This window comes from Conger conger, chromosome 11 (assembly GCF_963514075.1).
Source record: "Conger conger chromosome 11, fConCon1.1, whole genome shotgun sequence".
Classification (NCBI taxonomy): Eukaryota; Metazoa; Chordata; class Actinopteri; order Anguilliformes; family Congridae; genus Conger; species Conger conger.
The window spans coordinates 44,411,194-44,538,261 of NC_083770.1; the positions used below are offsets into that span (position 1 = coordinate 44,411,194).

At 42.1% G+C, this 127,068-nt stretch overlaps 6 protein-coding genes across 12 annotated transcripts; 3 read left to right on the plus strand and 3 right to left on the minus strand.

Annotated features, from left to right (window-relative positions):
* Positions 1–22,304: 22,304 nt before the first annotated feature.
* On the plus strand, positions 22,305–27,525 carry LOC133141028 (uncharacterized). 2 transcript variants are annotated; one of them, XM_061261387.1, is made up of 7 exons: positions 22,305–22,527; positions 23,004–23,097; positions 23,270–23,357; positions 24,179–24,461; positions 24,918–25,011; positions 25,365–25,452; positions 26,799–27,525. In XM_061261387.1, exons 1-7 carry the CDS (start codon positions 22,479–22,481, stop codon positions 27,396–27,398), a joined length of 1,296 nt encoding a protein of 431 aa, XP_061117371.1. In that variant the 5' UTR covers positions 22,305–22,478; the 3' UTR covers positions 27,399–27,525. The 2 variants fall into 2 exon arrangements, with proteins under 2 accessions (XP_061117371.1, XP_061117372.1); XM_061261388.1 differs by having other exon boundaries at positions 24,179–24,443.
* A 3,881-nt stretch (positions 27,526–31,406) lies between these two features.
* LOC133141200 (golgin subfamily A member 7) lies at positions 31,407–43,730 on the plus strand. Of its 3 annotated transcripts, none has more exons than XR_009710059.1 (6): positions 31,407–31,539; positions 33,862–33,987; positions 36,714–36,866; positions 38,483–38,573; positions 39,905–39,964; positions 42,638–43,730. XR_009710059.1 is itself a non-coding variant. In XM_061261647.1 (6 exons), exons 1-5 carry the CDS (start codon positions 31,531–31,533, stop codon positions 39,950–39,952), a joined length of 438 nt encoding a protein of 145 aa, XP_061117631.1. In that variant the 5' UTR covers positions 31,407–31,530; the 3' UTR covers positions 39,953–39,964; positions 42,638–43,730. The 3 variants fall into 3 exon arrangements, 2 of the variants coding, with proteins under 2 accessions (XP_061117631.1, XP_061117632.1); XM_061261647.1 differs by having other exon boundaries at positions 38,483–38,584; XM_061261648.1 differs by lacking the exons at positions 39,905–39,964; positions 42,638–43,730 and adding an exon at positions 39,197–39,896.
* A 3,574-nt stretch (positions 43,731–47,304) lies between these two features.
* LOC133140899 (uncharacterized) lies at positions 47,305–54,461 on the plus strand. Of its 2 annotated transcripts, none has more exons than XM_061261187.1 (9): positions 47,305–47,444; positions 47,784–47,909; positions 48,187–48,356; positions 49,011–49,500; positions 49,644–49,816; positions 49,923–49,993; positions 50,262–50,357; positions 50,933–51,014; positions 53,478–54,461. In XM_061261187.1, the coding sequence occupies exons 4-8, from the start codon at positions 49,012–49,014 to the stop codon at positions 51,001–51,003; spliced, it is 900 nt and encodes a 299-aa protein (XP_061117171.1). In that variant the 5' UTR covers positions 47,305–47,444; positions 47,784–47,909; positions 48,187–48,356; position 49,011; the 3' UTR covers positions 51,004–51,014; positions 53,478–54,461. The 2 variants fall into 2 exon arrangements, with proteins under 2 accessions (XP_061117171.1, XP_061117170.1); XM_061261186.1 differs by having other exon boundaries at positions 48,219–48,356.
* On the minus strand, positions 51,185–93,261 carry loxl2b (lysyl oxidase-like 2b). Its single transcript, XM_061261185.1, has 14 exons — positions 93,124–93,261; positions 88,609–88,967; positions 86,101–86,276; positions 75,472–75,683; positions 72,721–72,937; positions 69,497–69,680; positions 66,315–66,466; positions 63,687–63,854; positions 60,487–60,652; positions 59,796–60,036; positions 58,033–58,148; positions 55,443–55,579; positions 54,681–54,792; positions 51,185–53,277 (listed from the first exon to the last, which is right to left on the minus strand). Exons 2-14 carry the CDS (start codon positions 88,955–88,957, stop codon positions 53,207–53,209), a joined length of 2,301 nt encoding a protein of 766 aa, XP_061117169.1. The 5' UTR covers positions 88,958–88,967; positions 93,124–93,261; the 3' UTR covers positions 51,185–53,206.
* Positions 93,262–117,056: 23,795 nt separating this feature from the next.
* LOC133140594 (histone H2B 1/2) lies at positions 117,057–117,577 on the minus strand. The gene has a single exon (XM_061260628.1). It carries the CDS (start codon positions 117,517–117,519, stop codon positions 117,145–117,147), a length of 375 nt encoding a protein of 124 aa, XP_061116612.1. The 5' UTR covers positions 117,520–117,577; the 3' UTR covers positions 117,057–117,144.
* A 465-nt stretch (positions 117,578–118,042) lies between these two features.
* Positions 118,043–124,877, minus strand: LOC133140593 (lysosomal membrane ascorbate-dependent ferrireductase CYB561A3). Of its 3 annotated transcripts, XM_061260625.1 has the most exons (8): positions 124,752–124,846; positions 124,445–124,499; positions 123,571–123,665; positions 122,165–122,362; positions 120,500–120,708; positions 119,794–119,948; positions 118,672–118,837; positions 118,043–118,295 (listed from the first exon to the last, which is right to left on the minus strand). In XM_061260625.1, exons 4-8 carry the CDS (start codon positions 122,349–122,351, stop codon positions 118,272–118,274), a joined length of 741 nt encoding a protein of 246 aa, XP_061116609.1. In that variant the 5' UTR covers positions 122,352–122,362; positions 123,571–123,665; positions 124,445–124,499; positions 124,752–124,846; the 3' UTR covers positions 118,043–118,271. The 3 variants fall into 3 exon arrangements, with proteins under 3 accessions (XP_061116609.1, XP_061116610.1, XP_061116611.1); XM_061260626.1 differs by lacking the exon at positions 124,445–124,499 and having other exon boundaries at positions 124,752–124,877; XM_061260627.1 differs by lacking the exons at positions 124,445–124,499; positions 124,752–124,846 and adding an exon at positions 123,927–123,969.
* Positions 124,878–127,068: the final 2,191 nt, after the last annotated feature.

Below are 127,068 nucleotides of genomic sequence, written 5' to 3' on the forward strand. Positions count from 1 at the left end.
TCTTGTTTCCAACTTTTTATGTTGCAAAATTATGCAACCTAACTTGAGATACAAAATTATGTCTATTCTAAAATTGCTTGAAAATTATTATTGAATTATTAGCAGTGGTGGAACCAGCTCTATGAGTTCTACACTTCCTATGAGGAGGACTGTTACACTTCCTACACATATAAGATTTAGTTTTAATGACCATACTATGACTGTGTGCACTCATATCACTGCTGGGTTGTAATAATGGCAAGTTCCATAATTTCTATATTAGTACCACATTATTGTATTACTACCGGCAAAGTTGTACTTTTACTGATACATTCCACAAAGTCAACTATTCCACAAAGCACACCTCAAAATGTCATCAAAATCGGATCACTCCACCTTTGAGATGACTGAGATTCCCAGACCACCTTCAACATCTCCAATGCACGGGGAGTGTGAGAGGGATCCAGGGCCCTAGTTCCTCCTGAAAAACAGGTCACTGAGAATGGAACAGGCGAAAGGGGCCAAGGAGAGATCTCTATCGTTCAGTGTCAGGACATTTCTGGGTCTCTAATCAGTCTCTGAAATATAACCTCAGCGGTTCATATTTTTTGGCTCATTGGCCCATTTGACAGCTAAACACTTCTTTCAACAGTACAATATCAGGTCTCCCTGGGCAGCGTGAGGCAAAATGGGGTTCTTTTACCCAGGCACATTCTAGGCCAGACCTATAACCAGACAATAGGCTATCTGTTTAGGAAAGGCTGTGTGAGATCTGGATTCCGAAGCTTTGCTGCGGATGCTTTACTTGTGAGCTGTATGGCAGTGTCCAGCAGAACCTCTGCCATTCTCAGGGTTTAGTCGACTCTTTTAGAGAACTTTCCCAATAAACCTGTTATGGCTTATAACTAATCCAAAGAATCCAAATCCCTTCATCCTTGTCAGAGTTGGGCAGGATTGGAGAGCACCTGTGGATTAAATTCTCCCCAGCCAATGGCGTATCTCAGGTAGCACACCACCCTCTCTGTCAACATGCACTACTCAAAACTCATTATCGGGAAAACCTCTGGAATGTCTTGATTATCCAAAGATTGTCCAGATAGCTTATCTTGTTTGTGCTGTAAACCGCCATATTTTCAGGATAGGGTATTGCAAATCATTGGTAGACCACCTGTATTTAGTGCAGCCTCTGTTCAGATGTTGAAGGCCCTCTATGTAGGCCCTCAATGAACTTAGTGCAGAAATAGTCCAAATATTATTCTGATGACAAGCTTCATGGTGGTTTAATAGTTCCTGCTGATATACAATCCTGAGTTCCAAAGTTCCAATGTTTAAGTGGTAAAGGAGTATTTGTGGCATGGCATAGCTGAAACTGGCTGAAGTGAGACAGAGCCAGGTCCCGGATGGCTCCAGTGCACTGTGGTGCATTGATGTGGCTCACGGCCTTAGATTGAATCCGGATCGAGTGCCGACACCGGCCTGTAGCTCCACAGGGTAGCTCGGTTGACACCTGCGTTGCCCCTGGTGTGGGTTGGTTCGGTCGGATAGGGATCCTTTCTTCTTAAGAAAGAATTAGGGCTGCACACCTCTTTATACCCTCAGTCACCACTTTATTAGGTCCACCAGCTTGTTAGTGCGAATAATTTATCAGCCAATCATGTGGCCACATCTAAATATATAAAAGCATGCATACATGGTCAAGTGGTTCAGCTGTTGTTAGGACCAAATGTCAGAATGGGGAATAAATATGAGTTTCTTTGTGTCTTTGTTAGTGTCTTTGACCATGGAATGATTTTTGGTGCCAGACTGGGTGGTTTGAATATCTCCGAAACGGCTGTTCTCCTTGGATTTTCACACACATCAGTCAGAGTTTACCGAGAATGATGTGAAAAACAAAAAACATCCATTGAGCAGCAGTTCTGTGACCAAAAACACATTGTTAACAAGAGAGGTCAGAGGAGAAGGGCCAGACTGGTCAAAGCTGACAGGAAGGTGACAGTAAAGCAAATAACCACACATTACAACAGTGGTATGCAGAAGAGCATCTCTGAATACACAATGCATCAAACCTCTAAGTGGATAGACCACAGCAGCAGAAAACCAATAAGTAATAAATACCTAATAAAGTGTTCACTAAATGTATATACACACTGCCAGGAGTATGTAATAGTTTCCTGACAAGGGTTCCGATTGTATCTGTATGGTCACACTAGGACTCGGAACCTTACTGTCCTCTCAGGTCCTCTTCACACTTGTACTTGTGTTTGATCTCCACTTCGTTGTACGTCGCTCTGGATAAGAGCATCTGCTAAATGCCATTAATGTAATGTAATGTAACGATAGTAAATCCACAATTCAGCAAAGGGCATAGGAGTGGTATTGTCCACTGCTGTGATTTAAATATTCTTATCACACCATCCAAAAGTGCTATGCAATGTGATTAATTAAGTAGCCTGATAGGATTGGCTTTGTTGAATAAACAAGGGGTGTTATTATTAAATGTTGGAAGTTAAAGACTGCTTAATGTTTGGCAGCAGTTTAAAACAGGTGCTGAACAAATCCATTTCATATGTGGATAATCATTTCTTAATGTGGATGTGTTAAAATCAATGCCTCTGGGGTAAAATGGTATACTTGGCAAACTTGGGTTTGTTTGTTTGTAAATATTTGTTATTATTTGTTTGAAATGCATATTAAATAGTTAACTGTGGAATATACTGTAGGTCTTAGTTTAATTTTGTAGTGAGACATATCTCATGTTCAGAAATGGGTCTTTTTACATTTTCTGCAAACACAGCAATGTACGGATTGTCACTTGGATTACCATAGCCCTCAGTGTCTCAGATAATTAGGCCATTGCGACCCACAGGTCAATCAGGAAAGAAAAAAAAAAAACGGTTGCTGTTGGACCGTAATATGTGCAGAGCTTCAAATTCCTTCGCTTTGACGTCTTACATGGCAAGTGGAAAGTTAAGGTTAGATGTTGGATTTTTAAGATGCCAGCATTGTTGTGGAACACATTGTGCACACATCAGTACAGCAGCCTGTATATACCTCTCAGCTGCAGTACTGCCCACCGATCACTCGAGCCGTTGGAGGTGTTGTAGAAGTTGCAGCGGCGGCCAAGGTGAGACGTATTGAAAAAAGCACGAACGTCGGATAGGTTTCTTTTCCGCAGTATGTCTGAGAAGGTTTCCCACACCATTTGCTGTCAGCTCCTTGCTCAGATTTGGGCCCCTGATTTGTCTGCGGATTGCAGCCCATCACAACATGAGCTCGTCCATGGAAAATTTCTCTTCCGTGGAAAGGTCTTGGTTTGATCCCAACATTGAACTTGCAGATTCCATCAAAAAGCAGGAAAGGTAATCGCAATATATATATATATATATATATATATATATATATATATATAAATTCCATAGTTGTGTCGTCAAGGTGGATTCACTACTCATAATAACAAGCTACAGTATACACTCACTGAGCACTTTATTAGGTAGACCTATGCACCATCTTTTTAATGCAAACATTTAATCAACCAGTAAAGTGGCAACAACTAAACGGATAAAAGCATGCAGACATGGTCAAGAGGTTCAGCTGTTTTTCAGACCAAATCAGAATGGGGAAGTGACCGTGGAATGATTGTTGGTGCCAGACTGGGTGGTTTCATTATGTCAGAAACTGCTGGTCTGGGATTTTCACACAGAAGTCTCTTAGAATTGGCAGACAATGTTGCAAAAAAACAAAAAAACATCCAGTGAGCAGCAGATACCTTGTTAATGAGATAGCTCAGTGGAGAAGGGGCAGACTAGTCAAAGCTGACAGGAAGGTATCTGTAACGCACATAACAACACATTACAACAGTGGTATGCAGAAGAGCATCTCTGAACACACAACGCATCATAATGCTAAGTGGATAGGCTATAGCAGCAGAAGACTAAAAAAGTGCTCAGTGAGAGTAGCTGTAATCAATCCTTCTTCATCTCTACTCACAAGCATTGTTCTTGTCAAATTATTTCCTATGGTTGTTCAATGCTTTTCATTTTACCTTCAAAATATGATACAAAAGACTTGAGCCTTCCAAATACAAAACAGGCAGTGACAAAAAAGCTACTCTCCTGCTCCATGCAGCATCTACTACCGGTAGCATATCACTGATACTGTTTATCAGTAATATTCAGTTTGGGAATCTTTAGAAGGTATGCTCCCTGATGGCTTGGGATAAATGTCATTTTCCTGTAGCATAAACAGATGTAAACATTAGAAACTTTTCACATGGGCAAGGTCTAAGGTTAAGTCTTCTCAATGTTAGGTTGATAAACTATGAGCACCATATATACACAGCTGCAACGAGACATACATACACCTTGGTGTTGACTGATGTCTCCTCACTAAGCATGGCCAGGGGTTGGTATGAATGAAGCATTAACTTCAAGGTCAAGGTTTGACCCACTCACCAGCTATAAATGATAAGCTTACAATAGATGGTGGCCTCAGAAGACACACATTCACACACACAAACACACGCATACACACTCAACTCTAGTCAATTGTATTATGCTGAAGGTTTATGACTTGGGTGTGAATCATGCCTTCCAAAATAACACCCCTGGTAGGCATTATCTTCAGTCAGGTTTCTACATTAAAGTCTTATCTGTGTGACTCTGGCTGAGAGGTGGCCGCCATAACTCTAATGATGTGGAAGACCTTGACATAAACACCACTGCTTGCTCTTGACGGTTGAGGGGACATGAAGTTAAGTTAATATTGTTGCTGAGGGAGCCACCAACAGCAGACTCTAAATGCACAATGACACCATAGGGCCTCTCACATAGCAGCATACGGTGTACTGTATGTACCGTATACTCAGGGCTGGGTCTAAATCATCTTCGCTTTTTGTGGAGTCACCTGCTGAGTTGAGCTGCTGTCAGTTTATATTTGTTCATCTATAACGCATGCAGTGTGTGGGACTACTGCTCAGAGGAATCCTGGATGAGCATATAGAGGTGAATCAGAGTGAGAACGTTTACAGAAAAGAGGCCTAGAAGCTCTGCTGTGTTGTTTCAGCCCTTCTCTCCATAGTTAAGTGTTTACTGCATCATTGGACATGATCCTGAATTCACTGTTTTAGACCAACATTTGTTTTTTTCTTCGGCATTCCAGTGTTTTCACCATGATGAAATCCAGACCCCAATAAAACCATTTATCTGCAATTTGGATTTTTCAGAAATTCCTCACAAATAACATTTAATTTTTTACATGCCAACAAAAACACACTATAGCTGTATAGTTATTCTTCCTCTTTTTACAAAGAATTGAAATTCTATGAAAACAGAACAACAGTTCATATTTGTTTTTTAGTGTCAGGACATATAACCAAGGTTGCGACCTTGAAAAACAGCGTCCTCAAAACAGTGCTGAAGCTCAATATAGATTTTCTGAAAATAATCTCTTGTACAGCCATGATCAGGCATACAGTCCTATTGCCCCGTAAAACAAGCTGGTGATCTGGCACATCCTTAACAGCGAAAGGGAAAACAGGCTCGCTGTGTGTGCACAGAGAATCTGAGGTAAGCACATAACAGAAAATATCTGTTTCTCATCCCACACCATGTACAGGGAGTTCAAATATTCTGAGAATACGAGCCTCTGATCTGAGCTGAAGCAATGCAGCTCACCAAAGATTACTCACTCAATATCTATTTTTTCCCCTTCTTCCCCTTACACTTCCATGACAAAACCTCAGCCAGCTCACACATGGAAGGCCAGCCAGGCCAAAGTTATTACTTTTCTGTAAACTTTATAGCACATCTCATGAACAGGCCTAGCCCATGCATAGCTTTGCTAAAGGACCATCCCACATGGCTTTGTCCCAGGATAATAACCTTGTTGCATACATTTTTCTTTAATCAATATGACCCATTTCATACATTTTGTCGCCATCAATTAATGAGTATAACCTGCAGACAAAGTTCTAAAGCATTCAGACACAGAGTAACAATTGGATTTTAAGAAGGCAGAATTGCACCATGTTGCTTGCTAGCTTTACAACCCATTAACTTGGCTACCCAGTAGACCTGCTCTTAGGAGCAGCCTGTCAGAAATCTGATGGTGCACAGTGAGTCACCAGGTATGCCACAGGGCTGGACTGCTGATAGGCTGAGGTGCTGAGGACAATGTGTCTGCTTCTGCTATTTGCAGGAAGAAAATGGCACCTTTCCAGTAACAGTTTTTTTTTCTTTAAGCAAATCCATCCCAATGTGGTTTCGTCAGGAACTCATTGCAGTTAATGAGAAAGGCATGTTCCTCGCATTTAGTCATCCTAACCGCTGAATATTTTGACCCTCACCCCCTTCTCTATTTTAACTGTCTCTCCCCTTGTTTGAAGACAACATCTCACAGCACTGAAGAACACATGTCACAGTACTGGAGAACACATCTCACAGTACTGATGAAAACATCTCACTGTACGGAAGAAAACACCTCACATACTGAAGAAAACATCTCACAGTACTGGAGAACACATCTCACAGTACTGGTGAAAACATCTCACATTACGCAAGAAACACCTCACATACTGAAGAAAACATCTCACAGTACTGGAGAACACATCTCACAGTACTGGTGAAAACATCTCACAGTACTGGTGAAAACATCTCACATTACGGAAGAAAACATCTCACAGTACTGAAGGCAGTCGTTGCACAGGACTTGATCTGCTCTCATTGAGATGAAGCTGTACTGGCCTGGTGATTAAACTTGCCTTTGCTGTGGAGGAACAGAAGACAACTGTTTTTTTAATATGTTATCCCCTTCAGAGTTTTCTCTTTCAGTGTGCCAATATAAATGTCTAAATCCTTCAATATTGCATCCCAGTGAACACAACAATGTTCTCACACAATGGTACTGGAATGTTTTGTCAATGCTATAACCTTGCCACATGGCAGCATCATTGTGAGAATGTTTTGTGTTAGCTGGGTTGCAACCACTGTATTCCTAAACATAGAGATCATTCAAATCTCAAAATCAAATCTCATAAAATGGATTTTATAAAGATACATTTCAGTAATATGAGGGAAGTTAAAGACAAAAAAATTGGTATAACAAATATGTAAAATCACTTGGGAAAATAAAATAATCAACGCCCGACCTGACCGTAAAATTCAGTTGCTATTAACATTTATGGCTATATTATCTAATACAAAACATATGCATGATTGTATTTTGAATAAAGAGTTATATAGGCCCAGTTGACAAGTTTATGAGGGTGTTCATGAATTTATTGTTTTGCTTTTTACAGATTTTATGCATCTGAATACGGTGGAGGTTTCTAAGTGAGATTGAATGAAAAGTACATAAAAAAAAATAAAAAAAAACATTTATTTTAAGCCCTGAATTGTATCACCATCCATTTTATCTGTGATGACTAATGTATTTTACACACCTTTGCATTTTCTTCCCCAAGTGCCATGAAATGTAATGTTCAATTAAGTTAAAAATCAAACCACATATATACGATTTTGAGCAGACTTTACAATTTCCTTCACAAAAAAAAACTGGTTAAACAATTACGGTAATTACCATTTTCATTCTGGCGTTGGAGAGGGAACTGGCAGACTGAACAAAAGACGTGCTCTCACCCCCCCTCTGGCCCTGGCCCTGTGCCTCAGTGTCTCAGTGTGGTGGTCCTCCAGAGTTCTCACCCCTGAATCTGAATGAGGCAGAATGCAGATGGCGAGCTGACTATTATTCACCGTGGTTTCTACAGCACCTTCATGCCTGGATCAACCTCCACAAACACATTTCACAGAGCAAGGGGGAGACTGAGGCACCCCACCCCACAGGCATCATGGGAAAACCCGCCGCACAGCGAACATGGAGCATGTCAGTTCTGTCTCTTCATCCGACGGCCAAAAATAACATCATCGCGCCCGTGGGTCCCGAGCATTGTCTCCGTGACCCAATTGCTGCAAGTCACATCACCGCAGGCTGGAGAGGCAATTAAATCAAACACGGGTGAGTGGCTGACGGACAAACGCCTCGTCAGCATTTCTCGGCAGAAGGCAGAGAAAGGCCAGTGTGTTTTCTCAAGAAGGGCCAGAGAAAGCAGCAGGAGGGAGAAAGAGAAACCTTAAACAAAAAAGTGGGGCATTCCGCGTCACCAGGCTACCGGCATTAGCGATAGACACGGGGTCAGCGAGGAACTTGGGCCTGGACCAATTCAGGATTCCCTTTTTTCTCAGGGTTGCCCGAAACCTCGGGTCAGACACACTGTCTGACCTCTGGTCCTTTAGTTCACGTCTTTTCGTAATTACCTCTGTGCGGCAACCCCCCTGCCACCCCCGGTCAAAGACAATGCAACAATTTGTCTTTTCAATTGTCTGTCAGTCACTCACTGCCGGTGCCTTTCAGTGGGCGTGCACGGGTTCACTTTCCATTTATATTTATTTATTTATCTTGCTCGCAAAGTGGGGGCTGTCTGGTCACGTTAGACCCCCAGGAAAAAGGCTGTCTTTGTTAGGCCCGGTTTTCACACGAAAGTCAGCGGCCCCCCTCCCCTTACCCCCTTGCCTCACTCCATCTCTCAATGTTCCGGCTTATTCTCCCGATGGATTCATTGGACTCCTGGAACGGCCTGGTCTTAGGGTCACTGTGAATTAGCCTTCCGTGGCCAAACAAATTAATTTAGCTTTCCTATTTATTTGCCCCCCAAACTAGCATGGCAAAATTCTGAAGGCTCATTTATAAGCCATGTTCAGGGCCTGTAAACGCATTTGTGATCAGGACAGTGTTCTAAGGCTGTCCTCTTATTTTCTATTGACTTGCTGTCAGAAATGTTTAATAGGGAAGTACCAACACTAAAGACATTGTAGTGAAGCATGGAAAAGATTAAATAGGATATTAAAACGGGGAATATTTAATCACCTACAAGAAAACAGAATATTATGCCTTTAGTGATACCTGATCATATTTTGATAATGGGGGAAATGACTCCATGTTACCACAATTTGAAACATTTCTCATGTATTACTAACTTCTGTAATGCCAAGTGACCAGAAGTTCTCATCTGAACTTAAAAACAGCAATGGAGCATGGGAAAAGGAGTTTTTAATTCGGACACAATTCACATGTGATTTTTGTCATCCCGTGTGGTTGCAGCAAACATAACTGATGGTTATTTTGGCAACTGTTTCAACAACAGAACCATGAATGGGTTTTACATGAGCCAGCCAAATCAGGAAAACATTCACAGAGCATTAACATGACATCTAATGTAAGACAAAGGAATTGGCGGGAGAACAAAGTGGGTTGGTCTTTACTGGGTGATGAATCTTAAACTTCAGATACAGGTAATGTGCCCAGACTGGAAATAGCCGTCATTGATGCTGGGGAAAGGTGAAGCAGGCCAAAATCAAAGCCACAGTGCTGTCTTGTGTTCTTTCTTTTCTCTTTACATTTTTTTCATGCCCCCTTCCTATCTTGGAAATGGAAAAAAGACAAAAAAAATCCAAGAAGGATGACTTCAGACTTGACTTCAGTTTTTAGCAATATGTGACTGATGGATTTATGGTTCTCTTTCATTTCTCTAAGGACCGAGTACTTCAGTGGGCCTTCAGAAATAGTCAAACTCAAATGAAGCATTGGTGCATAGATCATAAAATATCAATGATGGACAAAATTACAATACAATATCTTCTTTATTAATGCCATATGTAAAGCTATTGCTTATGGTTCTATTGTTGACATATATATTGGTGTGTATACCGGGTGGAATTCTGCATTTCTTTGTGTTTTATGCAAATGTGGCAGGAAATAAATGCATAAAAACATTCAGACATGGTCAAGAGGTTTAGCCTGTTTTTCATTGGAATGATTGTTGGTGCCAGACAGGGTGGTTTGAGTATCTCAGAAACTGCTGACCTCCAGGTATTTTCATGCGCAACAGTCTCTAGAGGCTGAGAACGGTGTGGGGAAAAAAGCATCCAGTGAGCAGCGGTTCTGTGGGCCAAACTGTGGCGTTAATGGGAGAGGTCAGTGGAGACGGGCCGGACTGGTCGAAGCCGACAGGTAATGCAAATAACCACACATTACAACAGTAGCATGCAGAAGAGCATCTCTGAACACGCAACACGTCAAACCTCTAAGTCGATAGGCTACAGCAGCAGAAGACCAATAAGTCCAATAAATATCTAATAAAGTGCTCACTGAGTGTCTGTGCCATAATGGGCTACATGATCAAAGTGGAGCCTACTTCTTCACACACTCTGAAAAGGTATCGTTTGCCTTCATTAACAGGCCTCCTGCCCCCTTGACACGTTACAGACATGTACATCTGTGTCTTTGTTTGCCCCGGGCCTGCGAGATTGACACACGACTGAGTGACTTTACAAAGCAGGAGGAGGTAATCTCCCTGTCTCGCTGACAAAGATACGGCACAGTAGTGTCTGGCCACGCTCACAATGTGACAGCGCATTCATTCGCTTCGTATCGGGATGACTTTGAAAACTGTCGGCCTTGTAAATTGAACCTGCGCGTGAAGAGAAACGTATAGCTTTTAACCTTGGGCGCTGACACGATACAAAAGAATAAAAAATGGGACTTTTTCATACCCGAGCAGCCTTTGTCAGAGTGCTTTTTTCCGCGATCTTTGTGCCTCCACTCCGGGTGCTCTTTCATCCAGACACCTGGGGTTAGGGTTTCATCACTTAACACTTAGGGTTTCATTCCTGAGCCACAAACCACTTTCCCAGCTAATTTCTCATTTCAAATTGTGCTACCAGCGATCTGGCTGCTGCCAGGAGGGCCAGTGAGCTGCAGAGTTCGCTGCATGTTCGCCCTGACCCCCCTCCCCACCCACCCCACTCCCCGTCACCACTAAACTAAAAAAGTGAAAGTAAATGGTTAACAAGTATATAGCGCCTTTATCCAAAATGATGTTCAACTGATGCCTCTCATTCACCCAGTCATGCACACACCAACAGCAACCAGCTCGTCGGGAGCATTTAGACGTTAGGTGCCTTCTCAGGGACACTTTGACACACCCCAGCAACCCTCCGACTGCCAGACAACTGCTCTTACTGCCAGAGGCAATGTTGCCCCGTGCTCACCATGCCTGAACATGACTTACATGGACATCGATAACTCTGTAAGAACACGGAATAAGGTTAATATCTGAAGACAAATAAGAATGTCTTACTCAACAGCTCCAGTGTCCTGCAGGAGCAGGCCTGAGGGATGAGTCCGTTCCCCCAGGGGGAGCTTCCTGAACACAGACACAATCACTCGCAGGACGGAGGTCAATAATGAATTGTGCATGGGATTAGAAAGAATCCTGTATTTACTCGCAAACAGCCTTAAAATAGCACCATCTCCATGCATTCCCCTAATGAAAGCCAGAAGACGGAAAAGATGTTTCCGATTTGAAGCGTTTCATTTTAGGTGGTTAAGGGGAATAAGCATAATCATTATTCCACTCCATTTGGTTTGTGTGAGCCATTCATTTTCACCATCCATTCTTGTGTTTCTGAAACATTATGATAATGTGAAGAAGGAGATGCGTGTAATTGCGTGCATTTGGTTTTTATCAAAACCCTTTTGGACAGAGGGACAGTTGATTGGACTCGCAACGAGCAATGCAGCCCATCCTTTAACAAGTCTGTTGGACTAGGCCCAATCACAGAACACAGACAGAAGCAAAATGACCTGCCCTCATACATCACTGATGCTGCTGCAAGGAAATCACCCAAGATACTCTAAACACATTTAAACACAGCTTCATCACAGTTTCCCCGCAATAATTATTCATGAATATATCTACTGCAGAGGCTAGGAGTCTGGCTGTTTATCCCTTACCACCTTCTCCTCCACATATCGAAGCCAGTTTCTCTTGACTATTTCCATGACTACTATCTCACTCAAAACGTTTTACAATGACTCTATTTCCTTTATACCGCTTTGGTTTCAATGACTTCTCAGCTTGACAGGACATTCATGCTTAATGGTGTTGTTACTTCCATGGCAGGGAGCTGGATCTCAGTGCCAAACCTCACATGAAATCACTTTCAGCTCCATCCCAGACTCACTTTTACTCACTGTTCTCTTTTGAGAACATGACTCACTGTTACCTTAGGAGAGATGCAACTGAACAGGAAGTCAGTTAAATCAGAAGTCACAGTATCACTGTTAGGTTTGGGGCAGAACTTGAACAAAGCACTGGAACACAAGTCACCATTAAGTTTAAAGACTTTCACTCCAGTCTCAGTGCATCGATAGTACTTCCCCCAGCAACACTTGCCTTCCAGTCCAACACTGAGATCAGCGCCCTCCCTCCTCTGACCATGCGGTCATAAAACTTTACAAGGGGCCAGAAACCTCCAAAGTTTGATATTTGAGTAAATAACCCTTTTGTGCACTGTGGAGTTCTGTGGTTCAGAAAACTCACAATGCTCCTTGCTTCATTGAGCCATAAAACTGTCTCCATTTCTTTGGGAGATTTATCACCACCCTCCTCAGCTCAGACTGTTAGAAGAATGTCTGAGGTCGTCTGGTCCCTCAAAGTCGGAAATACATGATTCTTCTCCACACGAGGGGAAACTGCAATACCAGCACCTCTGGAAAATGTTTTTCCAAATGGTCATACTTTAAAACAACATCCATTATTTCCAGTTGTGAATATGTGCAGCCCACATGCAGTTTTTAAGCACTCTCTGTCCAACCATTTCTCAAAATCAAACACACACATACACACACATACACACACACACACACACACACACACACACGCACACACACGCACACACACACAAACGTATACACATATAAATGGAAAACATAAAAATATAAACATTTCGGTTAGGCTAGATTTAGATTCCAAATGCAAGACACTAAGACAAATAACGATTTCGAAACATTTACAAACGCTGTCGGGACATTATGTTGTAAAACAAGGGCAGACGTTTGAACTCAAGGGGGTCACCTCAATTTTGGTACTAAAAATAATTTACGATTCAGGCTTTGCAAGGTTTCAAAGTCCCGGGCTCACTGCTAAATATAGTGCATTATGAAGTGGTGCTCTCGCTCTTCGCTCGACCCCGCTGTGACACACAGGGGTTCGTGCTCACCCGCCGCCCAAGCCCCGCGCTTCCCCTCCCTCTGAGTCAGTGCGTCCTCATCGCCTCGGGCAGACCGTGACACTAAACACAACACCACACGGCACTGTCAGGCTGAGAATAAACAAACGCCGCGCACGTCTGCGACCAGAGGGAGGCTTTCCCCAGCTCGAATCTCTGCTGTGACGACCAGACCAGACCAAAAAACGTCTTGCGTCACATTTTTTGAAAAGCTGCTAAACCCCCCCCCCCCCCCGCATCATATGACTTCATCTTAAAATACAAATCAGAGATTTCCAGTAAAGCCTGTTTTCCTGGCCAAAAGATGAAAGTGGATGTTCATAAAATGGAGGGGGGGGGGGGGGGGGGGGACCTGGATAGCTCACAGCAACTTTTCTTGTAAACTGAGCTGAAGTCTTTGTTTTCAGTCCAGTATATAGGCTATAGTGGTTATACCTCTTTAGTTCAACAAACCATAGCATTACAACTGCCAGTACTTTAGTTCTTACACCATGTTCTCAATTTCAGTGTAGCACATTTCGGCTGCATTTGAGCCTGGTAAATTCTTCAGTGATACTGTTTGTAAGACATGGCTGTTTTATTTAACAGTTTACTGAACATATTACACTTTATGTAGGCAAGATTATGAAGAAAGTAATCACTATAATTGGAGGTCATTACTTGTTATTTGCTGTAAAAATCACAACGTGAATAGATAATTATGTCACCATTTGGTTGTTTGAGAGAGATAATGGCTACCAATGGATGAAGTTTGAAACTGAGGAAGTTTTTAAAATATTTTTTAATGAACCAATAGCAGTTTTGAAACATTCTGTCCACACAGAAACATGATGCTGTGCTTAGGGTAATTACATCGAAGCCATCTTTGTGAATGATTGGAGAGGTGGGCACAGGGAAGAAGGACTGTGATTGGTTGTCATGACAAATATCTCAAGCAATTGCAAAATAGCTGATTAAAGGCACTTGAAACAGGATATTAAACAGCAAATAAACATTTAGTGGAATATAATCTAACTCTTCAAATGTTAAATGTAACCAGACTAGAGGAAATTAATGGAGTCTTTAAAGGGTGTTGTAGAAAAGCTCTTTACACCATATATACTATGCAGTAATTCACAACTAGGTGTTTTTGTTTTTTGTTAATGAGCAGTTTCATTTGGGATAACAGGTTATACAGTACGCGCATAGCCGCAAGCTCATTAACCTGTCATCATCTGTGACCAGTAGTGTTTGCTTAAATAAATAAAAAACCCACATAATTAAAAATATAAAGTGTGTTGTCACATGGGGTACAGACCATAGGGTGGCTGTGTCTGAAGCCTGGTGTTCGGTCACCTCCTGGTTCTGCCTGTTTCCCTCTGCTTTCTCCCAGTCTGAATGGAGCAGAGCATACAAAGGGAGAGTGGGCATACATATATCAACAGTATACACGCAGTGAGAAATGTATTCGGTAGACCTGTACACCCGCTTGTTATGCAAATATTTAATCAGCCAATCATGTGGCAGCAACTAAATGCATGAAAGCATGTAGACGTGGTCAAGTGGTTCAGCTGTTGTTCGGACCAAATGTCAGAATGGGAAGGAAATGTGATCTAAGTGACTTTGGCCGTGGAATGACTGTTGGTGCCAGACAGGGTGCTTTGAGTATCTCAGAAACTGTCTCTAGAGTTCGCAGAAAATGGTGTGAAAAACAAAAAACATTCAGTGAGCAGCAGTTCTGCGGGAAAAAATGTGTTGTTAATGAGAGAGGTCAGAAGAGAAAGGCTAGACTGGTCGAAGCTAACAGGAAGGTGACAGTAACACAAATAAGCATGCATTACAACAGTGGTATGCAGAGGAGCATCTCTGAACACACAAAGCAAACCTCTACGTGGATAGGCTACAGCACCAGAAGAACAATAATAATACAAAAAATAAGTCTAATAAATACCTAATAATCTGCTAACTGATTGTATATTCAATTCTCTTTAATTAATTTGGTGCCCAACGTGGGGCTGTGTATATCCAATTCCCACCCATAATTTGGAATGTCCAATACCCAACTTATCACCTCAGTACAAACCAAAGGGTTTTTTGAGAAACATGTGGCTCAGCCACCTGTTTCTCCCTCCGCACCATTGCCAAACTTGCACAGAGTGGACTTGAAGGAAGACCACTCGCACAGCTGTAAGCTGACAACTTGATAACAAAGGAAACTGGTTTATATTACATGATAGGCTATACCAATATGAGGTGGTTGTCCACACACAAACCAGCCAAGAAATGAATTGTTGGAAGCATCAGACAAATCAGCATTGGTGCTCCGATGACCTGAAGATTAGTAAAATAATCCTGGTCAACAATGGGGCGTCTGGCAGTCGGAGGGTTGCCGTTTTGATCCCGCCCTGGGTGAGTCGAAGTGTCCCTGAGCAAGACACCTAACCCCCAAATGCTCCTGATGAGCTGGTTGGTGCCTTGCATGGCAGCCAATTGTCGTTGGTGTGAATGGGTGAATGAGAAGCATCAATTGTAGAGCGCTTTGGATAAAGGCACTATATAAATGCAGACAATTTACCATCTACCATTTGAAAAATGAAAGAGAATGACTGCGCCTTTAATTGGAAAGAACAGCATATCCAGTAAACTGAAGAATCCCTAGAGCACTGTCAGTCCACTGGCTCCAGGTTTGTTCCTGTGATCACACTGAAATTGATTGAGTACAGTCATTAATTATCCACATGGAAGGCATTTAGTACCATGTTATCATGTTTGCATATTAATCATTCATCATTTACATTTAACATAATCAGGCCCTGCCTTTTCTTTGTTCACCCAAACTCCTTCCAGTTCTGACCCCCAGTGCCCTGAATAAGTAGAATCAAATAGGTACATTGACCTTGCAGTAAAGTGCAGCCAGATTGGGAAAACAATACCGTAGTCTAATAATGGGGAATGTGAATGGTTTAATAGCAAGATATTGGGACGAGAAGGGCAGTTGACTCTCGTTTTAAGTGTCTGCCTTTCTACATGGTCATCCAAGGTTCACATTCCTTGGTGTCTGCACGTGTCATTGGCCTCTCCGCCCTCCTGTGGCTTCTCAATGGCCTGATCTTTACCTCACTCTGACCAGGGCCTTTGCCAGTCCGGTTTTGATGTGGTCATTTAACAGAGAAAAGGAGAATTTTACTGGTTAGTCACTTGTTCATTGGTTAGGACACACCATTCCCAACAATAACATGAAGAATTTGCGGGGGGAAAACCAAGTGCACAGCAGAGTATACATCCATATGTTACACCCATATCTCTCTTAATGTCCAAAGGGCTATTTGACATTGTTATTGTTGTGTCATTTAATGACTACAAGGAGAAACGAGAGGAATAGTGCTAGAAGCCTTTTACAGCCTCCAGTGTGCCATTTATGTTATTAGGCAATATAGCTGCATAAGATAATTACTGGCATTGCTGGCAATTTGATATGTGACATGCTTAACCAAGCTAACTATATCACAGCATCTAACATATGTGACTAAAAATACAATAATTTGAACTGTCTGTACATTTAAAAGCTAAAGTTCAGGACTCCATTTAACCCTATATTACCTGTACTTGTGTCAGTAATCTGAAGTACTAAAGTATGCACAGGGTAGTATGCACAGGGAACATGCAATATGCTATGCAGTCAGGGCAACACTGCACAAGGGAAGTGTTCTTGAACATTGTCAGCAGAGAAGGGGACGTTCTGAGATATCTAGAATCTTTGGAAACAGTTGTGGATTTGCACTTGGATCAATGGAAATAGTATACTCCAATTGTTTGTTTGGGAAAGTTAGTCTTAAAAAATGGAATTGAATTTTTGCACTGTAATATGTTTAACTGCAGATGTATTTTCCTGCAATTAAGCATGCAATAATTCATATTTACAGAATTGTAGAGTTCATATATTCTCCTCAAACTAATATAATACAATAATTCACGAAACAATTCATGTCTCCATGAAGTCATGTCTCCAACTCCATGTCATGGCAGTTGTACATGGTACAACTTGTAGATCTGTACAAGTGAAGTTAAATGAAAAGCTTCTCCAATTCAACTCCGACATTGTCGAGTAAGAATTGAGTGAGAGATGTCTGAGTAAGCAGTCAGGAGGAGGTAATGTTGTACAAGAGCCAATCTCCTTGTTGTGTGCAGTGATTTCGGCTTTCTTACCAATATCACACTCCGGTCCTGGAGCTGAGCCAGGGCAGCATGGGAGGGGGCCCAAACTCTCGCTTTTCAGATGCTCACTGAGCTGAGGGCACATCTGTTCCCCATTGTTTCCCCTCCGTGCCCACCAGTAACCCTTTGTTATACATTGCTAAACAAAGCAAAGGCCTCTTTCTGCTAAATCCCGAGAAGACAAGGGCTTGAGATTCAGACTTCAGGGTTTGACTGCTCATCAACGTTTAACTGCACTATGTACTTAAAGCGCTATATGCTACATTGCCCTCTCTGCAGCCAGTGCATGCCGCATTATTTCCTTTCATTGAGTCTTTTAATAACGCTCAGTTGAAAAGAGTTTGATTGCATGTCCAGTATACAATTATTTCCCACTGCAAATCATCGCAAGTTAATATTCCTAAGCGCCACTGGGTCATTATTAAAGATGAAAGAGAAATCACCACATTATTTTATTATCATATAATTTATACTGAGTTCACAGGACAAGTTAATCATAGTTGCTATGCAAGCTATGCAATTTCATTGCTTTTCTGTTGCACTTCAATCGTTTTTGCCAGTGCTTGATTAACAGTGATATATTTATATGGCAGCTACTGCCACCCGTGGTAATTTTAAGGAACAGCACCTTGAAAGTTAGAGGTAATCATGTTTCCCACGAGCAGGTCTATATCCAGTAAAATCTCTGGTAGGTTTTATATAATAGGTCATGATAAGGATTTGTCAGCTTGTCCAGTAACAGATTTGGGCCTGTCCAAATATTGCATTGACACACCTGCTAAAACAATATACGTGTGGTACTTGTCTTGAATAGTTAATTTCATACTTGTGACTGCTTAATCCCCTATTGGCCAGTACATGTAAGATTTTATCCAAGCAAAGGAATGAAACCTGCTTTCCACAGCAAAAACTAAGAAATAATTGTCATCATCATGTCATATTTTCTGATACATCACTGCATTACTTGGATATCGTTTAATACAAATGTAATTTCAACAGTTGGATAGCCTAGTTTCCCCATTAGAATGATTTTAACACTCGTTTTACTAGCCGACATGTGACCTTATAGCATTACAGTGTTTGAACTATTGTATGGACATTAATGCAGATGACATGAGATGAATAGAGATGCAATGCTGTTCTATTCCACGTTCATTCCATAAGAATGATTCTCTGGAATTTCAAAGAATCACATATTTGGAATACAGAACAGTGGAGTTTTTAATGCTGGAGTGATCAGAGGTATGAGAGATTAGCCCGCTCCAGTCCAATAAGCTAGCTCCGCAGTAGGCTGTGCCTAATATCTCATCGCATATGTGCCCCAGACCATCACTACATTCATCATAACTCAACAGACACCAGCCTCCTAGAGACTATTCTCAAGGGCACACCGAGAACCCAGCAGACCACACTTTTCGATCTCTACCCTCAGGCAAATTTGACACTTATTTAATTTGCTCAGATGCTGCAGTCGGTGGTATTTTGGCCTTCCCAGTTACTAATGCACAGCACTTAAAGCAGATGACCAGCATTATTTTTAATGCACACTTTTCTCAGGGAAATGCTCTCAAAGTGTAAACATGTATACAAATGTCTTTGTCTCATACAGGACTGTATTGTCTTAATCTTTTCTATGACAGACACTTTTACGATGAGCAGGAAATACCTCCTCTGTGTTATCCATTGGTATGTCAGCAAGCTTCAAATGAGAAGATGAAAACACTGTGATTTTCTTTTCCATCCATTTGTTGTAATTTAGAGTAAAAGCCGCTAGGATCATATCCACTCCCACTGAAAAGAGTCCTTGATCAAAGACGTGATCTAATTTCAGGTTCTGACAAAGTATACAGCATCTTACGCTGCCAGCACTTCCTGCAGTCCTGTCTGTGCTTAGCCAGACAGTGACAATGAAACACATTTATGAAGGAGGCTTGTACAAGTCTTTCATATTGCCTAATGAATGAATAACCCTTATTTAGTATAATTTCAGAAGATCCGTATTGCACTTTTAACTCTTTTAACTCTTTCATCACAATATAGGGATTGTAGTATAAACCCTGACCAATTGTAAGCTGGGTCATAATATTACAATAGCAGCTGTTTTGTATTATGTAGAATAAGTGCAATTTTGACTAGATTCTGGAAAGTCTAAGCCCTAATTCTGAAATGATTCTGTTTTCATTCCCTGCAACAGAAAATTGAAGCAGTTAACTGATTAGTGTGTTTTGATGTACCTCTCAGTTTGTGGGAGAGTAGCACCCTTCAGGGAATGCCTTTTCATTGGCTGGATGTGATTGTATCAGGAGGCAAGGGAAATGAAGTAATCTAAACGCACCACCTGAAGCCATTCAGACTTTTAGGAGGATGTGGTTTCAGACGTGTTTTGTTTTTTAAAAAAGCCTTTACTCTATGACATACGCACTTGCGGCTGGTTGGTGCTTTGCATGGCACCCAATCGCTGTTGGTGTGTGAGTGTGTGTATGAATGGGTGAATGAGAGGCATCAATTGTACAGCGCTATATAAATGCCAACCATTTACCATAAAACATCTTCTCATGCAAAACCTCCTCCTTGGCTTCCAAAGTGAGAAAAATAAATTTAGAAAAAAAAAAATGTATAAATCACTTGCAGGATGACCTCCTGCGTGTCTCCTCTCAGTGGGAATAGAAGGCCAAAACCAGCCAAGCAGACTGGCCCAGGGCAGGCTTCTCGCACTTCATCCTGTGCGTGGATCCACTCGTGTGCTGAACCACACTTGCGCACGGTCAGGGCTGGACCGTGTCTTTGGAGTTAATTAGCAGGGATTCATGTGGCTGTAGAAATTCCTCTGTCATTCCTTCAAGGGGGGCTGCCGTCTCTGCACCCAACCCACCCCCCCCTCCGGTGACCGGAGCTTAAGCAACTGCTAATGAGCACCATTTGGGCCCCTCATTACGAACACATGCTGGTTAATGACTCAAGACCTGGGTTTTTACTGCAGTCCACTAGCCGAATACAACAGGGAGAGGTTCCTAATGAAGACAGTATACATCTTCACAGGTTGTCCTGCGCGGGGCTGATTTACAGCTTGCTGGCTATGGCTGTCGTGCACAGAAAAGCTCTCTGTCAGGGGCTCATCCTTCAGGATATGGCCTGTTTGTTCCTTGCTGAGACAGACAAAGACTGCCGAGGTGGTTAAAAAGACAATCAGACACTTATTGTCCTATAAGGGGGTCAAGAGTACAGAAACATGCGCCAGACGGTAGAAATCATGAAATTAACATGAAGGTGGTCCATGACATTTTCACACTGCTGTTCATATCGACACACATGACACAACTGTAAAGGCCAACATTAGTTTTGTATAATAGTGGTGCAGCGAACATTTCTAAGGCCCTTCCCACTACCAAACACAGAAATAAACCGTCAATACAGCCAGTAAAGTAAATCATTCATCAGGCAGTTGTCGACTGACAATGTTAGAATATCAAGTCTTGCATTGTCCATCATAGCATTGTTTTGCATTGTTACATAAGTAATAAGTAACATATCCACAAGTTGTAAACAGAGCTCTTTCAGAAATACATTAACGTGGTGTCATTTTATCAGATAGTTATCAGAAGAGAGTATATCAGATAATGGTGCACTGCTACAAACAGCCTGCATTAGAGCTGCATCCAAGAGCCAGGTCATGTAGCCTTGAGAAACAACTGCAACCAATTTGATCTGTGTCTTAGAAACTTATCGTCTGATTATCTCCAGTTGCTGCATTGTCATGCCTCAACCAAGTGTTCAAAATAGCTCTGAAATCAACTAAATAGAGAAAACAAAATAACAGGCTACTGGTAATGGTGCACATCGTGGGAGAGTTGCAAGAAAACTAACTTCCATGTGGGAATGAAACTGATCCTCCACAGCCTGTGCACTGGCATACGAACACTAAGTGCTAAATGCTGATAGCCAGAGCTGGAAAACACACGATGCAAACAAAGGCAAAAAAGACTTCTACAAAAAGAGAGAATGAAACGTTTAATTTCTGTGTTGCAGAAAAACAAAACAAAACAACATCATCTTGAGAAATGCATACAGTTCAAAAGCAACTGCAAACCCAAATTGAAAAAAAGAAAAACTATAAACTGAAAAATAAAAGTTGAGTTGCACATCTGATATGTGATTTCTGTGGGATATTAAATGAAGTTCTTTTGACTTTTGACAAGCTTCTGTAGTGTAGTACCCTCATTAAATAGCCATGGAATGTCCATACTTCTTAACAACCAATCATGAGAAACTAGTTACTCTGGGTCGAAAATATTTGCAACGCCTAAAACTTTCTGCATCAAACCTTTGGTCTTGGTAAGAAAATGCCACAGGGAACTGATGAACACACATTAACCTTCTACCACAGTACAAATCGCATTTGTTTTTTAACAGAATTTACAGATACAACTACAATTCAGATGCAGTGGCAGGACCTGAAATGAGCATTTCATGCTCAAAACCCAACACATTTGTCCGAATTAAAACAGTTGGCTGAAATTCCTCCACAGCAATGTGAATCTGGTATCAAACTATAGCACTATTATTATTATTATTATTATTATTATTATTATTATTATTATTATTATTATTATTATTTTACCATAACTGTGAATTCTAAAAAGGCGGTGTGCAAATTGAAATACAAAGAACAATTTTTAATGGCTACAGATAAAACCAGACATCGTTTCAGAAATCATCACGACGTTCCCAATACCAAAATGACGCACAGTGTCTAGGCGATTACCGGTATTACAGAAAGCACAGCTGGTGTCGTCAAAAATAATTACAAGAAACATTTAGCTAACGGGGCAACATGTACGAATTGTATTATAAGACACCAGTGAAGAAATTTGCACAACAGAGGCTTAAGAAACTGCAATATCTCCGGTAACCACTGGAGTTTGCGGGTTTCTGGCGCCCCCCAGGCACCAAAACGCGCTCTATGGTTTCCTAAGTACGTTCATACGCTCTATGGTACACTACGCGGAACTAAGTATTTCATCCGGGTATTTTTTAAGTACACTCGATTTTCAGAAATTTCACCGACGTAATCGCTTTTTATGAAAGTATACTAAACTAAAACACTCGATAGTAGTTTAGTGCGCTGATTCGGACGGCTTCGCCCACGTTTTCCGACAACGATATAAACAACTGCACGTGCGCATGGCCGCAACAGATTACAAAGCCATCTCAGCCGGATATGCGTTTAAATGTAGCTATGTGGTTTGTTTACTTTTTATGTTCTATTGTTTAAAATGCCTTCGCACTGTTTACAGAACAGCCTTGTTGAGGGCTGATGCTATGTATTTAATAGTTTATTGGGTAGCTCCACTTGCATGCAACATTATGTTCTTCTTAACTTAATAGCAGTCTAACGTTAGTAGCGCAATGTTCTTACGTTCGCTACTAACATCGGCTTGCCACAGGTTTCAGTAGGATTTGATTTGGTGTAACTTTACAGAAGCCCTTCGTAACAGGTGTATTTTCCTTTAACGTTTGGAAGCTATATAGCCAGGATAAAATACAGGAATGTGTAACTTTATCTTGCCAGTCTCAGCTTGCATTGACATGACAATGTCATTGGTGTGTTACAGTATTACCATAATAGTCTGTTTTGACATCACACGTTGAGTTACTGAGTAACCGTTCCTCGATAGCTTTGTAACTTACTTACTGTTGCTGCTGCAGGGACACACGAATTAACTCAGCAGCTGATCTTGTGGAGAGGCGCTAACAAGAGCCGCTTCACGGGAAAGCGAAATGCTGCACTTAAGGGATTTGAGTAAGTTTATACTTTGTCCAGTGCAACCACCATCTGTACCACTGAAAGTGATAAGCTAGTCTGGACACTGTATTTACAGAAAATCCAACAGTGCATTTAATTGGCTCAAGTAGTTCACATCATCTTCAGTGTTTGTTTTCTGGGATTGTTGCCAATCTGAATGTCGTCGCAGGGTGTTTATCAGAGAGATGGGACTGGAGGGGAAGACGACGGTGGCATTTGTAAAGAAAAAATGGGAGAACCTTAAACAGAAATACAAGGTAGGTGCCTGTATTATGTCTGTCTGTACCTGCCTGTTAGTCTGGGCTGCCATAGAGGTATCAGTCAATGTTGTCATGGCAATGTATAATGTAAGTAATGTCAAATAGCGTATTACCCATGTAAACAAAAGTTTGGCATTTATATAGCGCCTTTATCCAAAGCACTTACAATTGATGCTTCTCATTCACCCATTCACACCCACTCACACTGATACACCAATGCCAATTGGCTACCATGCAAGGCACCAACCAGCTCGTCAGGAGCAATTGGGGGTTAGGTGTCTTGCTCAGGGACACTTCAATACACCCGGGGCAGGATCGAACTGGCAATCCTCCGACTGCCAGACAACTGCTCTTACCTCCTGAGCCAATGTCACCCCTTATGTGTTTTGTTTACTCCTGTTCCCTTTAAATGGTTGGCATTTATATAGCGCCTTTATCCAAAGCGCTGTACAATTGATGCTTCTCATTCACCCATTCATACACACACTCACACACCAGCGGTGATTGGCTGCCATGCAAGGCGCCGACCAGCTCGTCAGGAGCAATTGGGGGTTAGGCGTCTTGCTCAGGGACACTTCGACACAGCCCGGGCGGGGGATCGAACCGGCAACCCTCCGACTGCCAGACGACTGCCCTTACTGCCTGAGCCATGTCGCCCTACATCTACGCCCTTTATCTAATATTATGTTGTTGTAGTATTATGTTATTATATTTTGTCTAAAGTTCTGAAATCAGTCAGTGTGACGCACTAAATCAGAAATATTTATTTGTGACACAGTGCGCGTAGCACACCGACGGTAGACTTGTTGCATTTTCAGGAGCTAAAGAACGCTCCTGCGGGTGCGGAGGGAGAGATGAGCGCAGCTAACTGGCAGTGGTATAAGATGATGGGGATGGTAGTGGAGTCCGGCCCCAGCAGCCCCCCTCTGCCCCTCTCCTCCTCGCCCACCCCGGGCGAGGTGATCTTCACCGTGCCCTCTGAGGAGGATGCCGCCGTCTCCAACGCCACCGCCCTCGTCTTCCTCCAGGAATACAAACACGTACACCTGCCCATGGCCGCGCAAGACTTCAAAGATCCCGCAGGCGGGTTTGTGCTTAAATGTATGCGGCTTTTCATGTTCCGGTGTTAAGAAATGCTCTCTTGTGGTTTACAGAATAGCTTTGTTTAGTGCCTATTCCAATATATTCAGTGGTTTATAGGGTAGCTCAACTTAACTGTAACATTATGTTTTAGGTAACTTAATAGGAGCCCAACATTAGTAGTACAATCTGTTTATTTTTGCTACCAACACCGGCTAGTCTAGCCACAGGTTTCAGGAGTATTTTATTTGATGTAACTTTACAGAAGCCCTTTGTAACATGTGTATTTTCCTTTAACTTGGCAAGATAAAATACAGGAATGTGTAACTTTATTTTGGCTGCGTAACTTAATCAGCTTGCATTGACCGTGTCAGTGGTGTGGTACAGCACAGCCAGGATATTGTGTTGCTTTGATTAGACATGCTGGGTTACTAGCTTTGTAACTTGTTATTATTGTTGTTACTGTTGCTGCTGCAGGGACAGATGAATTAACAGAGCAGCTGATTTTGTGGAGAAGCGCTAACAAGAGCCTCTTCACTGGCAGGCGAAACGCTGCAGTGAATGGGTTTGAGTAAGTTAATGCTTCATCCAGTGCAACCACCCTTTTTACCACTAACAGTGATAAGCTTGTCTCCCTGCTGAAAAAACAGCTCAAGCTAGGTTTTGAAACAGCCGGTAGCTGGTTCACCAGTTAGACCAGCTCTATACTCAACATGGTTTGACCAGTTCAAGCCATGTTTTGAAACAGCTGGTAGCTGGTATTTCAAGCTAGTCATAGCTGGATTTTGCACCAAGGGTGCTCACTACATCTGCAGTACATCCACATCTACAATGCACTTCATTTGTTCTAGTAGTTCAGAGCGTCTTCACTGGTTAGCGGTGTTTCCTGGGATTGTGGTTACTCAGTTGTGTATGTGTTCACAGGGTGTTTATCAGAGAGATGGGGCTGGAGGGTAAGGTGACGGTGGCCTGTGTGAAGAAGAAGTGGGAGAACCTAAAACAGAAATTCAAGGTGTATTTTCTCTATCTATTAGTCTGGGTTGCCATATACAGTCAGGTTCATAAATATTGGGACATCGACACAATTATCATCCTTTTTGGCTCTATACACCACCACAATGGATTTGAAATGAAACAAACAAGATGTGCTTTAACTGCAGACTTTCAGCTTTAAGGGACCAAAAGTAATGGGACAAACTAACAATCATAAATCAAACTTTCACTTTTTAATACTTGGTTGCAAATCCTTTGCAGTCAATTACAGCCTGAAGTCTGGAACGCATAGACATCACCAGATGCTGGGTTTCATCCCTGGTGATGCACTGCCAGGCCTCTACTGCAACTGTCTTCAGTTCCTGCTTGTTCTTGGGCCATTTTCCCTTCAGTTTTGTCTTCAGCAAGTGAAATGCATGTTCATTCGGATTCAGGTCAATCGGATGACTTGGCCATTGCATAACATTCCACTTCTTTGCCTTAAAAAACTCTTTGGTTGCTTTCGCAGTATGCTTCGGGTCATTGTCCATCTGCACTGTGAAGCGCCGTCCAATGAGTTCTGAAGCATTTGGCTGAATATGAGCAGATAATATTGCCCGAAACACTTCAGAATTCATCCTGCTGCTTTTGTCAGCAGTCAGCAGTTTCTTCACCAGGGAAAGAATTCTTCTGTCATCCACCACAGTTGTTTTCCGTGGTCTCCCGGGTCTTTTGGTGTTGCTGAGCTCACCGGTGCGTTCTTTCTTTTTAAGAATGTTCCAAACAGTTGATTTGGCCACACCTAATGTTTTTGCTATCTCTCTGATGGGTTTGTTTAGATTTTTCAGCCTAATGATGGCTTGCAAATAGCACACTTGAAATGAACTCTAGACCTTTTATCTGCTCCTTGTAAATTAGATAATGAGGGAATAACACACACCTGGCCATGGAACAGCTGAGCAGCCAATTGTCCCATTACTTTTGGTCCCTTAAAAAGTGGGAGGCACATATAGAAACTGTTGTAATTCCTACACCGTTCTCCTGATTTGGATGTAAATACCCTCAAATTAAAGCTGAAAGTCTGCAGTTAAAGCATATCTTGTTCGTTTCATTTCAAATCCATTGTGGTGGTGTATAGGGCCAAAAAGTGTCGATTGTGTCGATGTCCCAATATTTATGGACCTGACTGTAGGTGTCAGTCAATGTTGTTATCCCAATGGTTTGAGAAAGGCGCTATATGAATAGAAATGTATTATTTTATTATTGTCCTGTACACATGCAGCAGTAGGAGTCAGCAACCCAACAGGCACATCCGAAAACACATTGGCGACTCTACATCTATTACTATGTACAGCACACTAACGGTTGCCTTCTTTTTATTTTCAGCTGTTAAATAACCCACCGGCTGGGAGGAGCGCAGAGGGAGAGCTGACTGCCGCCAACTGGAAGTGGTATAAGCTCATGGGCGAGGCAGTGGGGTCCCTCGACCACACCATCTCCCTGGCTGTGGGCTCCTCGTCCTCCCCAGCCGACCTGGACTTCTCCTTCCCCTCGGACGAGGGAGCCGCTGCCTCCTGCTCCACCTCCTCCTTCACCTCCACCTGCACACCCACCCCCGCCACCAGCTCCACCGCCCCCGAGCCCCCGCCCACCAGCCCCGCCCCCAAGAGGGCCAAGAAGGAGCCGGAGTGGCTCCTGGCCATCAAGGAGCTGGAGAGGAGGGAGGAGGCCCGGGACGCCCGGCAGGCCGAGTGGGAGCGGGCCATGATGGAGAGGGAGAAGAGGAGGGACCAGGAGATGATGGAGAGGGAGGAGAGGAGAGACCAGGAGATGAGGGAGAGGGAGGAGAGGAGGGACCGCGAGATGAGGGAGAGAGAGGAGCGCCTCATCGCGGAAAACAGGGAGCGCGAAGACAAGCAGGCGAGGGAGGCCGCAGGGAGGGAGGAGCGATTTCTGGCTCTGATGGATTTTTTAGTTAAGAAGTGATTTTTTTTTAGTTTGTGAAACGTTTGTCCGGTCCCTTCAGTCCATTTTGTTCAGTCTATATGTACATAATTTCACACATTTTGTATTTGTATTCTTTTCATTTTAATAAATCACTTCTTAACGCAAAGTTACAATGTCATATGTTTCTTTTTGAATTGGTGCCTGTTATTTATCTAAACTCTTGCTCACAAAAATAGTACAATACAATACAAACTGGAGACCGCATATCAGCTATGGTGAATTTCTTATTGTTTGAAATTACTGCCTATCAAAATAATCACAGGAGCATAATATCATTGCAAACTGTTACACATAGTGTGAATACAAACAGCTTATGACTTTATCCATGAAATACACATGAAGGAAAAGTTAATAAGAGACAGGGGTCTCCAATCTTTATTCTGAAATGAATGTGGCTGAGAGCTAATTTCCATATTTATTTACATAATGAGCAATAGGTATAGCATTTATTTAGTACCCCTTTTGGTGAGTTGCTGGTACCTCGCAAGCTACTGATTGGAGACTGCTGATTTAGAGTGTACCATTTCAGTATTGATCTCACTCAAATGGTGCTGTATTCACAATTTGGATTGAATAAAGCAAGCCAACAAGAACAAAGTCAATTACAAAAATGTATCAGTGATTCTACTTTTGAAAGGTAGTATATAATCAAGGATTTCAAGTAAACTTGAAGCTGTCATTGGCCATCATGCGCAGCCCTGCAGTCTACTGGTGGCTTTGTCGCCATTGCTGCTAGAATCCATAGCCTTTGTGCACTTACCATTTATATTTGACTTCTCATCACATTATTACACAGTAATGTCTCACTCATATACTTGTGTCTTTAGATTTAAAATACCTGTCCTGGCTGTTCTTTCCAAACTAAACAATGCCTGATTTATTGCCAATCTGCAGAAGTGATCATGTGCTTGTGAGCATTTTTTCCTGCTCCAAATGTAAATTAGTTTTAGGTTAGGCTATTACAACGTCAGCTGGGTTCTCTATTAAAGTACTTCATATATCTCATATATTTAAATTTAAGCTATCTTTGCCAAGCTTATACTACAACCGTGCATACATAAGCAAATACTATTTCTTCCCATGAAGTAAAATGAAGATATCCAGTGTTTAGTTAATTTATCCACCCAACTCATAACATAGCTTAATATACATTTGATTTCAGGCCACATTTCTTTTTCTTTTTCCAGGTAGCCATTTATTTTCAGCTGGTCACCAGCAATGGTAGGTTTGAGGCTCTACCAGAAAATAATGTACCCAAATACTGCATCCTTTTATAATTCTGTCAGTATGATGTGCAAAGAAGATAAGTTTTATAGAGATTTAGCACATATGTTGAGCAAAGTGGGATTTATGGAGCTCTGGATCTCCCTTTGGAACAGCTTGGGGTGTGTATACATGAACTGATATACAGGAGGGTCACAGATGTACAGGATCAGCACGCTGGGACAAGAGAATCAGCTGAATGTTTAAAGTATGGTGTTGGGTGACAGAAATGCTTAAATACAGTTAAAGGGAGAACAGTACAGACAAATGACACATGAGAATAGACTTTGTAAGCTAAAATAAAAGTTAAATGCTGTCAATTAAATTGAGGCTTGGATTTGCCATGGCTTGGCTATCTATCAGGGATGAGACAAACACAACAATGTGATATAAAGGGGTAAAAGGAGGACTGAAGAAGAGTGATAGCACTCGACAGAGAAGAGTGGTTAAGCATGCAGGATATTTAAGGAAAATAAATAAATGGGAAAAACAATACATTACTTCCAATTGGAACTACACTGGTATCTTGTCTCCTTTCCATGTTTCTCGTTGCTCAGAGTCTTTCCATTGTACCAAAAGCAAAAAAAGAAAAACGCTTTTTCATACTTAATCAAGCATGTAGAATCAGTTCCGATGCAATAAGCTACTTGCTTTTGTTCTTGCATTCCTATGTTCGTACATCACATGTAGACTGCAGGTCATAAGTCATAAAATCTTAAGAGCAAAAGCTTTCATGCATAACTTAAATAATGAACAGATTCACCCTTTATATCTCCAGAGTCAAATACATTGGCCATATGCTTCAGCTTCTCTGCTCTGGCAGGACATCTTTCCATCAGGGATACTGTTACGACTGTCAGTAAATCGTAACTAAGAGGAAGACAACACAGCAAGGTACGTTTAACAAACCAGCAGTTTATTAGACATAAAGCAACAGTGGAGTGTAATGTATTTTTAAGTAATATGAGTGAATGCGTGAAAAGTGGGGTATGAATGGTCAGCGCAAACTGGCAAAAAGGTGAACAAAGGTGCATAAGGAGAAAAAAAATAAAGGGTTTTCCCTTCACATGTGGTATTTTAGTAAACTATTAAGTATCCCTTAAACCAACAACACATAAATCATGGCTTATGGTACTTTGATAATTCACATTTCTGGTATTTGAAGGATCACTTCTTCAAAATGTTCACTTATGTGAACAAATGATAATCTCACAGGTGCTTTCAAAACATTTACTCCACTAGGAGGTTTTGAGTGAGCAAAACAGATTCACATGCTCACATACTCAAGGAAGCCCACACATGCCTGACATAGAGACCGACATAGATTAAAATATCCAGTTCTTAAAAACATGATTTTCAAAAAATTGACACCGCATTACTGCCATTTGGCAGATGCTTAATCCAGATTGAATTACACAAATGCTTTGATCAGGTGGGTTCAAGAGGACACTGATACAAACATCTTAACATGAACGTGACTTGACAAGCATCAGCATTGCTTTAAATACTTGCAATCAGATAAATTACATGCAACGGAATATCATTATGTAAGCTTTTGTTTTCAAGGTTTTTGGAGGGTTTGTTTTTGCTTGTTTTACTGTTCCTCACATTACATTTTCAAACTAGCAATCACCACAAATCTCTACGGCAGTATAATTTGATTAACCAGAAGGAAATATACATTTTAAACTATGGATATTGTCCCATGCAATGTCCATAGTAACTGTGATAGCTAGCAGACCAAGTTTTCATTCTTTGAAATTGCCTAGCTATTTAAAAATACACAGCCATTACAGCTAATGGAAATAGAAACACTTTAAAGTGCAATATATAAATTCATCCCAGTTACTGCACAGTTACTCAAGTTAATATAATTATTATCTTGTGAAGTCAAACAGTTTACATGAATCTGAGCACAAGTACAGATAAATGGGCTGAGATTCAAAATAAGTAAGTCCACGATTTATACACATACTGAAGAGAGTGATTCCAATCGCCAGAAATGTCTTCACGTTTAAGGCACCCAAAGAGGCTGAGTGCACAGCAGCTTATGATGCAATGCAACCATTGTTATCACTGTCAGACAAGGCAAATGGGGACATCTCAATAAAAATACAGAGTAGACCGTAGACGGCTCCACAGTATCCCATACGAACAACGCAGAAACCTTAGCAATACATCTTGCAGGGATAATACTGAGTTGCAATAATCAGTAGTGACTCGCTGCTTTCATATGTATTTGTTTGTACCGGAATCACTTATATGCATGAGCACTGTAAGAACAGTCATCTTCAGGTGCCGCAGAGGGATGCGATTATGCTTATGTTTAACTGCTTTTTAAAGTTTTTAAAGCTGTGAAAAGGTCACATTTGTGTAGACTTTCATATGACCAATGTCCAAATCACATTGATGATTATAGTACCACAAACATTATCTGGTAAGCAGAAAGAAAAATAAGACAAATTGAGAACGATTCATAGCATTTGGCCCTACTGTATTTGTTTAGGCCACTGTTGCTGTTTTGTATTAACTATCATCTGTATTCTATTATTTTAGTAATACACGTGTGTACATAACTGGATGGAAGTTGGATGGAAGCACCTTCGGACTTGAGGTTACCGGTGCGCGTTTACAACTGAAGCGCCAATTAGTTTAGATTAGATCAATTCAGTCAACAGCCGCTGCGCATATCCACTACTTTGTACTGTAAAAGGATCGACTAATGTCATAACATGCGGAAACTGGTGGCCCATCCCAACAATGTAAAGATCGCTGATCTAGGCTGACGCTTTGCTGGAATCCTGCTCGTGAATAAGAGGATAGCAAGCTGCTAGCCACTGTTTTCAACATGGCGGAGGTAAGGGGAAATCACACCTCAATGTCCAATATCTTGCTCAGTACATAATGTTTAGTTACAAAACAGGCACTGGCACAGGTAGCCAGTTGGAACACTTGATGTTGGTGATGTTTAGCGAGCTATAACGTTAGACTATATATTCCAAATATACTATATACTTATAGGTAACGTTAAACAAACTAGACTGCTGCTTAGGGCTAGCTAAGATTGATCAATTAGCCATTTGGAACCGAGTTGTTTAGCGGTATTCATATAGCTAGCAAGCTAATGAGCTAAACTGCAGTGCTAGCTCGCTAGGCTATAACAAAATCAAAATACAATGGCCAAAGCAATTCTTTACGAGGCTAGCTAACAGTTACTACAACGACTTATTTATTCCCTATAGCTAACGTTAAACACGCAAGACGGTTAGCTAGCTAGTTAATAGATTCAGCGTTGTGACTGTTCTGATTGTCTAGCTATGTTTTAGAATTGTTATTGTTTACAATAACGTTTTGGGTACCCAGTTGTCAAACAAATCAAATAACGCTAGCTAAGTGTGTAAATATAAACGGTCTATTCTTACTTAGCCTCGTAGCTAGCGAGGAAACATGTGCCATAACGTTACCTCATAATTTCATTTATTCATTTTATTTCATTCATTTATTTATTTAGTACTCGGGGACACATTGAGTGTCAGAGCCCTCTTTATTTCCAAGTTTACAAAACACGATAAGAATATTTCCAGAACATGAATTTAAAACAACCAATAATTAAGACATTAGTGAAAAGATAAAAATGCTATTGCAGCATTAATTGTAAATGTAATCAGATTTTTTAAATTTTTTATATCATATTCCTAAAATAACCAGTAGGCACGAAAGTATTGATCTTGAAGGACTGCTGCATTTGATTCCAGGTGTATGGAGCACAGTATCTAAAGGTAGTTTTCCCTAATTCAGTATGAACTGCCGGCACTTGAAGCAACAACAAGTCCTGTGAACAAGTTTGATAAAGCTCAACTCCCCAATTAATAAGGCTGTGATGGTATGATTTGAGTCTGTGGCAAATGGCCTTGTAGATGAACATGAGCCAGTGCTGCTCTCTCCTCATTAAGAGAAGGCCACCCCATTTTTTCATATACAATGCAGTGAGGGATTCTACATAAATCACCTGTTATAAATGTCAGTGCCGAATGATAGCCAGCATCTAGCCGACTTAAAGTAGACAAAGATGCATGTTTATAGATGATGTCTATGTAATCCAATACAGAAAGAAAGGTTGCCTCTATAACTCTCTGCCTACATGTCTTGGAGAAAAGGGTTTATTTCTATAAAATAAGCTTAACTTTATTCTCATCTTTTTGACTAAGTGCCTCATTATGAGCCATGAAAGTGAATTTGTCATCAATCCAAATTCCAGGATATTTGTATTTATGGGGCGTTGTGGAGACTGGCAGACGAAGCAGACCTGGTGTTGATCAGGCCTGGCAGAGGCACTGCTTCACAAATGACTGATTACTGCGGAGCAAGTGCTTGTTTGACAATAACACGGCTGACTGTAAATGTTTATAAGACTACTTCACCAGTGAGCACACTTCCAGGGTTATTTGAATGCTTGTTTTGTCCCCCCCCCCCATATTCTGTCTGTCCTGCTCTTGTAAAGCCAGCACAGTCAGGAGACGGTATGTAATGCTTGTCTGGTGAAATCTGTCAAGGGTCTTTCGCTCTTTTTCTTCCCAAAGGCTGCATTGTTCTTGTTTTTCTGCCACATAGAAATAATCAACAACAGTTTTTGTCAACCTGCTTGGCTGAGGGACTGTGAATTGTATTGTTTAATCTTGATTGACCACTTCAACATCATTTTTATTCAACAAGAGTATTTATTTATGTATTTAAAAGGGACAAGTATAGATTATGTTGACATTTGCGATAATATTGCCTTATTTCTGACACAAGTTCATAGCCATAGCCAAAGCTAATGTCTAACATTCCCAACATGTTGCAATGATGGAATCTCAAGGGTTTCTTGACTTTGTTTATTTATAGTGTGATGCTAATTGTCTTACGGTGGTCTTTACAGAAAGTGGATCATGTTGACTACAGTCCTGAGCTTTTACATATGTTGTTCATGTGAGATAGTTGGCAGATTCTTCCTTCAGTTTTTTTCTTCTGCAGCATAATCCACAGCTGAGAAACAGATGTGATTTGTCCTAATCAAAGTAGAAAATCCTGGCAATGGAAAACGTGTTCTGGGGCTTGGGCGAAAGCTGTAGCTTTCCTTGGGCTGACAAACCCTTGGCTCCTGCGTTCACACGCTAATACCGTGTTCTCCACCTTCCAGACGCACAGCTTGCAGGACATCAGACAGCAAGCGGCCGTCGCTGCCAAGGTGTTCATCCAGAGAGACTACACCAATGGAACTGTGTGCCAATTCCAAACCAAGTTCCCCTCCGAACTGGAGAGCAGGGTAGGTAAAACACCTGAGAGTACAGTTGCCTCATTCCAGAAAGAGAAACCCATCTAAAAGGGCAACGGATCTCATATTGGCCATTATTTCTCAATGTGCTGGAACACATTGATATTACCCAGTGCTACAGATTAGGTTGCCATGGTAATCTTTCATGTTAGTGAAAAGCTCTAAAAGCATTAGAAAGGATGGAAAGTATGATTGATGCAGGGTTGTGTGTCTGGCAGACATTGATATTCAGCGATATGATAAATTTCGCTCGATGTCAAAACCCGTCTCTGATATATAAGGGTAAGTGTTTCAAAATCTTTATTACTTTTGGTTGAGCAACCCTTTATGTGTGAAAGTCTATTTTTATTTGCTTTTTGAATCATGCCATGTCTTTGAAGGACCATGAACATATCACCATTGTACCCTGCAGGCTTGTACTCCTTCTACTGATGGGGTCTTTGTCCCAGATTGAACACTCATGTGTTTGGGAATGCAATAATTTCTTTCTTTCTTTCTTCTCAATACAACAATTTTCCAGAGACTGAAGCCAGGCTAGTCTGCGGCCTGATGCCACACGAGAGAACGAGCCTGTCGATCCAGAATTCCCTGGACAGAACTCGGTCCTCCCTGTGTTTTCTGAGAGCCACAGAACACTTTACAGCAGCACAGGACTGTGGTGGAAGACTCTGCCCACCTGACTTGAGTAGACCTTCAGAGGCAGGTCATTCTTTAGAGAATTCATACTGAGAACCTGTGCTGTGGGTCAGACTGGGTCTGCTCTCTGCTAATAGGAATGCTATGCAGGACACAAAGTTGTAAATCTGAACACAGTTAAACCCGTTGGTATTATGCTCCTTCCTCACAGCGCTGTTCTGTCGAAGCTCACTTGAGGTCATTATATGATTTCATGTTATGCGTGCATTATGCACCCCATGGCTTGGGAAGGGCCTCATTTTTCATTCTCAGACATATTTATCTAACTTAGGCGTGATTCCTACATCCCAGGAGTGACATACTTCATCATTATTTTAACGGATTAGCCTTTCTCTTTTATATACTGTGAGGAGCAATTTACCTTTGGCACGTCTGCCGTGTGTGCGGCCTTGGAATGGCCCAGTTGGAACGGGTTCCAGGCTAGTGGAGCCAGCAGGTTCATGGAGTAAGAACAGGAGTATCTATTGTTTCAGATTTTTTTTTTTTTTTTTTTTTGGTGTCCATCTTTAATATCCTTTTCTCATTTGATCTATCTGCGCTGGATGTTGCTCAGGATCTGACGATGAATGCTTGAATTGAAAGCATATGGATGGGCCCCTGCCAAGGCGCTTGGGAAATGGGATTGTGAATGAGCTGCCATTGGTTGACCTTTATGTCTTGTGCTGTATGCATGCTCGTCACAGATTGCCCCTGCCCAGAGTCGTTTGTATGAGAAATAAAATATGACATTATGGTTGCCTTCATACACAACTGAGTAACAGTGATCAGAATTCCACCTCATTTAGGCAGATGTTCATGAGGCAAAAGTGAACTTTAGTTGCCAGCAGTTTAGGATGGGTCTTGTTTGTTTTGGAATTTATTTACCGTTATATGGCTGAATTTGTGCTCATTAGTACAAACATTTTATTGCGATCGCACAAAGCAGACCCTGTAAAACACGTAGCAGGGAGAGAGTCCAAACTCCTCGGCCAGTTAAATACTCATCTGGAGTCGACGTAATGGAAAGATGCAAATAACAGAACTCCCGACGGCAGATTAGGGGAGAACAAACCCTTCTCACGACGGGCACGGAGCGTGTGTAAGACCACTGATCTGCTGGAACTTGTTTTGACATTCCTGGGGCACAGAGAAGCGTAGCTTGGATGACTTTCACAGGCTGGGCTGGCTCGCCTGTCTGGTCCACAGGTTCCCGGTCCACCCTTTCATATCTCTGCGGAGAAAGCCGGTTCAGAACGAGAACAAAGACTTTGGTCCACGCTCGGTCACAAAACGCGCCCGCGGTTCTTCTGCCCACCCGCCAGCCTCCCTGCCACGGAGCTGGCCTGACCTGAAGTGCATTGGCTGGTTTTCATTAACTGGCCCTCTTGGTTTCCCTTGTGTGGATGGGACTGCATCAATTCTGCTATTCCTCTCAAATCAATTTGACTCAGCTAGTCAACCTGGCTGATGATGACCCTAGGAAACGGTCTCGCCCTTTGCCAGAACGCTGACACTGGGATGAAATTCTCTCCCCCCTCCTCTGGCTTTGGCAAATGCAGTGTATAAAGGGAGTGCGGTGGCCAGAGTGCAAAGGCATCCTGATTATTTGTGGAATATTTTCCATGTTGTTGAGGAGGAGACACAGAGGTCTTTTCTATTCTGAATTGTTTGGAAACACTTTTGTGCCAAGTGTTGAAGGGTTGAAGGTTTGAAGGCTGCTATTCGAGCCAATTGTACAGTTTTTCTTCGTTCCTGTGACACACCAATTCTGTCTGAATATTTTCAGCCTCACTCTTTCAATTCTTTCCCAAGGACTTAATATTCTTTGCCCACAATGTACTCCTAATACCAAGGGACATTGTAATTGCATCCTACAGACTGCAGTTTTTAGTCTGTGCCCTTGCAGGATTCTAAAAAATATTTTTTATAAAAGCCACGAGAAGAAATAGTAGGAGATTTTGACTTTACTGGAGTACAGTTGTGCTGTCTGTTATTTGGCTTGCCCAGTATTCATAGTTCATAGAGGTTTTTGTCTTTTGCAGATTGACAAGCAGCAGTTTGAAGAGACGGTGCGTACCCTGAATAACCTGTATGCTGAGGCGGAGAAGCTGGGCGGGCAGTCCTATCTGGAGGGCTGCATGGCTTGCCTTACGGCCTACACAATCTTCCTCTGCATGGAGACGCACTACGAGAAGGTTTGGGCGCCCCACTGCCAACGTGTACACTGAAGGGTCCTCACACATCACTGTTCATGTATCAGAACACCCAAATATATTATTTAAGGTCTTTGCCAACCATGAATGCGTAACTTTATACAAATTAAAATGCTACTGAATTAAATTAACAAAGTTTCATCCATAGCCCTGTAGAATTTAGTTGCATGTCCTCCTTCCTCTATTGTAGACACAGTGGTATGGTAGTTGTCTTTGCCCAGGTTAGAGGTTAAATAGGCGGCTGTACACAGAGGTGGGAAACGGTTGCTGGGCTCCGTACTGTTGTAGAAAAGTGAGGTCGTTCCATGAGTAGATAAATCGATTGCGATTCGGCACCCGACAGAGGCCGGCAGCCAATCGCATTGCCAGTGAGCACTGTAGTGCCACATCGCTTTCAGGGATTAGCCCCTTTATGTAATTCACAGCATTCCGATGAAGAGATAACCTGTGCTGTTGCAGAACGGGTCCCGAATGTTGCTCTTGTGTCGAGACTGCATTGTATGAGGAAGCCACATTCACAGCTGGAGAGAGACTTGACTGTGGGGCCAGGAGTTACCATGGGTGTCAGTACTTAACGAAGCCTTGTGCACAAAAGCTGCCACCAAGATGCATCAATTTTGTTGTCCCAAGTGACCAAGAAAAATAGATTTTGTTGCATGCAAGCTAAGGGCATCACATGCATGTCTGACTCCAAGGCAAAATGGAGGGTCCATATACTCTCTGAGCACTTTATTAGGTATTTATTAGACTTATTTTTTTAGACTACTGCTGCTGTAGCCTATCCACTTAAAGGTTTGACGTGTTGTGTGTTCAGAGATGCTCTTCAGCATACCACTGTTCTAATGCGTGGTTATTTACTGTCACCTTCCTGTCAACTTCGACCAGTCTGGCCCTTCAAAAGATTGGCTGGTTAAATATTTGTATTAACAAGCTGGTGTACAGGTCTACCTAATAAAGTGAGTCTTTGTGGGGCCTGTCTAGTTCACAAAAACAGTGACACCATTTAAAAGACAAAATATGCATGGAGATGGAATCCAGTGTCACATGATGGATGCTAATCTAATTTAAGATGTCAAATCTTTTGATGTAATGGTTGAATAGCTTCAAACCTTATAAATAGAAGGGTGCTGAATTTTGTAATTGGACTCGGTCTAATTGGTAAACAGTGGTTTAATAAGTAGTAATTGTATTGTAACATGCATTTAAATCGAGTAGCACAAATCTGATACATTTCCTACAACCCTCACAGTTGAATCATTGCTGATCCACTCAAATCATGTTTTTTGTTAACTTGAAACGCAGATTTTTAAAGTAAAATGATTAATATGAAATGAAATTGCGATGAAATGGAGAAAATGGTGAAACTCGTGTCCTTTGAGACCCGCTTAAGTGGTGAGTTGAAAAGCTCTTGGCAAGCAGTTAATGACATGGGTTGAGTAATCATTTTCTTCTGCAGCATGGAGTTTAAATAAACCAAATGGTTAGGGAAAATGCTCCCAAAGTAGACCTCCCACATCTGTTTCGATGGAACATACTGGAAAGTGTTTTTCCAACCAAAATCCTTGTCCTCCTCCTCCTCCTCCTCCCAACACTGTCAGGTCCTGAAGAAGATCAGCAAGTACGTCCAAGAGCAGAACGATAAGATCTACGCACCGCGAGGACTACTGCTCACGGATCCGATCGAGAGAGGTCTGAGAGTCGTATCCTTTCCCACCAGAACAGGGCCCTGTGTGTCAATCCCCAGCGTGAGGCCTTCACTAACATCAGCAGATGAAGGGAGTCGGACTTCATTGTTAAATTCCTCAGTTGATGATTTACCCGGGAGGCTTTCCAAATGGGTCACCTTTGACCACCATTTTCCTCATTCATCTCTAAAAGTCATTTTAATGGTTTCTCACATGACTAAGTATTTTGTTGAAATTGAAAGGGATGAGGTCAGTTGTACATTAACTACTTGACTTGCATGTAATCACGATGCATGCAAAAGCCATCTGTTGTAAGTTTATTATATTACACAGCTGTGCAACTATTTCAACACTCCCTGATATATTTAGAAAACAATATCGAGATACGGGGGAGATGAGCTGTCATCATTCTCAGTGATTTGCTTGAGTCATCAGCTCACCAATAAACCCCAAAACCCACAGTTACTTTGCTGATGTTAGTGAGTGCACATTCTAATAAACATCAAAAATACAAAACCCACTTTTGAAACGGTCAATTAAGTTTTGCCAGTGTACTTGCACCCCTGGTCTCCAACCCTGGTCCTGGAGAGCGACAGGGTCTGATGGTTTTTGTTTTCACCTAATCAGAACCCAGTTGAGACCCAAGTAACCAGGTGAGGTGAGTCAACTGCTCGAACCAGCAGACCCTGTTGCTCTCCAGGACCAGGGTTGAAGTCCACTGACTTACACTACCTTAGCAGGAGCACAGCGCCCGTAAGAGCAGAGGCATGTGGGATCTCTCCCCTCCCCACGAGCATGCAGGACCCAGCAGGCTGAGCTGTAGGAGCAGCTTGGTGCGTGACAGGACTGTACTGCTCTGGTATGGGGTCGCAGAGAGCTGGGGTCACCCTGGACACGCTGATAGAAGGAAACCAGTTATCAATTCGCCTAATCTGCATAAAATGTGAGAGGGCTCTTCAGCTAATTGGGTTCTCCCAAGTGTGTGGCAGGCCTGATATCCAAAAGCATCTCAGCGAAGGCCTCGGCCACAAAGCGTTCGAGAAATCGCTTGCAGCTGCTACTACCTCCCTGACTGACTGTGTGGTGAGCTGGGTCATTTCTCCACCATGTCTCTGGTCAGCTGGGTCATTTCTCCACCGTGTCTCTGGTGAGCTGGGTCATTTCTCCACCGTGTCTCTGGTGAGCTGCAGATCTTGGCCTGGGCGCAGGCTGGAGAGGACGCGCCACCTGGTTTATGTTCCCCCAGAGTCACACGTGCCGTCCACGGAGGTTCCGCGTCTTAATCTTTCCAACTTGCATGAAGACAGATTTGCCTTAATTATACTCCCCCCCCAGGTTGAAGTCATCATATTTGAAGACAGAAGCACAGGATCTGGAAGATAAAACGCACTGAAGGTGAGCATTGTTATCCAGACACTGAAGCACCTGTAGACTTCTGCTTTCAGAATGGCTCCACTTCCGTCATGATTCCTCTTTCTTCTGTTCCTGGTCCCTTCCCTGTACAGTTTTATCTGCTGCTAAAAATGGCCTAAAGGCAGCTCTCCTACACTTAAAACATGAGTTTAAGCGAAGATGCCATTCTATTCTTTGGATTGTATCAGACATTCTGCCTAGAGAGGGATAATGGAGTAAGATAAATTCAGTTATTATGAGGAAATGTTGCACAAGGATCTTAACAAAATCAGTTTATTACAAGATTGGATTTCTTCACAAAATCTAATATTAACTTGAGTAGAAAGGATATATTTGTTCTGATAAGATCCTTGCAATGGGGCCGTCTCAGCATGCAGTCAGTCCTCCGGCTCTTGCCCGTGTCTCTTGAGTAAAAGTACATTTTTAACTCTCCTTCTTTCTGTGAGTCTTCTGAATGTGGGTTGAAACCGGATCCGTCTGTACAATGTTGTAAACGCTCCTTTTGGATCACAAACATCTCCCAATGCATTGTTCTGGCAAACAGCAAGGAATGCAATTTTGACATTAAATATTGTTTCAGGACATGTTTTGTAAGGGTGAAACAATGCCATTTTCATTTTAAATCTCTCCATACTAGTCAATCACGTCTTCCTCTATGGATTTAATATTTGTGCTGTAAAGAAACATAATTTTCCAATTGGGTCTCAAATACATTGCCTCCAAATCTAAACATTTTCTCTAGTGGTTCAAGTGTCATGCAGAGGTGGTGAAGAATGTTACCAATGCAGAACCTCCTCCAAATTTTTCAAAAGACATGGAGAAACTGACATTCACAATAAATCTTGTGGAGAACGTTCTCCTTCTTTGTCAGGTTATTGGCCGTATTCATACAGGTTCAAGGAATAACTTTGTGTGGAATGTAAAGCGTTTGCTGAAAGTGTATGCAGACTTGATTGGCGAGTTGGACCTTTGGCATATGCGAACAGCAGGGGACATTTCTCAGTGCTAGTGAGGGTACGCCCAGAGAGCTCTGGTCCTGTGCCCCAGGAGAAGGGAGGCCTGCTCAGCACACATCAGAGACTTCAGCCTGTGTCATTACAGACTGAGGGACGGCCATTCTAAACCACTTTTAATACCATCATGCCAAGAAGGGCATGGAGTTTCTCCCAGCCGTTCGCTCCTGCACTTGTGCATTCCCTCGTTCAGTGCAGACCGGGTCTACTGGTGACCGTTTGGAGTCAAACCCTCAGAGCCGTTTGCTGATGTGGCCTGGAGCTGTATGCAGTTGGCCATAGCAGAGATAGAGGGGTCCAGTCACAAGAGATGTACTCTCTCCCAGCAACCCAAATTATTTATTTTGCATGGAATAATCCAGTTTTACATTTTTAAATCGCTTGCTTATTAATGGTTATTCCATTTAAAAAAAACAGACAACCCAGACTTGTGTGTTTTCTGGACCAATTGATGACATGAAGCTAATTCACCTACAATTTGCGACGTGTAATGACCCAGCTGTGCTTTCATAAAATCTTCAGCCTAATATTCACTGTCCTTATGAGCATAGGAGAAGCACAAAATGTCCCATAAAACAAATTGTTCCAGGTTTTAATGTTGCCTTGTTCCAACGGCGCTCTGTAGCGCGAATATTGGGGCCAGCTTGTTCCTCGAGCGATTCCACCTAAAGCGGAGGATAGAAATGTCAGCGGTTTGGCAGCGATCCCGTGTAATGTGCTAAGTGCTCTGAACACTTCTCTGCGCTCTCCGTCCTCCTCACGCTCTCCCTCAGACGGCTGGGCGTCTGGCCTCGCGGGCTGCACGCCGGGTCAGGGACTTCACCGCGTGTGACGGACGGATCTGGCTCTGGTGTAATCGCCCCAGACCTGAGAGTCCGTTTACAGAAACGGCTGGGCAGTCAGGCTCTGGCCCCAGACCTGAGAGTCCGTTTACCGAAACGGCTGGGCTGTCAGGCTCTGGCCCCAGACCTGAGAGTCCGTTTACCGAAACGGCTGGGCACTGAGCTGTGACCAGGCAGCCGGTGCCGGGTCTGTCCAGCTGCAGTCTGTCCACAGTGCCCCTCTTTAAGAGCGGAGTCCATCAGCCCCCACTGTACGGGCGCCCTCCCCGAACACCCGCATACGTGTTCTCCCATGAAAACCGCTCCATCCATCCATCCAATATCTGAATCCACTTATCCTGATCAGGGTCGCAGGGGGGCTGGAGCCTATCCCAGCATACATTGGGCGAAAGGCAGGAATACACCCTGGACAGGTCGCCAGTCCATCGCAGGGCACACACACCATTCACTCACACACTCATACCTACGGGCCATTTTAGACTCTCCAATCAGCCTAACCTGCATGTCTTTGGACTGTGGGAGGAAACCGGAGTACCCGGAGGAAACCCACGCAGACACGGGGAGAACATGCAAACTCCACACGGAGAGGCCCCGGCCGAAAACCGCTCGTCAACCCTAATTCATCTGCGAGCATTCCTTCAGCAAGGTTTAGCTTGGGGAGGCCTGCTTTGTAGATTATGGCTTGGGAAGTTAGAGATTTGAGGCTGGATGTATAATGTGGTTTAAATGACTGGGCCGGGCGGGTTGTGTTCCAGAGCGCAGTCCAGGAGAATAACGTGCCGTTTAATGTCCCCTGGCAGCTCCCTCTGAGAGACAGCGGCAGCCGTTAGACTCTACATCTTCTGTTTCGAGAAATGGACCCTCCCGCCAAACTGGTGCCTGAGTCCTGAGCCAGTGTGCCCAGTGCATCTCAGGCCTGCCCTGCTAAACCCAACCCACTGCGTCTCTACAATCACCTCTGCCCTCCTGGTTACTGTATGAAGATAATGCACAATCTCCTCCCGCATTTTATTCACCCCCTTTCTTATTTCACTATATTCTTCTGCACTAGGAGGTAAGAATACTACGTGTTGTATTTTCTTTTTCTTTTTATTAATCTCGATTCACATAATTACACGTACATTGAGTATTCACTGTCAAACCTTAATCATCAGTATGTACATTTGAACCGTGCCATGTTTTGGTGATGTTTATCGTTAGCATTGTTGTGCTTTCTCTCTGTGTATATCTGTGTTTGGAACTGCAAGATGAGGCTAAGGTGCGCTGGTTTATGTGCACTTTGGCTTATGGTGAGGCCAGTTGTGGGGTTAGTGTGTCCTGTATGATGGTGCTGTGCAGAGCCCCTGGGTTCAGTGACAGTGTTAAAATAATGTCATTCCCGTAGCCTGTACTGCTGTACTCGTGATTCCTCTTATATTACTAATAGCAACAGGGTATTATCAGGCAGTCATCCTGCTGTGCATACATTTGTTTTCAAATGTCCTGTGTATCATTATATTATTGACATAGATGTTTAAAATTTACATCTTGGATTGAACAGTTAATGACTGACTGAATATTCCCTAATACAACTAATCTTTTAAAATGGATATTATATTGCAGATAATATTGCTCCAAGTTAGACAAGCTGGCTATTGCAGCTGTACAGTAAGTTAACTAAATTAAGTTATTATTTATTCCATAGGCAACTCGGCAAAGCTAAAAGTGGTCATTCTGTGAATAAAAATGACTAATTCCTAACCATAACTACCGCAGAAACCTTAAAAGCTGTTTGGCAGTACTGGAAGTGTCTCAAATCTCTTCTTACTCCAAGAAGCAAAGCCTGTTTTTTAAGCTTTCAAATGTAAATTGTTTTCTTATTGTAGCATAATAAAGTGAATGTCTTTTCTTTAATTCTTTGGCCCTGTGCATTTACTGATATATCTCAATATTTCATTGATGTCCCAGCCAGGAGCACACTGTTTATGGTCTTTCTTTAATGCAGCCTTGATGTGATTCACTCCAAGAGACTAATGGGTAAAAGGGACGATTCTGAATTAAATGTAATGGTTCAGACACGTACAAGGATCCAGCTCACAAAACGGTAATTACAAGAATGGAAGAGACATCTGTTTGGAATATACAGAATAAGAACATTAAAGAATAATATTGTGATGAAAGTATGCAGTGTTTTGATTCCAATTTTGTACAATGTTACTAAATGAACCAGGCGTCATAAGCATTAAAATGAATGGGTGAATGACTTTATAAAGTCACTTTTTTGTTGTAACCGTATGTTTGAAATGCATATTAAGGCAAATGGCACTGTTTGCAATTTTCGCAAAACTTAACCTTGGTTGGATTACAAAATATGTTCAAGGCTGCTAGACCAGAGTAGCTGTTTTAAATTGAATTTGTTACACTAAAAACATGTGTACTGTAAATGCAAACACATTCAATTTCAATTGGAAACAAATAGCTAAAAAAACTGGCATTGAATTGTGGATGTGATGTTTTGCAAATGGACTCTTGCATTCAATTTCCTCATTCAGATGCTACTGCTAAATAATTTCCAGGGACAGCATCAGTCCCTGGTGGTATTCTCTACTACACTGTAAGTCCAGAGAACTTCCATTGAAAATTGTAGACATTGTGCAGGTGGGTAAGTCCAATAGATTTGAACCTGTTGGCCAATGCTTTACAGTTTAATTTACAGTTGATTGAATTTCCCTGACTGAAATGAAGTCAAACTAAAGTTGAAAGGTCATTTTAGAAGTGCACCATACCAGGATGTGAATCACTTGGAACTGAACCTGTTGCAAAACTGACAAAAACTGTTCCAGCTGGAGCTTTCATCAGTTTATGAAATCAGAAATTGCATGAAAGTGTATTGGCAGTTGCATGTGAACCGTAGATATTTTTCTCATGGTTTTTCACAGGTAGCATATCATGAAGTCACTTTTTCTGCTGTCATTGAGAACCGGTGTCCAAGTAAACGGTTTGGAAAGCACAGTCTGCACATGATTTAGAGGAGCAAAGGAACTGAAGAGCCCTGGAAAAGCCATTACGCCGCGTCTCCCCTGGGCGGGGGAATATATCTGGATAAGTAGATGATCTATCAGGAGGAGACTGGGGGACTGATTCAGAGCTTGGCTGAAAAGCAGTCCGCCATCTCACATTGTTGTGTTCACAGCTGCATTTCAGCTCCGTGAGCAACGCGTTTATGAACACACACACATTCTGAGCACTTGATCTAGTCCAGTGACATGTTGTAATGGTGACGATACTGCATAACTCAAATGATTCAAGTATATGGCTTGTATAGATCTCAGTGTAATGTTGCCCTGGAGGGTCTTGTGTGTCCCCAAATACATTCATATTGCACAAAAATCTCTTTAGATTCACTGTATAAGAGATAAATAGTTTACCCAAGCTGCATTGGTGGTTTTGTGCGAATGACACTCCCTGCTCTGTGGCACTGTCCTGAGCCAGACCTGCATGCTGCTGCAATGTAGGGGGCCAACCGGACACCTGTGCATCTTTCGTTTCATCAGACAATTAAGCCCGTAATGTCAGAGATATCAGATAGGTGGGAGGAATACAAGACCTTTTGTTTACTCTAGACTGCTCTACAATGTAAGTGTGGAGGACTTGCCCAAAGTTTTATCTTTCTTTGTAGATCAGTCACGTCCAAATGGTATTTAATTAGCCGTAGATATTGCAGACAATAAAAACTGGCACAGATCCCACCTAAAAAATACTACTCATTTTTAACGAAAAATTTGATGCATAAATTAACACTGAAAACATACGGGCCAGGGCTTGAGCATTGCCTAATGCATCATTTTCTAATCACACCAGTCAGTGAGAATTATATATTCTCTTTGAACACTGCTGAGAGCCCCAGCAATGATGATCTCAACTGCTGTGACTTAGAGAACATATGGTAAGATATGGAAATTAAACAAAATTATTTTCCATAATCCATCCATTATCTTTACCCGCTTATCCTGAACAGGGTCGCAGGGGGGCTGGAGCCTATCCCAGCATACATTGGGCGAAAGGCAGGAATACACCCTGGACAGGTCGCCAGTCCATCACAGGGCACACACACCATTCACTCACACACTCATACCTATGGGCAATTTAGACTCTCCAATCAGCCTAACCTGCATATCTTCGGACTGTGGGAGGACCCGGAGGAAACCCACGCGAACACGGGGAGAACATGCAAACTCCGCACAGAGAGGCCCCGGCCGACGGGGATTCGAACCCAGAACCCAGGACCCAGGACCTCCTTGCTGTGAGGTGGCAGTGCTACCCACTGCACCATCTGTGTCGCCCATTTTCCATATATATTTGGGGCAGTATAGTGCAATCCTGTGATGATAACAAATACAAATTAAGCTTAAATTGAATGCATGCATGCATAAAAGAAAATGCTCTAAGAGCCCTCAGTTCTAGAGAATATTGTGTCCTGTACTGTTTTGCCATATGTTTTTATTCAATTCCTTATTCAAGATATTAACCTTTACTCTTTGTACATTGCAAATATATTATGTCACCATTACATTGTTTTTGTGTAGGGTCTGTGTTCTTTAATACATCTATAATGATTATATTCTGATGTTAAGCATATACACTCAGTGAGCACTTTATTAGGTATTTATTAGACTTGTTTTTTTAGACTTCTACTGCTGTAGCCTATCCACTTTAAGTTATTATGTGTTGAGTGTTCAAATAGGCTCTTCTACATACCACTTTTGTAATGTGTGGTCATTTGCGTTACTGTCACCTTCCTGTCAGCTTTGACCAGTCTGGCCCTTCTCCTCTGACGTCTCTCATTAACATGGCGTTTCTTTCTGCAGAACTGCTGCTCACTGGATTTTTTTGTTTTTGTTTTTTTGCACCATTCTTTGCAAACTCTAGAAATTAGTGTGTGAAAATCCCGGGAGATCAGCAGTTCCTGAGATATTCAAACCACCAACAATCATTCCACAGTTAAAGTCACTTAGATCACATTTTTCCCCATTCTGATGGTTGATGTGAACATTACCTGAAGCTCCTGACCCGTATCTACATGATCATAGCATTGCACTGCATGCAATCACATGAATAAGTAGGTGTAATAAAGTACTATAATCCTAATAAAGTGCTTGGTGAGTTTATATCAACATTATACTAAAAACCATGTAATGAAATCATACATTTGTCTTTGGGAATTATATTTACTAGGTTAACTGATTTTCCTTTTTTGGATGAAAATCTGCCAAATCTGTATAGTTTAGTATCATATCACGTCCTGCCTTTGAGCACATATGTTTCCAACATGTACGACACATGGCAATTATAAAACCTACTAACTATCTTGCCTCTGTTAAAATAATTCTTATTGACCAATAATATTTTTTTCCACATCTTCATCGCAGGATCTTAAAACACTACAGACCGGAACTTCTTAGTTGGGTCCCCTATAAAGCTGTCTCTATGAAACAGTGCGCCTTTTGCCCGTCCGACTTGACAAGTCTCACTATGGCAACATTAGCTAGTTAGTTGACATTTAAGCTAGCTGTTAGCTAATTGTATATCTAAATGTTAAAATAATATAACGTTACAGCAAAGCGTGAGGTGAGACAAAACAAGCTTCACAGCTATTCTACCTGAGAGTTTGGTTGCACTTGTTTGGCTAACTTGGAGTTACACTAGTCTAGTCGGTTAGGACTGTGGATGTTAAGTGGATGTTAAGTGACATTTTACGTTTTAGTAGTACATAAGGTTTTCAGAGACCAAACGTCTCTGCTTGCTAGTAAGCAAGCGCAGCGAGTTATCAATTTACTAGCTAATGTTAGCTGTTAATGTTAATGTTAGAAGGTGTTCTATACATAAAGTTTAATTGCCGCTAGCTATATTGTGGGACTTGTAGGATTGTTTCTATCAACTGTTTCCCCCCTTCCTTTGTGCAAACAGTGAATTTTCAACTGTAACCCTGGCGTTTACTTCTGACGTGTGCTACCTCCCGAAACATGAAAATGAGTTCATTCACAAAATCTTTGAGGACTTGGAAATACTTTTACAAGGAAACGGACATAATAGGTACGCTCACGATTGCAGGCGTGCCTGAATATCTAGGGGTGATAAGGGTTTTAACTCGTAAACGTTAACAAATTATTTCGTTTAGCTTTTTTACATTTTATTTGAATGATTATAACGTTACTCAATAACAATTACTATGCACATGTAATCACGCGTCTACATATTTCATACATGGTTTAAACTTTAAAGGAATGCTTCAGTTTAACCTGTCAGAATGAAATGAATCTGTAGTAGGTTCACATTGTGTCACTGTTTAAATTTGTGCCAAAAAATGCAGGACTGCAGTGTCCAAGATCTTTGTTCTTCCAGCGTGCTGATATTTCCTCCTTTACCGAGCCGACTTTGTGACCTGATTCAAAAAACAATCGAAAACTACCCATCCCTGTGCGCCTTTTCTGCGGGTGAAGGACGGAGCCGCAGAACGGTAGTTTGCCACTCTCACCTAAGGTACAGTCAGTGCCACAGCATCAATCAGCATGGCTAAGATACCGTTTATTATGAATTCATAACCCCCACTGACGCTTTTTGGCCACCGGGGGGCGCCAAACACCACAAAATCACAGTGCACTTTGAGTTTTAAAGGATTCAATACAATGACAAAAAAATATTTTAGTAACTTAAAACGGTGCTGTCATTTCTAAACGGTTTCTAGGTGTTTGGATTAAAATGCCCTCAATTTAAAGCTGACTGTCAGCTATCTCATTGTACTCTGAATGAACAACAAACAGCAACAAAATAACAAAAAAAAATCTGTCTCTGCTGTCATTTCTAAACGGTTCATCCGATACGGATTAAAATGCCCTCAATTTAAAGCTGACTGTCAGCAATCTCATTGTACTCTGAATGAACAACAAACGGCAACAAAATAACCCAAAAAAATGTGTCTCTGTCCTATGAGTTATGGTGCTCATTGTATATGCCGTGGATATAATCATGAAATGAATCATTACACCGGTGTAATCCATACTGCAAAACGATGAATTTACATCAAACTAAATGCAGCTATTTATTTTGACAGGTGTGGATGTTGTTTCGCAGAAAGAGCCTGTTTTGGTCCGGTGCAGTTATAGCTGTTGAAATGGAATTTTGTTTCCGTTCCAGAATGTCGTCCGATGATGACGCTGACAGAGGTCGAACACACGAGCAGCCCCCAGGGCTGGAAACAGGGACGCAGTGTTGGAGGGGCAAACGCAACCCCACACCCAGAACTAAACAGATGAACGGGAGAGACGACGGAGAACCGGACACGGCCCTCTTCCTCCCTCGGGCCGTGCGGGAGAGGGGCGGTGCCACACGTGCCGCAAGCAGCCGGAGTTTCTCGGAGGAGTCCCGCTCCGATAACACAGGGGAGACCCTTACAGCCAATCGGGATGAGCTGTCTGACAGCTCGGATCACGTGACCCGCGGGGACGACGCGTTCGTGAAGGCCAGCCACTCTGGTCCTGGTCCTGGGCCTTGTCCTCCGTCTTGGGACCTGCCTGTTTCTTACTTCAGAGCAATGTCCTGGGATTGTGGCCCGCCTGGAGATGCCTGGAGCAAGACACACCTGCCTGCCTTAGAACCACGAATAAATGGAGATTATATCAGTGAGGTGCAGTACCGGGTGGAAGGAGAAGAGTAGAGGGGGGGTGAAGGCTATGGGTGGAATTCAGTGCTCATCTTAGGTGCACAATTTGAAACTGTTACTTTTGATTTGTCGTGTTTGATTGTTTGATGTGTTTTCCTGCCTGTCAGATTGCCACAAATCTTAAAGAGCAGGATGTTGTGATTTTGAGCGCTCAAAATGACTACTCCTGCTACGAGAACGCGTGGGTTGACGCCGACGCCTTCGGCCACGTTCTGGAGATATACAACATCTCTCCCACGTTTAAAACCCAGGATCTGATGGACGCCCTCGCTGAATTCAGGTGACGTTCTGACCACAGCTGTCTGGATCTTACCTGCACTTGGGAATGGTTTTGCGATTTGAGCACGATTGTTCTGGAGTTAAGCGCATTTCTGTTGCTCTGATAGTGCGGGAGGGCTGAAGATCCACCGGGTGGACCACGCTCACGCCCTGGCGGTGTTCCCCTGCACGTCAGCAGGTATGCCTCTGTGTGACGTGTGCGTATTTAATCTGGAGCTGTCAAAGGCTCACAGTAGGGTCTGACATTTCTCGTACTCACTGAAACTAGTGTCTTGATAATGTTGTGCACATTGGGGGGGGGGGGGGGGGGGGGACAGAAATGCAAGGTTTCATTCATAGTTTCTGCTCATTTATGTCAGCGCGATGTTGGTTCAGGTGCTAAGAGCACTCGTCCGGCGGTCAGTGGGTTGCCGGTTCAATCCCACCATGGGTGTGTCCTCTTGTAGCACTCCGTGCCCTTTCCTTAACGCACCCGTCGATCAGAGTACGGAATCTGTCCAGAGGATCGAGGAAATCCAGGGCGAAAGCTCTGAGACTTGCAGGTAGGAAGTTGCCTTTAATCGATGTATAAATTCACATGTCGAGTTGAATGTCTGACCGATGGTATTTCATCCTCAAGCGGGCTGCCCAGTTGCACTAAACTTAACCGTTTTTCACTGCAGACTGTTAATACAATGCTCACTGGAGAAGCAAGGCTAGTTTAACAACTAAAGTTTCACAAAAAATATCAGAACAGTAGAACAGTAATGAAATATAGTATAACATCAGTTACTGTATATAGCATTCTTCGCCAGAGGTGGGATTGTTAATATGGCAATGGTTCATACAGAATTCAGGCATCTGTGTAGAGCTTGATATCTGTTGTCATATCCAGTCATGAAACACATTTTGGAGGGCTCCATTTGGTTGTGAGAAGATTTCTGCAAATGGCCTGTCGCAGTTTTTGTGCTCCTGCTACTGCTACTGCTAATGATGAGAATTGTGTCCTGGTTATGCCAAGTCATTGAGGTCCCGGAGAGTTTGGAGGTTTGGAGTGTCTGAGGACATGTTGGTGGGCCAGGCTGGACACCAGACACAGAGCTGACTGACTGACGCTGTTCTCCTGCTGCTCTCCCAGAGCTCCTCAGACCCCTGACAGAGGAGACGCACACCGGTCCCAGTCTGCCCAGCGCTGAACAGAGCTGCTGATCTTCACACAGGTGTGTGTTTACTCAGGGGTCAGACCCACGTTTAAGTCTTACCCACGAAAATCTTCCACCAGTGTAATGGTTTGTATGTCGTTTGTACTTTGATTCAACATGTTATTTTTCTTGATTGAAAAGCAGATGTAATTTGCAAGGTAATAATAGTACTGACCAGTCAACGGTACTTCACTCGGTAATTCATCCTTTTATTATGGCAGACAACAAGCACAATATGTATTTTTATTTTCCATTCAAGTATACATAACCATTTAGCTGGAAGTGTGTACCCTCATAAAACAGAGGATCACAGTTTGGTAGCACCATTAAAAATGGAAAAAGAAAATAATAAAGAAGAGACATTCTCACTCAAGCTGAGACTGGTTATTCTAAACAAACTGAAAATAACTCACTCCCATTGAAATCCCTGACATTTGCCACAATAATTTACTTAAAAGCTTGCTGGAAAAAAATGACATGAAGGTTCATCAAAACAATAGGAAACAAACACAATGATGCAAGCAAAACCAAAATTGCACATTTGGATTTAAAGACAAGATCTGTAATTTCTCTGTAATGCACAGGATTTCAATTATGTTGAAGCCTTTTTTATTTTTATTTTTTAATATAAATGTCTAGTGTTTTTCCTCTGCTTTGTGGCTGTGCTCACATACTGACGTGATTTGTATACTGTGGCTGGTTCATAACACTGTATTCTCGTTGTTCAGCCCTTTATAGAAATGGTATTATCTATATCCACAATTAATCATCAGCTTCACATGCCCAAGTGATTACCAAAAATAAACACCTGAATGTTCTGAGCCAGGTTTCTCCTTGGTGAAGTGGTACACATGTACAAATGCTGTTGATGAGTTAATGTTGTCCGTACAGTACTGCTGATTGTGGAATGGACTCTGGTCTTATACCCCATGTAAACTACAAATCCAGCTATCCAGAACACATCCGAGACACGCATCCCACACGTCCTTCAGTCCTGAAAGATGTTTTAATATGGCTTTAAATCTGAGGAAATGTTTTTATTAGCACTAATGTAGGCTCTTTGGAATGGAGCACGTATCGCTTCACTTCTACAATAGGTGCTTGAAGTGTGATGTAGGCTTATCCATCTCGCAAAGGCAGTAACAATGTGCTACCCCACATCTTACTCATTTCTGCTCTTCACGGATGAGTGGGAATGCGTGTTCCAGTTCTTCACTGACAGCCACTGAAGCTAATCCTGGCTCACAACAAAATAACTGCTGCCAATACGGCCTTTAAAAACATAACTTCTCTGAATGTATAACTTACCTTGAATATTTATGAATATATTATCTACATAGCTGTGGTATTTGAAATTAATAAACACAAGGAGATTTCACTTATTTAGCTAGCCATGTAGCAGTGACACTGGCACATGCCATACTGGATGCTAGCAATTTAGCCGTCTACAAACATCTTTCTACAAACCTGTCTACACCTTTCCAAATATTTCAGACCACTTCAGAGCCTTGGGGGAATATCATATCCAACTACTTCCCCTCAAATTCCCATGATTGCATTTGACTTCAAAAACTCCTAACCTTGTTGATGCTGCCTGTATGGCACAAAGCTTTGGCAGAAGTACCTCTATGTAACATATGAGCCAGCTTAAATAAGGATCTGTACATCTAATACAAATTAACTTGGTTTCTGTACATATCCTACATAAGAGTGTTTCCCCTGGTCACAGAAATCAGCTTGTTGATTGTGTGTACCATAAGCTCAAAGTGCATTAGAATTCCTTTTAACATGTAAAGTGGGATAACTTCAGAGAAGGTCCATGCTAAGATCTTGAATGTTAAACAGAAAGATTTGCTCCGCTAATTTACACAAGGTTTCAACCTCAAGGGCGAAAGGACCCACCAGACTCTCCTTGTGAAAGGCCGTCTCTGTCTGAATTTCTGATTGGGATTTGAATCCTACATAGAGAGAGCTTGCTTCTGATGTTCGTTCCGAAATGGCGTGATGAAGGGGTTTGACTGGCTTCAGATGCTCACAGAATGAGCACCGTGGACTTGATCATGAGAAAATCATTCACCCAGCACAGGAACAGAGAGGTTTAGTGGTTGGGGCTTGGATAGGGGGTGTGGGGGTTCTGGCAGTCTTGTTGGATGTTGGCTGAGATGTAAGTCAAGTTCCTGTCCTCTCTCCCGCTCTGTGACTTTGTCCTTTTACCTGTGTGTCACCTGGTTGTTCAGGAGCCCAGGGAACGTTTCCTCCGTCTCAGCACTGATTGAGCCACCTTAAAAAGCACAAATGAACATTCAGCTGGAGGGTTTGGAAAGAGAAATTCCAGGCCTATCATTCAACATTAAGTCTTATCCAGCCAATCCGCAACTGTATCTTTATAGATTAATTTCCTGTTCCATATATGAAACATTAACCAGGGTTAATGTCCCTTGTCATTAACCATTAACCCTGTATTTCTTATCATTTTCACAGAAACATCTGAACAACACAAGGACAGACTGATGCGCTCTGATCGAAATGATGATTCACATGCATTTCCTACCATTTGCCACCAGGGGGCAGTGAGCAGCTACTGCTATTAATGGAAACTTGTGGAACGCTTTTATTTTTCAGTTCCAGTTGTATTTTGTAACATGGAAGTGTTATACAAATGCAAGTTTGACATATTAAGATTAAGATTAGATGGCGTAGTGCATGTTTGTGCACTAGGATAGTTGTTCTGGGGCATATTACCAGTTCCACTGAAAACCTTGTTTAGCAAGGTGCAATACTACAAAAGCATTTAAAAGCAAGTCAATTAAGATTATTCTTTGAGGGTACCACCACATTTTTAAAGCCCAAATAATTTCAGTGTAGGCTGAAGTAAATGTTCAATTATTACCGTGTGGTGAAACTACTTTTTTAATGGTCACTATCTAACTGCAAGGTAGCTTTGCACGAGTGGCATAACATCACATGACAGAATGTACCATGCATTGTAACATGCTAGTTTGGTACATGCCATTATTAAAGATGTCGCTATTAAACAGTGGGCCATATGAATTGGGTTGTGATTACAGTATATAAGACCAATATGTAGCTAAATTATTGCACTAGAGTTCAATTGTATTTTGGAGAATTTTTGTCATTGTATATGCTTCACGTACATTTACTTTTGAAAGGCTTGTGCGGATGTTTTCTTAGAGATGTTTAGTTTATGGATGTATATTAAGTTAAAAACCTTTGTCTAGCATTCAGATTTCCCTTCTACGAAGGTTAAAAAAAGGTATGAGTAAGCGTGGTTTCGTTTTTATTTCAACAGCGGTTTCATTCCTCAAATGTAGCAAAAATGTATGCAATTCTCTTCAGCCATTTAAACTGAAAAAAGTTTATTTTATTTCCACCTATACCTGTACCTGACATAAATAACATGGTTGTGATTTGCTTAGCTATTGCAATAAACATTTTTGAACAATACATGTCGTCAAGGTGAAATTGTAGTTGTTGTATACCAAATAACAATTTATTTAATAAACTGAAATGAAATGGATTCAACTTTTCAGGTCAGCAAAGTTAGTGATTACTTTCCAATCATTCATAAAACATGAGTTCATTAAATAGTGCCTTCTCCCAGCATCTGAAACCATCTGTTGTGTCCTGTTGGGACACTAGCCATTAGCAGTGTCAGAGCCTCACCTATATGGCAGTTGTACATCCACACTCTGTGACCATCGTATCGACACCTGCACTTCACAACGTTGTTGGTGAAATCCGTCTCCGCCACTTCGTAATTTGGGTTAATTATGATCTGTGTGCGATGAGGTAGATTCAGATCCCAGGTTAGCGTTCATAAAATATGGACACAACCTTTAGTAGGGTAGCAATATGCATGCATGTCAAACAGTCACTACTTAATGTATGTCATTAAACTTTGCTTCTTTCTGCCTCCCTCTATCTCCACACACACAAACAGTTGCCCTTTGGCTTCAGAGTGTGACACTGAGCCCCATCATTGATGGGTTGTTCTGGAAAACCTGTGTCTGTGCCTTGTTTTTCCGTCAGCTAAGTGTGAGTTGATGGACTTCCTGTGGAAAAGGGGAGTTTTATTCCTCCTGCAGAAGTCCAGATGCTGGTGGACTGTGGAGAGTGCCTACAGGCCTAATGGACTATCAAGTGACTGCACTGCTGTTTCCATTTCCATAGTCCTTTAGTATGAACGTGACCCATTAATCATTCAGTAAAAACATTGTTCTGAGTGGAGTTACCTGGCTAGCAATCAACATGGATAACAACATGAGAGTATTATTTCCTTAATCCCGGCCTTCCCCCAGAAAAGGCAGAATAAAATAAAACCACAAATAACTAATCTTACAAAAGATTATGTGCTCTTGATTTCCTGTTTAATATGGATCCAAAACCAACTATAAAGAACAGCTGAGCAAACCGAGAGATAATCACCTGGAAGATGTAGTCCCCAGGCTTGACTTCTGAGATGTCCACCCACTGGCAGTCGATGTCATGGCGGTACGTATCCCAGCAGCCCAAGGTGATTCCCTGCTCGCCAAAGTTGGCACACTCGTATTTCTTCTCAATGCCTGGAACGTTCCCAGCAGAGAAAAAGACTGGTGTGAGCATTGTGACACTTTCGCTTGAGTGACACTGAAAGCCTTTCGCTGTGAAAACGAGGCACCCGTTTATTTAAATGCTGTGTGTTGATTTATATTATTTTGTGATTGCCTGGTGAAGCAAGGTATACATTTTGAGCAATTGTGGTTGTGCCAATAACTACAGCAGGCTTTAAAAAACTGTGAACGATCACTACAGATGCTCACCCTTGACGAAGATGGACTGGTACCAAAATATTCATACCGTGCAATAAAAGGAAAACAGAGACTGATTGCATGGTCTCAAAGTGAGCCCAAAGGCCGCCGTAAATTCAGCCTTTAATTTTTCCATCACAGCGTGTCCTATCTGCATGCATATTTAGACAAAAGCTGACAGAAAGCAGCATGTTCACTCCCTGCACGATCAGCAGGGGGGGAAACCCTGGGGGGCAATGTTCTTAAAAAGATCACAGTGCTCTGCAGGCTGTTCTGTGCGTGCCGTCTCTGGAGTACCACTGCATGTGTGGGGTGCGTGTGTGGGGGTCTGTGTGTGTTAGTGTGGGTATGTGTGTGTGTGGAGTTCTGTGGGTGTGGGGGTCAGTGTGTGTGTGTGTGGGTATGTGTGTGTGGGGCTTTGCGTGTGTGAGGGGGTCAGTGTGTGTGTGTGTGGGTATGTGTGTGTGTGGGGCTTTGCGTGTGTGAGGGAGTCAGTGTGTGTGGGTGGGGGTATGTGTGTGTGTGGAGTTCTGTGGGTGTGGGGGTCAGTGTGTGTGGGTGTGGGGGTTTGCGTGTGTGAGGGGGTCAGTGTGTGTGGGTGTAGGGGTTTGTGGGTGTGTGGGGTCAGTGTGTGTGGGTGTGGGGGTTTGCGTGTGTGAGGGGGTCAGTGTGTGTGGGTGTGGGGGTTTGCGTGTGTGAGGGGGTCAGTGTGTGTGGGTGTAGGGGTTTGTGGGTGTGTGGGGTCAGTGTGTGTGGGGGTTTGCGTGTGTGAGGGGGTCAGTGTGTGTGGGTGTGGGGGTTTGTGGGTGAGGGGGTCAGTGTGTGTGGGTGTAGGGGTTTGTGTGTGTGAGGGGGTCAGTGTGTGTGGGTATGTGGGGTTCTGCGTGTGTGAGGGGGTCAGTGTGTGTGGGTGTGGGGGTTTGCGTGTGTGAGGGGGTCAGTGTGTGTGGGTGTGGGGGTTTGCGTGTGTGAGGGGGTCAGTGTGTGTGGGTGTGGGGGTTTGTGTGTGTGAGGGGGTCAGTGTGTGTGGGTGTGGGGGTTTGTGGGTGAGGGGGTCAGTGTGTGTGGGTGTGGGGGTTTGTGTGTGTGAGGGGGTCAGTGTGTGTGGGTGTGGGGGTTTGTGGGTGAGGGGGTCAGTGTGTGTGGGTGTGGGGGTTTGCGTGTGTGAGGGGGTCAGTGTGTGTGGGTGTAGGGGTTTGTGGGTGTGTGGGGTCAGTGTGTGTGGGTGTGGGGGTTTGCGTGTGTGAGGGGGTCAGTGTGTGTGGGTGTGGGGGTTTGCGTGTGTGAGGGGGTCAGTGTGTGTGGGTGTAGGGGTTTGTGGGTGTGTGGGGTCAGTGTGTGTGGGAGTTTGCGTGTGTGAGGGGGTCAGTGTGTGTGGGTGTGGGGGTTTGTGGGTGAGGGGGTCAGTGTGTGTGGGTGTAGGGGTTTGTGTGTGTGAGGGGGTCAGTGTGTGTGGGTGTGTGGGGTTCTGCGTGTGTGAGGGGGTCAGTGTGTGTGGGTGTGGGGGTTTGCGTGTGTGAGGGGGTCAGTGTGTGTGGGTGTGGGGGTTTGCGTGTGTGAGGGGGTCAGTGTGTGTGGGTGTGGGGGTTTGCGTGTGTGAGGGGGTCAGTGTGTGTGGGTGTAGGGGTTTGTGGGTGTGGGTGTGGGGTCAGTGTGTGTGGGTGTGGGGGTTTGCGTGTGTGAGGGGGTCAGTGTGTGTGGGTGTGGGGGTTTGTGGGTGAGGGGGTCAGTGTGTGTGGGTGTAGGGGTTTGTGTGTGTGAGGGGGTCAGTGTGTGTGGGTGTGTGGGGTTCTGCGTGTGTGAGGGGGTCAGTGTGTGTGAGTGTGGGGGTTTGCGTGTGTGAGGGGGTCAGTGTGTGTGCGTGTGGGGGTTTGCGTGTGTGAGGGGGTCAGTGTGTGTGGGTGTGGGGGTTTGTGTGTGTGAGGGGGTCAGTGTGTGTGGGTGTGGGGGTTTGTGGGTGAGGGGGTCAGTGTGTGTGGGTGTGGGGGTTTGTGGGTGAGGGGGTCAGTGTGTGTGGGTGTGGGGGTTTGTGTGTGTGAGGGGGTCAGTGTGTGTGGGTGTGGGGGTTTGTGGGTGTGAGGGGGTCAGTGTGTGTGGGTATGTGTGTGTGTGGGTGTGGGGGTTTGTGGGTGTGTGGGGTCAGTGTGTGTGGGTGTAGGGGTTTGTGGGTGTGAGGGGGTCAGTGTGTGTGGGTGTAGGGGTTTGCGTGTGTGTGTGGGGCCACTCACCCTCGTCACACTCGGTGTCCTCCAGGCAGAAGCTGGCCTTGTGTCCCTCTGCCACCCGGGTGCCGTTGAGACTGAGCAGGTCGTAGGACGTGAACACCTCCATGCTGTGGTAGTGCCTGGGGGAGGGAGGCCAGAGATGGAGGTGTTAACTGCTGCCCTGCCATTCCAGATGGAGCTACCGCTTAGCTGCCACAACGTAGCCATGCTAGCCTCAACACAACATTTTTATTAGCTTTGTGTTACTTTAGTTAAAGAGATGTGTGCTATTTCAGCTATTCGAGGGCCTTTGCTCTGGAGGCTGGTCTACTGTCTTTAGGCACAGGGCTCACTGGACCAAGCGTACTTCCACTGTTAGGCGCCAGTATATGTTTTAATTAAGGCTGCTTTAAAAATGCAAGCTTACACTTTATTGTGATAATTTGGGCTTAGGGAATTGCGGGTCACATACGTTAACTACTGGGTATTTTTCACGTTAAACTGCTATTATACTCAGACATAAGCCTGGTTTTTAAATACAGTCAGTCACGTTTAGCCCATTCTGGCTCGAGTGCTCGCACTGCAGCCCAAACGGTGTTGGATTCTGAAAGTGCAGGAAGTTTCCACTTTCTCCTCTCTCCCCCCCCCCCCCCCCACCACACTACTCTGCTCCAATCACATCCCCTGGCACATGGGCGGGTTTAAATCTCAGGCCGTCAGATTCTCTTGCGACAGGAAATGTATCAGTTGTACTCCTACTTGACTGTACAATTCCCGTGTTAATATAAAATGGTGAATTATCACACATCAAATCCGACCGACGTCCCTTCTCGTGACTTTGATGGGGAAACTTTCATCTGAAACCGAGGAGCGCAGCACAAGCCTGCCATTAAAACCCCAGGAATAAACACGTAATCCCAAATTATATACATTTAGTCATGCTGAATAATAATAGTCCCTAGGGGACCCGGAGTGGGGTTTTTCCGCTTGCTGCCATACCAGAACTGTGACGAGAGGCTCAACAGAGTTATAACCACAAACATCCATGAGTGCATACAGTCCTGATATAAATACACACGAGATTACAAGGAACAGTGCCGATGGGCTGGAAAATGGGCATCGCTACCATGCAATAGAAGCATCCCTCACTTAGCCTTGTAATAGCTGCCTGATGCAGCCATAAACGGAGGCTGTAGACCCTGTCGACACTGCTTTCAGTGGCACGGCCTGGAGTGGCGAGCTATAACCACCAATGACCCATCCAAGAACAAGAAGGGGCAGCATTGGCTCAGGAGCAGTCGTCTGGCAGTCGGAGGGTTGCCGGTTCGATCCTGCTCTGGGTGTGTCGAAGTGTCCCTGAGCAAGACACCTAACCCCAAAATGCTCCTGACAAGCTGGTTGGTGCCTTGCATGGCAGGTGTGTGTATGAATGGGTGAATGAGAAGCATCGATTGTACATTACATTACATTACATTACATTACTGGCATTTGGCAGACGCTCTTATCCAGAGCAACGTACAGTTGATTAGACTAAGCAGGAGACAATCCTCCCCTGGAGCAATGCAGGGTTAAGGGCCTTGCTCAAGGGTCCAACGGCTGTGCGGATCTTATTGTGGCTACACTTGGATTCGAACAACCGACCTTGCCTTTCCCAGTCATTTACCTTAACCACTACACTACAGGCCACCCACAGTACAGTGCTTAATGACAGTAACAACAAACAAAAAAACATTATGCAACAAAAAACAACAACAACCTGGGCGCTTTAATGGCCGGGCGGTACTTGCCTGTGGCAGTCGTGCCAGACCCAGGTGTGGCGGTCGGCTTTGGGCCGGAAGTCGGACTGGCCGTTGTTGTGGATCTGGGAGGAGAAGCGGAGGAGGCGACGGTAGGAGTTGGCGGGAACCTGGCTGGCGCTGGAGGACAGGCAGTTCTCCTCGTACGCGCACTGCAGCATCAGCATGGGCCGGTCCTCCAGGTACGTGGTGGACTCCACCACCTGGGGGTTCAGCACCAGGTCTGGGGCCGCTGCGGGGACAGCAGGCCCGCGCGTGAGTTCACCACGCACACACAACACCAGCACAGGGCAACATACCTGCTTTAATCACTGCTGTTCAACCACTGATCCATTACAGCCAATATAGCTCGGGAATATTGCTACCATGGCTATAGATCGCCAGGAATGTAGCTACCTTCATAGCTGAGATTTAGTGTCAATTTGGTCTCAATGTTTTGTTTTTTACCTGTCTCTGTTTGCAACCAGTGAGAAGCGCATTACTAACATGAAAATGATGCTTGAGAATTTTAATAATTCAACTCTACTGCAAATCTGTGCTAATGAAAAAGTCCTGAGTATATTTCCGGATAACATTCCATCTCCTGCTGTTAGACAGATCCCCTGGCAACGATTAGAAATTTCCACATGGTTGGAACAGTCCAAGTGCTGAGAATCACGGGGGGGGGGAATTTTTTTCTTACTCTCAGAGCAGGACACCCCCGCCGCGAAGCGAGCCCCTCCCTTGGGGCAGTCGAGGTGTTGTCCGTGATGCAGGCAGTGCTGCAGGGACATCTCCGTGCCCGAGCACCTCACCCCACTCATCACCACGGCGTCGGCGCTCACCGCCCCCTGCCAGTACCACGTCTCCTGCAGGGGGGAGGGGGGGAACCAAGTGTGCAACAGCTTCACCACATGCAGCAAGGCCCACTTCAGCCACAGGAATGGGCCGGCTGGGAGTTTCACAGCTTTCATGTCTCCTTGTTACTCAGAAAGTCATCAATCTGTGAACATACTTTTACAGAAAATGAATGATGCCCTGCAAAACGAAGTGCAGACTTCATATGGTTGTGTATAGCCACCAGGACAAAGCTAGTCTGTAAGATGAGAGGGACATATAGATCCATAAACATGCTTACATGAGAGGTTAAACTCAAAACACCAATTGGCTTTTAATGGTAAACACATTTAGTTATGCTTCAGTTCTGCCATTGATGCTGCACAGGCTCCCTTGTAGTTCATGACAATAAATTCAGAACTATTCCACCAGAAGAGGGCACTGTCTAGGCAGCAACACTCAAGAACAGGACTAAGGCTGTGGTCTTTGTTTCACAGAAAAAAAGAAAAGAAAAGAAAATCATAATCTTTTCTCTATGGCAATATACAACGGTTAGTCAGATTGGGTACTTGAGACATTTCTGTATCAGACCCGTATTATTAAGATGATATTTCCATGTTGAAGCATTGTCTTAGGAATTAAAGCACCTTTGGTTTAACTCAGTCTTGGTAACCCATATTAAGGTAACTGAATCTAAATAAAACTAATAGTGAAATATCTAATACAACCATCCAACCAAATAGTAGTTACGTTTGCATCATTGGTGGCGTATCCTTGCAAGGACGGGAGAGCGCAATGAGAAGCACTTTGAATAAGAGTTCATTCAGTTCAGCATGCGGATGGATCACCTTGCCTGTTTGGCCTTTCTGCAAACATGGGGAAATAAAGGTTTTTCCCCACAATAACAGAGCACTGGCGAGCTCTGTGCTGTGTGATGGCTTGTTGGCCCCTTGCCGGGTTTCCATCTGTTGGTCGTTTGCACTCTTTCCCTTCTGGGAGATTGCGGCCTTTAAAGTGTCATATTTTCCGTGTTCGGTATTCCAGTGCCTGCAGAAGCGCTCAGTTAAGGGTGGACGAGAGACCTTGCGTGAGCTTTGAGTCTCTTTAGAGTATGCCTACATGCTGCACCATCTGTTACTGTGTCATGGGTGAAGCTGGGGGGGGTGCTCTGTACATTCCAACGTAATACAGAAATACTGAGACGGTGTTTAATGTGCACGTTAGTGAATGTACATAATTAGTGTAATAGGTTTTCAGAGTGCCATTTGTCAACAGATGGAGTTACAGGTTCCTGCTATAATTTAACGGCTGTGTATGCTTATTATACAGAGTAAGCTATACTCCTGCCGTTGCCCTTGACCAAGGCACTGGCCTCAGAACTGGAGTTGGTCCCCGGGTGCTGCACGGTGGCTGCCCACTGCTCTTAAATAGCTTGGATGGGTTAAATGCAGAGGACAAATTACCCCATGGGGTCAGTAGGTATAACCTAACTGTAGTCAATCACAAATACCAGATGTCAATGTAGAAAATCGGCAAGGTCAGGTGTCTCCACTATCTGAAATACATGTCACAGAAGCAATGATCTATTCGCCATTTTCTGGAGTAGCGTGAATTGTGAATATCGCAGCTGCCAAAATATGTGACTTATGGCCCCTGGAGCTGACAGTAGCTCAACTTCAATCCTTCTGACTCGCAGCCCGAGATGACTTGAGCCATTATTACAATTTCCACTTGTAAAACTTGTCTTCATAAAACCTCTCATCCCTTCCACGATTTGCAGGGGACTTTCCAGGCCTTTGAACCGGGAGTCCTCACCACTGCTGATCTTATCAAACCGCTCATTAAAGGCTCCTGGTGTCTCGTGTATACTTATCACAGCTGTGCTCAACAGCTGCATGTTTTCCCATTCACCATATGTAATGTGTCCATATAATTTAAAAATAAGAGCATAACAATAATATAAGAGTCGACTTATTAAACTTTCCATGGCACAACGTTATCAGGGCAATAGCATACAGATTTGCATGACTGGACTGATAAAATATGTTCACTATGTTGTATGTAAACAGCAATGAAATATTTGAAAAACACAGATGTAGGACAAAAGCACATCCATAAACAGGACTCTACGGTTAATCACGCCATCAATCCCGTTCCCAGTGATTCGAAAACAACTCTAATAGGACCCTGAAAAGCAGTCCAGGCCCAGGCTTGTGTAATAGGTGCTAGATCAACGAAACAACAAAAACACTGCTCATGCCAAGGCATTCTTAGCATGGAAGGTCACTGGAGCGAGCGAATGGGCTTCACACTGTTATCAGCCACTGGCTGGGAAGCCAGGGATCGGCCTATCTCCAGTTCATCAATCTGCCAGCTCGTGTTGACAAAGTGACCGTGTGGAAAAAGCAATACTCTGGCCTGTCCGTTTCCAGCAGCGCAGCACAAAGAGACCCATTATCTGGAACTCTGTCCAACAAAGGAGAGTCCTCGTGTCTCAAGACCCCGCAGATTAGATATAAATTACAGCCGGCTTTCCGTAGAGATACGCGATGTGTCTGCTCAACCGCTCAAAAGCGAACGAGTGAACGAACTACGCGACATTCGCCTCTTTAAAGGAAAGCCTATTTGGAAAGAGTAAATGGTTCACATCAAAGGACACTAAAAGCAAGGGAGTAAGTGTGAAAGAAGCTGTGACTTCAGGGGCAAACGGTTGTGTCTGTGTGCGGGCACTGTGAGTGTGCGGTGAGATCAGAGTGTGGAGGCAGGAGAAGGCCCTGTGCTGTGCTGTGCTGTGCTGGGGCGGGGTCGTGACCTGTGTGCGGTCAGACTGTGCGGTGAGATCAGAGTGTGGAGGCAGGAGAAGGCCCTGTGCTCTGCTGTGCTGTGTTGGGGTGGGGTTGTGACCTGTGTGTGGGCAGGAGAAGGCCCTGTGTTGGGGCGGGGTCGTGACCTGTGTGTGGGCAGGAGAAGGCCCTGTGTTGGGGCGGGGTCGTGACCTGTGTGTGGGCAGGAGAAGGCCCTGTGTTGGGGCGGGGTCGTGACCTGTGCACGCAGGCGTTAACGCACCTGGAAGGCGTGGCTGGCGAACCCCAGGCCCAGCTGCCTGCACACCACCATGGCCTCCATGGTGCCCCACCCGGAGCTGCACACCGTGCCCCACACCTGGGTGCCGTTCCTCTCCGCAAGCACCTCCACCCGGCCCTCGAAGGGGGTCCGCCCGCCACTGAGACGCAGCTGTGAAGAGGAGCACATTTCATCACATTACTGTCATCCAGCTGACGCTTTTATCCAACGCCACTTACAGTTGATTAGACTAAGCAGAGGCCAATACCCCCTGGAGCAATGTGGGGTTAAGAGGCCTTTTGCTCAAGGGCCCAACAGCTGCACTGATCTTATTGTGGCTACACTGGGACTTGAACCACCAACCTTCCAGGTCCCAGTTAAACACGTTAGCTACTAGGCAATAGGCTGCACCCCACAACTCCGTCCGATGGTGCAGACCGCTTGAACAAAGCGCTAAAGTGTGCCATTGTTTTTATCTTGATCAGAAACAGAGCCCCTAACATGTGGCATGGCCTACTCTATTTTGAGCTCTCTCTAGATGTAGGCAGCCTTGGATCCTTAAGTGCTTGGAATGCAGACAATGCCCCCAAGGACCAGAGTTAAACCGCTCCAGAGTTTAGGAACCTAATCTCAACCTGAAATCAGATAACATTAATTACATTACAAAGCATCCTTTAAAAGGATCTCATGACAGCAATATGAGATAAACAACTGCAAGAAACCTTGCACTATGAAGTAAACCAAAACATCACAATAATAAATAATATTTTTGTAAGATATTTGTCAAACTTGACAGTGAAAAGCGTAACATAATGAGGAGCACTATCTTGACAGTGATCGCAGCAGTTATGCAATCGTGTTCCAAACCACAGCAGTACAGAGAACACAACAATCTAGCTTTCAGAATAAACACTTTCTGACCACAGACTCACAGACAAGGAAGCACTGGAGCTGTCAGAGTAAACACTCAGACCTTCCGGCCTGCATTAAGGATCTCATTGGAGTAGACTGACCAACTGAGAGACAAAAGCCATACGTTGAACCTTGCATTATAAAGCAAATCAATGCATCGGACTAAAAAAAGTCACATTTTCGTAAGCGCTTTGTTAAAATTGATGTGGAAACAACATATAATGTGAGATACTTTCAAGACAATAGATTCAAAAGTCACCCAGCTGTGATCCAAACCTCAGTGGAATGCAGTGATCTAGCTTACAGAATAAACACTTACTGAGCACAGTTCACAGGGAAACGATTTAAAAAATAAATCAACATATTTCAGGTTCTAGGCACTTCTGATCTTCATGCAGGAAAAGCTCTCAGTGTACTAATTTGATGAAAAACAGATGCTTTTAGTGACATGCGTGTGACCCTTGTTATGAACGCCGTGCTGTGGGATACGTCATATTCTTTGGTCTCAGGTTTCTGAGACTTTCAAAAGACAATTACTCCAGAAATCCACTTGGTGGCTTAATCCAACATGACTTTTTAAATATTTTTTTAACTGTAAACATTTTTATCAAACTACTTAACAGAAAACTTGACGGAAAACTTTGGGCTCGTCTCATCTATTTTCAGCAAGGTCTTTGAGACTACTGTAAAACTACTAATTAGGAATTTGCAAGAGTACAGTATAGGCCCCAATCCAATCACAATGTGCCTTGTCTCAAAAATGTAGCTGCAATTTAATAAAAGAGTGTAGCTCTTTTTTAGTTTCTTACATATTATTTTACTACCATCATTTCTGAGAATGCCAAACTCATGTTGCTCACAGCTCACATGTATTAGTTCATTATTGTTAGCCTGGTGTTGAAATATCACTCAGATAATTAATTAAATAGCTCATGACTGCCATATGCTATAATGCATACATGTCCGTTGGCTGAACAAGTGCTGGTTACACTCACCGAGCACTTTATTAGGAACATTTACTTTATTACACCAGCAGCAGTACAATGCATACAATCATCTCGATACAGGTCAGGGGCTTGAGTTAATGTTCACATCAACCACCAGAATGGGGGGAAAATGTGATCTAACTGACTTTGACCGTGGAATGATTGTTGGTTGCAGACAGGGTGGTTTGGGTATCTCAGAAACTGCTGATTTTCACACTAGTCTCTGGAGTTTGCAAAGAATTGTGCAAAAAAATCCAGTGAGCAGCAGTTCTGCAGACAGAAACGCCTTGTTAATGAGAGGAGAATGGCCAGACTGGTCAAAGCTGACAGAAAGGTGACAGTGATGCAAATAACCGCACATTACAACAGTGGTATGCAGAAGAGCATCTCTGAAAACACAACGCATCATAACTGTAAGTGGATAGGCTACAGCAGCAGAAGTCTAAAAAATTAGTCTAATAAATACCTAATAAAGTGCTCACCAAGTGTATATGCTTAACATCAGAATATAATCATAATAGATGTATTAAAGAACACAGATCCTGCACAAAAACAATGTAATGGCGACATAATATATTTGCAATGTACAAAGAGTAAAGGTTAATATCTTGAATAAGGAATTGAATAAAAACATATGGCAAAACAGTACAGGGACACAATATTCTGTAGCACTGAGGGCTAATAAATAGCTAATAAAGTGCTCGGTGAGTGTGATTCTCTGCAATGCTCTCACCCTCTGCTGGAAGCCCATGGCCGGGACATTACACCTCACGGCCGCGTCCTCCTCGTGGCTGCAGCCCAGCGACTCGGCGTTGAAGGAGCACTCCGTGATGGACTTCTCAAACCCAGAGCAGCTCACCTCATTCATGTGCACTGAGCCCATTCCTGGCCAAAACACAGCACCATCCAGGTCAGCGAGCAGCTCTCAAAGACATACAGCAACAAACAACGACTGTAATGTTATCAGGGGATTTCAGTCTGGGTAATTCAATGGGAGCTGTGTGTCAGATTCGACTGTGTGCATAGCTAGGTTAATGCTTTATGTTAATAATCACCGAACAGTAACTATCAGTATTTATTTTATACATCCCATTTGATCATTCAGAAAGACTAAACACGAGTTTGTGCAAAAGTTAATTGTGATTGATGTCTTGTAATTTATTTAAAAGTAAAAGTAATTTGAAAGTAATTTGATAAAAACAGTGAAAGTTTGGTAAAACTTTGGTCTCCATTAGCTGAGTAATAGAATTAGCACAGTTTGCAGCAAGCAAACAGAATCGGCAGTGTCATAAACATTTAATAAATTGTGGAAAAAGCTATTGTTTAATCCCTCAATGTTGATCCCCATGGATTATTGAGCAATTTTTCCTGGTATGTTGTTGTTTTATATGGGTAGAGGGGAGCCACATGATGTTGTGTCCTCTTTTCCCCACTTTATGGACATTTTCCAACTTGGCTTTAAGCTGTAACATTTGGCATAACTGTTATTTCTTTCTCCCGTTTAAAATGCATGTAAATCATTTTTTTTTAAAAGGCTTCTCCCAGGTCCTGCTGTTTCAGAGTTCAGTCTACCATTATTTTGGAATTTACTACCACTTTCCTGGCTGAGAGATGGAGGGACAGCTACGGTCTTACAGTAATTATTGTGATGGTACTTGGAAAACAGACAGAACGTTTGCTTCTCCTGTTAATGTCATATGGTTTTCATGGAAAAAGCACAGGGATATGACCGTAATGCCATGGAAACATGCAATTTACTTAGGTGTGACAGCACAGATCTGCTGTCGATGTGGTTCCAGAGAAAGTCAGTGCGGATATTTAGATAACTCCCCTTTTCAGGAACAGGTTAGGCCATACGCTTTTCCTTTTGTGTGGTAGTACAGCTGTAAACAGCCAAATATCCCAGCAGGTATCTGACTCAAAGGGAAATTGAAGCCAACAACCCATTAAATCCTGTCAAACAACAGGGAGCCTAACAGTTACCAGTCAGCATAGTAAAGATATATGTTCACAAACAATAACTTCTGATCCATAAAAATTAAATTCGCCCAAAAACCACCAGAAGACATTTAATTCAAAAACCCTGTTCTAAAATTAATGGTCAGGAATACTGTGATTCCAATGCACATAAAATATTCCATGTCCCTGCCTATTCTGTTTACTGGAGCACTAATTGCAGACCTGGCCAGAAAAGGGAACTGTCAGTAATTGAAACTGTGTATGGGAATATTTAAAAAGGTATTCATTACTGAGCACACTGCAGCATTACAGTATATCACCCTTTTTGGAATGGAAAAACCTTAATATGTATAGAAATATCAATATTAGGGATGTCACACATCGAATATTGATCAGCATATTGTTATATTGAGAACCTTTTGAGGCATCGTTGTATTAAAATTACAGTAAAACCTGCCCTATTTTAGCTGCCAGTTTGGCAGAATTCGATTTAAACAATGCTGCGGTCTGATTAGACTAAGCCTCATCTTCTTTCTGGACTTCTTGTACCATCCGTGGTAGTTTATAAAGAACAATGGGCCTTATGAAGGTTGTATTTTCAATTGAATTTTTGTTCTATTTTGCTTCCTTTGATTCCATGCCTACGTTATAATAGATATAGATTAGCAGGGCTAAGGAAAAATAAAACCTTAGCCCAAGCTAACATTTTGGGCATTCTCATAGTAAGCCACTCTCATGGTGCTTTGCCTTAAAAAGTGCTGGTCAACAAACGGTGCTTGAATTTCAACTGCCAGTCAATGGTGTTTTGAAAAGAGGACAAACAGGAGCCAATTTATAGGACTTCTAAAACTGTCTAAAACTTCTAATATATGCAATAAGTGCCAAGCAGATCTTGCATGAGTTAGTCTGATATAAATGTTTACAATTAATGTTAATGTTTAACAGTCATGTTGGATTAAGCCACCAATCAATTGCCATTTTGGATTAATAATTGGATTATCCCATTTTCATTAGTCTTTCTAAAGGATAGATCTGTCTTTTCAAACTTTCATCATACAGTGCAGAAGGGATGGGCTATAAGGAAGGCCATTGAAAACAATACTACCCCTTATAAATAATCCACCTCTCATTAAGAATTTTTCAGCCAGATCCAGAAATTCCTGTTGAGTTAATTGCACATTTCAAGTTCTGGAGGAAAAGCCCAACACATAAGTGCAAGAGTATCCTGCAAAAAAGGAAAAGGGTGCACTTTTCGGACACCTCCTTCCCCAACATTTGGCCAACAGATGTCTGGGTATGTAGCTGCATTAGCGGGGAGGTTTTCTGTGTTTTTCTTTTTTCTGTTCAGGGGCTGACTCTTTTAGCCATCAAGCCCTCGCAGACTGATCAGGGGTCTCTCTACACAGCACAGAGGACCTTTGCGTGGGCATTTCCCTCCTTCGCAAGCTTCAGGCCCTCGAGTGAGGGAGTACTGGAACTTGTTCAAATCCAACAAGCCGGAGACAATGTGTTTCAAATCAAATCACAATTGTGCTGCTGCAATGCATTGTATTCGTTCTGCTAGTCTGCAAGGATCCTGTTGTTTGTTGTGAAAAAACTAATTGGAAACCATCCACAGAAAAAGTTTTGTTTCAGATCGAAGCAGAAAAGGCCTGGCCTTTGGAAATCCGACCGAGTTGTCACTGTTTTCTATGGAGAGCCATGTTTGTGCCCAAGCAAGATGCCAACACCCCCCTGGTCATCGTTTGACAATTCTTTGTAAAATTCCACAAAGCCCTGTAAAGCCGGAAACGGCACAATGGCCTACTTGCAGGACGGTCCAGAGCAAACTACTCCGGAAACCTGAGAAATTCCTCCACCATTGTCTGAGAGAATGCAGAATGCGTTGTGACTGCAGTGACATGTTGGGGCGTACGGTCATTTTGGGGCGAGCGCAGAGCGCAGGGTGTGGCCCACCTTGTCCCAGCTGGCCCCCAGACAGGGCTTCCTTTGCGGTGCCGAAGCCCAGCTCTCTGCACACTACGTTGGCTGCCAGGAGGCTCCACTTGTCGTCACAGATGGTGCCCCACTCCCCGTTCTTCAGCACCTCCACCCGCCCCTCGCCCACGATCGCCCCTCCCTTCAGGCGCACCAGCGGTTGCTACGGAAACAAGGGAATAAAAAAGAATTCAAAAAACTTTATTTAAAACACTCCTACTATTACAAATCAGTGTATAATACATACAAGACACAAACATTTCTCATATGCAAGAAATCCCAGATGTGACTAAAAGCCTCCAACTTATTCATTCGCTTGCAGAATGCATGCTAAACTCTGAGCCAAGCAGCTGCTAGTCCTGTTACACCCTGTATTGGGTATATAGACCCATCCCCCTTAATCCTGTTATTTTGGGTAATCCAGATAGCAAGCTTAACCATTGCAAACATGAACTCCAGCGATGTACGTATGGACATTTTTTACCGGAAGAATACCTAGGACCAAAAACAAAAGAATTCCAAACAAAAACACTCCCCCGGTCCCCAGACGGAAGGAGAAAGTTAGACTCAGCATGTGACTAGCTCAGTTCAGCATGTGGCCTGTCTGCTCTCTCCTATAGAAACAAACCCATTCACCATCTGCAACCATGAGTCATAGACGTCTCAGCGTATTCTGCTATGCAAGGACGTGCATTCTTTCACATGGAATAATGACATACAGTTGGGGGTTCATAACAAATAGGACTCATTAAAGCCTGTTAACATGCTATCCTTTGCTAGGAGCAAAATGTATTTGTGTATTTCTTAGTTGCTATTGAATAATCCGTCACCAGCTAAACAATAAAGTAAACCTCACATCATGATTACCAGAGAAAGTGGAGGTGGTTCTAGCCATAATATCTGTGTGTTCTGAAAGCCTAAGCTATCTGGCAGAAACACAGAACTTTGCAGAAAGGCTTTGAACTGCAGATAAAACGCATAGCAGGAATCTGACCTCATAGCGAAGTCAGTAAAGATTTAAACTGAAGGAGGGGGTAAATAAAGTGATAACTTCACAGTACATGGCCTTCATCCCTATTGGTTGGAAGTAGTTGCATATACTTTGCAGAGGCGGGCATCACATAGGTATTATAATAAGCAGTTACAAGCACATTATATTATTATAATTTTTTATTGACCTTTATTTATACTCTTAGTATAGTAAGCAAAGATTTGGGTAAAGAATCAAAGTGACATAATACCCATTCATTAGCAATGAACTGAAGTTAAGTCTTGGACGAGCACAATAGGTCCATACAGCTGGGATGCCCTCAGGCAGACATGGCCGTGCAGACAGACCTAATGTACACAGTCACAGTGTGTAAACCCCCCGAGAGACAAGTCAATAAATCTGGAGAGTCATTTGAACGTGGCCCAACACTGTTTATTCCAAGTTACAGAACTTGGCAGGAGGGAGAGATTGTTTTAAAGACCAAATAAACATGGATTCATACCCTGGGCTAGAAATGGCGGACATAGCTTGCTTTTGCAATCCAATGGAACTCTTCTGAAGGAGTTATGAAGGTAACCCAAGACGCCAAAAATGTACAGGAGTTATGGGAAAGTCTTAGTGTGTTTGCAAGTGCAGTACTTCATCCAGATATGGGGCAGCCTGTAGCCTATTGGCTAAGGTACATGACTAGGATCTGGAAGGTCGGTGGTTCAAACCTCGGTCTGGCCACAATAAGATCCGCACAGCTGTTGGGCCCTTGCGCAAGGCCCTTAACCCATTGCTCCAGGGAGGATTGTCATACAAGCATCAGCAGAATAAGTAGTTATTATCAGTTGTTCGATATCGGCATCCATTACTGTGTATGGAGGGAGCAGACATTGCTTCATTCATTAGAGATAGAAATCAAAAGAGCCAGGATGTCATATTAACAAGCATGTGCATCATCAGGTACAGGAATCTGAAGAGCCAGGATGTCATATTAACAAGCATGTGCATCATCAGGAACAGGAATCTGAAGAGCCAGGATGTCGTATTAACAAGCATGTGCATCATCAGGAACAGGAATCTGAAGAGCCAGGATGTCGTATTAACAAGCATGTGCATCATCAGGAACAGGAATCTGAAGAGCCAGGATGTCATATTAACGCGCGTGTGCACCAGCAGGAACAGGAATCTGAAGAGCCAGGATGTCATATTAACACGCATGTGCATCATCAGGAACAGGAATCTGAAGAGCCAGGACGTCGTATTAACGCGCGTGTGCACCAGCAGGAAAAGGAATCTGAAGAGCCAGGATGTCATATTAACACGCATGTGCATCATCAGGAACAGGAATCTGAAGAGCCAGGATGTCATATTAACACGCATGTGCATCATCAGGAACAGGAATCTGAAGAACCAGGATGTCGTATTAACGCGCGTGTGCACCAGCAGGAACAGGAATCTGAAGAACCAGGATGTCGTATTAACGCGCGTGTGCACCAGCAGGAACAGAAATCTGAAGAGCCAGGATGTCGTATTAATGCGCGTGTGCACCAGCAGGATGTGCGGGAACGGGGAAGACTTTTTCCAGCTTGGAAAAGAGAGCACCGGGACGTGAGCGCACACGTGTGCTCAATGGGGCAGGAGAGGCAAGGATGAGCTCACTCTGGAGGAGGCTGCGTGCCGACATATCTGTCCACAAACCTCCATGGAAACTGGCGTCACAACGTGCCACTGTGCGAAAGGTGGTGAGTAATTACAACATCAGAAACGGTGAGTGCACGTAACACACGTGCCACAGAAATTCATAGATTTTTTTTATAATCATACATGGCCAACATAGCCAAATGCAGCATTCATCCATTATCATGTACCCCTTGTCTTTAGGGTAAAAAATTACCCACCTTCACTAAACCCTTAAAATAAAGCAGTAAAGCCTAATTCAATTTTAATGAATTGAATTATATTTTGCATGAAGAAACAACCTTTGTCATCAAAATTGAAGTTGAAAAAATATAATTTAGGGGGCTAGAGAGAGAGAGAGAGAGAGAGAGAGAGAAGAGAGAGAGAGAGAGAGAAGAGAGAGAGAGAAGAGAGAGAGAGAGAGAGAGAGAGAGAGAGAGAGAGAGAGAGAGAATACTGTTAGTACAATTACTGCTGCATATGAGCAGTATTTGACACAGCCGTATTTCGGTGAGAGCAGCTCGGAGAAGCAGAGCTGAAGTGTTACCTCGTGCCTGAAGGCCTTCCTGAACCCTGCCATGGGAGTCGGAGCGAAGGCTCTCCCTGGGACGCAGCTCACCACCGCCGGCATGCCCTGCTCGCAGCTGCCATTGCCCTTCTCCAGCAGGGCCTGCCCCAGCCTGCAGCTCGACACGTGGGTCTCGGTCCCCGTGCAGTTCACAGCGTAGTCCCAGTAGTTGTGCTTCCTCCGGCGGGCAAACATCCTGAAAACAGAAAGGCGAGGGTCGTCACAACAGAGGAATCTGCCGCGTTGCACAGTTAAAAGATCTGTGAACCCGAACCGCAACGTCTCCCAGCCACTGGATTGAGTATGCTTGGATATTATCTGTTTATTAATTACAGTGCTTGGAAATGGGAATATTGTTCTGGAGTCAATTAGTTACAAGGCCCAAACTGGTAACTTGATGGCTAGTTCTATCAAGAAGGGAGTCAAAGAGAAATTGTCAGTCACTGTTGCCCTGAGATTTGTTCAGCTGAGTCTCATTATACGTTTTAGTGATGGAGTGTAAGCTGATCCTTTTCCTTTCAGAAGCAGAAGAGGGGTCTTTCCAAAACGGGAACCTGCCTCTTTCTGGAACCTTATATAATGCTGAGGGACTCACTGAGTATACAGTGAAAAACAAGAACAACTTGAGTCCCTTTGTTTTGATTTAAACAGCAGCTGCATCAAACTGTTAGCAACTCCCTTGATACGCAGCAAAAACAGGAGTTTTCCAGCAGCATAGCTCTCATACTTCTCACGATCAGCCGCTGTGAGGGGTTCACGGCTCACGACGTGATTGAACGTCGCGAAATCCCTGGCTCTGTGGCCGCCCGTCAGAGCCAGGCCACGAAAGCAGACTCTGCATGTTGCATGCGCTCGAGCACGTAGCTCGCCTGCTCCGCCGTGCTGCCCCGTGACTTCACTCCCGGTGCTCGAGCCATGTTTACACATCCGCAAGTGGGACGCCAAAAGAAATAACTTTTCTTCATGACTGATGAACCCTTTGGAAGGTCTGAGCAGTGATACTCTCTGCGGCAGAAGACAGCTATTCTGGGTCAACTTAAACACGCACTGAACCAAGCTTAAAGGCAAACGGTGTGTCTCTGCGTCTCCTTCATCTTTGACTCGTTGCTGAATCTCTGCTGGTGGTCGCATTTTTTCCACAGGTGAACTGTGCAAGATTCCACATTAAAGTCTTGTTTTATCCCTTAGGGTTCATCATTACAAGTGCCAGATGGATGTGTTTAAGGGCTTGGGGTATGAAAACTGAAGAGAAAGCCAATTAAATAAACGATTCTGAAGGAAAAGGTTTTGAAGAGAAATTAAAACGGACACACAAGCTGCTTCTGTATACATATTGTCAGGATTTTTTTTCTTTTTCGGAAATTCCTCCAGGTATGAGTGTGCTGTGAAGCCCATGAAGGGCAAAAAAAATATCCTTTAGACCTGCAGACAGAAAATACTAGAAAGGTCAAATCCGTTAAAAGGTACAATAGGTAAGCTTTTTGTGTTAAAACATTGTTACAAGACCATTGTAAATCCCTTCCTATCATTCAAAAAGGCTCACTGACATGTTGTGTCACCCTCTGCCTGTGTTTATAGTCCTTAAATTCGGGTTTCAAAATATGCAGTTGACGGCCTGACACTGTATCAAAACATTGTATTGCTGAACAATAATTCAACCTCATTGGTTGAAAATTGTTTTTAATTGCCAGAGCCAATGGCGTTTCAACATCAGCGCGTTCACAGAGAAAGGGGAGAGAAAAACAGTGTTGTGGTTTGAAGGAGTTTGTTGCAGCTATTCCTCTCTTGACCGTTAGAAGTCCAAAATGACTTATCGTACCTTTAAGGCTTGAATAAAAACCAACATTTAACATGAATGAATATATACTGAGTAACGCCTCTATTTCTTTTTTTACCACTACTATAAGCTAGAGGGTTTTGGTTTTAGTTCAGCCCTTCATCACTGCAGCGCATCTTTCATTAATTAAGAGCATTGTGCAGTACAGAGCTGCCAGTATCTCGCATTAGGAAAACAGCTGTGGGTGTTGTCATTTGAACTGGAGGAGGTTACTTTTTCCCCCCACCGTCCGAGTCATTTTTGGAAAACAACTTGATCTTTCCTGAGATTTGATTCATGACTGCACATGAAACGCTGCCCTTCCCCGCTTTGAAAAGATAGGGCTCTTCCCCTATCGCCACCAGACAGAGGCCTGTCTTTGAACTGAACGGGGCGCTTCACGGGTAACCGGAGAGCCCAGCACCTGGACCAGGTTTTGAATATGACACCCACTAACCCTCACCTTTCTAAAATGCTTATTTGACTAGCAGATGGATTAAAAGAGCTTAGAACTAACACTAAACATCCACATCCACTGAACACTGGAATGCACTGCGCCCTGCCAAATGCCTCTAAACAACACAGCTAGCCAGCGTGAGTGGAAGTTTAACCCTTGTGTTGTTTGAAAAATGACCCGACACTATATTTAACAGAAATTATCTTTCTTCAACTTTAAATTTGTGACAAAGTTTGTGATGAGTGACAGGTTGTTTCTTCAAGCAAAATAGAAATTCAATTAAGCTGCTATATTATAGGTGTCACAATGCTATATAAAGCGGGTCATTTTTGACCCTTAGGACAAGGGGAGTATACAGGATGTTAAGACGACACAAGGGTTAATGAAAATCACTAGATGTGTTCTCCAGACACCATCGCGCCAGCGCTGTTGTCCTCCCCACGGCCACAGTACTCACTTGTAGACCCTGGCGTTGTACTTCCTCTCCCCGGGGAAGCCGAACATGCCGCACACGACCCGGCTGTCCATCTCCGTCCACTGCTCGTCACAGATCTGTTTCCACTTGCCCCCATCCTTCACCTCCACATACCCCTCGGTCACGGGGATGCGCTTGCGATAGGTCCCCAGGATGGCTCGGATTCGCACGTCCTCCACCTGGATGTTCATGTTCTGCGGAGACACAACAACCCACACATTGTTGCCTTTTGTTACCATATGGCACATGACATTATATCGTGTCCTTCTTAAACTGACACCTCAACATCTGCATTTCAGGTTACAATTGTGTGCGACAAAAGAAAAGCTACAAAATAAAATGGTTAGGAAGGACAATGAGCAACAAACTATGATTTAATTATTGGTTCCCTGGTTTCCTGGTTCCTCCCCACGCTTCGATGATTCCTGGAGCTACAGGTGCCTTCCCCTCACCTGCCTTGAGCTGCATACTCTCCATCCCTTCATGTAGCCGTTCTACTTCACCTGCTAATTCAATCCCTCAACTGTTACCAAGCCATATGTTTTAGTTTCAAACAGAAGTCAGAAGGTTAACAAAACAAATAAGGGACCTAGCTTCAACATTAAAATCCATTCATAACATACACCGCTAGCATACTCTTTTTTTAATTGGTTAAATAGATACAAGATAGATCATTACCCAGATACGAAAGGCCACAAGACAATGACATATCCACAAGTACGCTGAAACAAGGCCCCGAAATGACCTTCCATGGCGGAGGCGCAGTAAGTGGTTTGGCTCCAAAAGCCAAACAGCTAATCCGTAATCCACAGCGGGTACGACTAACCCATTTACAAGCTACGCTGGCAGAAAACCGTGTCATTCGCAGTCAGTAAATCCCGACCATTCTGACTTTGCGCTGTCCAAAGCCACTACTGAACCAACGGGGGGAAGAGTTTTTAATCATTTACATGTTCCTCTCACCACAAGTCACACGTCGGTGAGGTGACTTATTCATCTTGTGTTTTGTTTTCTTTTGTAAATGCTCTCACATATTTGCCTGTCTGCACTGGCATCTTCAGGATTTGATTCTGGGAACAGAACAGTATTCAGTGCATTGTGCACTACGGCTTTAGCTCGTTTGCGTGTAGTTTTGCAAATAGGTGCTATGTGGTCACCACTCGGACTGCATTTCCGTTTGGTGCATAATTTAAGTAAAAGGGTATGGAATAAAACTCTACAGGGGTGATGGTCACCAAAAAATATGAGTAGCACACGTGTGACAGCCAATCCCGATTTAAGGTCCATGAAATAACTCACGCTGCCCCTTGATCTCATATGGGGCGTTAGCTTTGCATCCTGTGGGCTGAGAAAGGTGAAGGCAGCTTGCTCCATGGGGCTTATATGAACTAATATAGCGGCAGCAAATGAAGGGTTATTTTCTCATGTCCTGGCAGCCTTGAGTACGGGTGAAACACAAGATTGCTATCGGGATTACCAGACGCGCTGCGTTTACGTTTACGATTCCCAGTCTGTCATGAAGGACCCCATTACCGTCACAAACAGTCTGAGGCAAAGCAGACTTTCTCATACAGGGGCTGCAGAATGTTTACAGAGACAATACACAAGCTGAAAGAAAAATCCCACTAACAGTATTCACACTAATCGTATGAATAGTCATTCTGAAACAGAGAACATTTTGATTGATGCTGGTTGTATTTTTATAAATAAAAGTGTGGAGACAGCAAAACATTTGGCTTAGCATTGGAATTTGTAAATTAGACAAACACTTAATATTTAACTTTACTGAAGTGCATAGTAAATAAAATTAACACCGTATTAACACCAATTGTATTAAATGATTCTGAATTAGGAAGCATGAATCATGGTGTGAAATTGTTATTACTGCTGACCTTATTGTAAGATTCTTTTGACCGCAGAGAGATTTGTTTTCAACCACAGGCAAAAGCTTCACTGCAAGATGCCAAAGGATCTCACAGCCATTTGCAGTGGGCACACACAAACACATTGCTTTTCCCACCTGCCTGAGCAAAATGTATTTATAGGGGACAGAAAAGCAATCTGCACCATGACGGATATGACTTACTAAAACTAAAAACACATTAGACTGAGTGTGACTTGTTTTCTGATTGCCCAATAGGCCAATGGGTCCAACACTACATGCAGAGAAACCACTCCTATTATTATTATTATTATTATTATTATTTGTATTATTATTATTTTTTTGCTTAGACCACAACCCGAGCAGAAAGAGGGTAAGATCAACAGAATTGGAGCAGACTCAGACAGGCTCTCTGCTACAAATAACTTGGTTGTGTTTACTTTATTCTAATTTTAGAAAGAGCTATTTTGCTATCTATGGCTGCATTCCTTTGAATGAGCCAAACAGGCTACGCTTTTACTCATTTTGATGATGAACATTTCATTGCTGTTTAATGAGAGAACATAATTGCAGTCGTTAGTATCCTTTCAACACATATTTCTTAGCCGAAAGGGTTTCATCTGTCAACCATGTCCTCTGGGGCTACAGAAGCCTGAAGACTATTCAGAGTAAGAAAACAGCTACGAACAGAACAGCTGGACATATTACCATTTCACATTCTCATTATGAAGTGTCATGAATGATTTGCCCCCCCCCCCATGTTTCTTTGTCCAGATCTGGAAACTTTCCCAGTTTAATGGAAAGGGTAAATGAAGTGCGGAAACACTTGTGTCAGCTATGTTAAATGGAAAAGTAATAAAAAGAACCACTTCAGAACAACACATCACAATGATGAAAACACAAGCTGTGCGGAAACACCAGCAGCTATGTGACCACGCCACATTTAGCTCAGAATCAGAATCCCTGTGTTAAGACTAAGACTTAAAATCAGAAATTAAAACGTAACACCAAATATTCATGTTAATATGTTTGTGTGTGAATATAAGGAAGAGCTCGGGACACATTACATGTTCTTTCTTCAAGCTTTGCTCCTAATTGTCCCTTTGGAGTCCAAAACCAGCACATCGTGAAAGGAACAATTTTGTGGTGGAGGCATAGAAGTGAAGAGATTCTTACAACATCTGTGGCGTGTTTCTCTCCTCACAGACGGGGGGTGGGGTGGGGTGCGGTGGGGGGGGTGCTGCAGCTGGAACATCCATTCATGTGGATGCAGCTCGCTTTGGGAGCAGAGGCGGGGTTCAGACGAACAGCCCCACCCCTTCCCCGCCCCCAGCCCAACCTTCCCACCCACCGCAACACGAGAAGGAGCCATAGGCACAAGTGGTAAACCAACAGACTTTCCTCTGGAAATCGCTTCAGCATGCAGTCTAACTGCCTTGTGGTAATGTCGATCACTGAGAACGAAAGGCGTAGCCAACCATGACTTAACTCTGAAACCATAGGAGGAGCCAGAATGCAGTGGGGACTTGCAGGATGCAGGAGAAATTGCAAAACATCTTGATAGCCTTGCTCAAAACATGTTTTTCTGCAGCCTTATTTAGCCTGGTAATATTTAATATTTGTAAAGATTCCACTGAATAAACATACAGTGTGTGCCCTGTAATTCACACACTGAAATTCAGTGGATGTGTGCTGCCCCACAAGGGCTTAAATTGTGTTGTTTTATTGGCAGTTTATTTAAAAAGGCAGAACATGAGTTAAACTCAGTTAAACATGAGTGCATGTCCAATTAACAAATTAGGAACAAACAATCTGTCCACCACCTAAAAGCAGAATTCTTCTACGGCCTGTATCAGCTGGGGTAAAACCCAGAACGCTCCCAAATCAGAAACATGGACGGAGCAAAAAGACATGTTCAGTGTAGTTGTCCAGCTAACTGAGCAATCCCTGGGCCTGAGGCCTTCATCACTAAGGATGCACTGCACTGTCAACACTCTCAAACAAAATCAAACCAAAAAAACCAAAAACAAGGTACTTAAAAGTTGGAGCAAAAATGTTTTTCTGCATTACACAAATGCTGTACCTAATTCATTATTATGCCTGTTCAATGCCTGATTCCTGACATTTTAAATCATGAACACTCTATTCTATTCTATTCATGAACTCCATTCTATTTCAGGTTCTTTTGGACTATGCTGGATATGGTGACTACATCTACAGAACAAGCACGTCATATTTGATTTAATGTAGCAGAGAGCCAGGTGAGAATCAGGGCACCTCAGAGCTTTGGACCACTCCCACAGGTGACTCAGTTCATTCTGCCAGGAGAGAAAACCGATTCCCAAAGCAAGGGTCAAATACTGACAGGAGAGGATACTTCAGTTAGCATGAGCATCCATTGGGTATTCAGACTAATTCCTAAAAAACAAAAAAAATTCTCAGTTATTTTGTAAGGAGATAAAAATAAAGTGAAGAATCTGTTTAAAATCTGTTTAATGTTTAAAAAAAGACTTCATAATTAGTTCCATGTTTGTCCATTGGTATTTTTGAACATCATAATTGCTTGCCCAAATCTGCCGTGAGCAATGCCACAGGCTTCTACTGTATGTAGCACAGCCTATGCACCATACCAGCCTCAGGTCAGTACTGACTGAGAACTAGTGACCTGGAGTACCACGACTTCATAGACAACCCAAAACATGCCATTGGCCTAACATTATCTATTTAATTATACTTGACCCTTGTATCTCTGATCGGGAAAACAGTCGATAAAAGCTCCTTAAGCTCCTTAAAAAGCGGACAAATATCCAGCATAATTCATGCTAATTCAGTTCAGCCATCACAGGTCCCTGCCCCATGTGCTGAGGTGCACAAGTTGATGGCCCACAAAGTATTGTTTTTGGCCAGATCAAAAGCCCGCTAAGTAATGCCAAGCTGCATGAACCACACACCCACCCACAGAGTGATGGTGAGAGCCACTTCCTACAGGAGGAATCAATGTCCCACACAAGGCCTCTTCTGTGGCCCAGGGCTTAAATTTAGAGTTCGAGCTGCTCCTCCCTCAATAGTACAGTGCACAGTTGGGCTATGGGAACATACCCTTGGATATGTGGAAGTGGAAAAAACTGGGTGTGCTTCATGGAAAGACCAGATTAAATGTGGTAGACAACCACAAGCCTTTCAACCAAACAGCTGGTCATATTGCGCGATGGCTAAGAACACATCCACTGATTATGCTGGAGAAATGTCATAAATATTTGAATGCTTATAAATGTTGTTACACTATGTTCAGTAAGTTATAGACCTTTTTGCCCATATTGAACAGGGCATATGTCATAGGGTAGCAAAATAATTTTAAGCAGAATAGCAATTATGACTAGGGACCTGGAGCAATCATAACCAGTGTGATAGATCTAGAACATGACTGAAAAGTTACAAATGTGAGATAAATCACAGAATGCTATGAAACCATATTGCTAACTCTGAAAAAGGCCAAACTGGGTGTGGCCTTAGACCAAGGACAAAGAAAAGAAAGTATCATTCATGCCAGTTGGTTTTGTCTTATTTGTTTGTTGTCTAAGAAAGAAATAGAAGGAAAGATAGCTTTAATTTAAAGATAAATTAAAATAAGAAAAGTAAATAAAGAAGATAAATTATTCCAAAAATGTAAATCACATCTATAGTTGTATTTGGATTTACAATACATATTTAAAATTTGGTCATACCAGCAAGATGGTTTTCAGACAAGCAAGCAACCATCCTGCATTGGTCAAGTTCCCCAGACAACCACTGACTAGAAGCACAGCTGAGGCTCAGCGATGTATCGGATAGTACCGTGACATTAACAGGACATAAAATGGCGACTTGAATGAGTGTTAGCTCCGCTTTGCCGCCAAGGGAAAGAAAAGTTACGGGCCAAAGCAGGCCAATGAGGGAGTCGAAGCAGAAGAGTCCAAGGAGGAAAAATATTTGATAAAATATGTGTTCCAAGTGGAAGGCAAGGGAGCCATAGAAACCTAAGACCGTAAGGTTACATCTCAACTGTTACCAAATGAAGCTATAGGCCAGCGGAGGATGAGCATGAGACAGTCCTCTGTCAAATGTGCTATACACATACAAACAAACAAAAAAGGTTTGATACTTGACTAAATTAATGAAAACTATTCATACCAATTGGACAGTTGCTGTCTTGGGCTTTGTAGTTCATGAAGATAAAATCGATGCAGTGTGAATTTGGACAGGATGACTGGCACACCCATTCTTCAGCTACAATCAATCCATGGACATTGGTTCTTAGAGCAAAGTGTCAACATTGAACAGAATGAACTTTAGTTATAGGCAAGCTAGAGGTGCATATTATCTCTCGTGTACAACGAAAGGTTGCCAAAGGACACCAGACACCACCCTCCCAATGTTTAAATAATGAGTTATTTCTCTCACAAAGATATTAATCTCAGTTGTCTCTGCTTGCACGGGCTTGCACACGTGTGCGCATGCGTGCAGAATGTAAAAGGGTGTAAATAATGGCCTGGACACAACTTTGTTACATAACAGCTCACACACTACCTCTACTCTCCCTCTTAAACCCTCTGCCTGAGGCAGCAACAAAAAACGGTTAGATTTGAAGAATTATTCAAAAGGACACTAAAAAGGTATTTCCCGTGCATTTCCATTGTGGACTTTTTAATTGGATCTCCAGTGATAAACTGGATCACAATGGGTTGTTAAGTCCTACAAATAAAGTGTTAACTATTACAATATAATTAAATTCAGATACAGAAGCTGTCAAACTGATACACAGCACACAGTGTGAGTTTTGAATTGTCACAGATTTACCTTGGGTTTTAATAAAGCAGTTAAGTTGAATTGTGTCTTTTCAACAGAAACCAAGAAAGTCATTGTGTTTATTTGTAAAACGTGTTACCATTGTAACATAGAGCAATAGACATAGAGAAAACGTTATCTGGACTATGCATATCCATGCTTGTTGTTCAAAATGACACTACATGTGAGACTGCAGGATCTGCAGCAGCAGGCATTAGCTGTGCTTTAGAGGGTTCAGAGGAACAATATTAATGAATGAATAAACAAACCATCACCATCCACTAAGGCTTCATTCAGAAACCTGATGCAGATTCATAACTTTTTCTTAAATACACTCAGTGAGCACTTTGGTGTACACGGGTTACCTAATAAAGTGATCACTGATTGTATAGTGAGGTATTAACATACAACTACAGTACTGTAAATCAGAATCTGTGGAAGTAGTGTTGATAAAGGCCTTTATACATTGATTTGGGTGCTACCTGGTTTGGATTCTTGGAAAAGAGACAAAATGAGACAGAATAAGAGCACTTCCATGAATAAGAGAGAACAGAGGGCCTCTTGTTATATGCTGAAATTGGTTAGTAGAAGAATCCTATGAATGTGCTATGTTACAGGTCAAACCACACAAAACTAATATCTGCAAGGAAACAGCAGCCATCTTAAACAGCATTTTGAAGTAAATGTAAATATTCATGTTAAAATAATCGCAAGCATTAGATAGATGTTCACAGTTCAAAAAACCCACCCACTTGCATGAGAAAGCTCTATTTAAAAAGCCATTACTGGCCTGTAATAACAAGGTTTGACTTGTAACCTTGGTTTAAAATTCCACTCGTAATGAAGAGAATCGGTTCCTTCTACTTCCTTTCTGATTTAATTAAAGATGCAAACAAAGTCCCGTTCCCAGAGGGTATGTGCAGAAAATGGCGGCATCAGGCAAAGGTCACTGGCTGATGGTCATGCCTGCTATTTTTAAAATGACATGTCAGTCTTTTTTCATTCCTCCAGCATTCGCCACTTCCTGTGTGCCCTCACCAGAAGCCCCCTGGGGTATCTTTCCCATAAAGCCTGAAGTGTTCTCATCTCTCAGCAACCCCCCCCCCCCCCCCCCCTTCCCCTGCAGACCTCCTACACAAACCCACACCGGCATGTCGTCATTCCTCCCGGTCCGCAGCAGGGACTGACGGCAGTGAATCACCTTATTAACATTCCCACATTCCCAGAGGAAGCGAGCAGGTCCGGCCGGTGTGGGACTGGGAGCAACCTCGCTGTGTTTACTGGGCCCACGTACGCTCCCGGGGATGGAAAAGCTGAGCCTCATTCTTCCATGAGCTCCTCACACGAGCAGGACGGAGGCCTCCAGGCCTGTTCCCCTGTGTCTCCCGAACCCACGTACCTGCTGCTTTGTTCAAACTGCTTCAGGAACAACTACGTAATCCACCTATACGGAACAAATACCTATTACTGACACTAACTGGTCACACTTTACAATGAGGATCATGAATTGGCATTAACTAATTATTGACATGAATTGATGATGGACAAATACATTAATGAAGCATAAGTTTTATTTAATTCATTTAGTTTATATTTCATTTTAATTTAGTTTAATTATATTTATACATTAGCTTATAATTAGTTAACCATTAACAAATACATTAACTGACTTTTTCATTCCAATATAAATTAGCAATAACTAATGTAGTTGTTAATGATGTACAAATACATTAAAAGAGCTGCACATATTAACTTCTCAGTAGTAGTTAGCTAACAACTACATTAGTTCAAGCAAATTCATGACTTATTGTAAAGTGTTACCCTCTAACTGCCGTTTGTGCAATGTGCTCTCTCAGTTCTGGAGAACACGCACTAGGATGCACATCTGAAGAAATGCTCTGATGCCGGCAGGGGATTTTTTTCACTCTGCAAGCCAACATCTGGGCTGTGTGTCTCCTGGGCCAGGGAACAGCACAGCTTGGGTAGCTGGCACACACAGGTCTCAGGCATACAAGCAACCAGAAGAGGTAGGGGAGAGACACGGGGGTCCATTGTTACCCAATGTTTTTTCCCGATCAGAAACAAGCTAGCTGGCTGTACACCCCCATACATGTCCTCTTTCACCTCGGATTTCAACAGTCCAGTTTCTTGTCAATTTAATGCTCAGAAAACATCGCGAAACAATCGACCCCCGTGTCACAACGAACCCCGCTCTCCCCTACAATACTCTTCAGTGCTGAGGCAGGGAGCGTCCTGCTGTTTGGCTATTGTGGCCGATTATGCACCACCCTCCTTCTCAAACATCCAATCACAGTCAGTTTAGCACAGTCAAGATTCTATTCCAGACAGCAATAAGAGCCAGTTCCTCAGCTGGGTAAGTGCATTTGTCGTGTTCACTTCTGTCCCCCTTGGCAATATCTTGTTGGACTGTTATTTCCTCAGTCGTTACTTTACTCTGAATCATTTCCCCCATTCACTACTCTAAATCCTTCATTCACATGCTTGGACTTCTTGGTCAACGAAAAGGGCAGCCTGGACATTGGGAACCCTATAAGGGTCTCCATCTATAATAACAAGAGCATGTAATGCTTTGGCTGCGAGCTACACTGACCCGTCACTGGACACCGGGTTGGCCCAGAGAAATACTATTCCTCCAGGATGATGTGGAGGAAGGTGGTCAATGTCAACGCAGTCTGCGCATTGCTAGATTAATTCTCTGGACATTTCTTTTGTGTTTCTTCTCTTCTCCTCAGGCCTGGTTTTAGAAAAGCAATTAGGTGGTATAGAGACCATGCAAGTAATTTCTTTCACACAAAGTGTTCTTACTCACAGATGGCCAGGTAGAGATAAAATGAGGTTTTATAGACTTATATTTTATAGCATCTTGCTCACAGAAGGCCAACCCTGTGGCGAGATAGTGTGTGGTTTTACAGGCTCGGATTCAAGGCAAGGCCTGCGGGGCGCATGGAAAAACCCGGCACGTTGCCTCGTGTTCATTCACGCATGACCTCACACGGTTCAGAGCCCCCAAACCCCACTGTGAACGCACTGCAAGTTACGAGCCAGCCTCCCTTCTTAAGCACATGACACCTTTCACTCACCAATTAGGGCCATTCTCTCTGTAGGACCTGAAATATAACACTTAAAGCAGGAAATGACGGCCTTCCATATAACGTCATATATCTTTACTACCAACAGTGCATGCATATCATGAACACAGCTGTTTCCAAAGGGAGCGCACATGTTGCAAAGTGGGATGTGCCCATCACTTGTCATAAAACAGTCATAGTTATAGTTCACAGCTATATTATTCCTAGGCTACTGCTCTTTAATATTCATTCGCTTATCAATCTTGTGGCATACTACACACCAGCTTTTTATTTTACATTTTACATGGGGATACTGTGTATAGAAAGGGCTGTAATTTCACAAATCTCAATACGGCTGTAAATACCTTCAAATTAAAACTGACTTTCATTTCAGTTCCAATGTGCTGGAGTTAAATCAACAAATTTCCAAATATTTATACACTAGGCTGTAGCTCACTGAATGACATTTATGAAGAACTTTATCAAGGCTAAAATAATAATGACCCACCTAGATCAGGACTGCAACCTTTCAGTTCCCTAATGATGTATGATACTGCCAGAAAATCAGCACACAGTCATCCAACTGATAACAGGTTATCGGCTCAAGCTCAGCATTTCTCCCATCTGTTTTGTGTTTCTGACAAAATGAGTAAAACTATGTGACTGCACATAGAAAATCTCTGAAAACAGTCTGGAGGATAGAGGGTGACTGCCAACGGAAAAAACCAAAAGCAGAAAGGGAAACAACAGCATCGCAGATTTAACTGGACTTTTTGTTCGACTGCTCGAGACAGAAAGACCGAAGATGATAGATACCTCCACGCTGTTGGTGAGGGTGTTGACGAACTTGAAGCCGGGGATCCTCTTGTCGCTGCACACCACCCCCACGTCCTCCGAGTGCTTGCAGTCCGAGACGCCGATGCCATTGGAGGAGCACAGGGCCAGGGTCTTCTCCTTCCCAGTGCAGTGGACGTTGTCAAACCAGATGCGACCTGAGAAGCAAAGGGTTAATTATGACAGTGAACACTCGAGACTCCATAAGCAGCAAATACCACACCCTGCAGGGGTTAACTGGGGTGGCCTGTAGCATAGTGGTTAAGGTACATGACTGGGACCCGCAAGGTCAGTGGATCAATCTGATCCGCACAGCTGTTGGGCCCTTGAGCAAGGCCCTTTACCCTGCATTGCTCCAGGGGAGGATTATTTCCTGCTTAGTCTAATCAACTGTAAGTCGCTTTGGATAAAAGCGTCAGCCAAATGATATGTAATTAACTTGTTACATTCCTGCATGCCAAATTCATATGTGAAAAAACACCTTTGCAAACCTTACAGCAGAAAAAACTATCGCAACATCTTCTAAGTTCTTTAGGCGAAGTCTGAATACATCAACTTGACCCAAGAATCTATTTTCAAGAATTTATATTACCAAGAATTTATGTTTGTAGCTTACTGTGTTTATTGTTGCATAGAGTAGTGGAGACTGGAGTGCATATGAGTATGCTACAGTGAGTGATGTCCCATCCTTAAATCAGTATAGGATTTGATTTAGATCCCATTGCAGAGTCTTTTGTTCAACAAGCCAACAGTGTGAGTTATGTTAGGTGGTGATGGAGATCAAAGATTTGATTCTTACTCAAACTATGTCAGTTATATTTGATGGAATCCATACTTTATTTTCTTTATAAATGCTTATCTTTTTTGAATAAAAACTACAAATTTAAATCACAGTTAATACTTATGGTAATAAGGCACGTACATTACATTACATGTTATTTAGCTGATGCTTTTATCCAAAGGGACTGATTAGACTAAGCAGGAGAAAATCCCCCCTGGGGAAATGCAGGGCCTTGTTCAAGGGTCCAACATCAGAACACACTGGTGATCAAACCACCGACCATGTGGGTCCCAGTCATGTACCTTAATCACTACAAAACAGACTGCCCGCAAGTGTATGTACAATAATTTAAAAAGGTCTGTCAATGTTTAAAAACATCAAAACAAAACAGTTTAACATACTTAATAAATGCAATGCAATACAAATCCATGAGATCACAAAACAAGCATGACTGTCATTTAATATCCATCACTGATCCCTTTTTTCTGATGTCTCTGACTGTGAGAATAAACAAGAGATGTGCAGTGCATTACTTTGAATAAGACTCACTAAGGCCACTGACTTGTTTGAATGAGGCAGCTCAATGCTTCAGCCACAATCTTAGATCGTTTCAGTGTTTTCTTACTTGTGGTTGTTAATTAAAATGATCAACGTTTAGTTAAGCCGAGGACAGCAGGAAATGTGATGGCACAGAAGGTGGCAGCAGGTGGTGTTATCATTCACCCTGTACACAGAGATTGAGGGAAAGGGTGCATTTCAGGCAAGCACCTCTCTAAAACTAAAGCCACAGATTACTGTGCAAAGTGTTATTAGAAAGTGGGTTTATAAAATGTTGCATAACAAACATTTACTAAACATCATTCATATGTAGATAAGTACCATACAGTTATGCTTTGAATGATGGAGCCATTTGAGTAAACGTTGCCTAATTGCGGTGTGCAGATTGTTTCCATAGCGATGCACCACAGCAAAGCTCAAGAGATGGACTGAATCTCATTTACTGCAGGAAATGGTCCATCTTAATAGGAACATATGAGCCCTCAGCAGGTAGATTACAGCAATCCCGCTCATCTGGGGTTGATTAGTAACTAGGCTCTGCAGACTGCGTGTTCAATTAGCAGCCTCAAAATGAATTTGCAGAGTTGAGCAGCTCGTCAAAATCATTTTCTAATGAGTCTATTAAAGAAATATGAGGATGAGATCATGCCCACTTCTCTGATAATTAATCACAATTTTCCGTATTTTTTCCTCCTGGTTACATTTGATTGGTGTGGTATCATCTCCAATTTCAGTTACTTCAGTATAACATCCGAGACGGAGAAAGACCAAGTGAGGGAAAATCTTGTAAGAAGAAGCAACCCATGGAAATGGTTAACGGTTACCAGACGATTAAACAGACGATAAACAGACGATTATGTGAGTGGGCACGTGCTCAAGAGAATGGAATTTTGTCATGTCAAACATATGTAGATGGTTCTCTTCGGCAAATCAAAAATATATACAAGGGATGCATGAGAGATCTGTTTCTTAATTCTTAACAATCTCAATTACCCCGAACATTTATCTGATAAGCGTAAGCTACCACTGCAGACACGTGTATCCTATTTGAAAATGTTTCCCTCTTGTCCTACGCAGTTGTCCTGAACCAGCACGGGTGCACACTGCTGCAGTGAGTAAACACACTGGCACTCAAAATGTCCGCCCCTCACCTTCTCCTCGGCCATACTTGGAGCCCGGGAACCAGGAGACGGCTTCCAGGTAGCCCAGCTCCCTGCACACCACCTGGGCGGCGTGTATGGAGAAGTCGTCGTCGCACACCGTGCCCCACTCCCCCTCGTAGAACACCTCCACGCGGCCCTCGTTGTGCTTGCGCTTCTCCCCCACCAGACGCAGCTGGATCCTGGGCGTGTCCGGGGGCAGCTCGGGGGCCGTGTAGAGCTCCTCAGCTGGCTCGGGGTAGCCCATGGCGTAGGCCCACTGCTCATACTGAGCCTGGCAGAGGGGCCACAGACACATGAGGGCACTCAGACAGCAGGCGAGGGAGCGAGGGGCTCTCATGGCGGAGAGGCTGGCGGGAGACGAGAGAGAGAGAGCGTCACACGTCAAATCCCCGCTGCGCTCCGTGACTCCGGAGGAAACGACGGGACAAAAAGATGCAGGATGATGCACACGAGGTTTCATTTGACCAACCGATTCCGTTTTTGCGCGGCTTTAGAGAGTGTCTGCGAGCCAACGAAGCCCGCCGCTGGAATCTGCGTGGACTGCAAAGCACTGGGCTCAGAAAAAGTGAGTAAAGGAATTGAGCTGCTGGTGTGGCTTTGGGCATGTTTGAAGATCAAAGGCCTTGTAGCAAATGTCTTTGTGAAAGATATGTTTCTTAATGCAACATAAATATGCACTTGTTGTGTGTTATTCACAGTTCCCCAAATTAATTTTTTTATGATTCTATTTCAATTGCATGAATAGCTTACTTGTCATATGTATATGTTTACTGGCTGCAATGTGACAATTGGCAGACTAAGGATTTACAGAAAGTTCATTATTACTAAAATATAAAATGGAGTTCCACAGCAAACATAAGAAATACAAGTTTGCATGTCTGCCTACTCAAGTACTTGGATCCATGGATCCAAAGTGCATTGTCTCTGTGAATACATGAATCATAATTTTAAGGGAGAATAATGAATCTATGAGACAACTTATTTCAAAAGTAGTTTTTGAACTCTACCTGGTTTTACATCATGTATACTGTATTATTCTTACTATACGTTTGTGTGTGTGTGTGTGTGTGTGTGTGTGTGTGTGCGTGTGTGTTTGTCTGGTTGTGTGTATGTGTGTGTGCATGGACAAGATACTCAACTTCAAGGAGCCGAGTTGGGAGTTAAGATAGGAACAGGCTGAATACTATAAAACCTTAAGGAAATGATCAAGACTTCCTCCTGCTGCTTAAATCCCTATAGTGCATGGTTGCCAGTTGTTTCATCAAATAGGACTTTTCTGTCTGCTGTAGTCTAAATTATTTTCTCCTTGACTGAGCACAGTAAAACCACAAACTGTCTTCAAAGAGATGCATTTGAGAGTTCAAGAAGAAAGATGTCTTTGACTCACAAACCAACCACAGCCTTCGTTTTGAGCAAGTGAAGCAGGGTATCGGACAACAATGGGGGAGTCCACTCATAGCAACTCACACACAAACATTATTACACAGTGAAGGACATCACATTCGGCATTGCAAAGTGAGCCATCCCTAAGCAGCCTGGATAGATCTCTATAACATTACGCATTTATATTTAAGATATTTAGGCATTGACGAACACTGGCGAGGCAGCCACGTGTAATACCAGAGTGCTTTTAAGAAGAGTACCAGCAGCTTAAATCAAATTGGTGTTTAAGAAGTAAGCACTGAAGCTGGGAGAGCAGCATGCTATTACCTACAAAGAGGATTATATCTGAACCATCAAAATAAGCCTTTCCTTCTCACTTTTTTCCCTAGGTACATTCAGCAATGTACCATACCCTTGAGTCAATTGAGCAGTTCTGCATGATTAAAACTCTCCTGGTTACACAACCAAGATGAGACTATGTGTTCTACCTTTTTTTCCACATTGTGTATTCTGGGTGAGCACCTCTGCTGAACGGCCAGATTAATGACTTGTACATGTGGGATCATGCTGGCTCTACTTTCCTATCTTTATATTTCATCTCCAGCGTGCTCAGACTCCTTGCTCCTGAGGGGGCTGTTGGGCTATACATTAAGAATGTTTTGCTTTCTAAGATGCCCGTGTGTTCTGCCATGAAACCGTCCACATGTGAGTCTAGTCCTAGGGGAAGAGTAATGTCACATGAATGGAATACCAGGGGAATGCATCCTTTGAAGGTGGATGCACCTTTTTCCTTGCTAAAAATGCATGTAGATACATTTTGGCCACAAAAAAAAAAGAATTATACATTTTTTTTCATATACATATATATATATATATATATATATATTGCTCTTGCAACATTAATTTGATATTAATGACTTTATGACACTAAAGGCAGAGTATAGTTCAGTAAATTTGTGCAAAGTACATGATGAGAACTGGAAAGCAAAGGACTGAAACTATAGTCACCTAGCATCAGCCAATCAAACAGAATAGGCCAGGTTTTCAAATAGAAATCTAAAAAGCATTTTTATTCATTTTTGTTTCACCGTACAGAAATTACAGCTGTGTTTCAGGGCACCATAATATTTGGGACACAGCAATGTTATGTAAATGAGAGTAGTCATTTCAGTAGACTGCTTGAAGTCCGAGGTTCATGGACATTACCAGTTTCTGGGTTCTTCTATGGTGATGCTCTGCCAGGCCTGTATTGCAGCCGTCTTTAGCTCATGCTTGTTTTGGGGGTTAGTTCCCTTATGCTCTCTCTTCAGCATATGAAACACATGCAGAAATGGGTTCAAATTGATTGACCTGGTCACTCAAAAGTGTCTTTGATCTGTCGGGCAGGTGTTTTTCTTTATTGTGGAGATGATTCTTCTATCATCAGCTGTGGATTAGTAAGCTCACCAGTGCTCTTTCTTATTAATTATGTTCCAAACAGTTCATTTTAGTAAGCTTGAGGTTTGCCCAATGTCTCTAACATTTTATTCTTATTTCTCAAACTCATAATGGCTTCTTTGACTTTCATTGGCACAACTTTGGTGGTTGAAAGAAAGACTTGAGAAAAAACAGAGAGTACTGAGAGCTCTCTTATACCTGCATTAAGGGGGGGAATTAAACACACCTGAGAAATGACAAACACCTGTGAAGCCATGTGTCCCAAACATTATTGTGCCCTGAAATGGGGGGAAATACATAAACACTGCAGTAATTTCTACATTGTGAAACCAAAATGTCTAAAAATACCCTTTAATACAATCTGAGAATGTGCACTTTAACCACATGGTAATTGTGTGATTCCAAATCTAAAATTATCTCTTGATTTGCCTCTGATTTTAGATTTAGATAATGGGTCCCAAACTTCATGGAGGGCGCTGTGCAAGCCTGTTCTTGTCTCAGGAGCTGACCCCTGTATTTCTTTACAGCGTCATATAATAATTTTGGAAAACTGCACCATTTTTTCTTGTCTGCTTGTCTGACATGATCTCCAGCCTGCCATACCACCCTAAAACTTTCTGCTGAATAATGGCTGAAACCAGACGGATATAGCTATAGAGTTTTTGGGAAGAAGATGAGCAGAGAAAAATCAGGTCGCTGCAGGAAGTGGTAGTAGATGGCCAAAAGGGGGCAGCCTCTCCTCTGTGCCCTGCAGAAACGTTGCAGAGATATGGGCACTGAGCTGTAATTTCTGCAGTCGCACGTTTTACAGAACAATCACAGAAGTCTACAAAATAAGTCTCATAAATACCTAATAAAGTGCTTGGTGAGTGTATATGGACATACAGTGCATTTTCTTCCCTTAGCGCATACGTATCACTTAGCACTAAGCAAAAGTGACTTAAGCAACCCTAACTCATAGCAATTACCACTGTTGGCCAAAGGAATTCTGATATGCCCACCAAGGGCCACTGCTCCTGGGGGTTTAGGATATTTCATTATGTCAGCACTCGTTTCATAACTCAGCTCACTCTCCCCACTTTCTGCCCACTTCCAGTACAATGCAAAATAATGAAGTATTATTATTTTTTTACCACCATTATTTTTTTTACCACATAAATAAAATAAATACCAACATAATTGCAAATCTTAAACGTCGAATACGCTCTATGTGCTTTCAAATCACAAGATGACAGTTATGACAAAAATAATGCCACTGAAAAATTACAATACAAGTACACGGGAAACTACAATGCAAGACGCACAGCCGTAAAATTAAACACCGGTAAATCATGCCTTTAATTAGTTCAACGCATCACGCAGTGAACAGGTACTTAAGACTTAAAATGGCACAATGCCGTCAATGGAAACGATAAAACAACTCAACCATGTTGAGGAAAGTTGAAAAAAGTAAAACAATACCAAGAACCATGTCAACTGGGACAACTATTAAGTTTGTGTCTGCTTTCGTTGAAAATTAAACATGTCCCTCACATCGGTGCTAAAACACGTCTAAAAGTCTAACGGAGGAAAGATGAGGGAAAATGTGCAAAACCAGAACTACTCGCGCTATTCTCTCATCCCCTATGAAGAAAACAATCAATTAAATCAAGTAGCAGGACTTTTCTTAAGAGTAGCACTTACGTAATTTGAAGACAGTTGCAAAAAGAGAGACTTCGGATATCACTTGGTCAAGGTGATGCAGTGGTCAGTGAGCGGTATTCCTGACCGTCTGCAGCTCCTCTCTGCAATTCAGTCCTCCTTTTTAAGGGAAGTTTCTCGACAAAACTTTCACTACATCTAGGATTATCAGTTTAGTTGCTGAGACCAAGTCACGCCTCGCGGAACTGCCCCGTTACGCCCACGGCAGTAGAATGACCTCATCCCAAAGTCGGCTACTTCTCAACGTTCAGAAAATTAGCCTAGCCAAAAATTCGTCCCTCAATGATCCGATGCCACAGGAATGACAACGTCATTAGTGCTGTCTACGTGCTCTACTGGTTGATCCCTTGAACCATATTTCTGGTCATATTTATTTGTGTTGAACCCCATCCCAAGAGAGTTCATTAAAACCACAGCCCATGATTTCACAGTAAAGAACAACGCATTAATTTTCTGCTTGAGTGCGTTGCTACTCAAGGTTTAAAGGTGCACATCTTTCGGTAGGCCTAGGCTGGAGTTTAGACATATTTGCTAATAATTGACATGTTGGTGAGTGTGCACGTTCAACTGAAGGATTTCTATTGCTGATATTGTCATCGCTATTACCAAAGCATCTCCAAAAATGTACAATATTGGAAGCAGACAGGTAATTTGACTTTGTATCGGTATTTTTATACGTTTTCTTGCTTCCGTTCAACACCCAACACTCAATTGTGCTACCAAGAAACATTTTCAATCACATACCGCCACCTGGCGTAGCCTACATTAAATACGGTGTATGAAGCAAATCGATGTTTGAAGAGTAAATAAATTTAATTGAAAAATAATAATAAAAAGAATGATGACATTTCACGTAGCCTATAAAGTTTCATATTTTTATAATAATATTTATATAATATATTAATAATTTAATATAACGTAATAATAATTTATATCATATTATAAGGTTACTGGCAATGAACGAACAGAAGAATTCGGGGGCATTAATTTATCGAATGCTTTAAGTGGATTTGAAAGTTACAGTAGCCAAACCAATATGGTATTCCATTGTAGACTCCATTCGAATGTATTGGCAATGGATGCTGAATATATAGGCTTAATTGACGTGAACGCTATTCGCCTGCTTGTGACCAACATGTTATTTTTGTCCTCGTGAAATTGTCTCATGGCATTAACATTGGCATACGCATAAAGCTGTATAGTTTCTCCTGAAACACACGGGCTGCCAAGGGAGTCAATTGTAATGTTATGAGTGATTTTTAGGTAAATTGAGCGAGATTAAAGAGAGAGCAAAACGCAAAAATGAACAGTATACTCCACCAGTGGATGCATTACTCCTGTTTTCTTTCTCAGGTAAGTAGGCTAATGGTCAACAGTAAGGAAAGAGGATTTTTAGGAAGATTAAGAGCATTATATACACGTTACACAGGGCTGTACTGGAATATGACAGGGCAGGGCCGTGCAGAGACATTATCCAGGCAGGAACTCAAGCAAATCCCACCCCAATGTTGCCACACCGCCGCCATCCATAATCACCCACTATATTCATAACATGGGACCTGTTGAAATTCTGCTGAAACACATGAGGCTATTCCATAAAGAAACCACTGATTTGATGTAGTACATGCACGCGCATGCACGCACATGCACACACAGAGCGGAGTACTTTTTAAATTGACAAGGTGTATTTTTGATATTTGATAGAATTCCAATAACAAATAAAGAAAAAATGTAATACCATTATTACCGGCCAAAAAAAAGGCAGTTTTTGCCTCTGAGGGCAAAAGGGCAGGGGCTCAGGCCCCCCTGGGACCCTATCTGTGCAGGTTCCTGTGACAGAGCCGCCAGAGAGAACTGACAGCACTGACAGCACCAGAGATAACTGACAGCACCAGAGAGAACTGACAGCGCTGCACCAGAGCTTGTGACTCTCACGGCTTGCTTGCTCCTCCTCTCTGTGTTCACTTTGCTGGGCAATGGCTTGATGTGTGCTATGGCCTGTAGCGTCGTGGTTAAGGTACATGACGGGCACCCGCAAGGTCGGTGGTTCGATCCCCGGTGTTGCCGCAATAAGATCGTCAGTCCGGATAAGAGTGTCTGCTGAATGCCATTCATGTAATGTACCTCGGTCAAGTCCCGTCACATGCTTTTTGGTTGTGCCCCTTGCTGTGTCTGATCTTTTTGTGACCGTGCAGGTCATATCTTGGAGGGTAGTAGCTGAAGTAGACGGGTTTTAGCTTTGTGGCAGTTTCTGTGAGGTGCAGGTGTCCTTGGATATCACTTACTCCATTGCTGACATTCTCAACCTGTGCATTACCTGCCAGGACAGAAACTGGGTTATCCCCAAAATGAAGTTCATTTTTGCCTAGTTAGCCTTTAGCTGAGGCTACACAGGAATGCAGTTCTGTACATGTTCTTCTGGGATCTTTTGTGACTTCCTGGATTTCCTGCACACTTGCGCTGTAATTGATGCTTCTCATTCACCCATTCACACACACACACACACACACACACACACACACACACACACACACACACACACACATCTCTGAATTTCTGAAGTTTGTTTTCTTCTGGACCGAACGTCAGTCAGACAATGTCATCACGATATGTATATATACGAGATGAGAACCATATCGACTCACCCACCTGAACTGCAGCTGCAAGTTCAAGGAAATTGGGTTCTCCTAGAAAATAACAAAATGCTGAGACAAAAAACAAATTTGAACTAAATAAAATATGTACACCAATACTAAACATTGGTATGCTTTACGTGCTAGAAGGTTAAACATATATAGTCTCTACAGTTTTTCAAGGAACACGAAAATATTTTGAATATCGCCGGGAATCTATCCTACTCCGACCGCACCTCTTCCATTGTTTCGGAAGTAATATCATTTCAGTTCCACCTAAAACTCCAAATAACGATTGGTCACCAAAGAAAAGATTCTACTTTGCATTTTAATGGTTGTTTAAAAATGTAACCGTTCAAAATGTAGAATTTCAAACACTTTATCGAAAGTGTAGCAAACACAGCTCGTCACAGGTCGCCATTTCATTCCTTCCTAATCGGCATGGTGCGTTCCTTGTTTTTATTATTTATATTTGGTGATTTTATATCACTTTATTACTTTTTCCGGGCATTGTAAAGAGAACCAGAACAAAATCCAAACTGCCCAAAACAAACAGCTCCAAACGTTGGCAACGTTTTTCAAGCAAAATTGGGAACATTATAACTACTGCCTAACTCCTGGGGTTCCTTGAAGGCATGCCTGTAGATATCTGTCAGACTTGATATTCAAATCTATATAGACTAGGGCCGTATTTCAAAATATAAAACTTTTTTTTAGGACCTAATCCTTTTTAACTTGTGATGGGAATCCCCTGGAGGCATATTTGTATCAGCACATATTTACACTTATCAATCTGCCATCAAGATTTTACATTTCTCTTTGAGTGTTTGGCATACAAATGAAGACAATGTTGGGAAAATAGGCAGTCAGTCTAATTCCAAGTAGTATAATACATTATCATCAAATCAGGCTATAGGTAAATAACACATAGGTGACATTATAGTTTTCCTCACGGTTATATTCAGTTAGCTAGGCGGGAGGAGGCCGGGAAGGGCGTTAAATCGCCGCTGCACGGGCCGGAAGGTTAGCGTTAAAGTCTCCCGAATGAAAACTGCCCCACTGCTACGTCATACCCAAGCGCGCTTAATGTGTGAAATCCATCAGCAGCTTATTATAATTAGGCGTGTTTCTGGCGTCATGTTCAAACTTGAATTTAACGGCTGGATGATTGCAACATTGCCGCACTTTTCGGGGTAATGGTTGCTAATTTCTCGATGTGTAAATATGGCGAATTTGTTAATCAGGAGGCAAATCAGTCTTTTCTACAATTATCAGCCTATACATACACAGATAACGTTGTACAGCCTACATTATAGGCCGCGTTTAAACTTTTAAACGTTACATTTTTCTGTATGTTAGTTCGCTTCTAGATTAGCCTAATAGGCTAGTAGCCTAGTTATGGAGCTAGGTTGCCAGTTTTAGGAACGTTTTTAGCTCTTCACCATAGACTTTAGTCTGTTCAATAGCCTACTCTGTGATATTGTTCTGACTAGCTCTAGATGTTGCATGGGAAAACTAGGATACTAGGCTATACAATTATTTCCGGATATCGGCTACCGTCTTCTAAAGCAGATTAAGGCTGTTACTTTTTAGGGTCTTCTTAAATAAAGTGTGTTTTATTTTAGGAATCTAACCATGACAACCGCTGTATGTTAAGGTTAACTATAGTAGTCTACACGTTAACCCCACTCTCTTACCTGTCCAGAATATATTAGTCATGATATTGTATAACACAATTATCAGTGTAAATATTGAACGCTACTGTAATTAGTTGAGTAATTACAGTAGCCTTCATGCTATATGCTTATATGGGACCCCGTGTCGGGTCTTTGCTTTTCCAGTAGGCTATCTTAACTCATTTTAGAACTACTGATATAGAAATGAAAACCCATATTAATTTTTGACAGAAGATGGGGTTGAGTTACATATCCCTATATGTTTCATATAGACAAGGCTATTGAAGAGAAAATACAAGAATTCAGAAATATGGATATTACACTTTTAAAAAAGAATTGTGGTGGCTCTTATAAGAGCCTTTGTTTAAAAAAAAAAAGTGGTGTCAACCTGCCCGTTTACTTCTTTTTTTGGGCAGTCTTCTTGGGTTTGGTCTTCTTTGTCGTTTTCTTGACTGGCTTCGTCTTCTTGGGGGATTTAGATTTAGTTTTTCTCGCTACAGTTTTCTTAATAGGACTCTTTGTCTTCCTTGGCTTCTTTGCAGGTTTTTTAGATTTTTTGACCACAGATTTGGCTGCCACCTTCTTCAGTTTCTTGGCCACTGGTTTCTTCGGTGTCTTGGCTCCTGACTTTCTCACTTTAGAAGCCGCCTTTTTCGCCGGAGCCTTCTTTGCCCCCTTTGTTTTGCCAATTCTGAAGGACCCCGAAACGCCAACTCCCGTTACCCGGACTAAAGCCTCCTTTGCCAACAGGGCCAATACTGTCGCTTTGAAGCGGGCTTTATTCTTGTCTGTATTGTAACCCTTACCTGCCAAAATCTTCTTTAAGGCATACAGAGATACCCCCTTGCGTCCCTTTGATTCGGAGACTGCATTCAAAATGAGTTCGGACAAGCTGGTACCACTTTTCCTTTTGACAGCTGATTTCTTCTTAGCAGTCTTCACAGAAGCTACGGCGGATGCTGGAACGCTTTCTGTCATCTCTGAAGTTTAGAAGTAGTTTCTTCTGTAACGATTGTCAGTCGGACAATGTAATCAAGACTGACAGCGTAGGGCGGAACTTAAACACGAGATGAGGACCATATCGACTCAATCACCTGTACTTCGGCGGCAAGTTTAAGGAAATACTCTTGGGTTGTGTTTTCTTCTCCTAGAAAATAACAAAATACGGAGTCCAAAAATCTAATTTGAACTCAATAAAATATGTACACCAATACTAAACACTGGTATGCTTTAGGTGCTAGAAGGTTCAACATATATAGTCTCTAGGGTTTTCCAAGAAACACCAAAAGATTCTGAATATCGCCGGGAATCTATCCTACTCCGACCGCACTTATTGCAATGTTTCAGAAATAATATCATTTAATTTCCACCTAAAATTCCAAATAGCGATTCGTCAGCAAATAAAATATTATACTTTGCATTTTAATACTTGTTTATGAATGTAACTCTTCACCATGTAGAATATCATACACTTTATCTAAGGTGTAGTTAACACAGCTCATCACAGGTCGCCATTTCATTCTTTCCTAATCGACACGGTGCGTTCATTGTTTGATTATTTATATTTGGTGATTGTATATCCTTCTATCATTTTCTTCCTGGCTTTCGCGAATAATAGAACACATGTGGTGAAACATTCCATTGAAGATGTAGGCCTATGTTTCGTTTACCTTCATTTGAGCGCTTGCTATTTTTACGAGGCGAGAATACGGTGATCAGTTTGCCCATGAAAGAGTGATTAGATAAAACAAAAATCATAAAGAGAGCTTATGCGAGATCAATTGCACGCTGTAGGCTGAGTGGTAGCGCATATTATTTTTCTGTCAGCCATATCCAAAATAAATACAATATTTTAAACTATAGATCCATGTTTGTGTGAAGAAATGGAAAACAACTTGAGTTTACTCTTTTCTGTGAGGACTGAGCACACCTACACCACTTGTATACTGTAGGCATGGGAGATGGGAGCATATAGACAGTTCTGAAGTTGTGAGGTAAACCTCAAGAAGCAGGTAATAGGGGAGAGTGGGGTCTGTTGTGACACTGGGTCGATTGTTATGTAATGTTTTCTGAGCATGAAATTGGTCCTTTGAAATCTGAGGTGAAAGAGGACGTGTATGGGGGTGTGCAGTGTGATTTACAACAGGCTAGCTTGTTTCTGATTGGGCAAAAAACATTGGGTAACAATAGACCCCCATGTCACAACAGTCCCCACTCTCCCCTGTATAGCAAGGTTCAGTGCAAGTCAAGTCTAATTATTTTATTACTGTGAATACAATCAGAAGATGGGGGAATCAGTTCAGTATGAGCTAAAAAAGAGGTTCAAATACACATTTGTTTTGGACTCTGGAGATGCAACTGAATGTAATTTTAAACCGCCCAACTTCTTGTTGTACGCCATCTCTTAAGATGATAAATGCAGTCAAAATATATTGGACCGGATTCAATCAAAACACTCAGACTATTTAAGGGCATGTGTAATTCAATCAAACCCTCTAGATTAATCTAGCACATTGTCTCAGTTAAGACTACTTTGCTTGCACCATTTAAATCTGGCAACTGCAAATATGTTTCATTTAAGCAATATTTAGCCTATTGTATTTTTCTTGTTGCATGGCAATAGATATGCCTTAGATTCATTTATTGGGCCTGTAAATAATTTCTCTAAATATATTTAATGAATGTATACATATAATTCACCAAATAAGGTCAATGGAGCAGCAATCGCTCTTAACTGATGCCAATAAACGGTTTCTATAGCTTTTGACATGTGAACCTTTTTGTGACTGGCATGTTTTAAATACATATGCAACAGGCTATTGTTCTATTTCATTCAGCATTCATTCAGTCATGTAAAAGATGTACCACAACTTGGTAAAATTCACTCAAGCGTCCCACAAGATTCAATTTTAATCAATCCTTATTTAGCATTGAAGGATAAATTAGGTGTCAGAAGTTGAAGAGAGCATATGTTTTTGGAGGTCTAGATTAATCAATATTTTATCCTCTTATGTAGTAGGCCTATCCTACATGTTCACTTTCAGTATTGCCTGCTTTATGTGATTGGAAAATATACACTTCAATAACAAGATGTCGACTCTATTTTTGCGATAAATGTTTCAGTGAAAAATGTATTTTTATCGACTCTAAAGGTGATCGCTGTAAGCAACGGTATAGGAGAACCAGAACAAAATCCAAACGACTCCTGTAACAGGAGCGTTGGCTCCCTCTTGAGGCAATGTTAGTTTTTCGACCGAACTTGGCAGCATGTTACTGTAGCCGCGCCTGGCAGGACTTATCGGTAGCCTAATGTAGGGGGGGTGGGGGGGGCTAGCTATAGTATATAATTTAGCTATTGGCTAACGCAATACTTTGTTAAATTCAAAATCAGACCTACTTTCAGTAGCTACCTACTTCAAAATCAGACGTGTTGAGTTGTGTAATTGCATAATAGGCTAGGTTTCCTATATATTGAAAATAAATTACTATAATTCACAAGCATGCTATATGCTTATTTGGGACGCCGTGTCGGGTCTTTGCTTTTCCAGTAGGCTATCTAACTCATTTTTAGAACTGCTGATATAGAAATAAAAGCCCATATTCATTTTTGACAGAAGATAGGGTTGAGTTACATATCCCTACATGTTTCATATAGACAAGGCTATTGAAGAGAAAATACCAGAATTCAGAAATATGGATATTACACTTTTAAAAAAGAATTGTGGTGGCTCTTATAAGAGCCTTTGTTTAAAAAAAAAAAGTGGTGTCAACCTGCCCGTTTACTTCTTTTTTTGGGCAGTCTTCTTGGGTTTGGTCTTCTTTGTCGTTTTCTTGACTGGCTTCGTCTTCTTGGGGGATTTAGATTTAGTTTTTCTCGCTACAGTTTTCTTAATAGGACTCTTTGTCTTCCTTGGCTTCTTTGCAGGTTTTTTAGATTTTTTGACCACAGATTTGGCTGCCACCTTCTTCAGTTTCTTGGCCACTGGTTTCTTCGGTGTCTTGACTCCTGACTTTCTCACTTTAGAAGCCGCCTTTTTCGCCGGAGCCTTCTTTGCCCCCTTTGTTTTGCCAATTCTGAAGGACCCCGAAATGCCAACTCCCGTTACCCGGACTAAAGCCTCCTTTGCCAACAGGGCCAATACTGTCGCTTTGAAGCGGGCTTTATTCTTGTCTGTATTGTAACCCTTACCTGCCAAAATCTTCTTTAAGGCATACAGAGATACCCCCTTGCGTCCCTTTGATTCGGAGACTGCATTCAAAATGAGTTCGGACAAGCTGCTACCACTTTTCCTTTTGACAGCTGATTTCTTCTTAGCAGCCTTCACAGAAGCTACGGCGGATGCTGGAACGCTTTCTGTCATCTCTGAAGTTTAGAAGTAGTTTCTTCTGTAACGATTGTCAGTCGGACAATGTAATCAAGACTGACAGCGTAGGGCGGAACTTAAACACGAGATGAGAACCATATCGACTCAATCACCTGTACTTCGGCTGCAAGTTTAAGGAAATACTCTTGGGTTGTGTTTTCTTCTCCTAGAAAATAACAAAATACGGAGTCCAAAAATCTAATTTGAACTCAATAAAATATGTACACCAATACTAAACACTGGTATGCTTTAGGTGCTAGAAGGTTAAACATATATAGTCTCTAGGGTTTTCCAAGAAACACCAAAAGATTCTGAATATCGCCGGGAATCTATCCTACTCCGACCGCACTTATTGCAATGTTTCAGAAATAATATCATTTAATTTCCACCTAAAATTCCAAATAGCGATTCGTCAGCAAATAAAATATTATACTTTGCATTTTAATACTTGTTTATGAATGTAACTCTTCGCCATGTAGAATATCATACACTTTATCTAAGGTGTAGTTAACACAGCTCATCACAGGTCGCCATTTCATTCTTTCCTAATCGACACGGTGCGTTCATTGTTTGATTATTTATATTTGGTGATTTTATATCCTTCTATCATTTTCTTCCTGACCTATGTTTCGTTTACCTTCATTTGAGCGCTCGCTATTTTTACGCAGGCGAGAATACGGTGATCAGTTTGCCCACGAAAGAGTGATTAGATAAAACAAAAATCATAAAGAGAGCTTATGCGAGATCAATTGCACGCTGTAGGCTGAGTGGTAGCGCATATTATTTTTCTGTCAGCCATATCCAAAATAAATACAATATTTTAAACTATAGATCCATGTTTGTGTGAAGAAATGGAAAACAACTTGAGTTTACTCTTTTCTGTGAGGACTGAGCACACCTCCACCACTTGTATACTGTAGGCATGGGAGATGGGAGCATACAGACAGTTCTGAAGTTGTGAGGTAAACCTCAAGAAGCAGGTAATAGGGGAGAGTGGGGTCTGTTGTGACACTGGGTCGATTGTTATGTAATGTTTTCTGAGCATGAAATTGGTCCTTTGAAATCTGAGGTGAAAGAGGACGTGCATGGGGGTGTGCAGTGTGATTTACAACAGGCTAGCTTGTTTCTGATTGGGCAAAAAACATTGGGTAACAATAGACCCCCATGTCACAACAGTCCCCACTCTCCCCTGTATAGCAAGGTTCAGTGCAAGTCAAGTCTAATTATTTTATTACTGTGAATACAATCAGAAGATGGGGGAATCAGTTCAGTATGAGCTAAGAGGTTCAAATACACATTTGTTTTGGACTCTGGAGATGCAACTGAGTGTAATTTTAAACCGCCCAACTTCTTGTTGTACGCCATCTCTTAAGATGATAAATGCAGTCAAAACATATTGGACCGCATTCAATCAAAACACTCAGACTATTTAAGGGCATGTGGAATTCAATCAAACCCTCTAGATCAATCTAGCACATTGTCTCAGTTAAGACTACTTTGCTTGCACCATTTAAATCTGGCAACTGCAAATATGTTTAATTTAAGCAATATTTAGCCTATTGTATTTTGCTTGTTGCATGGCAATAGATATGCCTTAGATTCATTTATTGGGCCTGTAAATAATTTCTCTAAATATATTTCATGAATGTATACATATAATTCACCAAATAAGGTCAATGGAGCAGCAATCGCTCTTAACTGATGCCAATAAACGGTTTCTATAGCTTTTGACATGTGAACCTTTTTGTGACTGGCATGTTTTAAATACATATGCAACAGGCTATTGTTCTATTTCATTCAGCATTCATTCAGTCATGTAAAAGATGTACCACAACTTGGTAAAATTCACTCAAGCGTCCCACAAGATTCAATTTTAATCAATCCTTATTTAGCATTGAAGGATAAATTAGGTGTCAGAAATTGAAGAGAGCATATGTTTTTGGAGGCCTAGATTAATCAATATTTTATCCTCTTATGTAGTAGGCCTATCCTACATGTTCACTTTCAGTATTGCGTGCTTTATGTGATTGGAAAATATACACTTCAATAACAAGATGTCGACTCTATTTTTGCGATAAACGTTTCAGTGAAAAATGTATTTGTATCGACTCTAAAGGTGATCGCTGTAAGCAACGGTATAGGAGAACCAGAACAAAATCCAAACGACTCCTGTGACAGGAGCGTTGGCTCCCTCTTGAGGCAATGTTAGTTTTTCGACCGAACTTGGCAGCATGTTACTGTAGCCGCGCCTGGCAGGACTTATCGGTAGCCTAATGTAGGGGGGGTGGGGGTGGGGGTGGGGGGGGGGGGGGGGCTAGCTATAGTATATAATTTAGCTATTGGCTAACGCAATACTTTGTTAAATTCAAAATCAGACCTACTTTCAGTAGCTACCTACTTCAAAATCAGACGTGTTGAGTTGTGTAATTGCATAATAGGCTAGGTTTCCTATATATTGAAAATAAATTACTATAATTCACAAGCATGCTATATGCTTATTTGGGACGCCGTGTCGGGTCTTTGCTTTTCCAGTAGGCTATCTAACTCATTTTTAGAACTGCTGATATAGAAATAAAAGCCCATATTAATTTTTGACAGAAGATAGGGTTGAGTTACATATCCCTACATGTTTCATATAGACAAGGCTATTGAAGAGAAAATACCAGAATTCAGAAATATGGATATTACACTTTTAAAAAAGAATTGTGGTGGCTCTTATAAGAGCCTTTGTTTAAAAAAAAAAAAAAAAAGTGGTGTCAACCTGCCCGTTTACTTCTTTTTTTGGGCAGTCTTCTTGGGTTTGGTCTTCTTTGTCGTTTTCTTGACTGGCTTCGTCTTCTTGGGGGATTTAGATTTAGTTTTTCTCGCTACAGTTTTCTTAATAGGACTCTTTGTCTTCCTTGGCTTCTTTGCAGGTTTTTTAGATTTTTTGACCACAGATTTGGCTGCCACCTTCTTCAGTTTCTTGGCCACTGGTTTCTTCGGTGTCTTGGCTCCTGACTTTCTCACTTTAGAAGCCGCCTTTTTCGCCGGAGCCTTATTTGCCCCCTTTGTTTTGCCAATTCTGAAGGACCCCGAAACGCCAACTCCCGTTACCCGGACTAAAGCCTCCTTTGCCAACAGGGCCAATACTGTCGCTTTGATGCGGGCTTTATTCTTGTCTGTATTGTAACCCTTACCTGCCAAAATCTTCTTTAAGGCATACAGAGATACCCCCTTGCGTCCCTTTGATTCCGAGACTGCATTCAAAATGAGGTCGGACAAGCGGGTACCACTTTTCTTTTTGACAGCTGATTTCTTCTTAGCAGCCTTCACAGTGGATGCTGGAACGCTTTCTGTCATCTCTGAAGTTTAGAAGTAGTTTCTTCTGTAACGAATGTCAGTCGGACAATGTAATCACGACTGACAGCGTAGGGCGGAACTTAAACACGAGATGAGAACCCTATAGACTCAACCACTTGTACTGCGGCTAGAAGTTGAAGGAAATACTGTCCGGTTTTGTGTTTTCTTCTCCTAGAAAACAACAAAATGCTGAGACAAAAAAGCACATTTAAACGAAATAAAAGATGTACATCAATGCTAAACATTGGTATGCTTTAGGTGGTAGAAGGTTAAACATAAATCATCGCTACAATTTTTCTAGAAACACGAAAAGATTCTGAATATCGTCGGGAATCTATCTTACTCCGACCGCACTTCTTCCATTGTTTCAGAAGTAATATAATTGTAGTTCCAACTAAAATTCCAAATGACGATTGGTCATCAAAGAAAAGATTCTACTTTCCATTTCAGTAGTTGCTTAGAAATGTAACCCTTCAACATGTAGAATTTCAAACACTTTATGGAAGGTGTAGTTAACACAGCTCATCACAGGTCGCCATTTCATTCTTTTTATAATCGGCATGGTGCATTCCTTGTTTGATTATTTATATTTGGTGATTTTATTTCACTTTACATTTTCTTCGTTGCTTTTGGGAATTATAATACTCGTGGTGAAACATTCCATTGAAGATGTAGGCCTATATTTCGTTTACCTTCATATGAGCTCTTGGTATTTTTAGACAGTCGACAATTGATGAATTCGCCCATGAGAGTGTGATTAGATAAAAAAATGCGTGACTGGTAAATGGTTGGCATTTATATAGCGCCTTTATCCAAAGCCCTGTACAAATGATGCTTCTCATTCACTCACACACCAAAGGCGATCGGCTGCCATGCAAGGCACCAACCAAGGCACCAAGTATAAGATCAGTTGCACACTGTAGGCCAATGTGGGTGGTATATTATTTTTCCATCAATCATATCCAAAATAAATACAATATCTTAAAATATGGACGCTTATTAATCACAATAATGTGTTATGTAGCTTACACTTTTATCAAAACTACTTAGCCTATACAGATGATTGGACTAAGCAGGGGTGAATCCACTCCTGGAGCAATGCGAAGTTAAGGGCCTTGCTGAATGGCCCAACAACTGCGGATATTTCCGTGGCTACACAGGGACTTGAGCCATCAACCTTCAGGGTCCCAGTGATGTACCTCAATCACTAGGCTACAGGCTGCTCCCACCCTGATGGTCATGTACAGAAATGGAAAACAGAACTTGAGTCCACTATTTTCTGTGAGGACTGAGCACAGTTCCTCCACCACTTGTATACTGTAGGCATGGGAGATGGGTGCACATAGACAGTTCTGAAGGTAAACCTCAATAAGCAGGTAATATACAGTAAGGTTCAGTACAAGTTCACGCCAAATTATTTTCTAAATATTTAACGTAAATAACTCCTGAAGTAACTTTTTGCACAGCCCTACAAAGTGTAATTTCTTGGTTATGAGTAGGCTATGTAGAACGAAATAGTAAACAAAGAGTTCTTATGGAAGAACACTTAATCACTTTTTCTCATTCTTCCAATTTATGCAAGTTTATTTCAGAAAACGGTGTCCACTGCCATCAAAGTTTATGATTTCTCTATGAGACTCACATACATTTCTCATGCATGATGTAACACAGCAGAAAATGTTGGCAAAATAAGCTACCAGTCTCCCATTTCCAATTTTAGACCATAGTTTTCCTCATGATCATAGTAAGGTTCTGTTCCTTAACTGAAATGTTTGGGGATCCTCACCCCGGCATGTTATGCACAAATAAGAAGCACGCTTCATAGTAGGCTGCTCACTCAACGCGCTCATTTACCAATGCCCTGTAGGCTCTAATCCCTGCCAAGAGACGGCAGGAGACTAGTGGGGCGGGACCCGCCGGGGGGGCCCGCCGGTTGAATTCGCGCCTAGTCGCTTCGTCTCCTGTGGGCGGGGAGCTCTTAATCGAGCGCGCTTGTTTTGTGAGACCTTGCAACTGCCGTCATGTTCAAACTTGAATTTAACGGCTAAACTATTGCAACATCTCACAGCACACTTCGAGGTAGGTCTATGTCTCTGACAGTTTTTTTCTTATTTCTCTGCCTCATAATTGATTCCTTGACTTTCATTGGCACATCACTGACCCTCATATTGACAAACGGCAATAACAGACTCGAACTGGCAATCAAAAGCGCAGAATCAAGACTAAATACTGAAAGCTTTCTCACATGGTTACTAAGGGAGCGATTGCATGCACTTGACTCATTAGAAACAGCTGAGGGGCCTGTCCAATTATATCTGGTCCCCTGAAATGGGAGGACACCCAATATGGATGTAAATACCCTCAAATGAAAGGTGACAGTCTTTGACCTCATATTCGTTGCTTCAATTCAAATCCAATGTGCTGGAGTACAGAAGAGAACAGAAGAGCAGAAATGTAATGTAATGAAATTTACGTAAGGAATAATCCACTCTGAGGCAGTAATTACACGGTTTTAAGACACGATGCGGGGGGAAGAACCACCGATTCGAAGTGGATGTTTGTTGCCTCAGTGGAGTGCGTTAAAACTGACCACCTCACAGTGGATTATTCTGCTTATACCATGGTTTCTTTTTTCACATGACTGGGACACACAAGGTCGGTGGTTCGATCCCTGGTGTAGCCACAATAAATCCGCACAGCCATTGGGCCCTTGAGCAAGGCCCTTAACCCTTCATTGCTCCAGGGGAGGATTGTCTCCTGCTTAGTCTAATCAACTGTACATCGCTCTGGATAAGAGCATCTGCCAAATGCCATTAATGTATCTTGGGCCACACATTACACGAACATCACACAATTTAGGCAACATAGACAGCTTCTCTATTTTGGGCTGGTTATAGCCAAAAAAATATTATAGCTAATTTACAAACAACCATTTCAGCACGTCACATAGTAGCTAGTAACGTGGTATAATTTTGTATAATCATTCAATGTTTTGCTGGTAGTCCCGATTAAGCCTAATCACTGTTCTAACTTCAAAGGGGTGACATGGCTCAGGCAGTAAGAGCAGTCGTCTGGCAGTTGGAGGGTTGCCGGTTTGATCCCCCGTCTGGGCTGTGTCGAAGTGTCCCTGAGCAAGACACCTAACCCCCAAATGCTCCTGACGAGCTGATCGGCGCCTTGCATGGCAGCCAATCGCTGTTGGTGTGTGTATGAATGGGTGAATGAGAAGCATCAATTGTACAGTGCTTTGGATAAAGGCGCTATATAAATGCCAACCATTTACCATTTAATATGCTGCCTGCAGAGAGATCAAAAGCCTGCAGTGCCATACGAGTTAAAAGAGGTTTTATTTATTAACCAATAAAGCTATTTTCATTTTAAAATTGTGAAATGGCATCTGGTATAACTGTGAATGGTTTTGTGAAGTACAGTAATGTTACATTGAGATAGCTAATAGCCATAAGTTCTCTCGCCTAATGTTTTGGTAGATTGCTAACGTTACTCGCTACTATATCACATGTGAAATGGTTGTTTTTGGCTATCTCCAGCGCAAAATAGAGAAGCTGGTTATGTTTCCTATATTGTGTGATATTTGCATGTAATGTGTGGCCCAAGATGATTTCGGTTTGAATAGGTTGTATTGCATCAAATTCCATTGGAATCCAGGTAAAAAATGACACAGCCTGTAACTTGGGGTCAGAATGAAAAACACATCTTTACTCATATTGTCAGAGATTTTCAACAAAAATGTCTCTTTCTACCAATTAAAGACAAGTTCACAGGAGAAATCATGGAGTAATAGTTGTTGGCATATCCTATTTCAAGAGATATTTAAAATAAACATGTTTGTCCCACATATGCATCTAAGGGTTAAATGAAATGTCAGTAGGCCTACTAGTAGGCTACCTGAAATTGGAAATGCAAATGGAACTTTTGTGAAATTCATCCTGAATTTCTCACCTATTCTGGACCTGTAAATTTACACATCTATTCTGGAATGACATTAGTTATTGTATAGATATTATATTATGCAAGATGTCTCCCTCTACTTCGGGAATATTATATTCTAGTCTGGAATATGAATATGATGAACATGCAATTTTTTCTCATGAATATAATCTTAGTTTTAGCTAAATTTCATATTAATAAGTACATTTGCAAATGAAAAGCCTCAATTCACTGTATTCCTAAAGAAAAATGTACTTTATGCAGTTGATTGCTTCAACATTAAATAAAAAAGCAGTTAACACAATTGAAGTTTGCTTAGCATACAGATTGTTTATTCAGACTAATACACATACATTCTCTAATATTTCTTTCTTTTCTTTTTTCATTCTTTTCTCATTACTCAATTTCATTGCACATTTCATTCCCTCCTTGCTTACTGGTGATATTGCACTTTACATGTTATAAAATGTCTTCTGTATATATTTAGTAAAATGACTTCAATAAAAAATAACAAATAAACTTTTGAAGGAATTAGACTTATTTCATAGGCTACTTAACGTTTGCCCTCCGTTAGGAACTCAATGAGATCATAAAATAACGCAACTAATATAATAGGCTAGTCTTGAGCTCCGTCGAGTTTACAGTAGGCCTACATTATAGGACTAGTGCTCTCTGTCGGGTGTCAAGTTTTTCCAGTACCTATCCAACTAAAAGCCTCTGTACGGCTTCGATATTGGATAGGGTTTAAATCGAACACAACTAACCGTAAATCGTAGCTCCACATAACCATGTTCGATTGGCCTACGTTGAAATGAACAGAACAGTGAGCAAACAAATGGATATTCTACTTTTTCGAAAGTTGTGGTGGCTCTTAGAAGAGCCTTGGTTTTTTGAATGATGACTGGCCGTTTACTTCTTTTTGGCGGCAGTCTTCTTGGTTGTGGACTTCGTTGATTTCTTCTGTGTTTTCTTGGCTGGCTTGGACTTCTTGGGAGTTATTTTCTTTATAGGCTTGTTGCTTTTCTTAGCCGGACTCTTCTTAATCGATACCTGCTTCTTCGCAGACGTTTTAGATTTTTTGACCGGAGATTTCTTGGGTGTCGTTTTCTTTGACGCTACCTTCTTTGCTATCGGTTTCTTAATCGTTGCAACTGCCTTTCGCTGCGGAGGCTTCTTTACCTCCGTTTTTTTGCCAATTTTGAAGGACCCGGAAGCGCCAGATCCCTTTACCTGGACTAAACTCCCGTTATCCACCAGGTTCTTCAGCGTAGTTCTGAAACGGTTTTTATTTTTCTCTACATTGTAACCCTTATCTTTCAAAATTGCCTTAATGGCAGGAACAGATATCCCCTTGCGTTCCTTTGAGTCGGAGACTGCTTTCAAAATGTGTTCGGACAAGGTGGGACCAGTTCTATTCTTTTGGGGAGTAGATTTCTTAGAAGCCTTCGTCGAAGCTACGACGGGTGCCGGAACCGTTTCTGTCATGCCTGAAGTTTATAGAAGTTTATTTCTTCTGGGCCGAATGTCAGTCAGACTATGTAACCACGACATACAGCGTAGGGCGGAACTTAAATACGAGATGAGAACCCTGTAGACTCAACCATCTGTACAGTAGCTGCAAGTTCAAGGAAATACTCTTGGGTTGTGTTTTCTTTTCATAGAAAACAACAAAATTCTCATCTAAATACGCGCCCGTAAACTAAATAAACGAAGTGCATCAATGTTAAACATTGATATGCTGTAGGTGCTAGAAGGTTAAACATAAATCTTCTCTGGAGTTTCTCTAGAAACACGAAAAGATTCTGAATGTCGCGGGGAATCCGTCCTGCTCCGTCCTCACTTCTTCCGTTGTTTCAGAAATAATATAACTAAAGTTATACCTAAAATTCTATATAACAAATCTTCACCAAAGAAAAGATTCTACTTTGCATTTTAGTCGTAGTTGTAAAGTTAAACTGTCCAACATATAGACATTCAAACACTTTATCGAAGGTGTAGTTAACACAGCTTCTCACAGGTCGCCATTTCATTCTTTCAATCGGTATGGTTCATGTCTTGCTTGATTATTTATATTTAGTGATTTTATATCGCAAGCTTTGAGTGATATAAAGGTCTTTTTTCATTATTTTAATCTAATACATGTGGTGAAGCATGACATTGAAGATGTATTTGTATACATGTATACATTTGGTTAGTGGTTCTAAAACTGTGCAGGCTATGTTGATTTTTGTTCCGACCACAAATGCAATCTCCGTATTTCGACTAAATGTTATTTTTTTCTTAATTAAGCTTTTCATTAAGACTATTTGCCGTGAAGAATATAAGTTCCATATTCACGTTGTGGCATATTGCAACCGATTATATGAAAGACGCGTAAGACATTTCTGCTGAATTTGGTTGAATAATTCAAAGACCAGCGATTGATCAGCGAAAACTTCCATTGTGTTAACATTTTTAAGGGAAAAAATGAGAAAGGGATTTAAACACGTGTGTTGAACCTAGACGAACAAGATTGGTTGGAAAGAAAACCCAACATATACAAGGGTCACCCAGGACTGAATTTCAGAACCAATGCATTAGGCTACATATAGATAATTGGTGTCCAAGTTAATTCAATAAGGGTCAGTGTGGGTGCTGTGAATTGATTTTGATTTAGCCTAGCACCAGGATTTTATTAAATAATTAACTAATATTGGACTTCAGTCAAGAGATGTCTGCCTATTAGCACTTTTTGAGGGTTTTTCTCCCCACTTGTGCTATCAGGGGGCTGAGGGCTAGTGTTTCCTTTTCCGTGCTGTCGCCCTGCGGGGTGTCTTTTAAATTATGGTTATTTATTTTATTTATTATCTATTTAAACTGTTTCTTTCTGTCTATTTTGACTTGTAGAATTGTATTTGTATTTAATAAATGTATCGATTTCATATTTCCGATCTTAAGTAATGTGTTGTCTCTTATGTGTCTCTTGTGTCTATTTTTATGGTATTTGTTGGTCACTGCTGTAAAGCACTTTGTGCTGTATGCTCAAAAAGTGCTATACAAATAAAGTTGTTATAAATATAAAACCTGTAGCCACATCAGCCCTTTTTGGATACAATCTGACACCCCTGATGTATAGATGCAATAGTGCGCTGCACACCAGTACAAAATGGTAAATTCACATTTATATAGCGCCTTTATTCAAAGTGCTGTACAATTTATTCTTCTCATTCACCCATTCACACACACACTCACACACCAACAGTGATTGGCTGCCATGCAAGGCACCAACCAGCAAAGCGGATCGCAAATGGAAGAAGACTAAACTTATGTTTTTATGTGCACATGAAAGCACTGATGGCTGAATTCAATTTGGCTATTTCTCCCATATCACCTCTGAGAGCTCTCATAATCCTATACCTTTATTGAACCAGTAATGCCAAACACTCCCCCGCTGCCTGTGAAATGTTTTTAGAATATTTCACCAAGAAAATCATGAACATAAATCATACTATTCATGTGATCATGTATTTTTTCTACACTGTCTCCTTCACTCTTGATCCATCTGATCCCCATAACTTTTGTCCCATCTCCAAGGTAACATTTCTGTCAAAAGCTCTGTCATTTTAAATGGATAAAATTGCCATTTTGCTCAGTCAATCTGTACACAATAATCCATAATGACAAAGTGAAAACATGTTTTTAGAAATTTACTAATTTATTAAAAATCTGAAACTGAAATATCATTTATATAGGTATTCAGTACTACATAGAAGCCCTTTCGGCAGCAATTACAGCTTCGAGTCTTCTTGGATACATCTCAGCACGCTTTGCACACTTGGATTTGGGCAATTTGTCCCATTCCTTCTGGCAGATCAAGCGTTGTCAGATTGGATGGGAAGCGGGTTTAGGTCTCTCCACAGATGTTGTATGGGGTCTGGGCTTTGGCCGGGCCCCGTCAAGGACAGTCAGAGAGAGACCTGCGCCAAAGCTCTCTTGGCTGTATGCTCCGGGTCATTGTTGCGCCGAAAGGTGAACCGTCGCCCCAGCCTGAGGCAGCGTGCACTCTGGAGCAGGTTTTCTTCAAGTCATGCTCCAATGCGGTCAAGGTGTACGACTGGGACCCGCAAGGTCGCTGGTTCGATCCCCGGCGTAGCCACAATAAGATCCGCACAGCCGTTGGGTCCTTGAGCAAGGTCCTTAACCCTGCATTGCTCTAGGAGAGGATTGTCTCCTGCTTAGTCTAAAAGAGCGTAGGAATGATATTAGCCAGTGCCTGGTGTTCGGCAGACATTGATTACTTGCATGTATGAATATGGTATGTGTATGGCTTCACTTTTCTGTCTTTTATCCCGTTATAAAATGCTTTGTTAAGTGCTACACAAACAACATTTGCTGCTATTATTATTTATATCACACCCTTAGTAATGTGGTTTAAAAATGGTGATCACTTCAATTATTCCCAAATAAGATTTATATTTCCCGACAGAAAAAGAGTAATTCAAGCGATATTCAATATATGTGGAAGCAGGAGATGGCACACTCAATTAGTCATTTTCGATACATTTCTTGCAAAATAGTTTTAAACTGAAAGTTACTGTAACTCTTATGTAAGGCTAGTTTTACAGATACAGCCTAAGCATGGTCCTAGATTAAATTTAGTTTTGAATGGAATCCATATGAAACTTAACTTAGTCCTGACCTAGACTACTAGAAAGTTTCATCAGTTAGAACTGTGATGCATCCCGGTCAGTGGGCTCATTGCATTGTCATGCAATGTAGACGTGTGGTTGGTAAATAAGTCAAATTGACCGATTGCCTTTGAAAACTGTCTATACATTCAGTAGTGCCTGCTGAAAACACACAGCGCAAAGAGAAAATGCTGTTCTGTATTTGTAATACTTCATAACATAACATTTCATAACATGCCTTATATAGCGCCTTTATCAACAATAAGATTGTCTGTAACTACAGTATGTAAAATTATTGCTATTATTAAGGAAAAATATACAATACATAAATGCTTTTAAATAATGATGTTCAATAGACAAATACAGGTGAGTTGATAGTTAAAATATGGAAAAGGTAAATCTTCCACCTGCTCATTTGAGAGACAGATCTGAGCAGAGCATCCATTCCCCACCAACCTCCAGAATTATTGGTACCCTTGATAAAAAGAATATTGTAAACTAAAAAAATAATAGTTATTGATATGAGCTTTATTTTCCAACATGTGCAAAGCAGTGTGCATTATTAATCATTCAATAGAATCATCAAAGTTCTTTCCGCAGAAGACAATTCACAATTATTGGCACCCTTGCATTAGTACTTTGTGCAAACACCCCCGGTGAAGATGACAGCCAAGGTTAGAGAACAAAAACTAGAGAGGCTACAAAAACTCTCTCAACATTCGACAGTGCCTATTTCCACTGTCAGAAACATTATTAGAAAATGGAAGATAAATGGAACAGTTGAAGTCAAGGGAAGGTCTGGAAGACCAAAAAAGATTTCAGATAGAATGACCTGAGGCCTGGTGAGAAATGCAGAAGAACCCACACATCACTGCAAAAGAGCTGCAAAAAGAGTAGCAGACAGCTGTTCTAGCTGGTCACAGGACAATAATTCAACAACTAAGACCTACAAGGCAGAGTTACCAAAATGAAGCCTTTCCTACGTCCGCAACACAAAATTAAGTGTCTGAAGTATTCGCTATTGCGTAGCCATTATAGTTAGAGTTACAAGGTACTAACTGACAGGGTTCCCAAACTTTTGCACAGGGTATTTGTCCTTTTTTATTATTTTTAAACCATGAAAAATATAAATAAAAAGTAATCTTGCTTTAAAATTTTAGAGGTCAGGTTCGCTTCTGTACACTTAGATATTACTTGTAAAAGGCTTTTTGACCAGGGGTGCACAAATATTTGCATACGACTGTATTATTACCTGTCTTGTTTATTATATGCAGCCTTTTTTCTTCATTTTTATCAAAGATGCCAATAATCCTGGAGCCCACTGCATTTATTCACATCTGATTCGTACATATTAAGTCACCAGAAATGAGCATTTAAGCTGTGTTTTTCCCCCCAAGACCCCCGAGGAGTGAAGTGAAGTGTTTCCCAGGCTGCCAAACCATTCCTATGCCCTTTTAGACAGCCACTGTATCGAGTTTGAGTTATGGCTAGTCATAATTTAAATTGAGATATCTGGAATTCTGTTTTAGGTCGCCAAAAACAAGAATTGTACACATCTTTAATTTGAGGTTTATGGCAAACGTGACCTCAAAAGTCTTACCAGTAAAAATGCAATTGGAGATATCTTAAATGAGCATTTTGACTTGTCGAAATGTGATTGTAGATATTAAACTAGATATTGACCAGACATAAATGAATTACAGATATCTAACTCACTCTGCTGAATAACTTCACTGGGTAGGCTAAACCCTGGAACAGTTTTTTTTTTGTTTTGTTTTTTAAACATCAGTTCGTGTTCCAAATGATTTAGGAGGGTTCTGGGTTTTACTCCACAAACTCTGTAATCCTGCTTTGTGATATAGGCCCTGATCTATGGATGCATTTCTACTTAAACCCAAAGATGATAGCCAGACAGACACTGCAGCTGAGCTGTGTCCACTCTGTACACCACTCTCATCCATACAGGTCAGCGACCATGTCCAATCCAGTATTTGATTTTGAAATGCAAGACTTAATTTAACTTAATTTATTTAATTGCACTTAAATTTATTTTATGCTCAATTGAAGTCAGGTCAGGATTCGGAAGTTTGTGGTTGAGCTACCCTGTTAATTAGGAATGATTTTGCTAACTATTAATTTATTTTATTGCACGTTGGATCTGAATTATGTAGCTTAAAATAAATCGATACAAACCGCATTTATTTACCATTGGTCACGTTAAACTTTTTTTATTTTTATCTTAAAGGAATATAGTCTGTGTTGCCAACTAGTGGGCAATGCTGCAACTGCAGGCGGCATACCATTTTTTTCATTTTAGTCAACGTTTTTGCGTTGGTAACCTATAAAGAATGAACACGATCAAACTCTCCCACAAAATCTGGTCAGCTTAAATTTATTTCTTGGACGGATATATGCTACTTTCATCATACGTTTATCCCGGGATATCGGATGAGGACGTATTCATGGCATTGCACGCTTTGTCCAAGGAAAAATAGATTTCGACAAGCATATCCCACAAATAGCATACAACGGAAACATACTCTCATAGACCGTATGGGCGGCTCTTAAAAGAGCCTTTGGTTTAGCCTACTATTGATAACTGACGGGTCAATTTATCCTCCGAAACCATACAATGTGCGTCCCTGACGTTTTAGGGCATACACAACGTCCATCGCCGTGACAGTCTTGCGTTTCGCGTGCTCAGTGTAGGTGACGGCGTCGCGAATGACATTCTCCAAGAACACTTTCAGGACTCCTCTCGTTTCTTCGTAGATAAGACCGGATATACGCTTCACGCCACCACGACGAGCGAGACGGCGTATAGCTGGTTTAGTGATACCTTGAATGTTATCACGAAGCACTTTACGGTGGCGTTTGGCGCCACCTTTCCCGAGTCCTTTACCACCTTTTCCCCTTCCAGACATACTTTCGTTTTCTTCAGATGCTTGTCAATGTAGAATGCCGCAAATCGGTAGTCTTAATATGGACAAAGAGCGGACCTATTTGAAAACCACCATGCAGTGGAAAAACCATCGGAAGCAGACGATTGGATGTTTTAACTGCTGCATAATTAACCCTTACAATCCCTTGTTCCGTTTGTAAATGGAAACGATGAAATCCATTGGGTTTTTAAACACACGCTGAATGATTAGACGATGCAGTTTCACCGTTACATTCATACAGCTATTGAAGCGGTTAATGCGCTGCTGGAGTTCACCAATATCTACAGGGTTATGAAAAGACCTCAAGTAATCAAATTCCACAAGAACACACGCACACACTTGGTTAACAGTACAAATGGAACACAGCCGTTTATTCAGTCTTGGGTGGCTCTTAGAAGAGCCTTTGGGTTTATTTAAAGGAAGATGCGTATTCACTTGGAGCTTGTGTACTTGGTGACAGCCTTGGTACCTTCAGACACCGCGTGTTTGGCTAGCTCTCCAGGTAACAACAGGCGTACCGCAGTCTGGATCTCCCTAGAGGTGATTGTGGAGCGCTTGTTATAATGCGCTAAGCGGGACGACTCACCAGCAATTCGTTCAAAGATGTCATTGACAAACGAATTCATGATACCCATCGCCTTGGATGATATACCGGTGTCGGGATGCACTTGTTTCAGCACTTTGTACACGTAAATCGCATAACTCTCCTTCCTAGTCTTTCTGCGTTTTTTGCCCCCTTTTCCTGCGGTCTTTGTAACCGCTTTCTTCGAGCCTTTCTTCGGCGCAGCTTTTGATGGTTCAGGCATTCTTTTTTTCAGTCGCTCCTTTCGGGTGAAATACTCAACTGAATTACGCTTCTCATTTTTTATCCTGTATTTATAAAGCTTGTATGCAAATCCAGTGAGTATATGGTGACATCTTTTCCTATTGGATAGTAGCGCAATATATGCATTCTTTCGTCGGTCATTGGTTAATATCAAACATTATGCCACGCTTTCCCAATGGTGTCTTCTGATAGGTGTAGAGGAATCCTTTTTTTTAGCCAATTGTACTGGGCTTCTTTCAACATCACGTTGTCTCCCGTTCAGTTTCCAGTTTCAACCGGATTTTGAAACAAAGGTGGAAATGACTGGACATGTATGACTTTAAATGATTGGACAATGATAACATGCATAACCGAATCCTATACATGTACATACGTACATGCATAGAAATGTTTTATACATATATATATATAGCCTATTGACACATACTTGAATGTAGCCCTGATGACATATTGAGAAGGCAACTTTAGTTCCTCTTGAGAAAATTCAGTCACTATTACCCAGATATAATTAAAGAGTACTTTATTCAGTCATTTATATTTTTCGATTACATCTGAGTCCACAATAATCATTTTTGCAGGAGACATGAAAACAAGTTGTCTCCAAGGAGTGCCTTCAAAATAGACAGCATTGAAAATCCCAGTCTTCAACAAGGGATAATGGGATGCAGTATATTGTTTTTGTGGAATTATTTTTTTCTCGAAGGTCCTTTCAGAGGGGTGTGTGTTCTCCCATCAGCTGTCCTCTCCAAGCAATGGCTGAAAATATTGGCAAACAATTAATGGTTTCCTACACCAAATTGTAGGAAATAATTTTTATATCTGTTCATATCTATGGTGTTAACTGACAGTCACTATGCAATTGCTTCACTGTTAAGTGTAAAGGCTTGGATTAAAGACGTTTCTCTCTGTAAATACTGATCAAAGCCTTTTCAGCAAAGCCCTTTCAATTAAGTATAATTAAATATATTTATGTAAAGTATGTTATTATCAGTTTATTTGTGTCTTTGAAAAGTCATTTTCCTATACAATATACGCATCCCTCTCATATTTAACACACAGTAATAACACATTTGGGTTTATCAACACAATGGAGTAATTAATTCCTTGCTGGATCTATCGTTGTCATACTTACTTCAGACATCCCCCCTTGTTCCGCTTCTGGCCGTTGCCACCTCTGATTGGACAATATTCTCAGGACAACCAATCCAAAGGCTATGATGAGGACACCTAACGAGTTTGCAAACACAGCCTCTGGTGGCAGCTTGGAGTATGGTTGTGTCCCATTGGTGCTCCCCTTGCTGGAGAGAGAGAGAGAGCCAGGAGTGAATATTGACTCAGGAAATACATCAATGCATCCATTATCTTAACCCGTTTATCCTGAACAGGGTCGCAGGGGGGCTGGAGCCTATCCCAGCATCCACACAACCCACGCAAACACAGGGAGAACATGGAAACTCCACACAGAGAGGCCCCAGCCGTCACTGCCGCCACTGCTAATGATGGACTTTTAATCAAATTCGGTGCAACAGGATTTAAATCACTTTGCGTGTAGTCTTACAATGTACGACACCAGATTAAACAATCAAAAGCATCCATCCATCCATTATCTTAACCCGCTTATCCTGAACAGGGTCGCAGGGGGAGCTGGAGCCTATCCCAGCACACGTTGGGCGAAAGGCAGGAATACACCCTGGACAGGTCACCAGTCCATCGCAGGGCACACACACACACGCAGGCAATTTAGACTCTCCAGTCAGCCTAACCTGCATGTCTTTGGACTGTGGGAGGAAACCGGAGTACCCGGAGGAAACCCACGCGAACACGGGGAGAACATGCAAACTCCGCACAGAGAGGCCCCGGCCGACAGGGATTCGAACGCAGGACCTCCTTGCTGTGAGGCTGCAGTGCTACCCACTGCACCATCCGTGCCGGCAATCAAAAGCATTCAGAATAAATTATAATGTAATGCAAAATTATAATTTTAATGCAATAAATAAACAAAGGAAACGGCTATTTTATTTATGATGACTGATATTTAATATGAGTTTATAGAGAACAAAGTTCATACTTTTGGAATGCGTCTTTAAGACTCAATTTTCCTTAATAATATGGAAATGTACATTTTAACCAATCGGATTTGTTTAGTGTGCAGCCAATCAGAAGTGAGCTTCAGGCGAATATTCACTGCATACACCTTCCCCTCATGGCTTATTGAACGGTGGCACAGGGTCTCCCGGTTTTACCTGACACTTACAGAGAAAAAAACAGCTTCTCGTTGATGCCCGAGATGCAGGACGCAAGGCTCAACATGAAGATGAAGCTTCCCATCCACACGTGCACAGGCTTTAGCAGCCTGCGGAAGGCCACTGGGGAGCAGGGCAGGAGGAAGGCAGCCAGGCCCAGCACCCACTAACCCCAGGGACACAGACAACGTCATACCATCTGTCCTGGATCCAGTTATGTACATATTCACGACTGCACACGATCCTTATCTGGACAATTCCAGAGCGGGGTTCACCAAGTTCACTTGTACGAATCTTTCATAGCTGTTCAATTCAAGTGGTTGTTTGACTGATTGATTTACTCACTTAAGTTTATGTTACATCACTCATTTCTTAATCTCAAAACCTGAAAATGTGGAAGTCATTTTTTTTACCTGTGTATTGCACTCGTGTTCTCTTTATCCCCACCTTGCCTTTATACAAGCTAACCAAAGAATACGTTATTACGAAATATTACCCAAGGGCTATCATTATAAAATGCCAGTGATTAAATTATTTTAAATGCCTTTATTTAAAAAGGAGGCAATTATTTTTTGGTAGACCCTAGCCATACCTGGCAGCTCTCATTTCTCACATTCACTGCATGGCCAGCAATGGTGGCTAAAAAGCATCATGGAGTGGCTTCACTGGTTGAGGTTGTGTGACAGGAATCACGGGGTGCTGCTCTGACAGCCTTACCTGCGCAGTGAACAGTGCGGCTGTGCAGATGCCCAGCCAGCTGTGCAGCGAATACAGATTGGGGATGTTTTGGGCGTTGTGGAAATTGAAAACAGCGCACAGCCCCAGGATGGTCAGGAGCAGAGCCAGGAACAGCGTTCCGGCGTGCACCAGCTTCCAGGGCCGCTTGTTCTGGCCCCAGGTGAGCGGGATGCGGTACAGCACTGCCGCTGAGAGGGACAAGGAGAGGAGGCACACAGAGTAAAGCACACAGGTCTGAGCCCAGGTGAGAGGAGGCACTGTTGAGGAAATATTTTTTGTCTCTTTTCCTCCTCGTCCCTTTTACGTAGGTGAAGTTGTTTTGGCAGCAATGACGTTGAAAAAATATTCAGACTCAGTAGTTGCTCATTATAAATCTTTAGTTAATAGTCTGGGGAGTCTGTGCGCTCCAGAGAACTTCCAGAGATCAGAGAATTCCAAAGTAACAGTAGGAAGTATCCTATTCTTTATACATTATAGCTAACCAATCATTTGTCATAAATCATCACATTGTCTCTCTTAACCCGCCTTAATATTTTCTGTCACTCTATGAAAGCTGAGCTGTCTTAACCTTTCGCCTATATAATGATGCAGGCAAATTGAGCTGGTGATCACTAACTCAAAACATCTCTTTGCAAAGACCCACATCTCTTGGGCTGCATCACAGAGTCAAAACAGGCCGCATCCAATGGCATGGTTTGTAAACACCTGATTAAGTGTTCTCTGCACTTTCATTAGACAAACTGTACTTTGCAGCTCAATGTGTTTTAACAGACACCCAGTTCTAATTGCTCAAGATGACTGACTTATTCATTTTAACATAATTCATAATAATTCTTCAAACAGTATGGCTTATCATTGTAGTACTAAACAGCATTTGAAATATAGTATAGAGATATATAGTAACATTTAGGAAAGGGTATTTTTGCACATGATTCTGAAAGTATTTAAATCAAACTTCATCATTCCTGATTTTCAATAAGGGCATTTTGATCAAACTTCAACAGCACACAGAGTAAAGCACACAGAGTAGCCCAGGTGAGAGGAGGCACACAGAGTAGCCCAGGTGAGAGGAGGCACACAGAGTAGCCCAGGTGAGAGGAGGCACACAGAGTAAAGCACACAGGTCTGTCGCAAAGCCTCCAAATCAGGTAATAATATCTTATTCAGCTTACACCTTTATCCAAAGCAACTTAGAGTTTATTAGAATATGAGGGGACAATCCACCCCTTGAGCATTGTGGGGTTAAGGGCCTTGCTCAAGGGCCCAACAGCAGTGTGGATCTTATCATGGCTACACTGAGGATTGAACCACCAACCTTCTGGGCCCCAGTCATGTAACTTACATGTAGCTACAGGCTCCCTTACAAGCAACTATGGCAGTCTAGCCTGCAGGAGCTCAAATACCATTTGGAAGAATGCTTACTTATAATTCATCGATACCTGAGTCAAATTTACAAAATATGAACTCAGTATGTAGTTCCAGATATATATATATATTTTCTGATTTTAAACATGGAAATATTAGGTTTAGCTAGTGCTGGCTGCCATAAGATTGAAAAAAATGTACTTATTGTGCACTTAAGAAAAATGATGTAAAAGACTGTTTTTAACCAAGGCCTGCCGCATTACCTCACCGTTTACTCACCGTTCCCATACAGCACCACCAGTCCCGTCACCATTAGGACAGGATGCCAGTTGAACTGGAGTGCGCCGCCATCCCACGCAAAGCCCCCCCGCCACGTGGAGTTCCAGTAGGACACGAACACCACACAGAGGAAGCCCAGGCATAGGCACAGCAGGTAGGACACGTAGAAGAGTGACACGGAGCCCATCCTGGAATACTCTGAAAGAAGGCCAGTGATGAACAGTGAGTGTTAGTCACCCTGATTAAACATACACTTCGCACACACCCGCACAGTGCAATGGCCAGCTCATCTGCCAGTCATGGGTATACACAGTGCCCACACAGTTTTCCCCCCTTCCTCTATTGCATACCTATCACACAGTGTGATAGCAGATCTTTAGACAAAATGTAATATTAGGCAAAGGAGATGCAAGTAAACACAAAACACATTTTTTAAAAGTTAGTATTTCACTTATTTAATGAAAAAGGTTATCAAAGAACAGTTATCACGCAACCTCAACCAGAATTATTATTTGGTCATCACCCATGTGACCAAACAAGACAGCTGAGTTTCATTATGTGATATGATCACTTGCTCTCCTTTGTAAACGTTCTTCCTTTGCTAGTAGATATACACTTCTTTGCAGTTTGCTTTGGACACACAGTAGTGTGAAATGTCCAATATTTTACTGGAAACACAAATTGTATTAAGATGGTTTAATACACATTATCTATACTTAATTTCCTTGTCTCCGCCTGGCCATCACAATACACTCGTGATATCTCTGTTTAATCATACTCCCATTTGTTTTGCTTTTTCGTTTCGATTCTTCTTTCTCTTAATCTTGTTTCCTCACTCTCATATTTGATTAGTCACTTCTCCTTTCTGTGCTGCTTGTAAACAATCTCAATCTTCTTTTTTATATCTGACAGCTGTACACAGTGCAGAGCAGACTACCAGTGTACACCTGATAGATAGGTTTGTCATTTCAGTAGCTGGCTTGCTAACGTGTGGAAACATACATAATCTGCATGTTTTTTATGCGTATCTTACACAGGTAACATAGTAAAATGGATAAACAGATTAAAAAACACAGAGATAATGTATGAGTACAACTGCTTATCTTACAAGAGAAAATTCATGTATTTTCAAGTACAAAATAAAAGACCAGTACGACTTAATCAGTTTTATAACAGGAAATATAAGATAAAAGTCAGTGATGAAGTATAAAAGAACTATTATACTTTTTTCTGCCTAAATATTTTAATTTCTTTGATTTCCTTGATCAGTTTCCTTCCAGCAGTTTGGCTTGAGTGAGCACAAGACACTGTAGACACCCATTTTCACAGGGACATTTCATATATGCTCAAATGTAGCAGATGAAACAAGAATGTTTTCTCAGCAGCCAGCGGTCGGCGGTATATACCTGGACTTTACCGGGAAGATCCACTTCCTCTCTTGCTCACAGCTGTGTGTGGGTGACTGCCTGATCGGGTCTCGTCTGACTGCACTGTGGGCTTACTGAGATATGATAAAATAGTCAGTGTCTTGCACTAAATTATAACAATCTGTCCATTAGATCAAGAGCAGACCAAGTGGTCAAGAACAAACAACTCTTAATTCTACCTGATTTGTAAGCCATACTTTACAAACCTTTACACCGTATAACATGTTTTGTCATAAGCCACCCGACAAATTGTGTTGTATTAGTTTACTATAACTGAAACACATTATTGTGTCTGTTTATGAGAACTTCAACATGACAGAAATTGAGCCTATTACCTCAGTTAACCCCGTTGAGTAGGGTATGCGTAACTCTACCCCGGCCACCGTACAAATGAGGTAAGCATTTCCAGACGCAGGTAAAACATTCAATAATTAGTCGATTGAGATAGCCTACAGTAGTATGAAAGCGATCAGTTGTAATTATTGAATAACAGCAAACTAACAGTAAGCTCACAGGGTGGGAAGAAAGCATATGCGACTTTTCGGTCGAAGTTCATGTCAAAGCAGCCTACGACATAGTGCAGCAGAATTTGGATTAAATCCAGTGCCGCAGTTCTCTGCTGTCAAACAACCGGTTTTGTTAGTTTTACACGAAGTTGACTTTCTGTACAGCTATACATTACATGCGCTGCTTAAATGTGTGAATCGCTTTGAACAACGTGCCACTGTCAATCACTTTGTTTCAACCGCTAAAGTAGCAAGCAGACAAGTAAAGTTTTAGATGACATCCGGTTTAACTAATATAACTATTCAGAAGCATCACAAAGTTTGTCATTTATAATGTTATGCTTTACCTTGCGTGTGATCTTCCTTGGAAAGTTATAGTATATTGTTGCTCGGGATGCTAGACTGGATATCAAATACGAAGACGCGTAACGTCAAATCAAGGAAGCAGCCAAAATGTGATGCACATATAGCCTCAAAACGAAATTATTTCGTTCCCTTTTGTGGCCAGCACGAATGCAAATTATTAGTGGGGTTAAGTTGAATTCCATTTCAATCGCACAGGGTACATTCAGCCATCTTGGCTGAAAAGGCGTAACCTTATTGTAAATTACAGCAATGAGCTCAACACGGTGAAAATATGACACATCTACTTACGTTCAACAAACAATACTAAGCTACGTCTTCGTATTAATGACATATTGTTGAATACGTTTACCAAGCAGAAATAGTGAACTAGCAGGGGTTAACTGTAGCTTCGAAATGCACGACGGGTATTGTAGTCCAAAGTCAATCTGCATGTATTTGATCTCTGTTGGGCAATAGTTCGTATAAGCATATGTACATTATGCTAAAGGCGGTACAGAACATTGCATGTATCATTTAGAGCTGAGCTGAGACGTATATCTGGAATAAAACATATGATCTGTAGTCTTCTTGGAAATATATATGGTATACAATATCCCCACCTGCTGACTGTAATGTATAGGATATGAATGACCTTTTTTCTTTAACGTAATCTTGTTCTTGCTCTTGTTCTTGTTCTTGTTGTTCTTCTTCTTGTTCTTATTGTTGTTGTTGTTGTTGTTGTTGTTGTTCTTCTTCTTCTTCTTCTTCTTCTTCTTCTTCTTCTTCTTCTTCTTCTTCTTCTTCTTCTTCTTCTTCTTCTTCTTCTTCTTCTTCTTCTTCTTCTTCTTCTTCTTCACCCCTTTCCCATGCTCAAAAACTGTATGATAGAAAACCATATTGAGGACGAGTATGCAGAGGCACACAGTGTCATTGTGCAGTATGGCCTATAGGGGGCACTATGCACTTTGCAAAATACTAATTTGCATTAGCTCCAGAATGTATGAAATTTCACAGGAACTCTCAAACAGCTTCCCTGCATGGCCCTGAACCCTGCTCCTGGGGAGGATTATCTCCTGCTTCATCTAATCAACTGTACATCGCTCTGGATAAGAGCATCTGCCAAATGCCATTAATGTAATGTAATGTTATGCATACACTGTAGGAAAGATATGTGGCCATTCCTGCTTTGAATCCAACCTCTATTCAAATTCTTTACATTTACAAACTGAAGAGGGGCCCATGTACAGTAGTTCATGTCGGCATCAACGTTTTTGCCATTACCATCCTACAGTGGTGTGAAAATGTGTGTTTGCCCCCTTCCTGATTTCTTATTTTTTCACACTTAAATGTTTCAGATCATCAAACAAATTTAAATATTAGTCAAAGACAACACAAGTAAACACAAAATGCATTTTTTTAAATTAAGGTTTTTATTATTAAGGGAGAAAAAAAATCCAAACCTACATGGCCCTGTGTGAAAAAGTGATTGCCCCCCCTGTTAAAACATAACTTAACTGTGCTTTATCAAACCTGAGTTCAATTTCTCTAGCCACACCCAGGCCTGATTACTGCCACACCTGTTCTCAATCAAGAAATCACTTAAATACGACCTGCCTGACAAAGTGAAGTAGACCAAATGATCCTCAAAAGCTAGACATCATGCCGAGATCTAAAGAAATTCAGGAACAAATGAGAAAGAAAGTAATTGAGATCTATCAATCTGGAAAAGGTTATAAAGCCATTTCTAAAGCTTTGGGACTCCAGCGAACCACAGTGAGAGCTATTATCCACAAATGGTGAAAACATGGAACAGTGGTGAACCTTCCCAGGAGTGGCCGGCCGACCAAAATTACCCCAAGAGCGCAGCGATGACTCATCCAAGAGGTCACAAAAGACCCCACAACAACATCCAAAGAACTGCAGGCCTCACTTGCCTCAGTTAAGGTCAGTGTTCATGACTCCACCATAAGAAAGAGACTGGGCAAAAATGGCCTGCATGGCAGAGTTCCAAGACGAAAACCACGGCTGAGCAAAAAAAACATTAAGGCTCGTCTCAATTTTTCCAGAAAACATCTTGATGATCCCCAAGACTTTTGGGAAAATACTCTGTGGTCTGACGAGACAAAAGTTGAACTTTTTGGAAGGTGTGTGTCCCATTACATCTGGCGTAAAAGTAACACCGCATTTCAGAAAAAGAACATCATACCAACAGTAAAATATGGTGGTGGTAGTGTGATGGTCTGGGGCTGTTTTGCTGCTTCAGGACCTGGAAGACTTGCTGTGATAAATGGAACCATGAATTCTGCTGTCTACCAAAAAATCCTGAAGGAGAATGTCCGGCCATCTGTTCATGACCTCAAGCTGAAACAAACTTGGGTTCTGCAGCAGGACAATGATCCAAAACACCAGCAAGTCCACCTCTGAATGGCTGAAGAAAAACAAAATGAAGACTTTGGAGTGTCCTAGTCAAAGTCCTGACCTGAATCCTATTGAGATGCGGTGGCATGACCTTAAAAAGGCGGTTCATGCTCGAAAACCCTCCAATGTGGCTGAATTACAACAATTCTGCAAAGATGAGTGGGCCAAAATTCCTCCACAGCGCTGGAAGAGACTCATTGCAAGTTAT

Bases quoted from the DNA above. Each gene is read 5' to 3' on its own strand.
- LOC133141028 (XM_061261387.1), top strand. From the start codon at position 22,479: ATGGCCGCAACAGATTACAAAGCCATCTCAGCCGGATATGCGTTTAAA. The intron at 23,358-24,178 runs GTAGGTGCCTGT...TTGCATTTTCAG, and splicing joins ACCTTAAACAGAAATACAAG to GAGCTAAAGAACGCTCCTGC. The intron at 25,012-25,364 runs GTAAGTTAATGC...ATGTGTTCACAG, and splicing joins GCTGCAGTGAATGGGTTTGA to GGTGTTTATCAGAGAGATGG.
- LOC133141200 (XM_061261647.1), top strand. The intron at 33,988-36,713 runs GTAGGTAAAACA...TGTCTTTTGCAG, and splicing joins CCTCCGAACTGGAGAGCAGG to ATTGACAAGCAGCAGTTTGA. The intron at 38,585-39,904 runs GTATCCTTTCCC...CTCCCCCCCCAG, and splicing joins TCGAGAGAGGTCTGAGAGTC to GTTGAAGTCATCATATTTGA.
- LOC133140899 (XM_061261187.1), top strand. From the start codon at position 49,012: ATGTCGTCCGATGATGACGCTGACAGAGGTCGAACACACGAGCAGCCC. The intron at 49,501-49,643 runs GTGCAGTACCGG...CCTGCCTGTCAG, and splicing joins ATGGAGATTATATCAGTGAG to ATTGCCACAAATCTTAAAGA. The intron at 50,358-50,932 runs GTAGGAAGTTGC...CTGCTCTCCCAG, and splicing joins GAAAGCTCTGAGACTTGCAG to AGCTCCTCAGACCCCTGACA.
- loxl2b (XM_061261185.1), bottom strand. From the start codon at position 88,957: ATGAGAGCCCCTCGCTCCCTCGCCTGCTGTCTGAGTGCCCTCATGTGT. The intron at 66,467-69,496 runs GTGGGCCACACC...TGTTTTGGCCAG, and splicing joins TGGGGGCCAGCTGGGACAAG to GAATGGGCTCAGTGCACATG. The intron at 54,793-55,442 runs GTGATTATCTCT...CATCGCACACAG, and splicing joins CTGGGGACTACATCTTCCAG to ATCATAATTAACCCAAATTA.
- LOC133140594 (XM_061260628.1), bottom strand. From the start codon at position 117,519: ATGCCTGAACCATCAAAAGCTGCGCCGAAGAAAGGCTCGAAGAAAGCG.
- LOC133140593 (XM_061260626.1), bottom strand. From the start codon at position 122,351: ATGGGCTCCGTGTCACTCTTCTACGTGTCCTACCTGCTGTGCCTATGC. The intron at 120,709-122,164 runs GTGAGTAAACGG...TGTCCCTCTCAG, and splicing joins GGTGGTGCTGTATGGGAACG to CGGCAGTGCTGTACCGCATC. The intron at 119,949-120,499 runs GTAAGGCTGTCA...CCCTGGGGTTAG, and splicing joins CCGCACTGTTCACTGCGCAG to TGGGTGCTGGGCCTGGCTGC.